This window comes from Notolepis coatsorum (assembly GCF_963971535.1).
Source record: "Notolepis coatsorum genome assembly, chromosome: 17".
Taxonomy (NCBI): Eukaryota; Metazoa; Chordata; class Actinopteri; order Aulopiformes; family Paralepididae; genus Notolepis; species Notolepis coatsorum.
In genome coordinates, this window is record NC_140181.1 from 68014156 (window position 1) to 68158334 (window position 144179).

A 144179-nucleotide genomic window follows, 5' to 3' on the forward strand; every position below is an offset into this window, starting at 1 on the left:
GACAGTGTTATTTGTGCAGAACTTGTTATTTGTCACCAGAGTGTCTTTTTCACATTATTCCCCTGGAGAGGGAGAGTTTTACAAATGCAAGTCCCCCAACAGCTGATTCACCAGCCGATCAGATAATCTGAAGTGAAGTTGGCGAAAGTCGTGCTGATATTAAAGCTTTAAAGGGGAACTCCAACATTTTGGGAAATTAGCTTATTTAACATCTTCCCTGGAGTTAGACAAGAAGATACATACCTTTTTTGTCTCTGTGCGTGCATTTTAGCTTTGGGAATAGACGCTCCGTTAGCATAGCTTAGCTTCATCACTGGAAGTGGGGGAGGGTTTACATTTACATTTACATTTAGTCATTTAGCTGACGCTTTTATCCAAAGCGACTTACAAGTTCTGTACGACAAGCCATCAGGAAGAGCACAACTCTATCAGCTGAGTAACAATGTTCATCAAAGTGTTGAGTGCTACAGTGTAGGTTAGTTTATTATTTTTTTTTTTTTTTTTTTTTTAATTCAGATAATGGTTGAAGAAGTGAGTCTTTAGTCGACGGCGAAAGATTGGACGTGTTTCGGCTGTCCTAACTGGGGTGGGTAGTTCATTCCACCATTGTGGGGCAAGGACTGAGAATAGGCGACTTCTCTTTGATGACCCTCCCGGAGCTTGGATAGGAGTAGGTCTGAGGCGGCCAGAAGATGCAGAGCGTAGGGGTCTTGAGGGTGTGTAGTTAGAGACCATTGACCGGAGGTAGGCGGGAGCAGTTCCCTTTGCCGCACGGTATGCTAGGTCAAGGGCCTTGAAGCGGATTCGTGCAGCAATGGGGAGCCAGTGCAGGTCCCTAAGAAGTGGGGTGACATGGGCCGACTTCGGTAGGTTTGAGATCAGGCGGGCCGCTGCGTTCTGAATGAGTTGAAGAGGCTTAGTGGCAGTGGCCGGGAGGCCAGCGAGCAGTGCGTTGCAGTAGTCGAGGCGGGAGATGACTGTTGATTGGACGAGGAGTTGGGTGGCTTCTTTTGTCAGGAAGGGGCGTATCCTTCTGACGTTGCTCAGGAGGAATCGGCAGGTTCTGGTTGTCGCTGCGATGTGAGCAGAGAAGTTCAACTGGTCGTCGAGGACAACACCAAGGTTCTTGGCGGTCGGGGACGCGGTCACAGCTGCATTCTCGACTGTGATGGAAAGGTCGGTCAGGGGGGAGGATTTGGCCGGCAGGTGGAGCAATTCTGTTTTGCTTAGGTTCAGTTTGAGGTGGTTGGTCGTCATCCAGGCGGAGATGTCGGACAGACAGGCCGAGATCCGCTCAGAGACGTGGATATCTGAGGGAGGGAAGGAGAGGAAGAGTTGAGTATCGTCGGCATAACAGTGGTAGGAGAAGCCATGAGACGTGATAATGTTACCCAGTGATTTAGTGTAGAGGGAGAAGAGAAGGGGTCCTAAAACCGAGCCCTGGGGGACACCCGTCCGCAGGGGGCGGGTGGCCGACAGGGTCCCTCTCCATGACACTTGGTAGGAGCGGTCATTGAGGTATGATGACAACCATGTCAGCGCAGAGCCAGCCACTCCCATTCCTGCGAGGGCCGCGAGGAGGATCTGGTGGTTGACTGTGTCGAAGGCTGCAGATAGATCTAGGAGAATCAGGACAGAGGAGAGGCCTTTCGCTTTTGCTAAGTGAAGTGCCTCTGTGACCGCAATGAGGGCTGTCTCTGTGGAGTGACCAGTCCTGAAGCCTGACTGATTAGGGTCTAGGAGGTCATTCTGTAAGAGATAAGCAGTAAGTTGGTTGGATACAGCACGTTCAAGTGTTTTAGAAAGGAAGGAGAGAAGAGAGACAGGACGGTAGTTGCCTATGACGGTAGGGTTCAGGGATGGTTTTTTTATGAGGGGCGTGACTCTGGCTTGTTTTAGGGAGGTGGGGACCACCCCCGAGTTGAGTGAGGAGTTGATGGTTGCAGTTAGGAATGGGAGGATGTCTGGTGCTATGGACTGGAGGAGTGGGGAAGGTAGCCGGTCCAGCTGGCATGTAGTCGGACGGTTCGACGTTACCAGTGTCAGGGTCTCGGCTTCTGTAATGGGAGAGAAAGATGACAGAGTGAAGGATGAGGTTCTCGATTCAGCATTTGGAATGGGTGGGGGTTGGGAGAAGGAGCTGCGGATGTTCTCCACTTTTTCCTCAAAGAAGATCGCAAAGTCTTCGGCAGAGAAAGATGAGGGAGGGGGGGGGTGGGGGGGGAGTGAGGAGGGAGGACATGGTAGCATGCAGTTTGCGAAGATTCTTGGCAGAGGCCTCGATCCTATGGTGAAAGAAAGAAGCTTTGGCATTAGTAATGGTTTTGGAGAATGTTAACAAGAGGTTGTGATATGCGTCGATGTCAGCAGTGAGGCGTGACTTTCTATACTTCCTTTCAGCTGCTCTCAGGACCTGTCTTTGTTCTCTCACTGGATCTGTCAGCCATGGACTGGGTGGGGAACGGCGGGCAGGTTTCTCAACGAGGGGACAGAGCTTGTCGAAGGAGGTTGCAAGGGCTGAGAGGAGGGTGGAGGTTGCCATCTCTGTGGAGAGAGCAGAGAAGGTGTCACTCAAAGGTAGAGTGGATAGTATGTCAGAGGAGAGGGTGGAGGGGGATAGGGAGGGCAGGTTGCGTCTGAGTGAGACGGTTTGAGTTGGGGTGAAGACCTTTCGGTTAAGCATGAGAGTTAGTGAGAAGGATATGAAGGAATGGTCAGATACATGTAGGGGAGTTACCGTGGTGTTAATGATGCTGGAGTTACGTGAAAATATGAGATCCAAGGAGTTGCCTGCTTTGTGGGTGGGAGGCATGGCAGTGGGAGTCAGGTCAAATGATTGTAGGAGGGAGACTACTATGACTGACTGAGATGAGTCAGGTAGGTTGAAGTCGCCCAATAGAAGGAGAGGGGTACCATCTTCCGGTAAGGAGCTTAGAAGCATGTCCAGCTCATCTGTGAAGTGATCGAGCGGACCTGGAGGGCGGTAGAGTGTAACAATGGTGAGATTGAAAGGATTAGAGACAGATACTGCATGATATTCAAAAGAGGAGAGTGACAGTGCTGGGAGGGGTGTTACGTTTGTAGTCCATGAAGGAGATGTCATGAGGCCAGTGCCTCCACCCCGCCTGGAAGGTCGAGGTGTGTGAGTGAAGTTATAGTTTGTAGATAATGCTGCAGGTGTTGATGAGTTATTGGGGGTTATCCAGGTCTCAGTTAGAGCCAGGAGCTGCGGATTTTGACTATGGGCGTAGGCAGTAATGAAGTCAGCTTTCTTGACTGCTGATTGACAATTCCATAGGCCTCCCTGTACTGTGACAGGTGTATTAGTGGCTGTAGGAGGGTAGGATAGATTAGCCGGGTTGCTAGCAAACTGCCGTGGGTGGGTTGAGTCTGTTCTGGGGGAGCAGATTGTGGATATGAGACACATTGTGGTGTCAAGAGTGGCAGGGAGGAAGTAGAGAAATAGCAGAGTGGGAGGGAAAGGGAGATTTTTCAGAGTGGAGTGTAAGATAGGATTATGATGTACTTAGCACTGGGTGGATCCCTGGATCCCTCTGCAGAGAACTCCAGGAAAACTCCTCTTTGTCCCTCTTCGTTTCTCGACGCTTCGCTGACGCTAGAGCCTTGGTTAGAGCCTTACAGTGCCTTACAGTGTATTGCAAGGTCTGACATTGACCAAACTTGATATGCATGACCTTGGTGGGCTCTAGGTCAACTCCTGAAAAGGGGGTCAATGTCAGACCTTGCAATCAAAAGTTAGGGGCGCACTGAAATTATGGCAAGGGTTATTAGCCCCCTAACTTTTGATTGCAAAGTCTGACATTGACCCCCTTTTCAGGAGTTGACCTAGAGCCCACCAAGGTCATGCATATCAAGTTTGGTCAATGTCAGACCTTGCAATACACTGTAAGGCACTGTAAGGCTCTAACCCTCCCCCACTTCCAGTGATGAAGCTAAGCTATGCTAACGGAGCGTCTATTCCCAAAGCTAAAATGCACGCACAGAGACAAAAAAGGTATGTATCTTCTTGTCTAACTCCAGGGAAGATGTTAAATAAGCTAATTTCCCAAAATGTTGGGGTTCCCCTTTAACATTACTCTCTACAGAACACAACTACAGCATGTTGGAGCACAGCCTACAATGTATATATAAATATATATGTATGTATGTATGTGTGTGTGTGTGTGTGTGTGTGTGTGTGTGTGTGTGTGTGTGTGTGTGTGTGTGTGTGTGTGTGTGTGTGTGTATGTGTGTGATTAGATTAGATTCAAATGTATTGTCATTATACAGCACAAGTACAGTACAATGAGAAGAAGTTTGACATCCAACCAGAATGCAAATGTAACAGTAAAGTGCAACAGCAATATACAGAGTACAGTGTAATATACAATGTACAGGTGATTAAACTGGGTACAAAATATACAAATTAGTACTACTGAGTGTAGTGCTAATCAGATGTATGTACAGAGTTGTAGTATAATATGTACAGTGATTCAGGTATAAAGACAGTTTGGTAGTAGTCATACTGGTCAGCAGCATAACTAGTAAGAGTAGGATATGTACAGATATAGATATAGTATCTACAGATATTTAAAAGGACTACTGTATGTGCAGGTAAATACAGACAGACAGGTGTGGTTAGATATACTGTATATGCGAGAGAATGAATAAGTGTGTGTGTGTGTGTGTGTGTGTGTGTGTGTGTGTGTGTGTGTGTGTGTGTGTGTGTGTGTGTGTGTGTGTGTGTGTGTGTGTGTGTGTGTGTGTGTGTGTGTGTGTGTGTGTGTCAAGTGTTCCATTATTAATTCCCTTGGGGAAATGCAGGTGTCATAATGATGTGTGTGTGTGTGTGTGTGTGTGTGTGTGTGTGTGTGTGTGTGCGTGCGTGCGTGCGTGCGTGCGTGCGTGCGTGCGTGCGTGCGTGTGTGTGTGTGTGTGTGTGTGTGAGAGTGAGTGAGTGAGTGAGAGATAGCATTTTATTTACTTTGTTTAGCCAGGAAGGTCCCATTGAAATACAAGATCTTCCAGGAAGTCCTATGTGTTGACTAATAGCTGGACAGTTCATAGTTGCATCAAACAAGGTCTCCCCTTACCCCCTCTCTTCCATCCCTGAATAATTTATTTTATGACACCTTTACTGGCACTAAAGTGCATTATCTCAATACCACTATGTCGTTTCCCAGTCTATCATATATCTATAAATATATACAGATATATCCTGTGTGAATTAATTTAAACTTATTTTGCAGCAGTAAACCCTACTGTGCTAAGAGTTCCACACCGGTAGACTGTGTAAAGTTAAAAGAAGACAGTCAGTCCACTAACCGTAAGAGCAATGTAACGTCATCAAATGGGGAGTGTGCTGTCCATGGTGCTGAAAGCCTCGTCTGACTCACGGGCTTGATTCCAACACCGGAACACAAAGAAAAGCAGCCAGCGAGGCCTCGGGCGAGCGTGCAAGGTGGGGACAGTGGGGACCAGGGGACTACTATGTGGACATATTTTGACAAACAATTTGTTCATATGAAATTGTTTACATTTTGAAAAAGAGTTATTGAGAGAGGGGGGGATAAGTTAATTGAAATAAGGCTGAAGTGAGAAGGAACTCCCGCTTAATTGTCTGGATATTCAGAAAAGATGGATAATAAGAACTTGTTACCAGCCCTGGAGGCTGCTAAAATTTACCACACTAATTATGTGAGAAATTCTCGAGCCATCGGCGTCATGTGGGCCATCTTCACCATCTGTTTCTCCATCATTTGCGTCGTGGTCTTCATTCAGCCATACTGGATAGGGGACAGCGTGGACACTCCCCAAGCTGGCTACTTCGGCCTGTTCCACTACTGTATCGGCAACGCACTGACCTCTGAGCTGATCTGTAAGGGAAGTGTGCTGAGCTTCGGCTCCAGCGTCTCCGGAGCCTTTCAGACCGCCATGTTCTTCGTGGGGACCTCCATGCTTCTGATTGTGGCCACCATTATCTGCTTCAGCCTGTTCTTCTTCTGCAACGCGGGAAATGTCTACAGGATATGTGCCTGGCTGCAGCTGGCCGCAGGTAATCACCACCACGCAATGACTCCATATAGGCTCTTGGAAAAGTAAGTTCCCGTACACACGAATCACATCCGCACTATGGATCGCGTAATTTATCGTCAACTTAAATGACTTCAGTTTATGCATACTTTGTAGATATGTCGGCTATGAGGATGCCGTGATGCGGGGGTTATTCGTGTTTGCAGGAATGTCCACGCTCAAAGAGCACCTACGGGAGACTGCAATTCGAAACTGGCCCCTGTAAATGTCCTAACTCAACCCCCTCCAATGTACAGTTTCTTCGTCAAATGTATACTCTCTTTCTTAGACTCTTTTTGTATCACAAACAGTACTGTATTTGTAAATCTGATATGTCATAAATGTATAGATGTAGCAGTACTGTCTATATGTATGTTATGATGAATTGAAAATGGGGGACGCTGGTGTAAACAAGACGAAAGTCTTTCTCTGGTCTGCATCCCCTTAACAATTGTGTGTATTGAGCTGTACTGTATTGTACCCATTCTGCAATCTGTTAATCAAATGTTCAATCAATCAATCAGTCCTTTTCCCTAAGGGTTTGTAGCTACACACTCAAATAAATAGGTTATTTATTTTTTTACATAATGCTAGTGTACGACATTATATCACACATCGCCTACAGAATGGGTCTATGTCTCTCTAGTAGTCTATGGTTTCAGGGACGACGAGTGAGTGAGAGACAGATGCTTCGGGTAGGGCTGCTGCTGCTGCTGGCTGGCTGGCTGGCTGGCTTCTGTTATGGGCTGTCCAGTACATAGGGAGCAGATCCGTGATATAGCGTTAAATAAAAGGTGGATTTATGAACTCCAGTCACTCAGTGATGTATTTGTAAATAATAAACGGTAGCTGATATAAACTCCAGTCAGTGATTTATTGGTAATAATAAAAGGTGGCTGATATGAACTCCAGTCAGTGATGTATTGGTAATACTATAATAAAAGTGGGTAGGCTATGGTATGAATGATCAAATCAATGATGCTAGTGCTAACATATACAAGATAGGTGAACTGTGTGATGTCCACATGAGTTTGCATCACTGGCTAAAATGGTAAAGATAATCTGTCATCATGAACCAACTCAACACCTCTCTGCTTGCAGCCATGGCATGTGTCCAGTCAGTGGCTGTTGTTGTTATAGGTGACAACAGCCGGCAGTGTGGAAGCCAATGGATCCTGTTTCAGTCCCGCACTCTGACACCTCTCTGGGTAGATTGATTACATGAAATATAATCAGGTGTGAGGTGGTGCTGCGGGTTCATCTGCAACTGTGGACAATTGCACATAAAACAACGAAGGGCCAAGAAAAATATAGTGATGCCAGTCTATTACTCAGTAGTGTTGCTGTGCATGTTGCTGCAGAATCTGAATCTCAAGAGACAACGGATAGTACATTTAGTCATTTAGGAGGATAGTAAATGGACAAATAACGTTGGTAACACCTGGAGACGGACCTTGTGTAGAGGATGAGCATCTTTAAAAGACTCCAGAGTGTATGATCTAGCAGGGGTTAAATCAGCTGCAAGGACACAATAATGCGGAACATTTAAAACAGTGCAACATGTAAAATGCACCACTGAGAATCCTTGCATCAGAACAATAACACATTATTAAGAGATCTTCCCAGCCTTACGACGCCCCTGAGGCCCATAAGGCTTCCCTCATACCAGTTCATCAAAGTAAGTGCACACGGAAGACATCCACTACATGCCGGTACAATATATTTGTGTGTCCTTACTTCCCCCCCAGCTGTGTTGATGGTGATGGGGTGTATGATCTACCCGCTGTCCTTACTTCCCCCCAGCTGTGTTGATGGTGATGGGGTGTATGATCTACCCGGTGTCCTTACTTTCCCCCAGCTGTGTTGATGGTGATGGGGTGTATGATCTACCCGCTGTCCTTACTTCCCCCCAGCTGTGTTGATGGTGATGGGGTGTATGATCTACCCGGTGTCCTTACTTTCCCCCAGCTGTGTTGATGGTGATGGGGTGTATGATCTACCCGGATGGCTGGGACGCCCCGGAAGTGAAGCGGATGTGTGGCCAGAGGACGGACAAGTACTCCCTGGGGAACTGCACCGTGCGCTGGGCCTACATCCTGGCAATCATCAGCATCCTGGACGCGCTCATCCTGGCTTTCCTGGCCTTCACCCTGGGCAACCGCCAGGACAAGCTGCTGCCCGATGACTTCGAGGTGGAGGGGGCAGGTAAGAGGACTGGAATGGAGGCAGAGTGGATGGTGCATGCATGTGGCACAGCAGATTTGCCTTCCTTGCTAAATGGAAGAGCGCTCATCTCTCCTGGACAGGAGACAATTCTCTAGCTTGATTGGTAGCTACCTGGGTTCATGTGCTGGCCACTACACACAGTATTGACCTATCTCAAGCTCTGCCCTCTTTTCTTGATCCTCCAATAACAACTGTTGCTTCCCCCGCAAGGGCAGGGCTTGAGATAGGTCAACTGAAGAGGTGTGGGTGGTCCATAGTATGTGGTTTAAAGGGATAGAACTTAAAGCTGAATACCATCCTAATTAAGAAGTTCAATGTTATTTCCAGGGCCTGGGAAATTCCAATCCATATTTGTGGACAATATTAGTTACTCTCTACTAAAGCCAGAAACCAGTAAGTTAGATTCAAACTTGTGATGTCATCAAGTATAAAGTCTGGGGAGCTGCTCCATAGACATTCAATGGGAGAATGATTTTGCAGACCCGCAGAATAATTGTTTCTTTTTAAATACCTAAATGAGCTTTCTCTGTTCTGAAACGCTACAAGTATACTCTATCCATTGTCTATGGAGCAGCTTCAGACTATATACCTGATGACGTCACACATTTTAGTATTAGCACCCCCAGTGTTTGGATTTGGAAGAGAGTTACTCATGTTCACTAATATGTTTGGATAGTCTTAGGAATAACATGCATGAATTCTTAAATTGGACATATTTCCCTTTTAAGGGTTTTGGGCAGTGGCTTTGTAGGGTTATTTCACCATCAACTCAATACCTTCTCCATTATCCCCAGTCAACATTCTGCTTTGTGAGGACAATCTTAACCTAGACCAGTCATTTTACTTTAGCTCCCATCACCCCAAGTTAGTAGTTATGCAAATTCCCTTACTGGTCGTTGCGCTGCCCTAGTCGGCCTGGTGAGGGTAGACTATCACATGCCTCCTCTGATAACATGTGGAATCGTCAGCCACTTCACCTGACAGCTAGGAGTTTCACTGGGAGAGCAAGGCGTGTGGAGGTTCATGCCATCTGCACAAAAAAGGCAGTAAATTAGACCCAGGCAACTACCGCCCTGTTTCTATCCTTACCTCCATCTCGAAAGTCATGGAAAAAATTGTATACGAACAGGTCGAAAAATACCTTGCGGAAAAAAATCTAATCTACGAATTCCAATCTGGCTTCAGAACATCCCACTCCACTGACACATGCCTTCTCTATTTAAACGACCACATCAAACAAGAGGTGGACGCGGGCAAATACTGCGGCATGGTCATGCTGGACCTACAAAAGGCCTTCGACACTGTCAATCACACCATTCTGATTGACAAGCTAAAAGCAATTGGTTTTGATAGTCTATCAGTGAGCTGGATGCAATCCTACCTGGAGGGGAGAGAGCAGATGGTGGAGGTAAACGGTACCCTATCCCCCCCCCCTCACAGTAAGCTGTGGTGTTCCACAAGGAAGCATACTAGGTCCGCTACTGTTCCTAATTTATGCAAATGACATGTCGTCAGCTTGTGACTGCAACTTGTTCCTGTTTGCGGACGACTCAGCCCTGCTGGTCTCTGACAAGAACAAGTTACAGGTTGAAAAAACCCTCAGCTCAGAACTAGGCAAAATCTGCATATGGCTCGCTGATAACAAACTATCATTACACATGGGCAAAACAGAGTCCATTCTCTTCGGTTCAAATAACAAACTCAGCAAGACCGACGGCTTCTCAGTTACAGTGGGTGACAATATTGTCACAAGGAAAGAAGATATTACCTACCTGGGTTCCATCCTAGAGGCAAATCTTTCCTGTGACAAAATGGCATCCAATGTAATAAAAAAAGTCAACCAACGAACTCGATTCTTGTACCGGATCTCCTCACTGGTAAACAAGAATACCCTGAAGACTCTAGCAGGAGCACTCATTCAAGGGTACTACGACTATGCTTGCACCTCATGGTACCAAAGCACCTCAAAGGCGCTAAAAACAAAATTACAAACATCTCAAAACAAACTGGTCAGACTACTGCTTGACCTTACTCCTAGAACCCACCTCACCCCTGCCCACTTTGACAACCTAGGATGGCTTAGAGTAGACGACAGAGTACAGCAACTTGCAATGGGCCTGGTCTACAAGATACACTACACGACCAAGGTACCCATGTACATGACAAAATACTTCCCAAAGGTCAGTGAATACCACGATCACAACACCAGAGGGAGCTCCACAAATCATGTTAAACCCAGATTCGGCTCAAACAAGGGACTAAACACGTTTCGCAATTATGCCACATCAATGTGGAACGCCCTACCCAAAGCTGTAAAGGAATGTGAATCACTACCCACTTTCAAAAACACTCTCAAAAAACACCTAAGGGAGACTGCAACTCGAAACTGGCCCCTGTAAATGTCCGAACACAACCCCCTCCAATGTACAGTAAATTACCAAGTATGGTCTTGTCAATAATCCAATGTACAGTGTTTGTTTGTACAGGTGTACAGTGTCCCCCCCCCCCCCCACTCCTACCCAACCCCCCCCCCCCCCCCCCCCCCCCCCACCCACCCATCCACCTCCAATGTACAGTCCCCCCCACCCCCACCTACCCAATCCAATGTACAGTTTCTACGTCTAATGTATATACTCTTTTCTTTCTGGACTCTTTTTGTATCACAAACAGTACTGTAATTGCAAATCTGGTATGTCATAAATGTATAGATGTAGCAGTACTGGGGGCGGCTAGGTGGTGTAGTGGGCAAGGCACTCGCCACCAGTGTGGAGACGCTAGGATTCGCGTGTTCGAATCCAGCTCTCCACATTGTTTTCAGTTTAGCTGGTCGTCCGCAGTAATACACATTGGCCGTATTACGGGGAGGGAAACTGAAGGGTGGGGATCGGGCGTTGTGAACAAGCGACTCCTACAAGTCGGTTGGTGCGCCTGTGCAGTAGAATCAGGAAGTGTCGGGGGCAGCGTGAGCCTCCCACGCGTTACTCCTCGACACTGAGAGATCGAGCTGCGCAGGTGAAAAGATGCGACTGCTGTTACCTCAAGTACCGGAGGGGACTTGTGCTATGTATGACTTAGTCCACATTGCAGCCGGCTTGTGGGAGGCAAGAAACAGCGTTCGTGACAGGGGAGGGTTGAATTGGATACGAAATTGGGATGGGAGAAAATATAGAAAAAATGGGAGAAAAAGTGGATCAAAAAAAAAGATGTAGCAGTACTGTCTATCGGTATGTCATGTATGTCTCATATGTTACGATGAATTGAAAATGGGGGACCCTGATGTAAACAAGACGAAAGTCTTTCTCTGGTCTGCATCCCCTTAACAATTGTATGTATTGAGCTGTACCCATTCTGCAATCTGTTAATAAAGTTTTCAATCAATCAATCAATCAATCAATCTCCCCTCACTGTTGAACAGACGCCCAAAGACCGACCAGTAGGTGTCGCTAACGACCGGGTCTCATACCCCACGGGCTTCGCAACCATGAACACTGCCTTATTGTGTCCGTAGCGCCTGAGCCTGCTGCTGGAGAGCCGCCTGCCTAGACCAGCCAGAAGAACAGCAGCCCTGGAGGTTTGTTGATGTGCCGACTGAATCAATCACGTTGTTCAGTTCAGACCAATGGAGCTAATGCCAGTAAAGCACAAAACAATGTTTTTCTCACATTACAGAAAAGCTTTGAACAAGATGGAACCTACAAGACCTGGCTGCTGGTGAAACTGAACTTGTAAATATGATCAAAATAGTCAAACAAGCATTCCATGTCATTAATTACACTTCTTACATGTTTTGCGCAGTAATTCTTTCTTTGAGGAAGTAAAAAAAATGAATTATGGGCACCAAGTCTTCTGTGATGGCAATTCATAAAATTGACAAGTAGATTCAACCATTATCTGAAATGAATAATTTGTATGAACATTGTTACTCAGCTGATAGTTGTGCCGTTGTGCCCTTCCTGCTGACTTGTCGTACAGAACTTGTAAGTAGCTTTGGATAGAAGCGTCCGCTAAATGACTTAAATGTAAATTCTCTTGAATACCTTTGAATTCTGCATTTGTCTCAACAGCTTATAAGCTTCAAAAACATCTCATTAAAACAGAAACAAGTCAAGTCATTCCACATTGTATGAACATGTTTTATTGAATGGTGTGTTGTACAAAGTTCTGTACATTGACATACATCTCACACAGGTCTATATGGTCTTATCTTGCTGAAAGTAATGTAAATTACGTAAATCTTAATAGAACCTGGGCCTAAACAGAAGACAAATCCATTGGTTTTTTATGATAACTTCATAAATCAGATCTTACCATTTCTATGGAAAAAATAATAATAGTGAGATTATTGAACAGTTGGCCATACATACAAATGAGCTTGCACACTTCTTCCAATGATTTATTAAAACATCACTACCCAGCTAAATAATTTTAGCTAAGACATTAGTAAGATTTGATAAAAACTGTACACAGCTGTAATATACATAACAAGGCAAACTCTTTGGTACAGGTATATACAGACACGCACACATAGTTTATTACTGTTCACTTTTTTTTCCTTTAAAATTGGGCTTCTTTACATTTTTCATCTTGCGGGAACCTTGAAAGTGTATGAGAATACCAGCCTCCCATGAGAATGATCTCAATTATTACAACCGATTGACTTGCCGACAGATATTGCAGATGGTTAAACATGGCCTAAAGTACGAGAAGGTTCTGGATGATAAACTAAAGTTAAGGGACTATGATGGTGAAGCTTCTGCGCACACTACTGCAGTCTTAACATCTGTAAAGCCCAATGTGTAACCTAACACTACTCCAATACAAAAGATTACTCCCCTACAGGACAGGTGTAATAGAAGATAAAACATTTTAGAAACAAAGAACACAGCACTAATGAAACTTTAGAAGAAGAACAACGCGGGTATCAATTAATATTTTACGGAGACCAGAGTGGGAACAAGAGGCTACATAACATTGTTCCGTTTGGGGTTTTAGTGCAGGAGTGAAACCAGACAAGAATGAGTCACTATAGCATTACAAAAATCAGGGATTCTCTCTAACGGGCGAGCGGGAGATAGCGGCTGGGAGGAGCCAACGTGACCACAAAGCAAATACAACCCACTGGATTCTCCAAGTCACCAGCACAAGGGGAGAGAAGAGGAACCAACACATACAAAGCGGACGCACGATAAGGAGCTTTACCCCAATGATAAGAACGACGTAAGAAACCCAAAACCATGAAAAAAAAAAAAAAAAAAACAAGACTAGGCAAGCCCAGTCAAGCCGGACCCGGATACATGCCAGCGCGAAACTCGCGCGTTTCAACAACAGGGAATCACTTGGTAAGTGACATTGGCTCGTAATCGGGGTGACCGTCCGGGTCCGGCCAAAAAGAGAAATAAATATTCATCAGATATGCCCAAACTGGAAAGTGATCTGTTGCAGTCTCTGGAGAGAGAGATAGAGAGATAGATAGAAGGGGTGGGATGCAGTGGCTAGAGGGCGCCACTAGAGGGTGAGCCAGGGGTGGCGCAGACACTCTGCCGCCGTGGCCCTCTTCTCGGGAACGAGCTCCAGCATGGGGAGCAGGAAGGTGGCGAAGCACTCGGCCTCCTCGCGAGGCCACTCGTACTTGTCTACCAGCACCTCCAGCAGGCCCCACGGCTTCAGCTTGGTGATGTGCTTCAGATCTCCTGCACAGACGACCAGTCAGCTCAAGAGTAAACACCAGACCATTAACACACACAATGCTAATCTAATGCCTACAGAACAGTCACTGTTCTCTACGGTTAGCCAGTTGTATGCAGAAATATAATCATGTTTGTTAATTATTAACCTTTTTTTAATGCCACAACATGCACAGTATATTTAACTATCCAGGTATGCATAAGTATTAGATATGTTGCATTTTAAACAAATGCATGGAAAAGCATAAAGCACAAATAGTTAGGTCTTAATAATATCAAGTACATTGTAAATGGGACAGTCAAACAGCTTTCAATGCGTAAAAGAAAAAGTCAACTACGTCACTACAAACATTTTACCTTTCTTGGTGAAAAAGTCCTTGGAATATTTGCCCGCCATTATAAGTTTGCATGGGACACTCCCCAGCAGCTCAATGATCAACGCTATGTGGTCTACACACAGGCAAGACGGTAACAAAGAGGACAGGGAGACAAACGAGACAAACCACAGATTCATCAGAGACACAGTGTCCCAGTCACAGGCCCGCTCTGGGTGAGTGGGTGGAGGGCTGAGGAGGTCAAGAGTCAGGCTGACGACGCGCACACACACGTACAACCAACCCATTTGTTTACCCAGATTTAACGAGACTTAGAAATTCTGTTGACAGACTTTAGAAAATGCAGGCCGGAGGACGTTTATAACGGCTGCTGCTGACGTCTAAAGACTTGGCGCTTCAGAAGTTCTGGCGCATCCAGGTGGGATGGAGAGGAACAAGAGACGACGTGATGGTTGCATAGAAAGCGACCGGTAAGGGATGTGGAACCAGCTCTGCTTGCTAGGGTTTCTCCGATTGACGACATCGGATATTCACTAAACATGATTTATTCACAAATATTAAATGGATGCTCAGCCTACTGGTAATGGGTATACTCGGATACTCCTGTTCTGTTTAGTTCTCAAGCAACGTGCGTTTCACTGCTTTCTACCCACGACTGGTGAAAAGAACACAACCAGCACAGAGGGAACTATGTTTATTCACTTGTGAATTCAATTTGAATACATTATTCTGTTATTTTGTTCCCCATTTAATTTTAACATCTTAACAAGAATGTTTTATTTATTTTTTGCAACAACTTTTTCTTGTCAAAAGAATTGGTATCAGTGTCGATTAAAAACGGCCTAATTTGAAAGTGGTTGTTTATTCCATAATGAAATCGTCAACAGTCCTACATAGAAAAATGTATCTACCTGGCTATATATGTGTCGGCATTGTTCATGGTATGAATGGTTCAGATTGGTTGGTCTGCGTTTATTTCTCTGTGATGCGTTCCATCAGCAGCAGCCTGTTAAAAGAACACCTTTGGTGTGTGTGCGTGTGAGAAAGTGCCGTCGGGGACCCTCACCCGCTCTCCTGCCCTTCCACCGCTCCCAGGGGCAGGCCAAACAAGACACAGGATTGGCATACCTCTCTTAGTGAAGTATTCCTGGGAGAATTTCCCACTCAGAGCGCAGTGGCGCGGAATTTTACCCATCAACTCAATTATGAGAGCGAGGTGGTCTGGAGATGAGGCGCATCAGAGGAGGAGAGGAGTGCAATGGAAAAGGGGAACAGGCAGAGAAGAAGAATGGAGAGAGGAGAAGGAAAGCCAGTAGAGACAGTAGGTAGGGGGGGAGCAGACAAGAGCGACATGGAGCAGTATATTAGGACAGATGGAGAATGGTAGCCTAGTACGACAGAAAAGCCACGTACACGAACACCATATCTTGGACAACACAAAAGCAACTACAGTCATTTGTTTTGAACAGAGGTTTCAGGGGACAAAACAACAACCTCTTTCAACAGACTGAACGTGAGAAACTAGGCACACAGCTTTAACTCATTCAGCGCCGGAGGCCTAGAGCATCTTAGTTCCTACCACGCCAACGCTCTAAACGATAGGAATAAGTGGCGGTGTTTGCAGGGCTATATATATATATATTCTATATTATAGCTATGGATACAATACTATGGCCCATTTGACATCAACTATCTATCGCTCAATATGTGAAAAATAATAATTTCTCTCATCAATACGTTCAATACGTTCGTGGTGAATATAAGTATAGTTTTAGAGTGATCCGGTCGAATCCCAGAAAACGACGATATGCAGCAAAACGTGAATTTCACTAAAAGCGTTGCCGTTTCTCGCCTGGACATTTCCAAATCAAATGTATATAATAGGTATTATGTTTCATCATGAATGCATGAAAGGGGGTCGTTTTTTGATGCTTTGATCGTCACCAACGGCATACGTTGTGGAGTAACGTTACACACACGTTGTGATCGAGGTGAAATCATGGTTGGATCAAAGCAGGATTGATATAATTTAGTCCTTACCTTCACTAGGAGGTACCCCAAAAAGAATATTCCAATTGTCTGATCGCAAGTCCAAGTACTGGTGTCCATCGTGTCACCAACATAATCCACCACAACAGATGCATCGGTGGCATTTGACGCTTCTCAATGCGATCGGGATACCTGCACGCCTCGCCTGACAAAGAAAAGTGCCTGGAGACATTTGATCGTTGCACAGGCCAAGATATAAGGTTTCAAAGGGTGCTAGATACTGCCACCTGGGAGGATGCGGCCGGTATTGCACTTTGGCATTCTCAGGATGATTCCCCATGTTAACCCAGAGTCTGTGTGCCTGTAATGAATGGAAATATCGAATAAAAGAAATAACGATGAAAACCCGACTATACTCTGGTCTGGCGCTGAACGGTCATCGAGATAACCCGACTATCCTCGGGTCTGGTGCTGATTGAGTTAATGTATGAAAATATTGACAAATGAAGGTGTAAGATGGAAAATAAACAAGTTGGGGGTTAAAACACAAAACGGGGCAGACGAGGGATCCAAACTCAAACGACGGGGGGGCACATCAATCTTTGAGCCGCCATATGCCACGTTCATGTGGTCCTCTGCACCTCTGAAGGTTTTGTGATGTTTTTCACCCAACCTGCTAGCGTTCCCATGCCAAAGTTAAACAACTTGACACCAACGTTTAACAAGTTAATGATGTTGTTTTCTACTGCACTCTACTAGCCAATAGTAACCCTAATGTAGGCTGTTCTCACGTCATTTCCGGGTCAGAAACCCGTCTGTCCGATATATACCGACGCCCATCTACTGCAGTGCCAGCATGTCAGAAGGGGTGTTAGAATATTAAACCAAGGCGGTGAAGGGTTAAAAAATAAGGAGAGCTCTCCTTCGGCAGCTGTGCGAGGAGTGGCAGTTAGCTTAAGGCTTTACACCTCAGCGCATACCTGACGACGTGCCACGGCCGAGTCAAGTCGCTGCGAACGCTCCAGAGCAGGCAAGCAGAGTTAACATAACATGAGTACGACATGGGGAGGAGGAGGAACGGAGAGGTGAGGAGTGAGTGAGTGAGTGAGGGAGGAGGTGGAGGTAAAGGATGAAGGGAGGGCAACCCATCTTCAGTGGTTACAGAGAGGCTCCCCGTGTTAAGAAGGGAAATAGACACAGGAATGCTTAGGTCACGCAATCAGATCCAACTAGTTCCTAAGCTGCTTTTCAACACATTAGGGAATTTTTTTCTCTCGTTCCAAAATACAATGAATTGATCGACATCCAATGACATAATGGAGTACATCAAATAAGAAGAAATAAACGTATTACAGGAAGCATGTCACTGTTGTTCGTTCAAAACCTTGTAACCTTTTTGCCAGTATTCTGTCTCCATTGTCGTGGGACACGGGAGTAACATGTGGATTCCAAAACTGTGTGGAAATCTCCTTTAATTCCAGGAGAACTGACTTCTTTTTGTTGGAGATATGAGATTTTGAACCGACAGCAGGGATACACTGTACCATCAAACAAACACTGTGCAATAATGTGTTGTAAAATAAATCGCCCAAACGAATATTAACTGCAAGGATATTTCTATTATTCATGAGGATACTAAAATGGCAATAAGGACCCATTTAAAAAAAAGAAAGAAAATAACTGATTCATAGAGCTTTTCACAGCAGACATTAAAGTTAAATGTGACCATTAAAAAGGGGCAGTTCACCTAAAAACAATGCAGATTTATTTTGCACTCTCATAGACATCCAAAAAGTCTAAAACAGTTTTGTACATGTTCATTTAGTTTGACAGTTAGAGAGTGAAATTTTGAATATGGCCACCAGTGACGTCTTCTTGGACATCATTGTATAGTGTTCATTTCAGCTCAATGAAATGATATGGTAGCAGTCCCTATTGCAATCTTTTCAACTACATCATTTGAGCTGAAATGAACACAATGCAAGGATTCATTGTGTTAATGTGCCCAGTGACATTGCCAGTGGCCAAATTCAAAATAATTTACTCGCAATACTGTCAAACTAAATGAATGTGTGCAAAAAAACAAGTTTTTTTGACGTGTGTGAGATTATGTGCAAAATAGAATCTGCATAGTATTTTGGTGAAGTGCTCCTTTAAACTCATTACTCTCAGAAAGGCCTGAAGACTAAATGGAGAGGAGAGGGGACAGGACAAGAGAGAGGACAGGACGAGAGAGGACAGGAGAGAGCGAGAGGACAGGAAGAGAGCGAGAGGACAGGAAGAGAGAGGACAGGACGAGAGCGAGAGGACAGGAAGAGAGAGGACAGGAAGAGAGAGGACAGGAAGAGAGAGGACAGGAGAGAGCGAGAGGACAGGAGAGAGCGAGAGGACAGGAATAGAGCGAGAGGACAGGAAGAGAGAGAGACAGGACGAGAGAGAGAGGACAGGGTGAGAGCGAGGACAGGATGAGAGAGACAGGACGAGAGAGAGAGGACAGGAATAGAGCGAGAGGACAGGAAGAGAGGGAGGACAGGATGAGAGAGAGGACAGGACGAGAGAGAGAGGACAGGGTGAGAGCGAGGACAGGACGAGAGGACAGGATGAGAGAGAGGACAGGAAGAGAGAGAGGACAGGAAGAGAGAGAGCAGTGGTACCTTCATCCCTGGAATAATCCTCCCCAGAATGTGGTTCGAACAAGTAGTCCCCGGTGGCCAGCTCAAACGCCTGAGAAGACAGCAGGGATAAACAGACAGAATAATGACCACCCACACACACAAGGGCATGGCATGGTGCATGGGGACCGCACTCAGCCAAATAAACTATTGACCCATCTCAAGGGCAGCAACACTTGTGATTGGAGGATCAAGAAAAGAGGGCAGGGCTTGAGATAGGTCAATAGCTTTATGTCCAGCTCTTCTCTCCTAGACTAATTTCCATCCAAATTCAGGACCTACTGGACTACTAGACAGTTGGTTTGTTGGTTGTGTGATGTGAATAGGTCAACATGGTTGCTGCCGTTCTCACCATGCAGGCCGTGCTCCATAGATCCGCAGGTGTGTTGTAACCGGAGCCAATGAGGACCTCTAAGGACCGGTACTGTCGCGTCTGGATGTCTTCTGTAAAGTGCTTGTCCTGGGGTGGAGGTACATAGACAGAAATGAGACCAATAAATACACCACAGCAAAGACAAGAGCTGGAATCTCAAAAGAAGGCAATTTGGAAGACACTGTACTGCGTTTCTACTGTGACAGACACTGAACTTGTACTGTGTTTCTACTGAGACAGGCTGGAAGACTGAACTTGTACTGTGTTTCTACTGAGGCGGGCTGGAAGACACTGAACTTGTACTGTGTTTCTACTGAGACAGGCTGGAAGACTGCACTTGTACTGTGTTTCTACTGAGGCAGGCTGGAAGACTGAACTTGTACTGTGTTTCTACTGAGACAGGCTGGAAGACTGAACTTGTACTGTGTTTCTACTGAGGCAGGCTGGAAGACACTGAACTTGTACTGTGTTTCTACTGAGACAGGCTGGAAGACACTGAACTTGTACTGTGTTTCTACTGAGGCAGGCTGGAAGACTGAACTTGTACTGTGTTTCTACTGAGGCAGGCTGGAAGACACTGAACTTGTACTGTTTCTACTGAGGCAGGCTGGAAGACACTGAACTTGTACTGTGTTTCTACTGAGACAGGCTGGAAGACTGAACTTGTACTGTGTTTTTACTGAGGCAGGCTGGAAGACACTGAACTTGTACTGTGTTTCTACTGAGACAGACTGGAAGACTGAACTTGTACTGTGTTTCTACTGAGGCAGGCTGGAAGACACTGAACTTGTACCGTGTTTCTACTGAGACAGGCTGGAAGACTGAACTTGTACTGTGTTTCTACTGAGGCAGGCTGGAAGACACTGAACTTATACTGTGTTTCTACTGAGGCAGGCTGGAAGACACTGAACTTGTACTGTGTTTCTACCGAGACAGGCTGGAAGACACTGAACTTTTACTGTGTTTCTACTGAGACAGGCTGGAAGACACTGAACTTGTACTGTGTTTCTACCGAGACAGGCTGGAAGACACTGAACTTTTACTGTGTTTCTACTGAGACAGGCTGGAAGACTGAACTTTTACTGTGTTTCTACTGAGGCAGGCTGGAAGACATTGAACTTGTACTGTGTTTCTACTGAGGCAGGCTGGAAGACATTGAACTTGCTCCTCGCTGGAAGCTCAAGAGTCTAAATGAGGAAATCCCTCAGGTCATTAGCCGACTACTCACCACCCAGCAGGCGTTCCCCAAATCCGCAATCTTGACCTTGATCTTGTCTGCGTTGACTGGCTCCAGGGGGTTGACCAGTAGGGCTCCCGCTGCCAGCTTGGCTGCACAGTGGGAACCGGGATGGGAGGGGAAGAGAGACAAGAGCGAGAGAGATGAGGATAGACGCCCTTCATCAGAGTTAATATCCCCCTTAAGGTCTAAATCAAGATAAGCTGTCCTAGTCATTGAAACGAATATTACATAAAACCACAAAACGCAACATTAAACAGGTTAGTTTTTACGCAGTACCCTAACCCTAGTAATAGTGGCATAACCCTACAATTACATTTGGATTCCTCATAAACGAGATATGAGGATTATCCTCAGCTATAATGAACAGGATATTGTGTTTACAGGTGCCAACTCAAAGACTGAACACTCGAAGATCCTGAATGACATCAGAATGACACCCATTGCATAAAACCTCCATGGCGGACAGTCCAGCCTGGCCTGGCCACTAACAAAAGAACATCTTCACCTTGATGACGGTTAATGATGGCTGGTAACTAACCGTTCCTCAGGCTCTCCTGGTCTCCATCCTCTTCCTGACACCTGCTCTGCTCCAGCTCTCCGTCCTCCAGCTCTCTAGGGGGCCTTCCCTCTGCCACCCCGCTGCTGCGACGAGGACGTCTCCCCTTAGTCTCTGTGTCCAGCTCCTGGTGCTCTCCGTCCTCCAGCTCTCTCAGGGGCTTTCCCTCGGTCAGCCCGCTGCTGCGACGAGGACGTCTCCCCTCAGTTTCAGTGTCCAGCTCCTCGTGCTCTCCGTCCTCCAGCTCTCTCAGGGGCTTTCCCTCGGTCAGCCCGCTGCTGCGACGAGGACGTCTCCCCTCAGTTTCAGTGTCCAGCTCCTCGTGCTCTCCATCCTCGAGCTCTCTCAGGGGCTTTCCCTCGGTCAGCCCGCTGCTACGAGGAGTCTCAGTGTCCGGCTCCTCGTGCTCTCCGTCCTCCAGCTCTATCGGGGGCTTGCCCTCTGCCACCCCGCTGCTGGAAGGAGCACGTCGCTCCTCTGTCTCAGTGTCTGGCTCCTCGTGCTCTCCGTCCTCCAGCTCTATCGGGGGCTTGCCCTCTGCCACCCCGCTGCTGGAAGGAGCACGTCGCGCCTCTGTCTCAGTGTCCAGCTCCTCGTGCTTGGGAGAGTCCAGGCCATTGCAGACGACGTGAGGAGGAGACTCCTTGTGTTCCTCTGTGGCCCCCATGTTGCCGTTATGTTGATCTTCCTCCCTCCACTGAGCCCGTCTCTCCTCCTCTTGCTCCACATGAGAGAGGCCGTTACAGTTCACCTCTGGTCCCAACCTTGACACATCCGCATTCACACTGCACTCTGTGGACACTAGAGAAGAAAAAAAAATATATATGGGTACAATTGACAGATTTCTTCCGAGTCCCACCTCTCCGTATTGCTGCTGCTAAGTCAGACAAACTTTAAAAGATAAACTCTGCTACTATCCACTAATTAGCATAAGACATTTAAACAGAATTGCCCTCCAGATGGTCAGGGTAGCGTGTCGTCACTTGTCGTTTACCTCAAATGTTTGTCTTAGCTTCACAAAGGTTTACAGCAGAAAGGTCAACAACTCACACCTCTGATGTGACATTTGCTTTAACATAAATCTGAAGGAAATGCCATTTTACAGTCAGAACCAGGATAAGAACCAGATCTGGATTAGCAGAATAAGAATCAAGATTGATCAAATCCAAAAATAATAACCAACCCCAATTGTAACATTACATAAAATAAAATACTTTGTGGAAAAAAGTGGAAAGTGTTGGTAAGTAAGTAGCGCACTGATGTTGGACAAAGTAGTGTCTGTCTAAAGACATTTGGAATGTCAGATCTGCTGGTTATTTTGCCAATGGTCAAACTCCAGTCAGTGGCCTCATACCAGTGGATGGAGCGCCAGACCGTAGGCTCAGCACAAGCTCAACCAATAGCCTTGAATACACAGGTGGAGCATCGTCTCCAACTAACCTGCAGTCTCCTCACTCCCTATGTCCTGCAGGGAAACCTGTCGGAGAGGGGCGCAGGCCCGCGCTTTGGGAGACTGCGGGTCCTCCTCCTCCTCTTCCTCCTCCCCCCCCTCCTCCTCCTCTCGCGTCTCCGGGGCCTCCTTCTCCATCTCTTCCAGGTCCAGGATGCACTTCTCCAGAAGCTCCGCCTGACGTTTCTGCTTCTTCTTTAGCTTCTTCTTTTTGTTCTTGGACATTTTTAGTGCCTGGAGGAAGAACAACAGGACAGTGAGGGAGAGACGGCTCACACCCAGAGTTACATCAGGACAGTGAGGGAGAGACGGCTCACACCCAGAGTTACATCAGGACAGTGAGGGAGAGACGGCTCACACCCAGAGTTACATCAGGACAGTGAGGGAGAGACGGCTCACACCCAGTTACATCAGGACAGTGAGGGAGAGACGGCTCACACCCAGTTACATCAGGACAGTGAGGGAGAGACGGCTCACACCCAGTTACATCAGGACAGTGAGGGAGAGACGGCTCACACCCAGAGTTACATCAGGACAGTGAGGGAGAGACGGCTCACACCCAGTTACATCAGGACAGTGAGGGAGAGACGGCTCACACCCAGTTACATCAGGACAGTGAGGGAGAGACGGCTCACACCCAGAGTTACATCAGGACTAGGGGATGTTAACAATTAATCGAAGATCAACTGATTGATCGTTAAGGATTTACTCGAACACATGATATTTACTCGATCTACTATCAAACAATGATATGTTACAGTGTTGTCGGTCTCTTATTACATTGTAGCCGTCAGTAGAATGGTGTATTTTCAAAGCATGTTTGAAAAAATGGCAACTTGCATTAAGCAGGCTAAGAGAAGTGTTGATTTTGAAAAAACAACTCAAGTCAGTCTGCGCATTTATCGAAAACGACATGATCGATATGGTTGACGGCGAAGGATTTCAGCAAATGATACACCTGCTTGAGCCAGCGTACCATATCCCATCCTGAGGCACAACCACCTCGTGCATCGAGAAGAGGTACACCGATACATAGTTCAGAGTTTCTCGTGCAGCAAGCCAACTAGGGATGCACCGATCCGATATTGGTATCGGCCACCGATATCAGTAAAATAGCGGGTATCGGTAAAAAATAATAATATCAGGATTTTTTTTTTGTATAATACAAGATACCCATTCAATACATTTATATCTATGTGTTAATTTGTTACATTTAGTTTCACTAAGTTAGGAAAGTAATGTTTTAAGTCAAGCCTGATGTTGCCTTGCACAAAAGAATGATCCCAGTCTCTTCCACACAGTGACAGTGAGGCATACCCTCTGGAACTCTCCCCCCCCGAAATCCACAACGCCCCAAGCCTGGACACCTTCAAATCCGCTCTAAAAACACACCTCTTCACCAAGGCTTTTCCCCATCAGTTAGTTTAGATTAGATTCATTATCCCTTACCTTCCCTCATCCCCCCTTCCCCCCCCCCCTATTTTCCTTGTCCTATTTTTTGTCCCGATTGTGAAGCGACCTTGGGTTCTATGAAAGGCGCTATATAAATTTGATCTATTATTATTATTATACAGTTTATTAATTGAATAAAGTTTATTTTCTGTCTTTGTTTACAACAAATCAAAAACACTTGTGATCCTTTACAATTCTTAAAAACAAAATATATATTTAAAAAAAAACGTGGATACATATTTTTTTTTTTTTTTTTACTTTTTTTTTTTAAAAGAAATTGACAATGGGTATCGGATCGGTATCGGCCGATACCCAAATCGGGACTGAAAAAGTTGGATCGGTGCATCCCTAAAGCCAACGTTACCGCTGCTCGCAAGGTTGCATTGACGACAAGACAGCTGGACTGCCCTGACGGCTGAAAGCTAGGTTACGGTCACTTCCTACTACATGACAAGGACTGGCGAGTCACTGGGTCGGCATATGGCAGACCACCTCGCGTAACTGAAGCCATTCCCCATTCCTGGGTAAAAATCCGACTGCCGGTGGAAAGTCAAATGCGGGGAGATTCCCCAGGCTGGCAAAGCTGGCACGCCAGTACACCTTTATACCTGCGGCATCGGTACCATCAGAGTGAGATCCCATTATACCATTCTGAATTATGTTTTTGTGCTTCGTTTTTCTAGAGGGGGCTTTTGAAATGTAAAAATAGACCTAAAATGCCGATACTAAATTTACTTTGTCCTCAATAATGCACGTTATATATACGGCGCTCGCGAGGTGCGATATACACATTATAGTTAAACTCGTTCAGAATAAGTAGATACAAACAAGCCCAAAGAGTATCTAATCGATACAAATTAATAGATACTTATGAGGATATCTGTACTGTATGCGCTCGGCTTAGGTATCATGTACTTTATATATAAATACAAGGTTCCCAAAGTTTTCAAGGCTCGACCACCGAAATTATGTGTCAGAGAGGCTTGGAGGGAGGCTATATACAGTTTCACTATTAATCAGGCTTGCAATTGCTCATTAATTTTCTCAAGTCACGTCATCAAATCAAACAGCGCGGGGCGGTCAGGTGGCGTAGCGGAGATTGTGCTCGTCACCAATGCAAGAGGCTGCGGTCTCGACTGCCGGAGAGTCAGCATTGCCTTGACTCGGGCTCATCGCTATACTAACTCGTTTGGCTGAGTTAGGGGGAGGGGAGCCGTGAGTGAGTCCTGGGCGTTGTGGACAGCGACCCCTACAGTTCGGTCGGGGCGCCTGCTCAGCAAGGGTAGGATCTGGAGAGAGGTAGTGCGACCTTCCACACGTTACACTCTCCCGGTGAGAATCTGCGTGGCCAGGCTGGCTGGCGGCTGGCTGCACATGCGTCGGAGGAAAGCATGCGACAGTCTCCGGCCTCTCGGACCAATAGTAGGGGAAAGTGCGCAACAACCAGGAAGGGGGTTGGGAATTGACATAACGACTAACAGTGGGATGGGAGAAAAATCGGAAAAAGAAGGAGGGGGAAAAAGATTTTTTTTTAAAACAGCGCATCTCCTCAAATTTTAATCCCAGTTACAATATCACAATAACGTGCGAGTGACAGTGACAATTCAACAATCGGCATATTCAGATTCGTCGTAATTCATATCCACAATCCCCACATGAAGACTTCAAATTATGCTTGAATGAAACAAAATCCAGGCGCTCCGTTAAACATCCACAGCAGAGAATATGAAAGGAATCAGAGCCAAACGAGCGATAGGTTTCATTCACCAAAAACATCCCTGCGGAATTCACATTTGCAATGCTGCGCATTATTAAAATAACCACATAATGTGTATATCGCACCTCGCGAGCGCCGTATATATAACGTGCATTATTTAGGACAAAGTCAATTTAGTATCAGCATATTAGGTCTATTATTTTACATTTCAAAAGCCCCCTCTAGAAAAACGAAGCACAAAAACATAATTCAGAATGGTATAATGGGATCTAGACTGAGAATTATTTCAGGAAGCGAGCTGGGATTTATTTGCGAGGGTGTGTCCATGGTTTATCGCACGGCCAATCAGATCGCGGAACCTGAACGCGGAACTGCAAGTGTGTTGGTAAAAGACTACACGTGTCTGGGCCTCTACATTTCTATGTTTCAGATGCCATGTAATGTTGTAAGAATGCAATATGTCGCTGCTGTGTAAATAAACCTTTTGATTGAGGAAACAAATACATTTGTTATTGTTGTAAATTGGGTATTTTTTTGTTACAATTAATCGTTTAATTGATTGTTAACTGGTTCAGCGCCAGAGGTCGCTGTGGGCATATGGCCGTGTGTGCCAGCGCTGTAATGAATGGGGCTACATGCAGGTGTTTGCAGTGCCAAAACTATATTAAATATTATAGCTATGGATCTAATAATATAGTCGATTGTCATTGAGTTTCTTCCGGTAAAGATGCAAAAAACAGATAGTTTTCTCATCCATACATTCCGTTTTATACCGTGGTGAATATGAGTATAGTTTTAGAGTAATTCTGTGAAATCCCAAGAAAACGCCGCCAAACAGCGTTTTGCTGCGTTTCACGATAACACTGCATTTCACTATAAATCGTGCCATTCCTCGCTTGGATCAACAATCAAACTGAAATCAACGCTAGATTATCGATATTATGTTTCATCATGCATGCATGAAAGGGTGGTGGGGGGGGGTTTCTATGCTTCGATCGTCACCAACGGAATACATTACATTACAGACAAACATCCATACAACCGCTACTTGATTGCCTGGCAGAGATCAAGTGCTGGATGTCTGAAAACTCCCTGACACTGAACGAAGGGAAAACAGGTCATTGTCTCCCCAATCCATGAGTTATAAACGCTTGTCCTGCCCGAGAAGGAAAACCTGGACCGGACTTCTTAGATCGACGTACAGCCTGAGCCAGAAAGATTCGAAGCATGTGCAATAGCGGCCGCAAGGCGTTAGGCGGCGGTATTGGACGCTTGCGATCTCAGACCCATTCCCAATGATAACATCAGGCTGGATGGATGAATTATGAAGGGAAATAGCGAATAAAAGAAATAACCCGACTTTTCTTGGGATTGGCGGCCAACGTGTTAAGTTTTACGGTAAGACCTTTTCTTCTAAGACAGGGGTCAGCAACCTTTTTGACATGAAGTGCCTGTTTGAAATATAGTTGTAACTAGTGTGCCATATCAACAATATTCCATGCATCGTAATAATTTCTCATAATCAGGTATTTTTAATGATAATTTTTACATTATTACATCATTATTGTTATATTAACAATATTATTATGATGTTGCATCAACCCTAAATCTGAGTTGGGGCGGGGGTGCAATGCAGACAAACAGTTTTGCTTTACTGAGCTCCGTTATCTGGGGGCTGTAGTTGGTCACTTTAAGCTGCACACCGGAGCATCTTTTAATCCAGCCGTTTGCTGTTCTGATATTTTCTGACATTTCGTTGATGTGTCGCTCGACACTTCAAGCTGACATGGGGATATCTTTTATCCTTGATTTGATTGTCTTTGTTTGGCAAGCCTTCAAACAAAACATCTGAGCTACAGAGAAAAGCCTCCTTGATATACTCGACTTACAAAAAATAACCTGTGGGAGGATTTCAACAAGATAAATGAGACAACAGTGCAAAATATTTCACTATAATATTTCAAAGCAAAAAAAATTTATGCTGCCCCCTGTGCCAATGAAAATGCCCCTGCGTGCCTATGCGGGCACACGTGCCTAGGGTTGCCTAACCCTGTTCTAAGACATACATTTGGATAGTTTGAGTAATGAAAAGAAGGTAACTTACTTGTTTTGGTGCAGGTGCGGTGCTTACTGAAATGACAATTACAAAACGAGAATGAAGTATTTGTCAATATGTACTCGTAAATGTAAATGTAGATGTGTGTGTGTGTGTGTATATGTGTATGTGTGCGTCCCATACTTGCTGATCCTGAGGGAGGAGGTGCTCCAGCCTTCTGCCACTCTGTGGCCTCTGCTGCCAGCCTCCTGACATAGGGCTCATCTACACTCATCAGGATGTTCTCTGGCTTGATGTCTGTGTGGATGATCTGACATTTGGTGTGCAGGTAATCTAGGCCCTGGAGAACCTGGAACATCAAAACATACACACGATCACAAACACACACACAGCTAATGAGTAGAAGGGATTATGGGTTGCCCTTTAAGACAGGTCTTTTAATTAGGGCTGCTTGCTCTCAAGGCGATTAGTCTACTCTCTCTCGGGTCCTTCTGCACAGTTGCCTTCATTTGCAGAAGGACAATGACATGAAAAACTCAGTCTAGGTTCCATTAAGATTTTTTTTAAGACCTTTTAATGCCACAGTTTGATTAAATTGCAATAAGAATGAGCACCAAATGTAGGCATTCTCTCAAGATAAGTTATTTAGACTGGTGGTTCTCCGTTTCATAGTTCATACTAGGGCTGTCAGTTTATCGCTTTAATTAGATTAATTAATTACACCGCAAATGATCGCATTATGAAAATTCACTCAAAATTAATTAAAAAAATATATATATATGTTAATCTCATTCATTCCATAAGAACGTAGAATAAACATTTACAGACTTTTTTATTAATGGTTCATTTGCATGTTCTTGGTATCTGATTCTAGGGACATCTATGGATCTCAGGGAATGTATTCCCATAGTCAGAAATACTGTGTCTGTTACTAGGCTTGAGTAAATTCAAGAACCAAATGAGAATATCAATATTTGTATCTTTGACTGAATAACACCATGCTAAAATTTACCAGAGCTGAAAATTCTAATCAAATGAATAAATGGAAGATGATTAAACAGAAGGTTTTGTAGATACAGTACTGCATTCTGCCATCCGGACACATGCAATTTGAAATATGATTATAGAATATCAGGCCTAAAATGGTTATGCGATTAATTACAAATCCTGTAATTAATTTGATTTTTTTTTAATCGCCTGACGGCACTAGTTCACACATTAAATAAAACCGGTCCATCGCCATTCCTAAATGCAAAATGAGAACAGTCTCATTTAGCCTACAGGCAGTTTGTTATCATAATGAATCTAGTCAGCATCCTCTACAAGATTGGTCTGATGACTGCCACACTTTTTACAGCTCGTCTTTTGCCCAAATATTAGTGGGATTGGACAATTATTCACCCGGCAGTTCACTAACAGTTCCAATGACAGCTGCAATGACAACTTGTTAACCATCATGAATGAGTTTGAGAACACAAATAGCAAAGACCCAAGACTGTAATGTGATAACCCAAGCATTTCAATTAGGGGTGCACCGATATGAAAATTGGCCACCGATACCGATTGTTCAACTAACACAATCGGCCGATACCGATACCGATAATTGTGGCAAAAAATAAGTATTTTTAATTTTTTTTTAATTTTTTTTTTAATTTTTTTTAATTTTTTTAATGAAACTACTGTATATTTGTATGTGTGTTTGTATTTGTAGGCCTCTTTACTTACTTAAAAAAGGAAACATCAAGAAATATGTTTATGGTATCACTGATCCCTCTCCCAGTATCGTCTGGCGGCCTGCAGAGGGATACTATTTTCTCAACCAGAGCTTTCAACCAATGCAATGGAACCATTCTGGCGGCCTGCAGCGGGATACTATTCTCTCAACCAGAGCTTTCAACCAATGCAATGGAACCATTTTGATTGACAGTCGATTCGGCCAATTACGCCACACCGCTAGCACCCACCTCCTGCTTACCACCAAGCGTTTATTCATTTTTCTACTTCGGGGCATGCCGCCATTGATCTGCTTGCGAGAATGCGAGTCAAACTTAGAACCACAACAAGCTAATACGTTAGCTGCCCGGCAGTGCCCGCCGACCAGCGCGCTCCACAGGATGGCCAAACGAGACAATGATTTTACTGCAACAAATTTTATAATAAAACAAAGCCTTTCTATACATTTGTCTGGTTGAAAACTTTATTAACAGATTGCAGAATGTGTAGTTGGGTACGGAATGAGCAACGGAATGTAACCGAGCTATGCACGGCTTGCTTGCTATCTTCGGGTAAATACTATGCTGATGTAATTGAACGTGTAACTAACTATAATAACGTTAATGCCACAAAACGAATGTTTGTGTCATTTTAACAGCAGATACTTTCTTAAATGCCATCCTCCCGACAGAGCGGTGTTGATGGGGAGCTCTGATGGATTCGCTTGGTTGTGTTATTAACATTGAACAGCTAACCGAAAGCTAGGGTTAACTAATGTTAAAGGTTTAGCCATAACGTTACGTTGGCTAAAGTTGGGGCTATTCTTAATCCAGTAATAATGGCTGCAGACCTGCAAGCAAAGTACAGCAAGTTGGCAAAGGAGTATTCCAACGTAAATCACATTTTCACCAGTAACGTTAGTCTTCTGCCTCCCGGCTATGAACGGACTCGGAGTAATGCCTTGCTGCTATGGGTAATAATAATATGCTGATGTTATTGTCCGTGTAACACTAACTATATTACGTTAATGCCACAAAACGAATGCCTTGTTAATCATAAATAGTAACTTTGATGCAGTAGCTTGTGTGTGTGTGGGGGGGACGGCGGGCGTTGTGCAGGTAGGTCGCGAGTGATTTTTTTTTTTTTGCCTTTTGACGCTACACAAATGGATGGTTAGTTATCGGCGACTGCTATCGGCACATTTGAGCTTATCGGCCGATAGGCCGATAGCAGTCAACAAGGCACTTATCGGCCGATACCGATACCCGACCGATATATCGGTGCACCCCTAATTTCAATTCTTGTTGATTTTGCCAAAGATACATTTTACAGGCATTTGCTTGGCATTCATTTTGGATCCTGCTTACAGCATTACATATATAAATATTCAAGACCTTTCCAAACTGATTGAGACAAATTCTTGGTTTTTAAAGCCTTTTATAAGTAAATATGAATTTAAGAAATGTTAAGACCATTTAAGGACCCACAAACACCCTGCTATCACATTGAGTAGGCTATTCCATTACTTGACAAAAACCTGTGACTATTAATTCAGTCAGAGTCAGCCCTACTGGTAACCAGTGTTGGGTGTGTTACTCAAAGAAAAATTATATATTATTCCTTGTTACTCATAACTAGTTTCAAAAGTCAATTACTTCACTTATTATTCTGGGAGCAGTAATTCATTACATTACTTCCGTTACACCCCCCAGAATTGCTTGCTTCCTTTCTTACCATCACAATCTGGTACAACATAGGCAATAACGCCTGTGTGCCTCTGTGGGAATGATCATGTCAGGGTAGCAACACCTCAGGGGGCTTTCAAAGCAGACAGGCAGGCTGCCGCAGAGTTGCGCTGAGCTAGATCCCCGTTTTCAATGGAGGCACCAGACACGGTGCCCATAGCTAAAGCGCAGAGCACAACACTTCTGGTGTGAAAGCTCATTAACTGAAAACCAGGACCAAGGACCAAGGACTGGACCCCCCCCCCACGGCATTAGAGGTTTGGTAACAACGCTACTACAGGCTTGATCTAAAACAGAGCTGGCTTAGATTGATGAAGGACAATCCTTTTTAAACAACTCATTGTGCCATTGTTTGGATAGCAGGTGTTTCAAGAGATTTGAGGTGCTATTTTTAGAAGTGGAAAGAAGGAGAAGTCGGGGCTCCTCTCGCACTCAGAAATGATGAAACAGCCCGATGATTTATTACTCTGAGCTCTGACCCGTTCATTATACCAGTAGGGTCGAGGATTCTACCTACCCAAAATACATACGGCAGCCCAAATGAAGAAGAAGCACCAGAGCAGTTTCATCCTTTTTTAGAGTGCAACTTGTAATATTGGATTCTATTGCAATGTGCAAGCCTCGAGCCGTTTGGATAGATTACATATCAACAATGATGTTGTCGTCATCTTTGGTCTCGACAAAATCAAATAAAAGGAGTAATGAGTTGTTTTTTGATGGGGTAACTAATATACTTAAGTTGAGGTAGTAATTTGTTACACTTGTTATTGGGGGGAAAGTAATATTATTACTGTAACATATTATACTGTAAATGTGTTACTAGTAATGCTAGTTATACTAGTAACACATTACCACCAAGCACTACTAGTAACCGACAATATTGCCAACAAGTCATTCTTAAATTTGAATTGGATGGTTCAGACAGAAAGGTGTTAAGTTTGACTCAGCAGAGCTATAGTAAGAAACCATACAGGTCACAGGATACCTGTCGTATGATGCTCTTGACACATGGCAGAGGTAAGCCTTGGTAGTTGGACTTGATGATCCACTTCAATAGGTGATGTCCTAGGACTTCAAACACCATGCACACATCTGAGGGACACGGCAGTCAAGGGACAACAGGGAGAGCAATGCAAGTGGCAGTGTTGTAGTCGAGTCACTAAATCTCAAGTCCAAGTCACCAAAGAAGAGGCCAAGTCGAGTCCCCATTACCCTAGTCTGAGTCCCAAGTCATCAAGGTTGAGTCCACTCCATACAAATAAAAAAGGTCTACATTAAACATAAATGACACAGCGATCACCATTTCAAAATGGAGTTTATTTACTTTGTGACACAATAGCCAAACAAATGCATCAATATCTTATGCCAAATGATTAGGGCCCCATTACAAAAAATGAAAATAACTATTTATTAATTAACAAGTCCGAGTCCGAGTCTGCACCTTTAGAGTCAATGCTTGAGTCCAAGTTATCAGTGCTTAAGTCCAAGTCGAGTCACGAGACCTGAAAATCAGTCCAGGATTTAAGTACTACAACACTGACAAGTGGAGCCATACTTAAGGCCAGACAAACTGTGGCCAGACTGAGAAACAATGTGAATTGGGTCATGCAATTTCCCAAAGCTTGTATAAGGCCCTGAAGTGATTCACCTCTAAAAGAATGTCACATTTATACAGAGGGAAGGATCCTATAGGAATGTGAATAGAGTATTCTTGGGCAGTGTCACCTTACAGCTCCAACAAGGGTTTTCTGGGGCAGGGGAACAGTAAGGTTGTTTCTACACCACAGAGAGAGGGGTTAAGTGACAGACGGGAGGGTTGTGTTTGGAACAGCAGAGGTTCCATTTAGCCTGCCCATCACCTGTTGTTTACATTGTGACAAGCATGCTGGCTTCCAGCTGTGTTGACACCAAGGGGAGGGACAGGGCCTTTTGCCCGGCAAAGTATTTTTCACCGGATTAACGGGCTCCGTGCTTTCTGGTCGGATGGGAAAACAACAAGGGATCAATTTTGAGTCTCCAACAAAATGCCAGGAAATGCTAAGGTTATGGGTATTAGGCACCGGCCGCACTGATCCATTGTGTACGTCTGTCTGCAACTGGTCTTAACACCATCAGTGCCACTTGTTAACATGGTAAAGCATGGTTGAATGCCACCACCCACTTCAATGATAGCGTTGTGAACACATAATCAGTCTTAAATTATGGCTATGTGTCTAATCTGCCCGTCGTTTATCAATGACTTGTTTGCAGTCAACATTGTCGAGACGGATTTTTTTTTTATTTTTAATAAATCGGTTAATTTCCGTTTTTGAAAATCCCTCGATTTTCAGGAAAATATATAGATTCCGTGATAAACGCCCTTTACTGGAATATTCGGGCATACACAAAAAACTGTCATTTTTCGGCCCATTTATGAATCGTTTTCAAATAAACGCTAGATTATCGATAGTATATGTGTACTTATGCACGCTATAGAAGCGATCTGAAAAATATATTCTCTCATTTCCTGATCAGCGAGCACACACACAGGGCACACGCTGATATAGGTCAAAATAGATCCGATTACGCCAAGACTGGTAAAATAAATTGCTTACCTCAGATCAGATGTTATCCAAAAAGATTATTCCAATTCCTGATCGCCATTCCAAATATCGATTGCGTTTATTGATTCAGCGTTGGGTACTGTAAATTATGTATTCCGCGCGTTTTCTGGCTCTGCGAATCACTTGGGTCTCTTCAGATGCCTCGCCGGAGAAGTAACATGAGGAGGCTGCCCCCCCCCCCCCCATCAGTCTAAACCAATGGGGTGCAGTTACACAGGGAGAGACGATAGGGGGCGGTATTTTCCCAATTGAGCTCAGAGAGTCTGCAACACTAGCGTGAGGCTCGATTGATGAAATCGCTAATAAAAAAAATACGACAAACAAACGCTATATAGCGTTGGTGGCACTCAACTGGCGGCATGAACTAACAACAAAACGCGTCCCTGGCACTCAAAGTGTTAAACCAACTTCCAATGAAAAGAGTGAGATTTGTATCAGTTTTGACTAACAGAAAGTTCAGACGGGATAGAATTACATTAGGATCTAGGGCTGCAACTACTAATTATTTTCAATTAAATACAACATAGGCCAATTCAATTTACTTTAATATGTCTTTATTATGCTGAATGTAAAGCCCGCCGCTCTCGATGCTAGAATGCACAGAGCGCTCCATGCAGAGCAGCGATTCACATAACGGAAATCATTATTATAATTGCTTAATTTTAATAATTGTTGCAGCTCTATTAGGGTCTAATTTAAAAACAAACCCAATGGACGGCAGTGCTCAGTCATTGTTACTCTCCGTTTTGTGAGGGATCAGCCTTGGGCTGTAAAGGATACGAGTTCCATTGGCACCAGTGATCTTGAAGTCATCTAGCAGCTGGACCACCATCTCTCGGTTGGGATCGTTAGGGTCTGTATTTCTTACCTGCAAACAAACAGAAGGAACAGAACTATATGGTCTGACAATATTACAGGTTGTTTGCCAATGCAGTCATAGAATGTGTTGGAGCGCTGTACGCTAGAGAGCAGCTTCTACTTCAATCTGCTCAAAGAACTACAATACACAAATCAATAAACTAGAAAAGGAGTAGATTCAGTAGAGCAAAGATCTCACAACAGGCAGCACACACAAAAACACCAACTGCTATCCTTAGTTTTTAGCATTAGAATGCCAACACTAATAAATACCGACAAACGCACTGTCCGCTCTCAAATTATAGTAATTAGCATGCCAACGCTAGACGGTAAGAGGGAGTATAGGAAGGGTGATGGGAAGCATGTTAGGAAGCATTGGAAGGGTGATCGGAAGGATGCTAAGAAGCTTAGGAAGGATGCTAGGAAGCATAGGAAGGGTGATAGAAAACAGAGAGGATAGGAAGAATATTTGAATTACTCACAGATCTAAGGAGTTTAATCTCATCTACCGCAGTCTCTGTATAGTGCTCTGCACTCTTCACCACCTTCATGGCGACAAACCGTTTCACTCTGCAACCACAGAACAAAAAGGGGCTTACACAGGAAGTACTGTACATGAACACACAGCAACAGTCTGTGAGGCAGCCGTAGTCCAAGAGTAGAGTCAATGAAGACAATAAAATTAAAGACAATGAAGTCTGTTAACTGACACAGGCTCCTGCAGATGGACAGTGCAGTCCGTAATTGACTTGGGGCCTGTATAGACCGACAGTCTGTGGAATCTGTAGCTCGTTTCAGGCCTCTAAAAAGATGGGTAAATTGTTCTTACTGGATGTCCCAGGCCAGCCACACGGTGGAGAAGTGCCCCCAGCCGAGTTTGCGGATCACATGGTATTTTCCATTGAGGAGGTCTCCGATTTTCACATGGTGATAGCCACCTACACACACAGAGGAGTTAAGTTGAGTTTATGGCACGACAACAACAACAGGAGGTGAAGAGACCAGAGGCTCACCCTTGCAGTAGTCATTGGGGTCCTCCTGTTCCTCATCGTCAGAGCCGAGGATCTCCTCTTCAGGCTCCTGGGGAGAGGCCTCTGGCTGAGGCTGCGGCTGGCTCCTGGGATGGGGTGCTTGTCTGCAAGACAGAGTCATGTGCAACAGATCTGGATTCAAACCTGGGCTGGGCCTTCCTCATGAGACACAAACATCAGCCAAAGGAGAACCCTTCCTGGCCAATGGAGGCATTAGGTTTACTAGGCATCAAACAGGGCTACTTTGACCATCCCCATGTTTGTAAACCCATCAGTGTCACAGCACCACTGTAACACAACTTTATTCAAAACCCTGGTGTCACACAGGAAGGGCAACTATTAGGCAGATATTAGGCTTACTGAGCTTTAGGCAAGGCCACTCTGCTACAGACTTCACTGGGTCTATTGCACTGTCTGTGCTTTCCTGTTGCAACGACTAGGATCACTGTTGCATACCCCACTGGCCCAGATGCAAGATGCAAAAATTGCACTTGTAGAGACGACTGACCAAGCCGGAGGTATTGCTGCCGGGAATTGAACCCAGGTATCTGTGGTGGTAGGCGAGTGGTTATACCTCTATACTACCCAGCTGCTCCATAAAATATATTTCAGACAACATTTTAAGCAAGAAGTTTGATATGAAATTGCTGGATTTTAATTCATATTTGATCTGCAACGTCTAGTTTGACAGTTCGCCTGTACGTTCAAATACAACACAAAACAAATGTTTGAAAGATGCGAACAGACACAGCTATCTAGGCGGTGAGAGCAGCGTTCGCTCAAGTTAAAAATAATTTACATAGTATTATAAACAGCCGAGCTGGACAATAACGTTAGGTAGTGAACATTAAATACTTAACCTGCAAATATAAACCTACTCTGACAGCACAATATTGATATAACTAAGATTAGCTGAAATAATATTTGTTTTTAATGCATAGGTATATGAACCTATGAATTAATAGGTAGGTGCGTCTGTAGTGGGTTTTTTTTGGGGGGGGGGGGGGCTTTGTTTTAACGGCAGAGAGAGCCAGAGCACAAGTACTTCATCACATTTTTAATACACATAAAGTTGAACTACAAACAATGTGTGTGGAGGTGGGACATTTGTTGAGGGGGACGGTGCCATGGTAAGGGACTCAGAGCTGCTACCCCTGGTTCAACCCAACAACAAGAGATGCTGTTGTAATAATTAATACAAATACGGTAGGTCATTATAGTTATTAGTTTCCAACTATTAAGAGATATAATATATATATTTTGTCATGAATAACATTAATCAACCTTTTTCTAGAGGGGATCACATTCACATGGCATTTACACCAACATCTGATCCACAACTGTCCCTTTCATTAAGAGAGATCTTTGATATGACAAGAGAGCCATCTTACTCTATAAATATGCAAGGACAACGTCTGCAGTGAACAAATCTATTGTTTCACAAAAGTACCAATTTCTTGGTTATTATATGGAGCTTATGTCTGTAATAAGCTTATCGGTTTAGGGGCAGCACACGGATAATAGTGACTGACTATGTTCATCTACAAATGCACTGCTTCCATTGAAATGCCATGCTTCAGTGGGCTGATGTGGGCTTCATCGTACTCTTGTTTTAAATATAGCATGAGGCATTATGTAACACACTGAAGGATGCCTGTGATGGCGTGTGTTGTAGGCTGTTAGGTAAACCACAACAATCAGCAATGGATTGGTGTCGAGACTTTTTCAACATGGGACAGCATTATGACTTTATACAGATACTACACAAGAGACAATGGCATTATCCCAATGCATTGATTAGTTAACTATTGTATATTCACATCATGATACAGCCTAGTGGCATCTAATCTATATATATTATGTATGGAAGGCTTTCAATTACATAGGTCCAGGTGGAGGCATAGTGATTGCTCAAAAAAACAATCCAACTATTTTTGTAAACCGATGATTGATGCCCCACAAGTACGTCAAGGTGCATACAATTGAAAGGGGATGCTCAGGCTACTTCATACGTCATGGAGACTTTGATCCAACTAGCTGCCATGAAGTTTGAAGGGGGGAAAGTTCCATGGACCAAAATAACATCTCACTGCAAGCATACAGCAAATGACCTCGCGTGCATTGCGACATCAGAACGCCTGGACAGTTCAGACAGGGAACACGTGCATGAGTGTGTCTGATGCCATGTAGAGAGAAGACACCACCAGTATGGCCAGTCCTTTTTCGGACACCTCTGAATGGCCACAGCAGCCAGCCAGCCATTCAAACTAAATGCATACTAATCAACAAGATATTTAAGGTAATGTTACTATTCAAAAAGAGGACGACCCTGAGCTTTATAGAAATACTCACTTTTTGCTGGATTTTTTTGCTTTCCCTCTCTTCTTCCTCGCCTGGAGTGCCAACACTGTCAGAGGAAAAATTGGCAAATGATTGAACTAGTTTCATTAGCCAGCAGCACACACACAAGGCAAATGTTCTGAAATTGTATGCGACAAGCTGAGAGTTTGAAGTAGGAACATGGTATGAACAAATGTGTCCGTATGTCAGCTTAGCACATACTTAGCACAGTGTCAACATTAAGCCGTGAATAGGCGAAGCTGGCTCTGGATCTGCCAGGAAAACTGCAGCTGTGTGTCGATCAGGAGAGCTAACGTTGGCTAGCAACCTACCTACTGTAGCTAACCTGCCGTTAACCTCTCTTAGATAACGTTCAACGCTTGAGGGGAAATCAGGCGTCGTGTTATCTGGCTAGTTGGTCAGCAAATTAAGTAATGATTGGTTAATGCAGATTGGTTTAGGGTGACACGATTAAATGGACGTAGGTTAGCAAGAAAGCTACCGCTAGCTAGCTAATCCTAACATGTCTCACCAACGCTAGCTAGTGTTGAGGCAGCTAGCTAGCGTTAGCTCGATTCAGCTCAACAGTGCGTGACAGACGTGTTCAATTTCGCGACACCCGCTGAAAGCGTGCACTGCATCTACATTTTACAATTAGAAACGTCTTTTTCAACCATCATTATAACCACACATGCGGCGTATCATTAATGAACATCTACGTGTCTGAGAATATTACCTTTTCTCTCCATATTGGCTGGATCCGCACTCACTGTTAGCTAGAACAGCAGCAGTCGAATGGTTCACGCATGCGCAATCGTTCGTTTCCCCTCACAACGCTCCCCTACCTTGATGCCGCTCTACCTGCACACCGACATGCTGCACATTTAAACCAATCACTTGACACATTCTTGCTGAACATTAACAACATAGCGCTTTTCGCCTAATGTGACCATTTCATTTGGGTTCACACTGCTTGCACAATTTGCTCAAACCTTGACTTCTCATATAATGCACCTAATATCACGAAGAATACGAAGTCCAAAACAAATAATTATTTTCCTGAAAATATTAAGGAATTGGGGCCAATGGCTTAAAATACTAATTAGTAACGGGTTTTTTCAGAGCATCTCGGTACACACACACACACACACACAGTACATTCAGCTGAATACAGCCCTCTGTAGGATGTTGTGGAATTTTCAAATCTAGTGTGTTTATTTAATTCTGTTGTGGTTTAAAATCTTCAAATGATTACCAAGATCTCCCAAAGACCTTAGATGTTTAACCATTGTGTCTGACAGTGAGAAAATATGATCACTAGGCCTATCATCTTCAGGATGTTCCCTTCACGACACTCCATAACATTAGATCTATACAGATTTTAAACGTCTTTTATTCTGAGAAAGACCATGGTTTAAAGGCATGAAAATCCTACACTGATTGATTGATTGATTGATTGATTGATTGAAAACTTTATTAACAGATTGCAGAATGGGTACAATACAGTACAGCTCAATACACACAATTGTTAAGGGGATGCAGACCAGAGAAAGACTTTCGTCTTGTTTACATCAGGGTCCCCCACACTTAGCTAGTATTGCCCCCCCCCCTATCTCTCTATAGTTATATCCGTGTGTGATTGATTGTTTGATTTATTTGATTGCGAATTGTATTAACAGATTGCAGAATGGGTACAATACAGTACGGCTAGGTGTGGTCAAGTCTTCTTTAAACAAGTCAAGAAGAAACATCACAATAAATCAAGAACAAAAAAAACACCATGAAATCCAAAATAAATGTAAAATAAATAAATGCAACACTCCCAGACAAACCCCAGAGAATGTAAGGAAAAACTCACAAAAAACCTAGCAATATGAAAAAAGCACCACAGGCAATGTGGAGGAGAGAAACCTTAGAAGGGCCGTTCAAGGGGGGATGTCGGTGATAGTAGTGTTGCTATGGATGATCGATGGGTGGAGAATAAAACAGGCAAAATAGTTGGTATGTATGTACGTAATAAAACACATATGTACATGCAATAGCAACTGGGGTACATGAAATATTTAAATAGAATAGAGCTAAGAACAACAACAAAAGAGAAAGCATAGGGAAACGAGCGCTAGTATGAAATAGGATAAAGGCTAAATGTCAAGGCTCATATTCCGTTTGCACCATTCGATCGGAACCATTTGAAGTATGGGGGCGACATAGAGAGGATCGCATCACGAAGTGATGAGTTATGTACTTAGGCTAGTGGTGATGATATATCTTTCAAGGAGGCTGAGCAGTTTGGAAAATAACTACTTTACTACTTCTCAGTCTGTGCTTTTATTGGCAATGGAGCAGACACTGCTATGTGATGTCAGCTCAATCTCATCTGTACTCATGCTGGTTCCTATGCATTGTGTTTTAAAATACAGCTATTACCAGGTTGGCAGATTGCCTTCATCTGTGGCATCTATGTTCTCTAAATTAATTTAATTAAAATGTTTTGGTGAAGCAGACAAGATTGAACTATTTTTCAAGAAAAGCGTCTGCAGTGTAAAAGTGAGTGAATAGTCATTTTCAATAAGCATATAACAGCACAAATGTAGCGATTTAGTGACGTTTTAAAATAATCCCCCCCCAAAGGACCCACATGCCCCCTGCTCTAATTACAATCACTGTGTTCAACTGACAATCTAAAATAAGTCTTTCCAATGATACCTGTACATGTAGGTATACCGAGTATCAATTTCAGGGCTTTACATTTTTATATCAGCAAATACTGTATGTGAACAACTTAAAAGAAAATCCAAGGCTACTCTCTTGGCCAATGATAACAAGCCTGTAAAGGGGGGAACTACACCAATTTATGATGCAACTGATGCTACTCTTTCCCATGCTTACCTCCGCCTCAACATGTACCCCTTGCAGGAATAGTTTCCTCTAGCTTGTTTCAACTCTCCTGACATCGTAATAACACTTCAATTTGATTGATATTTTACATCAAATCAGTGAGCCGAGCATCATTACACCCCTAACTAGCAGAATGCACTCAGTACAGTGCAGACCTCCACCAAGGCCTAATAATCCATACCCACTTTGCCATTACTTTCAAATGCAACATTTTACCAGGTAGATGACATAAGCTAGAGTTGCCGATATCGCCAGTCTCGACAGACCCAGACTAGGAATCCATAATGGTGGAGCTATGACTAGAGGAAAGGTAATAAACAGGTTTCTCCCTCTGGGGGTCATGAATTTGAAAATCATGGGGTCGTTTGAAAATGGAAGGTTTGGCCTGATGGTGGCGCTAGAGGAAACGCCATGAAGTCTAAACAGCAAATGTCATAGCGATCTGGCCATTACTTCTCAAGACATGGTGACAAAAGATGCGCACACACATGAAAACGAGAAGCCTTGGCAGAGCTAATCATGCTGAATGGGTTTGAGTCTTGAGAGCACAGAATACTTGAAATATAACAGCTGGCAATGAAGATACAAAACAAACAAAAAAATAAACAAAACGACTTCGACTCTTAAAAATAATTGTCTTTATTTTTTGATAAACAAAGGCATATTGATAGTTACTCTGCTGACTGAAAATAGTCGAAGGGGTCGGTTTGGTTGCTGAGGTAAACCACAGTAGCTCTTCTGTATATAAATACCACCTCAACAATGTATAAATACATCTAAATCCCTCATTATTTTAGACATTTAAGCAATATTTCTATTTGCAGTTTTAGCATGACACTTCAAATTCCTGTAAACCAACAACATACTCTCTCTCACACTCACACACACATGCACGCACGCACACACACATATAAAATGATGTACATGCTGATAGTGATTGCTTAATGAAATAACAAACCACAAAAAGTCAAAGATTAAAAAATAACATGGAACAGATATTTACATACATTTGAGTAGATCTTGAACCCACCAATACATTTTTCCTAGTTTAGTGCCTTGTTGAGTAGCACTCAAATGCAAAGATTATTCCACCCGATTTAAATATATAGCCAAAATATGTATGTTGGAAGATATCTAGGGCTATCCGCTAACTTTTCCGACAAGGCTCCTTGAGTTGGAAAGGAGGTAGGCTTAGGGCTAATGGCTGATCAAAATAAACATTGTAGAAAAATATATCTGAATTGTGGTTGATGAGCATCGAAAAGGTAACTAATCTATAGAGAACAAGCCATCTATTCTCATGTTCTGAATCACCTAAAAGCTTTAAATTGAACAGCCTTAAACCACGCTTCCCTCACAGCTACAAAATGCCCTCAAAGTCCATACATTTGTTAAAACATAGTCCCTACAATGGAAACGAGCAGATCATTCAATGGTCATTTTACCAATGCATGTGACACAGTGCTTTGATTGACAGACTGAGTGGCAGACTAGCATTATTCCATATTTCAGTTGATAGACACTAGAAGCTATTCATAAGTTAGTCAATCCTAAATTCATAACACACAATAGCACAGCTATATTTCCGGACGTTTCAGCATCTCGTGTTTTTGAGTGTCACAGTGTTGAGTCATTAAAGTCCAATAAAAACTTCAGAAGAATATAAAACTATTTCAGATATAGACAAGAACAGATGCAGGACATTTTCCAGCAATAGACCATTAATATTAGTGGTTCAATAGATAATAACTCGAATTGGTCAAGCTTTTTAAAATGTCTCTTCCTATCCCCACTTTGGCCATGTTCCCCTCAACAACAATTAATGGTGGAGAATGTAAGCTTCAATAATAATAATAATAATAATAATAATAATAATAATAATAATAATAATAATAATGACTGAGAATTGTAGGCACTCTGATAAGATTGATGTCTCAAGGGTTGTATAATACTAATGCTGATCTGAAAGGTGATGCTGGGGGAGCGTCCGTACGCCAGGTCTCACGATTCCATCTCATCTCCGTCGAAGATGGGTGGCTCGAAGCTAGCCACGTCCTCGTAGGTTAGTCCTGCAAGGGAGGGGGAAATGTTGACTAAAGACAAAAATGAACATTTTTCCAACCGTTTAGTGAGATTATATTGTATACAATTTCTTTTTCTCATGTTATTGTAGTATTGCTCGTTAAATGTGTGTAACTGACAGCTCTATTTTTATTGTTTATTTATTGTTTTGAGTAAGGGGCTGCTCATTTTCACTCATGGAATGTGCAAATTGGGAGGTGCTTTTTTATATAAATAGTTTTTTATTTTCTGTATTTTTCACCCATCCCAATTTAGTCGTTATGCCAATTCCCTTCCTGGTCGTTGCACGCATTGCCCCACTGTCAGCCTGGGGAGGGTGTAGAACTACCACATGCCTCCTTTGATACATGTGGAGTCGCCAGTCACTTCTTTTCACCTGACAGCGAGGAGTTTCACTGGGGGAACGTAACGCGTGCAGAGGTTCATGCCATTTCCCCCAGATCGCCTCCCTGCTGAATAGGCGCCCCGACCGACTAGTAGGAGTCAGAGTTTACAATGACCAGGACACACCCCACCGGCTTCCCACCCGCTAACACTGCCAATTGTGTTAGTAGGGACGACTGACCAAGCCGGAAGTACTGCTGACAGCTGGATTCGATCCCAGAGGCGAGTGCTTAGTCCACTGCGCTACTCAGCCGCCCGGGAGGTGCTTTTTATTATGAAATTATACTGTTGTACTTTTGTGGAGCTGTGCATTGCCATGAACGGAACAACTAAAACAGGTGATGATTACACATACTTTTCCATTCCTCAATCTCCAGCTCGCGGCTCTCGAAGCTCTGGTCATATGGGTCGGCCTCGGGCTCGTCGTCAGGATCGTGGTACTGGCCTAAGTAAGTGTGGGCCAGAGCCTCTGCTGCAGTGATCCGCTTGTCTGTGTCCAGAACCAGCATCTTCTCCAACAGATCCACAGCTATTAATAAAGAGAGAGGGTTGGTTCCCAAGCTGTAGTTATGATTCACTATCACAACAAAACATCCTCTGTTCATACAGGCCTGGTTCTTTTCCGGTAATTACCTTGTGGATTGGCACCGATAAACACGTCGGCAAAATTCCTCTTGGGCATCTGTGGCAAGGAGTGGATGTAGTTCCTGGCCTGAGAAGATACGTAAAACAAAAAGGTTAAGTGACCCGTTTCAAAACACCGCCCCTCTTTTCTTGATCCCCGATCACAACTTTTGCTTCCCTCAGACAAACTGCAACAGTTGTCATTGGAGGATCAAGAAAAGGGGGCGGGGTCTAAGACAACCACTAGAGGGTAGAAGCCATCCAACGGGCAGGTTCATCAGATAAAACAGTCTAGTTTGTGTAATCAGTCACATTTGTCTTAACACTTTGGTTGCCTTGGGTTAAATTCATGATATACCATAGGTTGCCGGCTCTATTTGTCTATGGAGAAGTACCCCTTCTTTGCATGGCTATAACTTTTTAAATTCTATTGCTACATTGCCATTATTAGGGCCCATTCAAAGTCCTATATGTATTGTTCATTGTGTAGCAACGTTAAACTTTTTCATTCACATATTCATAGTAAAGTATGGTCTAATGTATAAGTATGTTTTCATCTCTTTCTGCAGCTTTCTCCAGAACGTGATCTATAGCCCCAAATGCATTATATTGATGATGCAATACAGTTTTATGGCAATCAGCGCGATATAAAAAATTCCAACTAGACGTACTTCTAGAAGTTACTACACGTCATCTGATGTTGACCGGATGGGCTAGGGGGCGTTTATAATTCCGTGGGCAGCGTTATACCAATCATCTAATGTGGGTCAAATGTTGATAATAGCAGTTAGTATCGAAGACGGTAACGTTACACGCTGAAACTCACCCCAGTCTCCGCGCGCCGTTGGGCGATCATCGTCGAGTAGAAATCTTATCATTATGGGATGTTTTTTTACCCGGTCCATCTCCAGCTTGTATAATGGTATATACGTCCAAATCATGTTGTTTATCGAGTTATTGGCAATCGATCACTGTGTATTGTGACGAGCTAGAATGCCGGGACCTATAGCGGGCGCCCGGAAGTAATACGGACGTCCAGCACAACCTCTATGCCACTTCCTGTTAAAGCGATTGCGCCGATCGGCCACCAGATGGCGCTCCTGAACCGCCAGAGAGCTCAGTGGGTCCTCCTGGTGGATCTCAGGCCAGCGGAGGGGACATATGAATCCGATCGCAGATTTTTGAAATATTGATATAAGGACGCTGTACAGCGTCCTCCGGCAACTTGAGCATGGCCGGCAATGAGGTCTAAAGACGTTTCATGGCAGCCAAAGTGTTAATTACTTAGGTACATTTTTTTTTTTTTTTTTTTTTTTAAAGATTACACAAAGACTGAAGTTGATTTTGATTGTGCAGACAGAATACAAGAAATAAGAAAAAGGAAACACCTCACAGAACACATACTCATCGTGCAGCTGGTAAAACATCAAGATAAACAGGAACTCCAGCATTATTGTTGGCCATCAGATATTCTAAACACCGCATTATGCACTTTAAAGGCACGTGTTTCAAAGTTATTCTGATGCACACCCGTGACACAGCTTATTCAGGTGAAATAACAAGCATAGCGTCCGTGTACAATTTTGCAGCTTGAGCCGACAAGTTAGGAGCTGCTGGTAGTAGACACTGATTCAACCACATGCAGTAAGCAGGTGAGACGCCACTCAGCTACTATAATAGTAAATAAAAACAACAATAATAATAAAGACTTCTAAATTTGTGGTCCACTTCATGGATATCAATTGTGGGCCAATTTAAGTCGAGGAAAATGTTTGCATCAAATGGCTGTGATATTAGTGAATAACACTCAACATAGAGAGGGCCGTGGGGTAAGAACTGTGTTGCATTCTAAACTCGGGGACCGTGCGCTACAGGCGGCCTGTGGTCCTGCTCTGGCCTGGAGAACGTTCCTGTGTGGATCCTGCTCACCTCATGGCTGGGCATCCTGCTTATTAGAGACGCCGGGGGCGTTCCTGTCAGACGCATTATCTGCTGAAGCTGGTTTATGTCTACGAGGTTTTGGTCAAGGGGAGTATAGCAATAAAGCAAGAGTTGGTTAACAAGCAGCTTCTGATTCTAAAACTGTGTGGCTAACCTACATGAGGCTCGTATGAGGCGTGGTGAAAAGGGGACCCCCCCCAGCGTTGAAACAATGTGTGAAAAAGGGAAGTGCGGCAGGTTAGAGGTTGGCAGATTTAAGGGAAGTTGACACGATTAACATGCTTTGCATTTGGAGATTAAAGGAGGAGTTAGAGAAGTGTATCGTCTCGTCAGTCAGTAAAAGACACAATCCAAGTCAAATGCGGCAGAAAAATCTTAAAAACAGCAAGATTAATTTCATTCAGTAAAGTTATAGTAGCAGACGTCAAGTTTTACAGGTGAGATTAACCCACGGAGCTGAAAGGTGTAAAAGCATGCAGAGATTTACATAGCAGATTATTGCAGACTGATGCACAACACATGATAGGGTCCGTCGGCGAATTAGGAACAAGAAGACCTTGCGTAACGTTGTGAACTCACAGACTCTGAAGATATTTTCATCAAGAGCTCGGGCCCTGGGGTTCCGACGAGCAGCATGATTAGCTTCAACTGATCAATGTCTACCAGAGTACGGTAAAGGAAGAGCAGGAGCTGGACAAATGAGCTGGAACTGACCAGTTAGTCTTATCGTCTTTGTGAAACCAACATGACTGGAGAATAATCTGTGGCATTTAATATCTGTATATTTGATCTCCCAAACCAGATGTAACATCATAATAATAATAATAATAATAATAATAAAATAGTCTTCTATTTGCATTCTGATCTCAAATTGCATTGAAGAGAGGAAAAAGAGTACTGCAATGTAATCTGTGGAGGAAGCATGTATTGTACATAGGCAGCTTACAACAAGAAAACAAGAGAGGAGATATTGGACAGCCTTGTCGTATGCCTACTTAAAAGCCTAGCCGTTAGTCTGAAACCACTGGCAGACAGAGGGAAAGAAAAACACAACAAAGAGGCCAAACACTCAGCAGATTTCCATGCCCATATAAAAATAATACATGTTCTGTGTGGGTGGACTGAGGCCAAGGATGCAATCTGACGATGTCAGGAGAGTTGAAACAAGCTGGAAAATATTTCTGCAAGGGGTACATGTTGAGGCAGAGGTAAAAGTGGGAAAGAGTAGCAGTTGCATCATATCTACAGAAATAGGAAGGCATTAAAGTCAGCTATCGGTGGAGCAAAGCAGAAAAGGATTGAGAGCCATAAAGACATCACAGTCAGTTAGACAAAGTAGAGGACATGTTAGGATATAGACACAGAGGTAGACACGAAAGGAGCCTTAAGAGTTGGAACAAAATCAAATGTGTCCAGTTTCTGCTACAGTAGTACCTGCAAAAAAAAAAAAAAAAAAATGGAAACATCACAAAACAGTGCCTCCACAAATATGTGAACGTGTTCTTATCCTCTGTGATTTGGCAGGTCAATGTTGTGTCAGAATGTCTCAGCCCAACCATGCCATGAGAGCTCAGAGGTTAAACAGGCTGGGATAGGTCCTCTTCACCACATGGAGCAGGCCTTCTGTTTAAACCACTATATCTTAAACAACAACAGAGTGAAGCTACTGAAAAGGATACGGTCTGTACCAGGAAACAACGTCCTGCCAGTGAGGAGCTCGGCCATGATGCACCCCACCGACCAAATATCCACTGAAACAAATGGAAGAAAAACACTGACTTAAGAGACTTAAGTCCATAGGTACAACTGTCCAAAACATTTTTTTTCTTCTACTATGAAAACAGTGGGGAGAGAGTTGTGGGATAAAGGTTACTGATTTCGGCAACAGAATTTGGATTCGAATTTCTAGAGCATTCCTATCGCCAAATGACACACCACGTAATCAGGATAACGTTTCACATATCCCTCTGAGAAATGCATATACACGTATTTATGTATCCCAATCATGGACCGTTTGCCCTCCTCCTCTACAGGATGCACTACAGGAACCTTTGCTCCAAGTCAAGCAGACTCAGGAACAGCTTCATCTCCCTGAACTGTACCATGATGACAGCCCCCCCATGCCATTTATATACTCTGAACTCCATAGGGAGGTGTAATGGTTACGTCATTGTTGTTTCCGGCCAGTCCACGTCTATACTTTCCACAACATATGTGTGTTTCCGCGTTCGAGTTTTGCGCTCTGATTGACCAGGTCATGTGACATGTGCGCCAATCGTGGGACGGCAAGTTCTGCGCCTATTTCCGGGTCGAACAGCCTGCAAACTACCTAACGCCTAGTTTATCACTGGTTAAGCTTAGGCGACTCTTTCGCAGTTGGTTAAGGTTAGAGTTTGGAATCAGGGCAGGCGTTCTATCGCCATGCTCTAAGACAAACTCTAACCTTAACCAACTTCGAAAGAGCGCCTAAGCTTAACCATCCAAAAACTTGCGGTCCCACGATTGGGCGTACACGTCACATGACCTGGCCAATCAGAGACGCGGAAACACGACTTTGTTTAAAACAAATAAAGCATGAACATTGGCATGGTGTACCTTTCTGTGTGTATTCATCCACAATCTATAGCTCAACATGAAACAATTCGCAATTAAATCGTAAAATAATTACGTCTAATTTAGTAATTTTATTTCAACCAAAAATGCTTAAACAATAATGTTAGTGAAGCTTGCCAATGTTCATGAGGCAGAATTATTACAATAGCCGATAATACATTTTCCCAATGATAAATCCCTATACGGGTGGACCGTGCGGGAAACTAAAGTGACGTCAGACTACACCTCCCTATTGCTTATATCCTAGGCTGTTGCCTATACTCAATGTATACCTACCTACTGCTTTCACCGTCTAGAACTTCCCTACAATGTAATCATAGTAGACTATAGTCTACCCATACATCTTTTTATGATAGCATGTACAATAGTGCTGTATATACATTCATATATATGCGGTAAATATATCCATCAGAATATACCTGCATATAATCCTCCTATATACCTACTTACACATACACCTGTAAATAACCCATATAGGTCTGTATGTTAGCATGTACAATAATGCTGTATATACTGTATATATTCTTAACTTATATATACATATATATCCACATCCATCTGTACATACCTGCATATAATTATTTTTACATATCTGTAGATACTATATCTATATCTGTACATATCTCTTACCTACTCTTACTAGTTACGCTGCTGGCCAGTAACACTTACTACCATATATACCTGTATCACTGTACATATTAATACTACAACTCTGTGCATACATCTGATTAGCACTATTACTCAGTAATACTAATTTCTATATTTTATACCCATTATAAATCACCTGTACATTGTATATTACTATTGCACTTTACTGTTATATTTCCACTCTAATTGGATGCCAAACTTATTTTTGTTGTACTGTGTACTGAATAATGACAATATGTTTGATTCTAATCGAATCTATTTCCCCACGTAGGTCAGAGTGCAGGGTCAGCCCATTTACGAAACCTGTGTACCAGGTAGGGGATTCAGTGTCTTGCTTAAGGACACTTCGGACAGGGGCGCTCACACAGTGGAGGATCAAACACGTGACCTTCTATTTGCAGGACTATCTAACCACCAGGCCCGTCTCTCTAACCACCAGGCCACCCCCAAGAAGATGTCGACAATGCTTCTTTACCTGTCTGGTTGTAGTGCATCCAGTTGAGCATGATCTCCGGTGCCCGGTACCAGCGTGTGGCCACATAGCCTGTCATCTCATCATCTGTGTGCCGCGCCAGGCCAAAGTCCAGGATCTGGAGAAGATTGAACGAGAGAAAAGTGTTGTTACTGGCAGAATATTCACCCGTATAGATACCGATATAGTCAACAGGATTAATCCCCGCTTCTTTACCATTATCTCTACAATTTCCTCTGTCAGCCTAGTGCTTATTCTGTCCCCCTTGTGTTGCTGTTTTGTGTTCTGTACAGTGTCCAGTTACTCTATCGTCATTCCCTGTGTCTTATGTCTTACTGTACTGTCTGTTGCATAGTCCTACTGCCATAACATATCGGCTAGTCTCATATGTCTTACTAGTCCTACATTGTCCGCTGTATAGTCTTTGTCATAACATATTGTCTACTGTCCTATGTCATACTGCATCATATGTTGTATACTCCTAGGGTCTTGTGGTCCTACTGTATTGACCATCCATCCTGTCTTTTGTCATGTTGTCCTCTGTTACACTGTGTGACTATGTCTATAGTTTTAGATTTTGTAGTTACTGTACAGCACTTTGGTCGGCTCTTTGAGTTTTTAAATGCGCTATATAAATAAATGACTTGACTAACAGTGCTGTGACTGAGGAAGTCCCACGTTTCGCTCACCTTCAGCTCACAGTCCTCGTTCACTGCCAGGTTACTGGGCTTCAGGTCCTGAAGGGGAAAGATAACTCTTATTTTACTTTCAAGTTGTTTCCCTATAGGGATACAATTTACCTATCCCAAGCCCTGCCCTATTTATTTGATCGTCCAATCACAATGCAGTTGTGGATCAAAAGAAAAAGAAAGAGGGGCAGGGCTTTTGATAGGTCAATTAAGGTATAAATACATGCACACTGTGGTCTTTATGAAGTGCCGGTACTGACAGCGAGACAACGGATGAGACGGAATACTGCATGATGAGGGAATACTGTATGATGAGAGGGAATACTGCATGATGAGAGGGAATACTGTATGATGAGAGGGAATACTGCATGATGAGAGGGAATACTGCATGATGAGAGGGAATACTGCATGATGAGGGAATACTGCATGAGAGGGAATACTGCATGATGAGAGGGAATACTGCATGATGAGAGGGAATACTGCATGATGAGAGGGAATACTGCATGATGAGAGGGAATACTGCACGATGAGAGGGAATACTGCATGAGGGGGAATACTGCATGAGGGGGAATACTGCATGATGAGAGGGAATACTGTATGATGAGAGGGAATACTGTATGATGAGAGGGAATACTGCATGATGAGAGGGAATACTGCATGATGAGAGGGAATACTGCATGAGAGGGAATACTGCATGAGAGGGAATACTGCATGATGAGAGGGAATACTGCACAATGAGAGGGAATACTGGATGAGGGGGAATACTGCATGATGAGGGAATACTGTATGATGAGAGGGAATACTGTATGATGAGAGGGAATACTGCATGATGAGAGGGAATACTGCATGATGAGAGGGAATACTGCACGATGAGAGGGAATACTGTATGATGAGAGGGAATACTGCATGATGAGAGGGAATACTGTATGATGAGAGGGAATACTGCATGATGAGAGGGAATACTGCATGAGAGGGAATACTGCACGAGAGGGAATACTGCATGATGAGGGAATACTGCATGATGAGGGAATACTGCATGATGAGGGAATACTGCATGATGAGGGAATACTGCATGATGAGGGAATACTGTATGATGAGGGAATACTGCATGATGAGGGAATACTGCATGATGAGGGAATACTGCATGATGAGGGAATACTGCATGATGAGGGAATACTGTATGATGAGGGAATACTGCATGATGAGGGAATACTGCACGATGAGGGAATACTGCACGATGAGAGGGAATACTGCATGATGAGAGGGAATACTGCACGATGAGGGAATACTGTATGATGAGAGGGAATACTGCACGATGAGAGGGAATACTGCATGAGAAGGAATACTGCATGAGAGGGAATACTGCACGATGAGAGGGAATACTGCATGAGAGGGAATACTGCATGAGAGGGAATACTGCACGATGAGAGGGAATACTGTATGATGAGAGGGAATACTGTATGATGAGAGGGAATACTGCATGATGAGAGGGAATACTGTATGATGAGAGGGAATACTGCACGATGAGAGGGAATACTGCATGATGAGAGGGAATACTGCATGATGAGAGGGAATACTGCATGATGAGAGGGAATACTGCACGAGAGGGAATACTGCATGATGAGAGGGAATACTGCATGATGAGAGGGAATACTGCACAGTCAAATAGCTTTGTTTGCCATCGTTTTATTACCAATGTTTCAACAGCAAAGCTATCTTCATCAGGGAGACAACTTTGCTGTTGAAACATTGGTAATACAAATAAAGTAGATGGGGGGCTATTTGGTTGTATTCCATCTCATCTAAAGCAGGGCTCTAAATATATAATGTGACCTTTTACTTTTGAAATGTAAGTTCATAATTAACTTTGTTGCATTATTGCGAGTGGGGGGGATTGAATCATTCAAAGTAAGATGTGCAGCCATGTACCGGTAATCTTATTTTATTGTAAGAGTATATTTTGACATATGGCACAATGTCAAAGCAGAGCAGTCTAGCTTATTATTTTAAAAAGCAAAATAAGGGGAGAGAAGATAATGGTGGGTGAGAGGCGGAGCCACCAAAGGGTGCAGGTGATGCAGAGGAGGATTCTGACACGGGAGTCCTGTCCTGTTCTGTTCTGTTCTGTCCCCTCCTGTTGAGTCATTCTCCTGTCTCCCATCCACCTGATCCACTCTAAGAGCTCATTCTAATCTAATCTGACATTCCGGCGCCTTGCCGCAGGTTGCTACATAGGTGTGGACGGGCCAAGTTCAACTTTCTCGCGGAACACTATTCAGTTTTTTTTCGGCAACCCCATGCGGTAACAACTGCCTGAGTCCAACGCAACTACCCCCATTCAAAAGAAAGGAAATTCTCACATTGCCAGATCTGAAGTGAATGCAGCATGCGCCCTAAGTTTGACTCCTCCTGTCCTGCCCTGATCCACTCGTAAGTTTGACTCCTCTTGTCCGGCCCTGATCCACTCGTAAGTCTGGCTCCTCCTGTCCTGCCCTGATCCACTCGTAAGTCTGGCTCCTTCTGTCCTGCCCTGATCCACTCGTAAGTTTGACTCCTCTTGTCCGGCCCTGATTCACTCGTAAGTTTGGCTCCTCCTGTCCTGCCCTGATCCACTTGTAAGTTTGACTCCTCCTGTCCTGCCCTGATCGTAAGTCTGGCTCCTCCTGTCCTGCCCTGATCCACTCGTAAGTCTGGTTTCCTGTTTGTAAACACACTGTGTTCCAGCCAAGTACCCGCTGAATCACGTGACTGAGTCGCCCACGACCTGCAGCACTAAAAACTGGGCTCTATAGAGAAACCATGGCACTCCCCTGACTAAAGGTTGTCACAAACTAAGCCACCAATTAATCTATGGGTGCCACCAACGGTGAAAGTGTAAAGGTTAAGCCCTGTAAAGGGATATTCCACACATTGTAAGGAAGCTATCTAATCTGTTGCCAAGTGAAGGTCAGTCAATCCAAAAGGCACTGGCACCAAAAAGTGTTTTGGTTTTTGACATGTTGGAATTAGATCGTATCAATTATTATTATTATTTGTAATACAATACTGGTGGAGGTCAACAGTGGTCTAAACCATATCTCTGAAAAATCATATTTAAATCCATCTACATAATTAGTTTGTGTGAAACGGGAGGCGTTTTGGAAAGTGCTGCCTAAGATTTTGTCTTCCACTAGCATTGCAAAATAATGCCAACAATATTTTATATTCAATAACTCAAAATCCAAAACACTGGTGCAATTTAACATATTCACACAGTGGCCATTTTTCCCTTTTTGCGTGGTAACAGGGTGGAAAGAAATCCCAACCTGAGCATGACATAAGAGCAAAATGGCCACTGTGTGAATATGGTCAATACCTTTTTTTTGGATAGACTGAAATAACTAAGCTTGTTGTAACAAATCAGGTAACCTTCTCAACATGGGTTTCCCAGATTTTACTCTTTTCTGACTACTAGGGCTGAATTTATTTTGGCATTCGATTTTAATTCGAAGCTTCGAGATTAAAAAAATATATATATATTTTTTTATGTTGTGGGACTTGTACAGCACTTGTCAACTTTGTTGTTTTTAAATGTGCTCTATAAATAAAGTGGATTGGATTGGATTAATTAAATTAATAATTAATTAATAATGAGGATTTTTTTTCCCCTGTGAAGCGGTGGCAGCCAGTGGTACAATATAAGAAGCTTCTCCGTTTACGACTTCCCTTCCTCTGCCCGTACAGAGGTGTTTACACAAGGCATGCGCCTCAATCTGCCATGTGGAGGCAGCACCCATAAACCGACACAAGAGGACACACTGTCTTCAAATGTGGGACAGACACAGTTTTCCATTTTGCAGCTGAAACACAACAGACATCAAAGAGGGGACACTTACTCTGTGAATGATGCCTGCCGAATGGATATACTAGAGAGAGAGAGAGAGAGAGAGAGAGAGAGAGAGAGAGAGAGAGAGAGAGAGAGAGAGAAGTTAGATTATTAGATAGAGATCATCAGTTAGGACTTGTATTCATCTACCATCAGCTGCCTGATCACCATGGCAGCTTTGTGGTAGGAGGAACAGCACATTGGTCCTGCAGTTAAGTTAGTACATCTTCAGTGTTGATACAGAGTGTGTTTACACGCACATTAATAGTAGTATTCGGGATACTTACAGTAATTATTCAGTCTTTTCGGTTGGTTGCATGTAAATGCTATTGACAATGTGAAGTAGGCAGGGAGTTAAGGCCGTTGCTATGGGGTTAAGCCGCCATCTGTAGAGGATTACTCTGGTTGACTGTGTGTTGACAGGCGGGTTTTGGGGTCAAAAGATGGTTTGGAAGTCTTAACTGTGTGAAGAGCGGCCACGGAAAATGTCACGACCGTCATGGGAGAAACACCTTCTTCTTCATCCCTGGTTTTTAGCCATTTCTCAATACAAATTGATGTTGGTGAAACTTCCAAGATGGCGACCGGCATCTGTAGCAACCATCTAACCCCCTGCCCACTTCACATTCTCTATATCCCATTTGGAATAGCCGAGATGAGGTCTATGTTAGCATCTGAACATGACACTTCATATATTTTGCACAATTACACAGCTCTGATATATATATTCTATTCCACTGTATTTTTATTCTAATTTAGTGTATATATATTCTACAATAATCCTGCACACTTGTACAGCCCTGTCCTATATTCTATTCTAATTTTGTTTATATATTCCATTTAATTTTATTCTACTTTAATAAAAAAAAATTAAATGTTTTACTCCTACTTGATTGCTGGAATATGCCTGTATTAGCCGGAATACTGAGGCATGCAAACCCCTCCCACCCCGTTAATTGATCAGTTGTGGTATTTTTATTTATTTTTTGCTTGTTTTCATGCTGAATGCTTTATTAGTCATTTGTCAATGCTGAAAGATTATAAGCACATCTCTGGAATCACAATGATATTCACAAATATGAGTCTATAAAATGCAGTTGAAAAAGGTCCTTCTCCATGATGGCCTTCATCTACGAAAAGTAGATAATGTGGAAAGTACAATTTGATTAAATCAACTGGGAAATTAGTTGACCAAGAACTGCATTAGTCAGACGGCCCTACATTTAAATTTAGTCATTTAGCTGACACTTTAATCAAAAGAGACTTACAAGTTCTGTACAACAAGTACGGTAAGCAGGAAGGGTAAGTAACATTCGACAGTGTTGAACTTCAGTGCTACAGTCTTGATCTGCATAGTAGGTAATAATATACACATGGTAGATTCCTTAGTAGTAGAGTGCATAATAGTAAAATACAGTACAACGGTTAGTATTTCTATTTTTTCCTTCATTTGAAGAAGTGTGTTTTTAGTCGCCCTAGTTAACACCTCATTATATTTATTGTTGGGTTTTACACTCTTTTGTGACATCTCTTCTATGGCACAATTCCTAGCATTCTCTTTCCTCACATACAGTATACAAAGATATTCCTGAGGATGGGACATGAGGATGCAAATAAACTCCTTATCCCGAGTTAAGACCTAAACCAGGATTAGGTAGTATCTGTAGTACTGTGTACATGTAAACACACTCGATGATACAGCGTTATGAGGGTGCTTCACCTTTAAGCCTCGGAGGATCTGGTAGATGAGGAACTGCACATGGTCGTCTGTGAGTTTCTGACACTTCACTATGTTGTTGAGGTCAGCGCCCATTAAGTGAGTCACCAGATATCTGCCAATCGGAAAAGGGAGACAGGGGGGGGGGGGGGGGGGGGGGGAGTTCAAACCACTTGAACTGGTCATTATATTTCTCACTTGATGAAAAGGCAAGATAAGACAGAAATGTGTGAAATTCAGAAGCTTTGAGAGTCTGTTGTAGCTCGGCACCGATTTCCCATATGGCTCGTGAACTCTGCCAGCTCAAACCGGTTTAACCGCTGCAGCCTCTCTCCCGCTCCTCTCCTGAGGCCCTGATAGGCCGAGCCCTTCACAAATGGAATGTCATTAACCACAGACACACAGATAAGTGGGCTTAATGGGACTGCATCAGAGTCAGAGGGCAATTCAAATCTAATCTCATCTCTATTTAAAAAACCCAAACAGTGGTAAGCACTTCTGGACGAGCGGGAGAAGTCGTAGAGAGTGCTACAGTGTGTTGTTGCTTATCTACTCCATGGTTCAGATGAATGCTCTTTCTGTTCCCCTACAGCAGTGTGTGAAGAGCTTGAAATAGTGCCCGGCTGATCTGGAGCCGCTCCTCATCGCCGCCCTCGTCTCGCTGGCATCAGAAGACAGTAGCACCCTCCACCGGGCTCCCCGGCCTCGGAAACGAGGTATATAAATAGTGACGCATCATCCCTCCTGATCCATGCACCTCTCTCTCTCTCTCTCTCTCTCTCTGTTCCTATAGAAACAGAGGGACTCTCTGTCCCTGTCCTATAGAAACAGAGAGACATGGGTGGAGCTCTGAGGCGCCTTGGCCGCGTGAGTCAGGTCTGCATTTCTGGAGCCACATAGCACCTGCATGACGCTGGGTCGCCTCCTGGCCGTGAGTGTAACCCTACCCGTGCTCCGACATACACGTCTAGACTCTTAACACACACACACACGTATGCATGGACAGAGGACAGCAGAGTGTGCTCCGACTCCCCGCTTGTTACTCTGTGTACCACCGATGCTAGTATCAGATAGCGGGCCCACGCGCCAGGCTAAAAATAGGATATCCATATCGGAGAATTTCCCCCGAAACTAAAATCAGATATCAAGAGCCACTCGACGACGGTTGAGAAATCAGCAGACCTCGACATTCAAAAACACATCAAAAATCACTTAATTCTATGTTTTATTCTACATTAAGATCTCTGAATTGGAAGGAGTTCTATCTCACTAGTTTCTGTCGAGTGACACCAAACTTAAAACGTTTAGGTAAAAGTAATGGATCTTACTAGGATTCAGTACAAGTCCATACTTACAATGTAGGACTCAAGACTCTGGGGAAAAGGCGGTATTGGTGCATAGACGATTCTGTGCATAAAAAGCTCCACTACTGCAAGGTTTGCAGATTCCAGAGACGCCGCCCCCCCCCTCCCCCTCTCTCTCACGCCCACACACTCTGTCCATGTGGGTAAGTGACCTTGCATGCCCCCGAGACCTCTATGCACAGTATCTGTACTTAGTATCTGTATGCATATAGTATCTGTACTTGGTATCGTGATCAGCACCGATCCAGCGTCCAAGTGCTCATATCAGGCTGGCAAATTAAGTTGCCTCAATGCATATACTTTAATTTAGGAGAGGATTTGTTTTAATCCTTATTAATTATTATTTATTCAACTGGGATGTTTTATATAATTGTCAGTGAATCGTTTGTTGAAATGAGTAAGTAAAAACAATTCACATGCTCCTGCAGTTGTTTTATCATAGACAGATATTAACCCATTCCCCACCAAAAACGAGTTAACTCGTTATAGCCCGCCAATCGAATACTGCCAACAACGAGTATACTCGTTATTGGATCTTTATTTCTTTTATTCGCTATTTCCATTCATAATTCATCCTGCTGTGCTGTGGAAATGTGTGGCACTGTGTCTGAGATCGCAACCGCCTGGTGGTATGCGGCCGATGTTGCACTTACTTTCTGAAGGAAGTATGACTCTGTGCGTCATTGAAAGTCTTCCGGGCGGAGTTATCTTGTAACGTGGATCAAGATATACACTTGATCGCATTGAATCGCCTTCGGGACGCCAGAATCATTATGCTTTTGGGGGTTATGACGTGGGCCAAATAGACATACGATCTAGCAGATGGCAATCAAATAATTGGAATGTTCTTTTTGGCCACAGGTAAGAGCAATATAACGTTAATTTCAGCTTGGTTGTCCATTGTTCTCATAGCCATCGCTCTGATCAACGTATGCTGTTGTACTAACGAATGCAGTTATTGACAATGAATTAATCATAAACGACCCCTGCCCCCCTTTCATGCATGCATGATGGAACATAATATACCGATCATATGCATTTGATTTTTTTTTTGTAGCGTGTATAGGGACGAAATGCCAATGGATTAAGTATAATATGCGTCGTGACTCGTGGGTCATTACTAGCCTTCCAGTAATTACTCCAGACCTCTAAAAACATACTTATATTCACCACGGTATAAAACGATAATGTATGGATGGAAAAAATATTCATTTTCCACATCTTGAACGATAGATACTCAATGTCAAATGGGCCATAGTATTGCATATATAGCTATAATATTTAAATAGTTATAGCCCTGCAAACAAGGTGAGCGACTCCATTGGTTTAACACGTGGCAGCACATAGTCCGATCCATTTCCCAACGTGGCGATCAAGTGTGCATGAATAATTGTAAGGTACTTGGATCGGTACTCAGACTGGCCAAACCACTGAATCGTGAACAAACATTTGTCTTGGTGCAGCCCTAATACACAGAGATACCACTGCTAAGTGAGCAAGAAAAAAGGGTGCAGTTTACATCCTAGTGCCATGAAACCCATAACCTGATTGCAAAGCAAAAGAAAAGAAAATTCCCATCCATGGCAACACCCTCTTGTGGAATATGGAACAAGTGTGATGTAGCAGATCAAAATCGGATGATCCGCTGTGGCGACTCCTGACGGGGAGCAGCCGAAAGAAGAAGATATAGCTGAGAAACACACTGCCTTGATTAGGTCAGATTAGTAAAGAGTGAGAGAATGAGGAAAGAGTTTAGCACAGTACAGCCTCCGCTGCAGGCCCAGGCGTGTGTCCGACTCTCTCCCTCAGGCATCCACACGCAGCATAGGAGGCTAGTTTGAACCAATCAGGACTGAGTGAGTCAATAATAGCTGCCGACTCCTTCTTTCCAATGAATTTTGATGAGAGCAAAACAATAACTACCTGCTTGGCAACAAGTAGGCTACAGTTTGTGGAGCCGGGAACCAGGACAGTGTAAGGAAGGAAGCTGCTGGTGAGATACCGTGGCTGCGAGTGGCTGAATAACCAACAGACCGGACCAGTCCAAGAAACATTCCACTGTTTAGTCTACTGGCTGGCCTCCAGGTGTTTCCCAGGCATGGCCTGGCTTGTGTGCTACAGTCAAACTCCAGGCCATGGGATGTAGAAATGCTGCTGTTAAACTAGGAAGAAGCCCTGCTGCAGTGAAACCCCCATCCAGACTCAATATACTAGGCATGTTGGCATCAAAAGTTAGGAGTGTAGAAATGTGTTCCAACTCACACGTCGTTGAAGTCCTTCAAACTGGTGGCAGGGGTGAATACATCTAGAAGTCCAATAACCTGCAACATCCACAAGACATTAGTCAGGTTAATAATGCAGCGAACAAAAGGCAATGGACCCTGTACTGGGAGCAGCATCCCTAATCTGTTATCAGTTTCTTCCAGCAGAGGTTCTGAGACGTTAAGACAAGCAAAGAAGTTCAAACCGCTGATTTAAAACAGCAGATATCATAGCTGAATGGCTTGTCACATTTAGCATCCATAGTTCAGCAACACTTGAGTTGGGATAGGACAATATGTGAGACTGAGTGAGTGTTATTGACCCAGGTTTTTCCAGTGTAGGGGGGGCAATTTACACCAGTTCACAAACACAGGTAGGTCTCAGGTTGTCACCATGTATACTGGACCAGGGTCTGCACATGTATTTCCTTAACACTTTCTTTGCCAATAACGAGTATACTCGTTATTAGATCGTTTGATATTTTTCCTTTGATCCCCGCTCTACACACTCGGCCGGAGCTCTCTGAATCACAGCTACATACGTTGGAATTGCAATGCCGATCGCATCTCACCAGATGGCAGTATTGTCTACCTTTTGAACTTGGATAGAAAGGCAACAGGATAGTCAATGAATGCACCGGACTATCAAGGCTCACTCTGTGGGGGAGGAGCTCTTCCAAAGCAATCGCTAGCAGATCTGATCGCTTCAAACCCTAGTAGTGTCCCATAAACACGTGTAATTACATATAAACGAGTAATCGCGATCGCCGATGGGATCATTGGAATTGTTCTTTTTGGATTACCTTCTGGCTAAGGTAAGGACCCCCTATGTCTTTTTCTAATGATCGGATTTTCGGGGTAAGACTATATACTATTACTATATACAGGGCTCTAGGCTAACCTTTTTCCCATGGAGCACATGTGCTCCTAAATAAAATAAAATAAACATTAGGAGCCTGGAGCACACAAAGAAATTTAGGAGCACAGTGAAAATTTTTCAAGTAACAGAGTTTATTAACAAACTATTTATTACATGCATATTATACTGTGCATGCACTGCATGTGCATACTAAGGGTCAACATCTGTGCAATAGCACATATCACCAAAATCACACATTGGCCCATGCCTACTAGACACAAAGGATATTGGTTGTCAACATTTTGACTTTGATACAGATAGGAAAGGTAATGGAATATATTATTAGATGACAGAACATGGACAATTCTTTATACAATTATTTAATTCATTATAATTTAAACGCTATTGAATAATAGTTAATCAATACAATTATTCTGTTACAGCTACTGAGCTATATACTATAGCTACTGTCCATCAATATCTTCCTTTTGAATTAAATAGGTTCAGGAGAGAGATGTAGAGGGAGAGGGAGAGAGAGCGAGACACACACACACACAGAGATAGACAGAGATTCTCAGCCCTCCCTTCCCTCACTATGTCTCTGAGCGTCCCCAGTGATTAGCGTTAGCAGTAGTTAGCGTTAGCAGGTTAGCTTAGTTGGAGTACTCAGTTAGCAGATAACATTACAGTAGTTATTGTTTTTTAGCGTGACGTGGGGTATACAGGACTGGCGAGGATGCAAAGCATGTTGGAACCGCTGCTTGCAGAGTTTTCGTTTCACATAGAAGCAGACTCGAGATGAGTTGTTACAGAGCTGATACACGCTGCTCCATGTCTATTATGAAATGACAATTGCGCAGTTGTTGACACGCCCACTACGCAAGACGATTTACTCGCACACTGTGCTAAATGATTTTTCCGGTTCTCACAAATCTATTTTTAGAGGCAAATGAGAGTGAAATGCTCGCACTGTATAGCCCTGATATAATACTCTAATATGCTCATATATGGCTCCCAATTATTTTACACGCCAGAGTGGCTGAGTAGCCTCTGTAATTTACCAGCCAAAGAGGAAATCTACACGCCATTGGCGTTTGGCGGGTGCTTATTTTGTTCCCTGCATGTCAAATGAGCCACACCATTATCTCCAGAGCTATAATATAGAACACACACACAGCTCTGCAAACATTGTGAAACACCGCGGAAATTACTATTTTAAGATGGACTTCTAGCGGCAGAGATGGGGATTAAGCGTGGCGCTGAAAATCAGTAAACAAAATGTCTCACACATATTTACAGTGTACAAATGAATTCAAACATAAATACCATGTTAATATGTCACACGTCTGCACCGTAACCAAAGCCAAAGGAGCACGATCTCTTAACAAGGGTTGACCGTAAACCCTTGGGTAGGACCCGCGTTGAAACCCCGCTATCGACCCAGGTCATAAGTCATTTGACGCAGGACATCCCATTAACGTCGGCCCCGGGAGCTATTATTTCCAGGTGTTGTGTTGGTGTGAAGGGGGGCGTAAGAACAGTGAGAGACTCACATTCTCATGTTTCATGTGTTTCAACAGCCGCAGCTCTCTGTAGGTTCTCTTGGCGTGTATGATGGACTGGAAGGGCCGAGAGAGTTTCTTCACCGCTATCTTCAGGCCAGACTTCTCGTCATATGATGAACTGTTTATAAAAAAAAAAGTTCTCAAACTTCAACAGTGGTTAACCTACATATGTAAGCATCGTTAACACAAGTTAGTCTCATAACACACAACCCAATTTCCGTACAATAACTTCCTATAGTGGGTATTGATTTACTGAAGAAGTACACATATATTGGGTCGCACCAAAATCGGCAGGATCGGTCGGCAACCGGAAACAAACCATTAATTTTTTTAGGCCCTGGTTAACACATCTGTTGAGGATGTTAACACCAGTTGCAGGCTTGGGGGGGAAAAAAAGAAGCAAACTTGACGTTTTTAGTAAGATGAGAGCTGTTTTAAATGGCTCTCTGCGGGCAGCTGAGTTTGCTGCTGAAACCAAATCAAGTGCTGTAAGAGGTGCTGAAGGGTGCGGAAAAGGGGGGACATCAGCAGGAAATGTCGTTTCTCAGCACATTCAGACCGGCCTCGCCTGGGAGTCAGAGTGTAGTAGGAGAACTGTCTTTACACCACTTACTTGCCCTGCCTGGGAATCTCAGCAAGCCAGCAACCACAACCATAGGCAGGAGGCCACCACAGATTCCTACTGTACAGCAGTACAGCAGAGCAGAGGTCCTCTAACTAAGGCTAATAAAAATAGGCTGATTGTTGTGTGTACATGATGATGTGTGTGCTTGAGGGTAAGGGAAGTAATGTACAGTTCACTAATGCATGGGTGTTAATAACCACACATGTGTACATTAGAAAGGGTCTGGTTGTGACTCTTGAGTGACAGAATCCTCAGGCTCCATTCTACCCCTAACCAGATAAAGTAAACACCGCAAATATAATAAGACAAATGTGCTGGTTGAGAAAACAAAATCATAGCCAATGCGCGCTGGTGGTAATCTGACCAGCAACAGATTATCCTGATTTGCCTGGCAACAGTACAGCTGTCTACTCTGGGGTGCAAAACAAACATCTGCTTACTACAATGGCAGTAATGATGCTGTGACCTAGACATTCAGCTCAATTACACCAACAAGCCATTATGCAAAGGTCGCATCTGAATGTATTATAAACACTTATCCTGCCAAAGTTTATTCTCCGGGATCATTTGGAAAATCCACTTTATAACGACAACAAAGGGTCAGTAATAGAAAAAGTTGATTGATTGAAAACGTTATGAACAGATTGCAGAATGGGTACAGTACAGTACAGCTCAACACATACAATTGTTAAGGGGATGCAGACCAGAGAAAGACTTTAGTCTTGTTTACATCAGGGTCCCCCATTTTACTATGAAAATACTCGAATCAAAGGAGGGAAATCCCTAAATAACCTGCCAACTGTGCATCGAATCAAAGTCAGGACTAGTAATAGCAACAATGTTTTAAGGAACCAAAAAGCTTGATCATTCTTCATAAAGATATCCTGTTTTCAAATGTTGTGCACGAAAACAAATCTCCACACACAAATCTGCCAGCCTATCTAGATAGCGTTACATGTTGACACATTTCAGAACCAAGATGTGTCTGCGAGTACTAAAAGTGAGTTCGTGCATAGCTTTCAAAAAGAGTTTCAGATGTTTCCCATGGCTTCAAGTCAACGGTGGGGAATGTTTCTAACCGAGAACAGCATAAGGTTATAATGAGAACCGTACAGTGAGGGATACATAATACACCGCAGGCACATCGTGGCTCCACCTTGCTAGTTAGCAGGAGCTAGGTGGTGGAAGTGGAGAGCTAACTTTAGCATCTGAAGAGCAGGCCTCGCAGATGAATGGGGGCCAAGCTGACTCTCTAACGCACACATAAAACAGTGATTTACCACACGGATCCGTAGGCCCCAGAACCGACCGGAGAGAGGTCCTGGTAACGCACTGGAACCTCCCAAATCGTCTTGTTGACCTCCTGCCGATAAAACTTGGGTCTTTCCTTCTGCGACATTCCTGCAGAACAACTCACGAGTAAGTTGACTTCTGCTTTTCCTTGGTCAAAGGTGGGGAGCTAGTTTGATCCTCCTTACAACCCAAGTAAGTTTCCAAAGTATAAAAAGGCTATACTTGGGGAAATGTCCGTCGCAGAAAATCCGTTGCTTTTCCTCTTCCTTGCAAAACGGTTGCAGATATGTTGTTTTTATGCAGCTTGTCAAGTGAATCGCTGTTTTCACTGTCCTGCTCGTCACTCGCCTGCAGCTCGCTGCTGCTGTGGGAGATTTCTCCGCTCTTGCAACATTGTCATCGCAAGTATCGCGAGATAAATTTACAACTCTCGAGTCAAAGTTCTGATCCTGTCCTGTGAACTCTTTCTCCTCTATTCTACATAAATTGTACAAATTGCACAAATGTTATTGCAAGGCAGTGGCGTGATTGTTATGGTAGATTACATTGAAACTTTTAATAACCATCCACACATCACAAATAAAATGTAGTGCCACAACCTGAGGTGCATTTATTTCCCTGAAAAGTTGCGTCTTTAATCAGTGTCTAAAAAGGAAGGAGAGTTCTTCTTCCTCATATTATATTGTTTTGTAGTATATCACAACGGGGAAAACGTTCAGAAAACACGGGATACATAAGAGATTAGCATGGCATTTGAGTAAATTGTGGAAACTTCCATTGGTTTGTGTGGTGTACTGTCACATTTTGAGATACAGTATACATTTTCAGTTGTCACTAACTACTGTAAATGTAACTGTGTAAACTATAACAAAACGTTGTAATCAATTAACAATCTAACATTGTGTACATAATTAAGTATATATCTGCTTCAAGCAGTTAGGTAGCATAACATAGTATCAACTTTATGTAGGCCTATTCCATTTAGATTTATGTGAATTAAAATGTGAAATTTGATGCCCACTTTATGTCTGTTTTCCTCTCTGTTAGGATAGTGACACATTTTGACAGGAGATAAATTCAGGAATATTCTAAAAACAGGTTATAATTTCTGATTACACCTTTAGTAGATCTGTATACATTAAACCTAGACTAGCACATAATATGCCCCCCCCCCCCCCCCCCCATTTAAACAGTAGAATTTCAGTAGAATCGCCCGTATATTGATTAAATACTAAATAAAAAGTGCAAAGTGTGAACAAATATAAGAGAAATGCCTTTAATTTGTACTGTAGAATATTGTAAGGTTGTTGTTTTTTACATGAGGATCTATAGTCAAATATACAATAAGGCTGACGATAGCTTATAAAGATAAAAAAAAAACACACACACACAATTTAAGACAGTTATGTAAAATATACACAGGTCCACACATTTATGACTTAACCCTTTCACTACCAAAAGGTTAACACTTTCACTGCAACAATACAGAAGTTTAACCCTTTCACTGCCACACAACAGACGGTTAACCAGGCACGTGCACACATAGAGCCCAAGGGGTGCTCGAGCACCTGCCCTTTTGAGCCTCATAAAAAGTGCCCCTTTTTTTTTTTAACCGTTGAGCATATAGATTGCCCTTCCAACTGAAAAATGTCAGGATAGAATCAAAATAAAAGAGAGAGAGATGCTCCGTATTCCATTGCAGTTTGCACAGCCTCCTCAGCGTGCCTTTCCGCGGACCTATATATTTTATGTATAGTGTGGGTGGTGGTGATGATGATGATGATGATAGAAACCGCTGTGGCCCATACAGTTGAATGCTGGTATTACACTCACTGAGGGACACGAAGAAGTGAAGTCCGATGGGATTTGGGAATCACAAATACAAATTGGGATTGGAATAAAAAAGACATTTATATTAAACAATACAGAATATACAGCACTTCTTGGGGTCTGTATAAGCACTTATTCCCTCCCCCCTGAACATTTATGGAGATGTATGGGCCTTTTAAGTCAGTGATAAAAGTGTCTTTCAAGGATAAGTGAGCTCCTGCACTGATTATTATAGTTCAATATTCAATATTTGATCACCAAAACCCCCCAAAAAGCATAAAAAGGGGGGCCCCCCGCCCAAAAAGCAGGTTTGCACGCTTTGCGCGCTCGGTTCTAACACACACAGGTATAGTGCCCTTTTCAGCCTTTGAGCACCTGCCCCTCTAAAGTCCTGTGCACATCCCTGCGGTTAACCTGTGGTAGTGAAAGGTTAACCGTCTGTTGTGTGGTAGTGAAAGGGTTAATGTGCTCATGTAACTCTCTGGACTACAAAGTAAACAAGTCTTCAGCTCCTGTTTGAGTGTAATATAGTTTTAAATACATTATGACCTTGAAAAATATCCCCACAATGGAGACACATTTTTTCTTTTAATACTCAATATGACAAATATATTAAACCAATTTGTCTTTCTTGGCGGAGCAGAAAAATCCCTCCATTAACGTAGCCTCTATATCTCTTGGACTTACATTTGTAATAAATAAAACACATTCACAAAATGTCTAACCTATGTCTACATCCAATGTCAGAGATGGGTGGCTTACTGGCTTGTCAAAGAACTTTTAAAACCTGAAAGCTTTCTTTTCTTTTGCTATTCTTTTGAGGACATACATTTGGAACACATTGGAAGGTTCTAGTTAAGCGTCTTCATGTCACACTTCCTCTGTGTCCCCCAATAGGCCTCTCCGATCTAGAGCTCATCGGATTCATCTCCGTACGCAGCCAGTCCCGTAGATGACTTCAAAGGCACACAATCAAATCCATCGGATGTTCTCTGAGGGAAAACATTGATAGTAACGTTTAGTGTTAATACATGGGCAAAGAGAAAGAAAGAAAGGAAATAAAATGAATTGAATTCTAATTATTAATGAAAATATATGGAAAAAAGTATGTATTGTGACTGAAGTAATAACACAAATTACTAATACTCTTTAATACTTGTTTTTTCAGCAATCAGTGAATGTAGTAATATACAGTATCAATGGTATTCTATCAGTATATTCTGGGTGGGGGTGGTGGGGTGGTTATACCAACCTGTCTTATTATGGGTGGGGGTGGTTATATCAACCTGTATTATTATGGGTGGGGGTGGTTATATCAACCTGTCTTATTATGGGTGGGGGTGGTTACACCAACCTGTCTTATTATGGGTGGGGTGGTTATATCAACCTGTCTTATTATGGGTGGGGTGGTTATATCAACCTGTCTTATTATGGGTGGGGTGGTTATATCAACCTGTCTTATTATGGGTGGGGTGGTTATATCAACCTGTCTTATTCTGGGTGGGGGTGGTTACACCAACCTGTCTTATTCTGGGTGGGGGTGGTTACACCAACCTGTCTTATTCTGGGTGGGGGTGGTTACACCAACCTGTCTTATTCTGGGTGGGGGTGGTTACACCAACCTGTCTTATTCTGGGTGGGGGTGGTTACACCAACCTGTCTTATTCTGGGTGGGGGTGGTTACACCAACCTGTCTTATTCTGGGTGGGGGTGGTTACACCAACCTGTCTTATTCTGGGTGGGGGTGGTTACACCAACCTGTCTTATTCTGGGTGGGGGTGGTTACACCAACCTGTCTTATTCTGGGTGGGGGTGGTTACACCAACCTGTCTTATTATGGGTGGGGGTGGTTACACCAACCTGTCTTATTCTGGGTGGGGGTGGTTACACCAACCTGTCTTATTCTGGGTGGGGGTGGTTATATCAACCTGTCTTATTCTGGGTGGGGGTGGTTATACCAACCTGTCTTATTCTGGGTGGGGGTGGTTATACCAACCGGTCTTATTCTGGGTGGGGGTGGTGGGGTGGTTATACCAACCTGTCTTGGGAAGGACCTGATCTTGGTGAAGAAGGATTTCTTGGTGAGGTTGATGAGGTCGTCCTCAGCATCATCCCCCTCCATGATGGCACAGCTGTCTGCTGCGGGGAGCTCACATTCCTTCTCTCCGGAGGTCATCATCAGTTTGGAGTACTTGTACTGCAGCCTGCAGGAAGGTGACAAACTGTAAGGCCGTGGCAGGAATGATATCTTCAACGGTCCGTAACACATTACTAACTGGCAAACGCCATTGGATTGGATCGCCTAATATAATATAGTTTCAGTATGATTTGTAAACAAAGATTATAGTTTCACTTGACATGCGTTTTCCCACAGCCTTCTACTTTTATTATTATTATAAAACATTTTTGTAATTCAATTTACTATGTTTCATGTGCCTGGTTTCAACCTTTGTGTCAACTTTCGTTAACCCTTTCACTACCACACTACAAAGGGTTAACATTTTCACTACCACACTACAGACGGTTAACCGTCTGTAGTGTGGTAGAACCGTCTGTAGTGTGGTAGTGAAAGGTTAACCTTCTGTAGTGTGGTAGTGAAAGGGTTGAATATAAAACCATTTTATTTGTCTTAAAAACCATTGACAGTGTAGCAAAGGAGAGGTAATGAACGGAGTGAGTCTTACTTGCGTGTCTTCTTCCAGAAGTAGCAGCTGATGCAGATGAGCAGGAGAGCAGCGACTATCCCAGTGGAAACGCCGAACTTCAGCCAGAAGTCTAGGCTCACACATGCACTGACTGTTTGAGCCGGTAGGGACACCCCACCATAGCACTGCAAGGGCTGCTGCCATACAGACGTGGTTCTCTGAAAGACACAAACACATGCATGTGAATTTAAATTCATATTTTAATAGAATCTTCCAATTCTAACTTGTTTGCAAGCTGCAAACAAGTTAACAGCGGTAAGGTAATGACATCGGCCACTCAATGGTTGACTAACTCATGTCTGCATAATTTAAACACCAAAGAAACTGTTTGCATGTTTTTTACAAAGCGGCTGATGAATACTGTCTCACCTGATGTCTATGTCAGAGGAGAAAAGTTGACAGTCATGTCCAAATATAGATACCTCGGGATAAAAATGGACTCCAATCTTACATTTAAAAAAAAAATCAAATCGGTAGTAAACAACGCAAAGTTTCACTTATCAAACTTCCGTCACATCAGAAACTCTGTCAACAAAAGCAGCAGCACTGTATTTTAATGCCATTATCATGTCACATTTATCATACTGTCTGACTAGCTGGACATAAGCCTCCTGTACAACACTACGATCTGTACCGGTAGTTTACCATCAGGCTGTGAAAGTACTAGACAGGAAAACAAACAGCCACCACCATTGTCATAGCAACAAACCAGAACCTACTGAGCTGGGACAATCTCGTTAAATTCAAAGATGCGTGCCTTACTTATAAAATCCTACATGGCTTGGCTCCTCCACCCCCCCCCCCCCCCCCCCCTCTGTACTTTCATAAAACAGAAAACATCTGCTGACAGATATACCAGGTCTGTATGGGGACTGTGTAGTCCCAAACAGGAGGTCTGTTTTTAGTCAGGCAGCCTTTTCTGTGAGAGCATCCCACACCTGGAACAGTCTGCCAATACGGCTCAGGGAGTATCAAAGATTCATTTCATTTAATCGAACTTAAACTCATTGGTTGAGAGATGGTCAAGTGTGCGACCATTTTAACTGAGGGGTTGTGATGTATTGTAATGTATTTTAAATTTGAATGTATTTATTTTAATGTATTTTAGTGTATTGTAACCTACTGATTCCTACTGTGTTTTAATTATTGTACTGTCTTAATTATCGTAGTGCTCATGTCACCTGCCCCAGAGACTACAGTTTAAAATGAGCCAACCTGGCTAAACTGGCATATTTACAGTCAAATGTTCCTTAATATGCACAGTCTCTGTATTTTAAACCAATAAATACAAATACAAAATACAAATTAAATTATACATGTATAAATATACAGATTAAATTATATATACATCAATACTTGAATGGGTAAAAGAAAAAAGAAAAAACACACACACACACATCCAAACAGATACACTACCTGTATTCCCTGGATACATGCACTGACTATCTCTCTGTAGTGGCTCTTGGTGCAGAGTGGACAGGCATTCTGGCTCTGCCACAGGAAGTGGAAGGAGCATCCGTCACACGTCCCCTCTGAACATTTGCTACGAAGGGAAAACGACAGACGTGAGATGCCAGTCCCGCTGCTTGTGATGTCATACAATAGTTGGAGTTTCATAATCCCTCCACAAGGGGTCACTTTATCCAAAGTTCAGACTCTATATAGAGTCAGAGTGTTCAGTGGTATTTTTGGTATTTCTCTCCGAAATGGTTGCCCGCTTCCAACACCCATCCTGGCCCTCCTAGCTGTGGGTATCTCATCTAAGGTTTCTTCCAAAGACTCTAGTCAGCCAAACAACTGCCTCTTTGAACTGCTGCAGTCAGGCAAGCGCTACCGGAGTCTTATGGCCAGTACAGAGTGACTCAGAAGGAGCTTCTATCCCTAGGCCATCAGGATGCTCAATGACTATGTAACAACCCATCATCTACACTCATTGCACACACATCCACAGGACCACATCCACACACTCACTTTTAAACAAACACTCACCGTAACACTCACTTTAGACACTTTAACACTACATTATATTTATCTATTAAAGGGATTTGCACTACATGCATACCTCATTTGCATTTGCACCTTACCTTAACGTTTTGTACCTCATTGTCTGCATTGTACCTCACTGTTTACTCATTTTTACTCACTGTACTTAGACTGTACCTAGGTTGTACTTTAGATTGTATATTGTATTGTATATATGTATATTGTATATTCCTCTTTACTTACTTTTTACTTACTTTTTTACTGTATGAAGCACACTCTCAGGGGCTCATACAGAACCAAGCATTTCACTGTAAAGTACGTGTATTTTATTGTGACAATTAATAAACAAACTTGAAACTTGAACTTCCCTTTTTTTCCTATTCAGGTTTATTTCGAGGGAGTTAAGCAGGGGGTGTTGTACCTTGGTGGGCCTGTGAATGTACATAAATACATTTGACTTGACCGGTGCCAAGTTGGCTCATGTAACATTAGTTCCAAGTCCAGCGTGTCACTCTTGGGGGGGGGGGGGGTCAAACATTCAAGTCAGTGATGGTGTAAGGTACCTTGGCAGAGAGATGTGGTCTTTGGCCGTAACCGTGGGATCACATCTCAGCCTGATGGTGGTCGACCTGCCCTGTTTACAAGCCTGGGTCGTCTCAGTTGACCTGCATACACAAGGATATAATAGTGGAATGTGAATATATAGACCTCTACTATATGGTATCATTGCATCAGTTATAATGCAACAGTAGTAACAAAACTGCCGCCTTCAATGGAATATAATTTCATGGTAGCTTGGCAATGAAATATAGGCCTGTGACTTATGTAACCTGTAATAGAATATCACGTCTGGCAGGCTGGATGCGGCAGGGAATGACTTTTCCAGAGACGAGATCTGACCCAGCGTCGTATCAGTGGTGACACCTTCGGACAGAAGCAGAAGACATGCTCTAAAACGTTTCCGCAGGAATCAACAGATTGATGCAAACAACAAATAGGTTGAAATGGTTTTAGTTCCACAGACTCGGGCCACTAGAACTGAACACAGGCATGTTTCTCTTTCATTTTAATGTGTCAACGTTCAAGTACATTATATAAGAAACATAACCTCAATGACTTACCCACACTGCACTGCCCACCCATACACTTTTAAATCTAAACTAGGTTCCTATTAGGGCGGGGCGATATGGCCAAAATTTCATATCACAGTATATTTCTTAGTTTTGGCGGTATAGCGGTATTTGGCGATATTTTGTTTTGTGATATGACATCATTCTTATGTTTCTATCTTGTAATACAATTATCACGGTGCTGTTCAAAATGGTCTATTTTATTTGACCTTTTCAAATACTGCAGCAAGGAACTATTTCATTAACTTAAAAATATACCTGGTGTATATGTTTTTGATATGTATAATATATATGGTGGACGACGATATAGTAAAAATCCATACCTTTGCATGGATCCATGACGGTACACCTTCCTATTCGGTATACCTCCCGGCCCTATGCATGTACTCACCCTAGGGCCTAGTCTATGGCACAAGGGATAATAACATCATATCCTGCATGTTGTCAGCTCTTACCGAGGAGTGTGTCACCGATAATGAAGGGCTGGGAGGACACCACACTCTGACCTCTGATGTCCGAGGGCACCACAGTCGACTGGCAGGCATAACCCTTAACCTCCCTCTGGCTCTCAGTTACATTGTCCACGCAGGTGGCTGGCTGTCTACCCTGTAGGACAAACATGGGGCAAACGTTATGGCACATAATCAAAATTCTCACCTAACCAGCGAGAGAATAGGGAGGTGTAGTGGTTAGGTTACGTGGTTTCCGGCGCGGTCCACCTCGCTTGAAATTGCAATGTATTTTCCAATGGACACATTTCTAAATCGTCTCGTTTAAAACAATTAAAGCATGAACATTGGCATGGTGTACCTTTCAGTGTGTATTCATCCACAATCTATAGCTCAACATGAAACAATTCGCAATTAATCGTAAAAGAATTACATATATAATTTTATTTCAACCAAAAATGCTTAAACAATAATGTTAGTGATAGAAGGGAACTAATTTTGTGCACAAATGGAAAGCTTACCAATGTTCATAAGGCAGAATTACAATAGCCGATAATACATTTTCCCAATGATAAATCCCTATACGGGTGGACCGCACGGGAAACTAAAGTGACGTCAGACTACACCTCCCTATTAAATCATACTTGTAGTTGCTACACATGTGTACCGTTACTGTACAATGCCCTCACCTAAGGGCTGACCAGTATAACCACAGTCTAATGCTTTTGGTCACTGAGTTGCTCCATTGGAGCAATTGGAGGCGAGTGCCTGGTTGGAGGGGCACCGCGATGGTAGTTGTTATGGGATTAAAATGTGCCACCTTTCCGTCACAGGGTCACCCAGTGATAGTTGAGGAGTTGGGTACTGTATATTCTCACCATGCGGTGGTCCAAGATAAGTCAGTGGTCATCAGGTTAAAACAGGTGGATATATGCTGTACATGCCTCAGAGGAGGAGGTGGTTGTGCACACTCCACTGTGTCTCTCCTAGGGGCTCTCCAACACAGGGACACAGGCGACGATGGTGAGAGCAGTGCGTGCATGTGTGGGGGGGGGGGGGGGGGGGGGCAGATTTATCCTGTGCACAGATGACCTCAATGCGCAACATGGTGTCCTGCTCACCAAGCTTTCTCGGTACAACTTCTCCCCTAATACCATCACATACATGAAGTATTATCTTGAAGGTAGAACTCAGAGTAAGAACAAATGGTGAGCTATCGTATAGGACGTATAGAGCTGTAAATGAACACATGACCACATGTTCACATGCGGTAACATTATATACAGGGTCAGGACGTAGTTACCTTTTTGATAGGCTACAACAATGCGGTAAAGCAAGAGAGAAAGGGGAAAGAGATTCACAACAGCATAATTAAATATCATTCTGTAATCTGGGACAAGCGGGGGCCATTAAACAGCCATCCCCACAGCACAGCGGTATAATCAGCAAACCCAATTCAACGTGGGATTGCGTGTGGGTCTCGAGCTCCCTCACCTCTTCCCCGCAGAGGGCCACGCTGAAGCGATGGAAGTATCGAAGGCCTTTGCTGGTGAAGCGTGGGCTGCTCTGGAAGCCGGTGACATTGGCCAGAGGGGTGAAGTCATAGTGCAGGAACTCCCCTCCGCCGCTCTGTGCATCCAACGTACAGCCACTGAGACAGCCTGAGTGGGCCTGGGGCGTGGAGAGAAACCAGTCCCTGGTGTCAATAAGGCACATTTACATTTAGTCCTGTCACTGACACTTTTATCCAAAAGCGACTTGCAAGTTCTGTACAAGTCAGCAGGAAGGGTACAACTCTTTCAGATAAGTAACATTGTTCGTCAAACAGTGTTGAACTTGGGTGCCACACTCTTGAGTCAAGTTGAGTGCATAGTAGTATAGACATATTAGCATAGTTGGTAGTAATATAGGCAAGGTAGATTCCTTAGTTAGCAAGGTGCATGATAGTAAAAGTTATTTTTACCAAAGAAAGATGAATGGATAGGTGGGTGAGTCGGTAGATGGATGGATAGATGGATAGATTGAGTACATGGAAGTTACATTGACATCTGTGGTTTGAGTTAACGTTAGAGAATTCCCCCTCACTTTGTTTCTGTGTGTGTTTGGTCCACAGTGAACACAAGCGTCCTCTCCTATCGGCTGGTCCGGCCTGATGAAGGTGTTTGGTGGGCAGCTCTTACACGCACCAGTGCCACTGACCATGTAGTGGCCTGGAGGACAGGGAACACAGGCAGAGTCCTTCTGAGAAGACCCCAGAGCACAGTGCTGACACCGGGAGGCCACGCCGTCCAGCACGTTGGTGATGTGGACGGAGTAGATCTTGGCAAAGTCGGTAGTGTATCGTTTGTCCTGGAGAAAGAGGAAAATGGTAGTCATCATTCAAACACTGTGCTTTTCTGTTCTTGTAGATTGATTAGGTTTTATGGTATGATTTATGATGCCTGTTGTGTTTTGCATCTAACAATGACTAAATTTCCCACCAGGGGATTAATAAATATCTGATCTGATCCATACACAAATCAATGTCCCAATGTACAATTTTGGTTTTCTAACATATGCCACATGAAGCATTCAATTTATTTTGCTATAGATAGCATTTTATGTAGAGTAGTCATTTAAAACAAAACAAACAAAAAATACATCCACATCACTTTTAGAAAGGTGCGGAATAAAAGTATTTGTTTTCCCCCCAAAAAGTATTGATTGATTAATTTATAATTAAAAAAAAATGTGCGGGTCCAAATCAATGTTGTTGTTAATGTTTACATGTTGCATGTATCCCCTCCCTACTTCCCATTTCCCCACATGGAATGCACCTGATGACATAATGACATGCTGGTGCTCAAGTGCGACATCTAGTGGCTGCATGTTATATATAGCACCTTTAAAAGCCTGTTCTCTAAAAGTTTTGGTAATAACAGTTGCATGTCTTGCTAATAACAGTTGCATGTCTTGGTAATAACAGTTACATGTGTTGGTAATAACAGTTACATGTCTTGGTAATAACAGTTACATGTCTTGGTAATAACAGTTGCATGTCTTGCTAATAACAGTTGCATGTCTTGGTAATAACAGTTACATGTCTTGGTAATAACAGTTACATGTCTTGGTAATAACAGTTACATGTCTTGGTAATAACAGTTACATGTCTTGGTAATAACAGTTACATGTGTTGGTAATAACAGTTACATGTGTTGGTAATAACAGTTGCATGTCTTGGTAATAACAGTTACATGTGTTGGTAATAACAGTTACATGTCTTGGTAATAACAGTTACATGTGTTGGTAATAACAGATGCATGTCTTGCTAATAACATGTGTTGGTTTGTCCTCACTGATGGAGAGGCGCAACAAACACTGGTATTTGTAAATTTGTAAGGCCCTTATTGGAAAGCTACCTCCTTATATTTATCCTTCCATTATTGGAATGGAATTTTGGGACCTATGGAACCCGTTCAAGCCCGCCTACCCCCCCCAACCACCTCCAATGTACAGTTACCCACCTACCCAACCCCCCCCCCCCCCCCACTCCCACCCCACCTACCCAACCTCCTCCAATATATCATAAACAGTACTGTATATTTGTAGATCTGGTATGTCATAAATGTCTAGATGCAACAGTACTGTCTACCTGTATGTCATGTATGTCATATATGTTATGATGAATTGAAAATGGGGGACCCTGATGTAAATAAGACGAAAGTCTTTCCCTGGTCTGCATCCCCTTAACAATTGTGTGTATTGAGCTGTACTGTATTGTACCCATTCTGCAATCTGTTAATAAAAATTTCAATCAATCAATCAATCAATCAATCAAAACTGGCTGGTCCTTAAAGTCCCTTGAGTTTGCTAGGAACAGGGTAAATCTGCATTTCATTATGATGCCTTTAGCTCATGCAATGAACTCCATCAGTCCTTAAAGCTTGAGATCCTCCCCTCTGTTGCAGAATTTAGAACCTTGATCTCCAACCATTGTCAATCAAGTTTTACGTGTTTTAATAGATTTTCGATCCTTGTTGTCTTATTGTTATGATTTCATATGCTGTGTGATTTTATATGCCTTTTAAAAAAAATTATTTCTGTATGTACACTCAACGTGAGGGAAACCTCAGTTGCCTTTCGAGTTTAAATAAAGGTTTGAAATGAAATGATCTGAAGAGATATTGAATGTGGACGTGCCGTTGGGTCTTACCGGGTCAGATCCCCCTTGGCGCTGGAAGGCCCAGGTGAAGCTGACGGTGCTGTTGCTCTTGATCAGGTAGGAGTAGGACTGTCTGCTGCTGCTGCCAGGCCACTCTTCCACCACCTCGTTGTTCCTCTGGTTATAACCCTGTCGAAAAATAAACACTGACCTCAGACATTTATACTGACATCAAACTGTGCCATTTGTAGGGGTGTAACCATCTCAATACAGAACTGGAGATCTAACCCCCCCCCCCCCAAAATGTACGTTCAGTATGATAGTAGAGTTTAAGATGGCTGCTGTTCTCGAACCAAGATATGAGATGCTAAGCAGACCTTGAGAGTCTGGTGGTATGGTTACTGCTATTAACATAATGTTTTGCAAAATTTTATTCTTTACGACTTTTAAATAAAATGTTATGAGCCAATCCACGTGTTGTATCATATATATATATGTATATATATAAAATATCCAATTAGAGCTCTTTAGTCTGATTACATTTGACGCATGAAGAATTCAAAATCGAGACCTTAAAATCTAAATTTGTGTAGAATCTGAACGTTTGTGTATTGTCAGTTGTCACACCCCTAGTGATTAGTGATATCCTGATGATATCATGTAGATTATAGAGTAAACAACTTGTGACACATTTATATGTTGTAATACTGTCCCTCACCGCCATGAAGTAAAGTGTGCAGTCGGCATCACACTTGGTCTCAAAGACGAAGGTGATCCGAGACAGTCCACTTCCTTGATCATCTATGGCCAAGGACTGGGGCAGCCTATGGAGACACAATTTACATTTCATGAAACCTTTTGCGTACTCAAGCAGTAACATCACTGTAAAATTCATGATAAACATCATGATTTTTTTTGTATTTCTTTAATTGGATTCAGGGGGATTTATCAGTCCTGAGACCCACCGGTATCCAGGAACACTGAGGGAGAGAATCATGTAGTCTGATTCCTGGCCCCCTGGTGTGGTGTAGATGTACTCCCCAGCCACCTCCCATGCTGTCATAGCAAATAACACAATGATTACATGATCATAGAACAGTAGTGCACACATATTATCATTCACACATAATATCATTCACACATAATATCATTCACACATTATCATTCACACACATAATATCATTCACACATATTATCATTCACACATAATATCATTCACACATAATATCATTCACACATTATCATTCACACACATAATATCATTCACACATATTATCATTCACACATTATCATTCACACATATTATCATTCACACATATTATCATTCACACATAATATCATTCACACATAATATCATTCACACATTATCATTCACACATATTATCATTCACACATATTATCATTCACACATAATATCATTCACACATAATATCATTCACACATTATCATTCACACATATTATCATTCACACATAATATCATTCACACATATTATCATTCACACATAATATCATTCACACATAATATCATTCACACATTATCATTCACACATTATCATTCACACATAATAGTATAGGGAAGCACCGATACCACTCTCTCTGCCGATACCAATCCAGAGTCCTAAACTTACAGTTTTGGCCGATACCGAGTACCGATCCGACTTTTACTGAACAGTATAGACTTAAGACCATCAGTTAGGGGTCATTATATTAAAAATATAATGTTTAATATATATTAATAATATTTAGATATAATTAGTCACTTTGCTTTGATTTCTGGCATATTTCTTGGTATCGGATTTTAGTGTTGGGGGGAAAAGTTCCTACCGATACCGATTTAGCCTATTTTAGCCTGATATGGGACAGATATCGCATACCAGTATCCGTATCGGTGCATCCCTACAAAACAGGATGATCTGGTAGCTCACAAAGGCCTCTCTACTGTAACATATGAACAAGTATTTGTCTCCTACCGGTGCTGCGGTCAGACTCGCTGTATTCTCGGCGGAAGACGGAGCTCATCATGTTGCTGGGCATCTTGTTCCACCATTTGTACTCGAAGCCACCATTGGCTCCGTGCCAACGGGGCACTCAGCACAGGCTGTCAACAGATGACGTGTTGAGTTTTCATGCACGTCAACCATGTTGTAAATGTGTTGGCATTAGTGTGAGAGAGTTGCAGTATAGTTTGAACAAGTCAATAAGGCTTAAGAGGCTTCTCTAGCAACATGTCTTCGTCGTGCTAGCTTGGGAATTGGATTCTGTGATTTGATTCTCCAAAGGTTTTTAATTCATTCATTTGGTTGTTGTGATTTGTTCTAATTCTGATTCCTGAAAACGTTGTACTCACTGTGTATATGCATATGAAATTGCTTACTCATTTGAAAACAGTATTGTGTCTTGAGGCTTTAGGCCATGCCATATTTTCCTTTTCATAATTTGCCTGAGCAGCATTCACTGTCTAACCATATACTCTGTATGATAGCATGTATGACAGTGCTGTATATATTGCATATTTACATTTATATCTTTATATTTACTGCATATATATACAATATATATATACCCATATTTGTCTGAATATACCTGCATATACCCCCTCTCTATACCTGCTTGTACACCTGAATATAACCCATAGCTCTCTATGATAGCATGTACAATAATGCTGTATATACCATATATTTATTCTCACCTGTCTGTACCTTTACTATATATTTCTTTCTTTTTTAATTATGTTTTTGGTAGATATTTTATTGGTTTTTGCTACCGAGCAGTCCGGTAGAGAGAGAGAGAGAGGAAGAATGGGAGATAGACGGGGGGAAGACATTCGGCAAAGGTCGCCGGGTCCGGGAGTCGAACCTGGGACGGCCATGTTGCACCGCAGCGATGTACGTGGTGCACCACCCTGGCGCGTATTAGTCATAGGCCTACTGTCTTTATTTAATATTTATATTTATATTTAAAATAATACTGTATACTATATATATATATATCCACATCTGCCTGACTACATACCTGCAAATAATCCTTTTTACATATCTGTAGATACTTAGATCCACAAAGAATGGATTGCACGGAGCAAGTTGCACCCTTACTTACAATTAATTACTGTATTGTACCCATTCTGCAATCTGTAAAAAAAATGCATTTAATCAATCACCGTGCAGATTGATTGATTGATTGAATGAAAATGTTATTAACAGATTGCAGAATGGGTACAATACAGTACGGCTCAATACACACAATTGTTAAGGGGATGCAGACCAGAGAAAGACTTTCGTCTTGTTTACATCAGGGTCCCCCATTTTCAATTCATAATGAATTGTAAGTAAGGGTGCAACTTGCTCCGTGCAATCCATTCTTTGTGGATCTAGCCTATCTATATATCTGTACATATCTCTTACCTACTCTTACTAGTTACACTGCTGACCACTACCACTTACTAACATAGTGTCTTTATACCTGTACCACTGTACATATTAATACTACAGCTCTGTACATACATCTGATTAGCACTACACTCAGTAGTACTAATTTATATATTTTATACCCAGTTTAACCACCTGTACATTGTATATGGCTGTTGCACTTTACTGCTACATTTGCACTCTGGTTGGATGCCAAACTTATTTTCATTGTACTGTACTTGTGCTGTATAATAACAATATGTTTAATCTAATCTATTCAAATCTAATTTAACTCTACATGGAATAAATGTACTGATCCAAACTCTCAGTAGCTCTCCAACCAAATCAGTTTGTGGAAAAACTATGAAGGGTTTTTGGGACGTGAATGTGAGATGATTTGCCACTGAATCGGCTTTGTTTTGGAGGGAAGTACCACTTTCATTTAACTTGCACTGAAGAACCTTATAAGTCTGTTTTTAAATGTTATGGGCGGCCAATGTACGTGTTAATGTGATATATCAACAGTCAGTACTCAGCCTCTAATGTCTTTAACTAACCTGCCTACTGTCTTTTACTATCATGCACTTTGCTACTAAATAATCTTCCTTGCCTATATTACTACCTACTATGCTAAATTATGTCTTTACTACTATGCACCCAAAACTGTAGCATCCAAGTTCAACACTGTTTGATGAACATTGTTACTTGGCTAAAAACGTTGTAGCCTTCCTGCTGACCTGTTGTACAGAACTTGTAAGTCACTTTGGATAAAAGCATCAGCTAAATGACTAAATGTAAATGTCAACTATGAATGAACACAATCTAACTTACCATGTTTAGATAATAAAGTTTGAAAACATTGTTCCTCTGAAAACACCAAACAGACTTGGTTCTTTGACTGAGGTTCTCGGATTAATGTGCACAAACTCCCAACAATGTAAATTCACTTCATAACTCCGTATCCTGTCCTTTTTCACGTGTCATACTGGATAGAAGAAACAGCATAATGTCTACATTACATACATACATAGATACATACATACCAACTATTTCGCCTGTTTTATTCTCCACCCATTGATCATCCATAGCAACACTACTATCACCGACATCTAAGAAGGGAGATCCCCCCTGAACGGCCCTTCTAAGGTTTCTCTCCTCCACATTGCCTGTGGTGCTTTTTTCCTATTGCTAGGTTTTTTGTGAGTTTTTCCCTACCTTCGCTGGGGTTTGTCTGGGAGTGTTGCATTTATTTATTTTACATTTATTTTGGATTTCATGGTTTTTTGTTTTGTTCTTGATTTATTGTGATGTTTCTTCTTGACTTAAAGAAGAAGTGTCCGGCCCATGGGGACATTAAAGTGTGTTGTCGGGCCTTACAAATACATTGATTTGATTTGATTTTGATTTAATGTCAGGGTACATGGTGATGATGAGGATGATAGCGGGGGCGGTTCCGCACCTGTTCCATTGGAGTAGGACCCGTGGGGACAGGGTTCACAGGTGGAGGAGTTGGTGACGAAGAAGCCCGGGTTACACGGAGGACAGCTCAGCATCTCTCCCGAGACGGGCAGCTTCTCCGCCCCGTCAACGCTCTCGCTGCAAATCTTCGGCTCAATCCATTTGTACATGAGCTGGGTCTGAGACACACACACAGCAATGGGGGGGGGCATGAATACATCAAATGACACTGACACTGTGCTCTATGGCTGATTAGTGCCAGACCAGACAATCAATATTTAAGGAAACCTAATAGTTACACCAGATGGTTCTAAGTGCAGTGGGCTTCACCGTGCGGGAAGCCTCTTCATATTGAAACAGGCCTGCCCGGTTTCACCTCTCCTAATCCTCATTCTAATGCTACCTCCATGTACTTTTCCCACAGTACCTGTCCCTTGGAGTCACATGGGGTGTGGGTGTAGAAGTAGTCACTATTTGTACACGCCGGTCTTGGTTTGCAGTTCCCAGATCCAGCCCCTGGAACACAATATTGGCCCCCAGCCAGAGATAAACCAACCGTCACACACGAGGAATAACACACACACCGCTCACATTAAGATCCACTGATACCACACAACCTGGACACCGGTGTATATTTACATATATATTGCCTCTGGTTGGTGACATGCAAATGCTTGATCTTACTATGTCAGTGTAAATTTCAGCGTATATACTAGAGTTTAGTCAAAACAGCAGTCTGTTGAGGAAGCACAATGGTTAGCAGTGTGGACTGTGGAGCGCAAACATACCTGCATATTTTTCGGTCTCACACTCCTGGCACACGGTGGCACCTTTGTTGGAGAAGGAGTTGGCGGGGCAGGGGTTACAGTGGGCTGATCCCGGCTGGGCACTGTAGGTACCAGGCTTGCAATGGAAACACCCTGATGTATAGGCCACCCCTGGAGGAGAAGCATCCATTAACTTGTAAACCATTAACAGGACAAGAAGCGAGAAGGTGTAGTGGTGAAGTCTCAAATCATCTACAGGTGACGTAACGAGTTGGAAATGGGGAGGGGGGGGGGGGGGGGGGGGGGCAGTCAAACGATGAACCTTAAAGAGAAGCGGACAATAATATTCTACCTGAGATGGCAATGTTCCTCAACAGCACAGGTTTGACAGCACTGCCCACCAGGGAGTATGCGGTGGTCTTCCAATACAGCACATTGCTGCCTTTGTTTAGCTGTAACTGCACAGGGTGAAATTGAAAGAGAGAAAGGAAGAAAGAGAGAAAGGAAGAAAGAGAGAAAGAGAAAGAAAGAAAGAAAGAAAGAAAGAAAGAAAGAAAGAAAGAAAGAAAGAAAGAAAGAAAGAAAGAAAGAAAGAAAGAAAGAAAGAAAGAAAGAAAGAAAGAAAGAAAGAAAGAAAGAAAGAAAGAAAGAAAGAAAGAAAGAAAGAAAGAAAGAAAGAAAGAAAGAAAGAAAGAAAGAAGGAGATAAGAGTTAGGAGTGAGAACTATTATGTCCAAACTCTCCAAAACAATATAAGCGTCACACAAACAATAACAGAAAACAACAAGCATGGTGACGATACGTGTTGAAGCTCTGGTCAGACATACGTTGTAGGAATTCCAGTCACTTTCTGACATCTTCATGAAGCGGTTATGAGAGTCTGTGGACTGACACTGGTCGTTCTGAACCTAGTGAAGGAGAAGGAACCAGAGGAGAGGAGATCAACCAATAGTCGCTCCTAACCATGTTAGTGGAGAACGGATAGTCACTATGAAACACTTACGAAGAACTCAAAGTAGATGCTGTTATCTGGGTAGAAATACTCAAAGGACACAGTTCCGGGTTTCTTGAGGTTCACAGAGTAAGTCAACGTTGCGGTGCACTCGTCTGTGTTTGAAGCTATGTAATCACCTTTCGGTATCCAGGTTGAGCTAGACAAGGACAATACACCAAAAGGCACCATCAGTTATATATGTTGTAGCTAGTTGATAGTTGTTACTGCTTTGAATTATGATTGAGACCCATGTCTATCAAAAAGCTATGTGTGCATTGTACTAACTTGGAGCAGTTTGTGGGAGTGTCCCAATAGTTCACTTTGCTCCCGTGAGTAGCCAGGCCGGCTGGCAGGCTGTCCCACTCATCAAAGGCCACGCTGGTCCCCAGAGAGTAGGTCCCCACAGCGCATTTCTGACACTCTTGAGAACGCATGTCCAGAAACTCTCCTTGACTGCAGGAGAAAGCTACGGGAAGGAGAGAGAAAGCCGTCTCATTAGAAAGTCATGGAGATATACTGTAGGCTCCTGTACATAAGGCAGGGAATAGAGAATAACGGCTTGGATGTTATTGTTATGACGAGTTGAGGATTGTTTTTTTTACATTAATGGTAGGGATGCACCATTATATCAGCAGACAATCAGTATTGGAATTTAAATTACATAGCTGTGTCCTATTTGTTAGATTTGTTAAACTTGTGAAACCACTTGATTATCTGAAAGGCTGTGGCTCTTTTGTACTTGAATTTGTTCCAACATTCTTACAGCGTTTGTTTTCGCTATCAGATTCTGACAATACGCATATAACATAAAAAGAAAAAACTTTATCATGCAAAAACATGTATCCTACAGTATATGCACTGTAGTTGTGGAGAGGTACGTATGAAACTTACTGCACTGAGTGCCCTTGACGGGGTCTGGGAGGCCTGTGCAGGTTAGGGGCTTGTTTGGAACAGCCACCCTCCATCGTGACCCGAGGACGTCGCAGTCTGTGTACTCAAAGTGGTAATCAGACTGCAGGGAGAAGCACACAGGTGGAGGGTTCACACGACTGCAGCAAACCGAAAGTGCATTCAACTAGGGTGCATCACATACATTCACACCAGCAGCCATTGTCTCTCCACAGGGGAAAGCGATGAGAAAAGAAATCATCTCGCATGCCAGATTCAAGTGAATTCAAGTAATGTGTGAAGGTTGCCCTCTTTGCTCACACTATAGTTTGCTGATGGATTGTTTTATAACTGCAGTTTCTCTCTCTGAAACCAGGTCAACCTCCTTTCCAAATACAGACGGAGGCAAATGTTTACCTAGGAAGCCGTCTCACCTGTTGCCCTAATCTCCTTCATCAAGGATATGCAGCAACTCTTTACCACCTAGGCTTCACCAGAGGGTATTTACTTAGCCATGGGGAAAAGACCCCTTTTGTAAACATTTAATTTTAATGTTGTTGTGGGGCATTGTTTTAACACAAGGACAATGCTACTTTTACTATAGGTGTGTGTGTTATATAATGCTAATACAGTTATACTAAGTGATTGACAAACACTGCCCCACCCAATGCCACCCATAATGAAGTACCAGTCATTAGAGACAGACGCGGGTGATGTTATGCTAAGGCTTATATTGTTGATTGTAACCTCCTTCTGCATGGCAACAAGTGAGTATTTCGTTGGCAGAGAGACTAATCTCAATGTGAGACCATTGGTCAGCAATGGTGGGCTGTGCTCTGTTGTCCAAGAGGACCACTTAGCAGCCCATGAGCGTGGTAAACCTAGCCCCTGCACTCAACCACGTAGGATTAATAGTTAACAAAACGCACAACAGCGGACCAATGTTCCTCTGAGCTTGTGTTTTTGATTAGTGCTGCTACATTAGCCATGATTCGGGTATCAGATGGACAGCATGCCTGTGGGAGGATTTGATGTAAAAATGCATCAAATTGGAGACGGGCTCTGTAATCACCTCCTTTATACAACAGCGGAAACCAAGGCAACAGGACATTATGGTCTGTGTGTCTCATGGTCAAATGACCAGCAGAGACAGAAAACAAATCCAGCTGGGCTGCACACCAAGTCCCTTCCCTAAATCCCACTCTAAGCCCACTCACCTTGAAAGGCAGGTGGTCATGTGGAAAAGTGTCCCTAACAACTAGGTTTCTACACTGTGCCAACTGATAAGACACAGCCACCTTGATATGTCAGTCATAAACTCCCAGATAACCTCCAGAGAACAAGCTGAAGCTACTGATTAAAAAACGGTGTCAGTATTATCAAATGAAACTGTTTTCATGAAAATATTTAGAAATACACAATGTAGCATGAAAATGTAGAACCAGACAGTAGACTTGCTCAATGTGATTCAGGTCCTGTCCACTGTTAAAACACCAGCACAGTCATGACTACAATGATGGTAAAATAAACACAACTAAATGTCTGACGTCATTCTTCAGGGTAACATATGGTGGTTTCCCTAAGGTACAGTATGGCTTCTAATTGATGATAACACTTGTGATAAGAGGAATGCAGCTCCTTTACTCCTTTTCGTGAAAATGCATTTTATAAAAATAAAAAAAAGACACAAGCTCCTTGACCTCTGGGTTAGAAGCTATTCTGTTGTACTATACATGTCACACAAAATATCTCAAGAGCAAAGCTAACCTGTCAAGAGTCAGGGTGACTTCTGAGAATAATAATTTGAACAGAGTTGTGACTTGTAAAAATTATCTACTGTCAAAAGATATACAGGCTAGGAAGTGAATGGCAAACAGCAGTGGGTTTCTTTTGATGTAGGCTACATGAAAATATGAAACTATTCAATCATGACATATCATAATGTCTCAGACTACCTAGACTATATTAGGTTGATCTTGGCACTCACTTGTCTCAGTTCTCTTGTTATCTTTGAATTTATCAAATGTATCTTACTCTATACTAGCTATACTGAAGCATACAATTTTGGTTTGACAGATGTTTAAGGTTTGATTGATTGATTGAAAAGTTTATTAACAGATTGCAGAATGGGTACAGTACAGTACAGTACAGCTCAATACATACAATTGTTAAGGGGATGCAGACCAGAGAAAGACTTTCATCTTGTTTACATCAGGGTCCCCCAATGTGTCTATAGGTTATCCTATTTGAGGAAATTTACACCGGTTCAAAATATAGAACATTTTAATCAAACTTTGGAAATCGTGCAAAAAAAAACAGTTGTTATCATAATTATATAGGTTACTAGTGGTTCAAAATATGATGTTCATGACTGAAAGAACACCACTGAAGGTGTCTATATAACGCCCCCTCCTTACCTCTTTACACAAGGGTAAATCCGCAATGGTTTGAACAAAAAAAAGCCACAAGAAGTGACATGAGTAGAGTAGACCTCGCAACATCGTTCCCTGTCCAAGCGGCTCCAGTTCACACTGCTGGCAGGAGCCGCAGAGGCCATACATACATAGGTGTCGAGCCGAGCAACCTAGTAGGCGCGGCCTCACTTTGATCGAGCACAGGTACAATAGGTGGTTGGCCTATCCTCTGCTTTACTTTCAAGCCAGTAGTTTTGTGTCACATTTCTTTTCAAATAGAGGGGCGGTATGAAATACGTAGAACTATATATATTTTATATATTGATCGTTTTTAGATATAGAGATCGTTTTTTTTAGCCATAGCCTATACTCTTTTCCCTATGTTTTGGATGTTTCGGATGATTTGGGCGACAGTGGGTCAGGAGGTAGAGCAGTCGTCTGGTAATCCGGACATTCCCGGTTCGATTCCCGCTCCTCCCGGGCAGCGTGTCGAAGAGTCCTTAAGCAAGACACTTAAACCAGGGTTCGAGTTATCACCAGAGAGCTATGGGGGCCCCCGAAACGGCGCGCCGCCGGAATTCTTTTTGGCTCTTATTTTCCAGAAATTGTGGCCGTTTTCTAAGTCATATTTAGAGGAATATCTTATTAGTATTATAGTCTAATACTAATGACATCACACAACAGTCTAATCATTAGACTATTGTGTGCTATCATTATTCAGTCTCATTCTTAACCATCAATATTTGTTAATTTTCTTACTCACCTCTGATATATAATGCCATATTTACTTATTTGCACTTTGCATCTGATAAAATACAACAATTGAATTTGACAAATGAGATAAAATGTATGAACTTGAATGAACATTTATTTAACTCTGTCTCTGCACACAGCAGCATTTATCAGGATACAGTAACATTATCATCTGAGATACATTATACATAAAATCATAAATGTATAAATCTAAATAAATAAATAATGTTATAAACAAGTGCACAGGTAATCAAGAAGTGAAAACCAACACTACACAGCTGTAAAGGAATGTGAATCACTACCCACTTTCAAAACCACTCTCAAAGAACACCTACGGGAGACTGCAATTCGAAACTGGCCCCTGTAAATGTCCTAACCCAACCCCCTCCAATGTACAGTAAATTACCAAGTATGGTTGTCAATATTCCAATGTACAGTTTTGCTTGTACAGATGTACAGTGCCCCCCCCCCCACCCCACCTACCCAACCTCCTCCAATGTACAGTTTTTCTACATCAAATGTATATACTCTCTTTTCTGGACTCTTTTTGTATCACAAACAGTACTGTATTTGAAAATCTGGTATGTCATAAATGTATAGATGTAGCAGTACTGTCTATCTGTATGTCGTGTGTGTCATCATATATGTTATGATGAATTGAAAATGGGGGACCCTGATGTAAACAAGACGAAAGACAAGTCTTATGGTCCCTTAACAATTGTATGTATATTGAGTACACTGTACTGTACTAATTCTGCAATCTGTAAATAAAGTTTTCAATCAATCAATCAAAATATGAGGAACAAATTGTAAAAGCTTACCATAATTTGCCCTCCGCGGCACCCACCCCCACGTTGCATGCAAGCCTGCCTGTACGCACTTTAGTTGCCTAGTAACCAGGTTGTAAACATTTTCGAGACTGCAAGCGTGTGAGCGTTCGTTGTAAAATGTTTATTTCCTCCTGCTCATTATAGCTTAGCGGTCACATATTGTACTTTTGGTCCTCATCATCACTCATCAAGTCATCATGTCACAGCGCGATCCTTTCCCCGTAATAAGACCTGAGAACGAGTATGCTTTTACTGGGGCCAGACCACAACAGGTAAGCATGCGTATTGCTTGCTAGCTAAGCTAACAACTAAAATACAGTGAAGCACGTAGCGTTAACGCTAACGTTACCGTATTTAATCTCATATGTAATCTAATAACGCTACATTTGCAATATTTTTCCAAATATGACCAGAGAGTTGCAGATAAACCAACTCACATCGCCCAAAACGAGGAGCCATGGAGTCGCCTCTACGACAGGGCAACTTGTTCAAGCATCCGACGGAGTGTAATGTATCAAGTGGTGCGTATATTGGTCTGCGTGATGTGAATGGCATATAAGGTGTCCAAAATATCTCACGCCACAACATATCCGTAATTTACAAGTATTTGTTATTATGATGATTTAGTACAGACAGACTTGCATGTATCTTAGAACGTGGAACCAGGATCCCTTCAATGACCCCAAGGTGTGCTGTTCCCACTTCGGGAACTACTACTGACTTATATTTAAAGGATTTGCATATTGCACCTCCAGCACATCTAATAGTGTCTTCTCTCCACATACCGTACTAGCCTCCGAAAGACAGTCTGGACTTACATCTGAATTCCACCTATGACCAACACAAACAGTTTCTCTGTGACAAGAACCAGACCCTCCATCAGAAAGAGACTGTCTCAGAGCACCATAGGTGGGTGTTGGTGGTAGTTGGGGGGGTTGGGGCATGTGTAGAAGGGTTACTAGATGTGATTATATATCTCTGTTTTAAGGAGGATGCTAATGAATCATGAAGAGAAGGTCCCACCAACTGAGCAGGAGATAGATTTCCACGTGTGGGTCGACCCAGAGAGGTGTTCCATTCACAGCATCCGGGGGACAATAGGTGAGATGTCATTATATTGTTGTGATCTATATATCCCCAGCAGTAGAAAAGTTCTGAAAATAGATAATACCTTTGAATTAAATCACAAGCCTAAGCCTTGCGGAATTTCTCTCGGCTATACTAGTGTTTTTTGCACTTTGATCAGATGTGACTTTCATGGATTTATGTGGTTTAAGACACATTTTCAGATAAACTGGGAGCAGGCGGTTGTGTATCGGCAAACAAAATTCCTGTGATGGTAATAAAAATGGTCGACTTTTGTATGAAGGCATTAAGGCAATAATGACTTGGAACACACAAATAGTAATTAGATTAGATTGAAATGTATTGTCATTATACAGTACAGTACAATGAAAATAAGTTTGGCATCCAACCAGAGTGCAAATGTAGTAGAGTGCAACAGCAATATACAATGTACAGGTGATTAAACTGGGTACAAAATATACAAATTAGTACTACTGAGTGTAGTGCTAATCAGATGTATGTACAGAGTTGTAGTATAATATGTAGTGATACAGGTATAAAGACAGTATGGTAGTGTACAGATATAGATATAGTATCTACAGATATGTAAAAGGCTTATGCAGGCAAGTACAGACAGGTGTGGAATGTGGATAGATATAGGCCTATATGCAGTGGGATGTGGGAATAAATATATATATAGCCTATATACAGCATTATTGTACATGCTATCATACAGAGCATATGGGTTATATGTAGGCAGGGGTGTAAAGTACTTCAGTAATTGTACTTTGTTACAATACTTAAGTACTGTTTTGGGGGATTTGTAGTTTACTCAAGTATTATTAGGTTTGTATACTTGTACTTTTACTCAATTACATTTCAGAGAAAAAAATGTTTGCTACAAAATGCTAACAAGCTGTCAGTGAATATTTTCATTAACCACTAACCAGTGCCGATTTCAAAATAAAATCAACTATTTGACAAGAACCATAGGATGTGCAATGTTGAACCCACGTATAAAAATAATTAAAAAAAATAACTAAACCCTTAATTTTTTCCAAGGCTGTAGTTTGGCCAACTTTAAAACTGGATGCTGTGATGTGAATGCCGTCCATGTTAGTTTACCTTGAAATGTTTTTTCAAATTCAATGGAGAAGTGCATTAAATAATTTGTATGGAACGCCTGTTCTTTAATGTGGGCCGAGTGTATGCTTGGTTTCATTCCAGCCTTGCATAAACACCAGCTGATGATTTCACTAATTGGCTCACCTCTTCACTTAACTCACCTGGTGCAATGTGTAGTTCAAATGAAAACTTGGCCCACGAAGGAATGAGTTTGAGACCCCTGGTCTATTCCTTGCAATAAAAGACTTTAGTACTTAAGTACATTTAAAAGTAGAAACTTTTTTACTTTTACTCAAGTGTTTTTAGCCAGATACTCTTGACTTTTACTTGAGTAAGATTTTGAGACTGTACGCATACTTTCACTTAAGTATAATTTTTGCACAAAGCTTATTGTTTCTTTTCCCTCCAGAGTCCCCTCACAACCCCTCTACCAACAGGGGCTACACCCGGAAGCATGACGGTGGCTTCTTCTCCACCTAAAGCGTCAAGTTACACTGAAAACATGTCAATATGGTAAAAATAAAACAAAAAGGTTCACTGTCTGCCTCCACCTTGTTTCATTTATATTTTTTCAAGATAGAGATTTATTCCATTCACATCTTGATTATAATGGATTAGATCAAATTTTATCACAAAAAAACTACTTTTATTGATGAATGTGATCTAGAAAATATGAACCATAGATCTAGATTGCCTGTAATTTAAATAAAGTTAACATCCGTCATTTTCACATTAATTGTACTGCTTTAAAATCCCAGTAATGTGGGTCCACCAGACCCGCCAACATTGGGTGAATACCAGACCACACAAGGGTTAACACTGACCAACAGTGGTAAAACAGAGATGGGTGGGTACGTCCTCCCGTTTCAGAATTAATTCTGAGAGAACAGTGACTTGTGTTGATGTGGATGATAAATTGAAAAGCAGTCCCTTTTTGTTTGCATTGACATGAGACAGAAAATATAGGCAAGACTGTGCATATTGCTTGCAGCAGAATGTTCTATCGTAAGTTCATGTTTCAGGACAAGAGGGGCCTGCAGTGTTAAGTTTAGTACTGGCTACTCTGCAGGTCAGGAAGTCATTAGACCATTTCCAGGTCTTGAAACCAGTGGGATTTGCATCAAATTTCGGGAAAGAAATACAGAGAAATGTTGAGTCCCGGAGCACATATGACCACACATTTTGTCGTAGAGTAGACCCACTACCATTATACAATATAGTTTTCTTTTTGTGAAATAACCTTCAGCTGTAAAGGAATGTGGATCACTACCCACTTTCAAAACCTCTCTCAAGGGACACCTACGGGAGACTGCAATTCAAAACTGGCCCCTGTAAATATCCTAACCCAACCCCCTCCAATGTACAGTCATTTACCTAGTATGGTTTTGTCAATAGTCCAATGTACAATTTTGCTTGTTTGTACAGTGTCTCCCCCCCCTCAATTGTACAGTTTTGCTTGTTTATACAGTGTTTCTCCCCCCCCCCCCCCCAACCACCTCCAATGTAAATTACCCAGTATGGTTGTCAATATCCCAATGTACCCCACCCCCCCCCCACCCAACCTCCTCCAATGTACAGTTTCTACGTCAAATGTATATACTCCCTTTTCTTGACTCCTTCTGTATCACAAACAGTACTGTATTTGCAAATCTGGTATGTCATAAATGTATAGATGTAGCAGTACTGACTATCTGTATGTCAAGTATGTCATATATGTCCTGATGAATTGAAAATGGGGGACCCTGATGTAAACAATACGAAAGTCTTTCTCTGGTCTGCATCCCCTTAACAATTGTGTGTATTGAGCTGTACTGTATTGTACCCATTCTGCAATCTGTTAATAAAGTTTTCAATCAATCAATCAGCTATAAAATAATGATACAGCCGTAGCAATACAAAACCAGTCTCCACTGGCACCCAGTCAGATCTGTTTCCACAAGTTGCCTGCTGTCCTGGATAAAGCTATTTAATAAGCAGGACAGGTCAAGTCAAGAGTTTTAATTGTCGACTTGACTTGTCCTGCTGATTAAACAGCTTTATCCAGGACAGCAGGCCTGGATGTGTGGTAGTGCAATTTGGGACCCAAATTGTTCATTTTATACATAAATGATATATGTAAAGTATCTGACATACTGAAACTTGTTGTCTTTGCGGACACCACAATCATTTTATGTTCAGGGGATGACCTTCAGCAGCTTTTAGAAGTGGCAAACAAAGAAATGGACAAATTAAAAGGTTGGTTCGACACAAATAAGTTATCACTCAATTTGAGAAAAAAAATTCATGCTATTTGGAAATTGTAAAATAAACACTGATCCTCAACTGAAAATTTATCATGTAAAAATTGAGAGTATATACAAACAAGTTTCTAGGAGTCTTTAATAGACCACAAACTGCTGTAAACCCCATATAAAATATTTGTGTTCATCAAAGTTAGCGAGAAGTATTGGTATACTGGGCAAGACTAGATATATCCTTAATCAAAAAACGCTATATACATTATATTGCACACTCATTGTACCATATCTATCATATTGTGTTGAAATCTGGGGAAATATTTATAAAAGCAACTTATAAAAGATATGCACACTGCAAAAAAGAGCCATACGGATAGTACATCATGGTAGATATTTTGATCACACAAATAGTCTGTTTGTAAGGAGTCAAACATTAAAATGCATGGACTTAATCAAATTGAAATCTGCACAAATTATGTTTCTGGCAATAAAAAACAAATTACCAAGCAACATTCAAAAAAATGTCATGGCTAGAGTGTTTATAATTTTAGAGGGACATTAGCTTTAAAGCAACCTACGGTACGTACAACTCTTAAAAGTATGTGGATTGCAGTTTGTGGGGCATCACTCTGGAATGGTCTGGATGGGAGTATCAAATTAAGCAAAAATATCAATCAATTTAAAGGTAGCTATAAACAAGCACTTATGGACAGAGAGGAGCTTGAGCAGTAATGACTGCCTATTGTTTTTTGCTCATTCGGATATATAAAAAAAAACTACCTTTATTTTATTTTTGTTATATTATAAAATTATTATGTCAAATATTGTAAGGAAGGGGCAGGGCTTGATAAGTTGTTTTACTTCCCCCGTTCCTTCTCGAACTTATTGTATGGAAATAGTCTGACTATTTTACATTCGTTTCCCCGTTCCTTCTCGAACACTTAGTATGGAAATAGTCTGACTATTTTACATTTTTTTTTTTTTTAACTTTTGTTTCTATGTTCGAGACAAATAAAAATCAAACACAATAGAGTACAATTAATATTAATTACATATTTTATTAAGTATATAAACAATTCCTCATGGATACAGAAATCAAGGCACTTTAAATTAGATAGTCAGTGATAACATCAACTCATACAGAACGCAGCAGCCCACATGATCTCCAACCTAACATTGTCAGCATAGAGAGCTCCACTGGCTTCACATTGCCGCACGAATCCGATTCAAGGTCATTGACCTGGCATACCGTGCAGAACTGCTTGCCTCCTACCTCCGGTCAATAGTCTCCAACAACACACCCTCAAGACCCACGGGGGGGCGTCAACGTGACGCGAGCTATTAAATAGACTACTGCACTTCCGCGTTACATGGAGCTCGTGGGGGAAAGAGCGTGGGGGATAAAGTAATTAATGTTGATTAGAGCCTTGACATAAGTAGTTGTAGCTACTACGTCAAAGCTATAGTCAACATTCATGCATGCAGTCCCTTTACCCATAGATATCTATATACATCTATGCCTTTACCCCTAAATCAATCTCCCATTAGCTAAACAATACCGGAAGTGTTGCGGTTATTCCTCTTACTGTATGAAGCACATTCTCATCGGGTGCTATCCTTAAAGGAACACGACAACATTTCGCTTAAAATACGTTATTCTCCAGAGACTAGATGGATACCCGTTTCCTCAGTTCAGTAGAAAGCCATCTGGCTGCACGTTAGCCTAGCTTAGCACAATGAAATGGAAGCGGACCGTGTCGGTTAGCCTAGGCATTGTCCAAAGAACACCTCTCCCGATGGCCAACTGCCAGATAGATAGCTTTCCTATTGCCTTTAGCCTGCACACACAAAATCAACGTGGCATAAAATGTTAAGGATGTATAATTGAAAAGACGATATTGCTGGCCATTTAAATCTACATTTCACCTAAAACAATTGCTGTTAAAAAAAGTGCAAAACACAACCGTCTTCTGAATTGATACCACTACAGGCTAATCATGTTAGCCAGCAAACTAGCATCGATTGTCTTAAGACGAGTCCAAATTGTAAAGTTGTGGTTAGATCAGAATCGCCTCTATACTCATTGTCCGTCGTGAAGTTCGAGATCAACCCAAATCCACTCAGAACTAGTATATCTGATCAGTTCATCATTTCTGACCACAACTTATAGTGTGGAGGCCCAAAGTTAGTCGTGAGATGCCTCATGCTCATCGCCAAGGAGGCTCGCATGTCGGGTTCTATCATTTCTGAATCGGAGCAGAGCCAGACTCCGAACAGATCAAATAAGATCACTGTGTAGATTTTAAAATGTAACACATATAACAAACAACCACACACACGCGTAGACTCACTTCATTCAGTCGACCAAACACTCGCCTCGCACACGAACACACGAACACACACATCCAACATGCACTCAATGAACAACGACACATCCGGGTTGGCTTTTAAAGAGCACACGGAATCATGGGAAATGAAAGGAAACAGTCATTGTGGCGGAGCGCCCCCATGCGGTCATCAAGATAATACAGTACATTATTCGATGGGATTAAAATAGGCTACAGTAACGTTACAATAATAACTAATTGGAAATATAGTTCAACTTTACACAATACGGCTATTGCCAACATCTGGGGATAAATAAAGGAATATCTTATAAGGATATTATACAATACATGCTACAATAAACTATGGTACAGATATAGAAAATACACACAAACTATAAGGATACAGCTGTCTGCTTATTCTGTTGGCTTTATAATAATAAATACAAGTCACTATAGAACATACACCATGCAACCAGAACCTAAAACAAAACAACAATGTGGATTGTGCCAAATATCACATAGCCTACCACAGTTTAAGTACTTATGTTGATATAATTGATATTCAGTTCAAGTGCATGTAAGAACAATTCTACTATTGATTGATTGATTGATTGATTGATTGATTGATTGATTAATTGATTGATTGATTGATTGATTGACATTTTTATTAACAGATTGCAGAATGGGTACAATACAGTACAGCTCAATACACACAATTGTTAAGGGGATGCAGACCAGAGAAGGACTTTCGTCTTGTTCATCAATTCATCATAACATATATGACATACATGACATACAGATAGACAGTACTGTTACATCTATACATTTATGACATACCAGATTTACAAATACAGTACTGTTTGTGATCACCCTTCTTAGGCCTGGTAGTTTGAGGCCTTACTTTGCTCATAGAACAAACAATGGAGTGGAAAAAATAGTGTATTTCACACACATTATTAGCTAATTTACTTAAAAGCATGAAGGCTTTAGTCTGCCTGGTGTGTTGTGAGATTACAGGTCAGTATTAAAAAGCTCAGCGGTCAAAGGAGTAGACTACAGGGCTGTAAAAGGAGGTGCCATGATGTCAGCCTGGTTAAATGCAGTAATGGTGTCCACGGCAATTAGCTAATCTTGTATCTTGTACTTTAGGAGGGGGGGGGGGGTTGTTGTGCGCTAATCTTGAATGTCGTAATGAGATTTCAGTGGATGTCTACTACGTACTGTTGACTACTCCTCACTGGCTCTGAGTCTGAGGCTCCCCTGTCGACAGCACACTATGTTGGACGTGGGCACCGCAAAGAAACAGGCAACCGTCTGTGAGGAGGTGCGTTGATTTTGACAATGGAGAGAGCACTATAGCTGGATTGAAACAGCGGACCCCAGCCACCCTGTCATGGACGGGTCGAACACAAAGAAAGTGAGTTTCTTGCAGGTTCTCCCTTAACACCTTTAACTCCTGTCTGCTGGCTGAGCTGTCAAGGTCTGGTGGCCACCTGTCAAAAGTGGGGCTGATTTCTTTCTCTTCTCATCAACGAGGCAGAGCATAATATATGAGGCTGTGTGGGTGATGTTGTTTACTATACTAGTTAATTATTTAGAATTCTGGCTATTAAGATAAACAGGTAAACTATTCTTTATAGAACACTGTGTGCTGGTTGGAATGACCGAGAATAATCTGATAGATTAGGGTGATCAAGATTATGGAGTCTAATCTAGTCTATTGTAGTCTGTTGATATGACTGTTTTGGTTGAGGTGGAGTGCACTGTGCAGTGACACCAAGATGAATCTCTTGTTTAAAATTTCAACAATTAATTTACACATAATCTATAATAATATATCATTCTATGTACAAATACCGTGATGTCCCACTATGTTACCTGTTTATTGCACAATGTTGTCTATTATTGGATTCTATTATATGTTGTACTACTGTATTGCACATCGTTGCGGGCAAGACCACCCACATTTCATTGTATACTTGTATGCTGTGACAAATAAAACTCTTGACTTGACTTGACTTGACTTCCAATTATATTCAAAGACATTATTTAAATTTGATACTATATAATGTCTGATCCTTTGAGTTTAGTGTGTGACTGTGTTTTTAGTGTTGCAGTGTTTGATATTTTGAATATTCACCTGGCACTCTGATTGTTCAGGTGCCATCATACATCCAATGTAACCGCAGGTGGCCTGTGGGTGGTTAGGAATGTCATATGAACTGATCCTGTGAGTCCTGCGGAATAATGAGAGGACAATTAGATGTCCTAGTGAGACAGAAGACTCACTAGGACATCAGATTGGGCTGGTCTGATTGGCATTTATCCCTGCCCTGGCTTAAAGCATGACTCTCATCTGTGATCAAAGCCAGGCACTAAATGTATCTCCCGGTTCCCAGCTCAATACCCTGCTGAGGGTGCATGAGGAGGTTAACACAGGTGAGCTATAGCAAAAGCCACAATCACAAAAACTGTTCTAATACAGTGGTTGGATATGCGTGTATGCGTGCGTATGCATATGAGCGGGTTGAAGACTTGTGATTGGGGGGGGGGGGGGGGGGGGGGGGGACGACCTCACAACCAATAGTGCAGCAGCACTGTTTTCCATTCTACCTGGAATAACATAATAACTGGTGCCTTTGACTTGGTCTGTGAAAGACAGGTCAGAGAGCAGCGTCAGCAGCAGTCAACCATCTGTCCTCCGCTTCACATGATACTATTCACTTCTCTTAAAAGGAGAGTTTGGTTATCTGGTTTCAGTTGGGTGTGTCAGAGGTATTTGAGGTGTATGACGTGTATATGTGTGTGGGGGTTCTTCCCTGACCTTGGCCAAGGCCTCAAGGGTAATTTCTCTGCCATCGTTACTTAGACGGATATAAAGAATGATTAATATGGCATATGATTTATCAAAATAAGTGAATTTCTTCAATTCTTCATCAGTCCTCGTGCTTCGGTGACGAGATCAACTGTGCTTTGAGGGAACTTGAGTGTAGAGCCAACAGTGACGTTAAGACGATCTGATTGGGTGATCATGGAGTCATGACATTCGTGCCTTCGCAGCACTCTTCCCTTTTTAGCTTAATACCTTCTGTTCAGTAAGATAAAGATCAACATACATGTGATTCTCTGAACACAGCTTGATGACTGGGCTTTAGATGAGAAACATGTACCATATCAGTGTATGAATGGACTAAGAGGGTATTTCTTTTCTATTCTTAATGCATTACGTCAGAGGTCAGCGTTTGGACACCACAGGAAAGGTACAGTATTCATGATTGGTCATTTTTCATGACAGAATGTACTGCTTTCATTCCAGTGTATTATATAAAATTGAATATTATATTGTTGTTTGGTATTATATATGAATATGGCAGTAATAGATGTAATAGTATGGTGTGTTAAGTACTGTCTACTTGCACTTTATGGACTTGTATGCTTTTGTACCATGCATGTCAGTCTGTCATGTCTGACTTTGTTGTTATGTGTTGTTATGTGTTGTGTCGTGTCGTGTCATCTCATGTCATGTCATGTTATGTTATGTTATGTTATGTTATGTTATGTGTTGTTATGTTTTGTTGTGTCGCGTTGTGTCATGATGTCTCGTCTCGACACCAAATGCCAGAGTAAATTTCCTTGTGCATTTACTGGACTCTGTGAATAAAAGATTGTTAACTCTTTGTGTCCCTCAGAGAATTTAACCCGTCACCCCACAATAGATGGTGAAGAGTTCACTCAACCCAGAAAACTGAATGGCTCCATGGTGGAGACACCCAGTCATCAGGACCTGCACAAAGAGCTCCTGCTGAGCCACAAACGGTAGGATACTAGGCACTGTAGGCTACTAGGTAGGGATGGGGGAGATCGATACAGCATAGTATCACAATATATCGTATCATGGATGCCGAAGTAACGATTTGTGTGTGTGTGTGTGTGTGTGTGTGTGTGTGTGTGTGTGTGTGTGTGTGTGTGTGTGTGTGTGCGTGTGTGTGTGTGTGTGTGTGTGTGCATGCATGTGTGTGTGTGACTGGATTGACCTCACAGGGGCCTGCACCTCGAGGGAGAAGCCGGAGCTGAAGAGGGTTCTGGAGCAGAGAAGGCTGGAGCTGCACAGGGAGCAGGAACAGGCCTTGATACCCCCTTCAGACCTGGAGCTGGAGCTCCGCAAGAGGCAGCAGAGGCTGAAAGAGGTCAGCCTCAAATAATGCTTTTATATGATCAGGATACACCGGTAGCCAAGGAAACTATTAAGGAAGGGTCATCACGTCAGAATACAGAATAATTTGCGTTCTATGCTCTGCTTTGTGCCAGACTTTGGTGCCAGTTCTATTGAAGCCTGTAATTAAAATTCAAAATATACAAGCTATCTGAGGAAATATATCAACCAATACATCAAACGTTAGCTAGTTAACAATGCAACAAATGCTGATGATTCTGACATCCGAGTGTAGCAGGGTGGATTATCCCTGCTTTGTGGGAACGGTTGCTGGCAGTCACAAGGTAGCTGGACGCAGTAGAGCTCCGTCTGACTGCACCCTCGTCTTTGGGCCTGGAGCGTCAAACTGGGGCCCGGTAGTGGGAGTGAATGGGGCCCGGGATTTACCAACCTGGTTTGGTACTCTGGTCTTCCTCGCCTCTCCGGGGCGGTCAGCAGTACTCCCCAACTCGCTCTCACTTCCCTCAATACCTCCGTTAACCCTCCCACACCTAGTGACTGATATGCCTAAATAGATTCGTTCCTCCCGCAAGCAGTACCCTCCCTCGACGACCACTAGAGACCTTAATGACTGGAAGGAGAAAGGGTTAAATAATAATAATATTATCCGCATCAAAAAGGTTAGGGTTAGACTCAATAATGGACACGCACACACACAATTCCCGTCTTAGTTTGTTTAGTGTTACTTATACTGGGCAGTGACAAGTATTACTGGCAGTGAGTCAAATGGCATATACTATCATTATTCCTAATTACTAATAATTATAATAATAACACATATAACACTTATACAATAATACCTTCCTCTAAGGCTTTACATATTACGGCAGCATTAATGTACCCCAGGAAGAAACAGCTTTAACGAGACGGGAAATTAAGAGGCATGACCATACACGTTATTACACTCAAAAGAAATGAAAGGGTGGGCCCACTTTACCTAACAAAAGTCCTAAACTAATGCCGGCATGTCATGTTTATGGGGTACCCCTATGAACTGTGGTTAGCAACCATTAGCTTCGCCCGTAGGCCGCGACACACTGTGTACTGTGCAATAGGATCCTGAGCCCCGAAGCTCTAATGTACTCAACCAAGATGGCGGCCTCGCCGCACCACCACTGTCCGGGTGGTAAGATGGCGTCGAACGCTCTCGTCACGGGCGCTAGCAAGCAGGGTGGGACAGAGGGGGCAGTAGCGGGCTGAGAGCACGTGCTGGGTGATGGCGACCTCTGCTAGACGGGACGAACTCCCGTGCTGGGCTGAAGACAGCCGGTGCAGAGCAGATGCAGAACGCCGGCGAAGACGGCTGCTGACGGCCGGTGCTGGGTCGACGCGCGACAATACTCTGGCCATACCTTAACTGAAGCTACTCTGTGGGTCCCAGACAGCCCGCCTGCTATTCGGTTATACTGTTAACGCAACGTGGCTGGCTACACCACCGGTCTCTTCAGCGCCTCGCGCCCGGTAGTCTACTCAAGTCAGACGGAGCCGTTAGCGGCATGCTAATATACCGCACACAGTAACTACTATAACCCGATAACGTTAGATGTTAGTCTCGTTAGCTGCAACCGTTCACAGCTACATCCAACGCCAAAGAGAGCTTCCTGTTCCCCTCACCTCCAGGTGATTCCCTCTTCCTCGTTGCTTGCTTCTCTCCACGCTCCGCCTGCCACCTGCCGCCCCCTGCTGGCACCGCCACCTAGCCCCACAGGAAGAGAACTGGGTGGATTGAATATGATTCAGTTTACTGTTTATAATCCATATTCCAGCCGGTGAGAGAAGGAGAAACTTGCGTCATTGTTCGAAAGAATATCAATGGAAACTAGTCAACATGTCTTTGTGCACAAAGGGGAGATAAAAGGCAAGTCAGCCAGCACTTCTGAATAATAGTCGAATATTCAGGGTGCTACACGAGGTAATAACTTGTTTAAATCATAAACGAGGAGTTGGCCAAACTGGATGTTTCCACTCTTGGCACCAATGTGTGTTAATTTCCTTGCCAGTAGCCCACAACAGCCCTCAAAACTGCGTTTTTTTTCTTTACTTACCATCAAGTTTAAGTATATAATTTTGAGTACTCATTGATACAAAGTACTGAAATGCCAATTTCCCATTTTATATTCTAACGTAACTGATGGATAAACATAATTTCAACATATTTTACATACCATTGGGAGTGAAGTCTGTTCTTGGTATCTGTGACCTTCATCAGTAATTAGCCTGCTATCAGATGGAGGTGCACCTCTAGCATAAACAACCAACTATAGCCTACTTCAAAACCGTGCTGAGACACAGGTCTTTACAGACCGTGGTTAAATATCACTGTTGATGCCAGATGTGTCCTGCTGGAGGAACATGCTGATGTAGCCGGTGTGATCTTGTCTGCGTTGTGTTTTTTAGTCGATTCGACCCCTGTTAAGGGATCGCCCTGAGTGGGAGTTGAACCCCGGACGCCCGCATCGCGGGCGGCTTCACAGACCACTAAGCAAGAAGTGAATTCACTTCTTGCTTCCGGGTCTGGATGCCTCTGGGGAGTGAGTTTACTTGCAGTACCGCTTACCATCCACAGCCACTGAACTACTTGTACCATCGTGACTGTGGATATACTGCGGTACCTCCGTTACACTCACCCCCCTAAACTCACTCCACCCAGGGCATCCGGGTCACGGCACCACATGTAGCCGGTGTGATCTTGTCTGCGTTGTGTTTTTTAGTCGATTCGACCCCTGTTAAGGGATCGCCCTGAGTGGGAGTTGAACCCCGGACGCCCGCATCGCGGGCGGCTTCACAGACCACTAAGCAAGAAGTTCATGCTTCCGGGTCTGGATGCCTCTGGGGAGTGAGTTTACTTGCAGTACCGCTTACCATCCACAGCCACTGAACTACTTGTACCATCGTGACTGTGGATATACTGCGGTACCTCCTCCTACATGTGGATCACGTTGATACCCTCATGTTCAGTACTAATGCCTAAAGAGACGCCCCGAATTGTGCGCTTTGCTTACACGGATTTTACATCAAATTCCAGCAAGAGCACTGCTAGATGTTCGATATGTAGACTAACTATTGAAGAGAAGACCGGGACAACCTCAAACTTGGACTGGACTCAACTTTGATGACTTGGACTCGGACTAGGGTAATGGGGACTCAACTCGGGCTTGTCTTTGGTGACTCAGACTTGGACTCGGACACTGGGGACTCGAGACTCGACTCGGACTCGAACACTGGGGACTCGAGACTCGACTCGGACTCAAGATTTATCGCTAATTGCTAGTGACTCGACTACAAAATGTACACACTCAATACGAGATGGGTGACACATATAGGACACACACACACATGCATTTTTTGGGGGGTCACCATTGAATTGTCTTCTCTGCGCTTGACCCATCCCATCGTCCTTCCCCCAAAGGGCAGCCGGGAGCATGGATTGTGGCGTGGGGCAGCACCCGGCCAGGGACCAATCCAAGTGCTCCTGTCCGTCATCGTCAGGGACACGACAGCGTTAGCGATCTGTTCTGCATGTTTTTCCTTTTAGTTTTTAAGGGTCTAACAATAAGTTGTTCTATAATACCACAAGCGTTGCCGGAGTTTTTAAACCTCTAGACTTTTTTCCTTCTCCATGCACCTCAGGAGTTGTGCCAGAAACCATACTTTGTTTCGACAATTGACTTGATTTGTTTCCCAGTATGAGCAGGAGGAGATCAGGCGACGCGAGGACCAGGAGAAAATACCAGAGTTTGTTCGTGTGAAGGACAACCTGCGACTCACATCTGCACCATAGAACGTCTGCACGTCAAGGCCCCAATGGCTGCCATCAACCTCCAACAGCCTCTCTCACCACAGTGGCCCTCTAATGTATCTTCTGTGTCATTACACCACACACAAACAAATCACTCAACTAACAACTGGCTGTGTGCATCTGTAACTGGACTCCTAATGGTGTTATGAAATATCAGAGAGGAATCATGAACACAATTACATACCAGAGACACATTATCCATATATAGTAAAGGTGTAGTAGAACATTTCCTTACATTTACTGTAATGACAAGAGTGGAAGTACACATTGTTAATCATAAATGTTATTTGTTAGGAGTTGGCTTTTTTCTTTTTTAAATGATAATACGTTTTTCTTCTCCAAATGAACTTCTTATATTTCTTGGTTTACATGGCATCACATTGTCTTTTATTGACTGTTTTTGGAAGGGCCATATCACTGAAGCCAATTATTTATTATTTTATTCCCATTAGACTTTACACTTTCAACAGAGTCACGTCTCTATCAATCAAAATCACACGCAAATAAGCCATGCTTTCCCCGGTGTGCTAATTTGTATGTTTGTGTTTACATGTTTGTTTATGCTGACGTCTGTTTTATTTATAGTAGCCTCTATAAACTCCGTCCGTGGAAATAAAACTGTCAATGATTTTCAGAGACAATTGTGGCATTGGGATTCATTTAAATGCGCGAGAATCGATTTGCAGGCAGTTCCATCTCTGCACACACAGCTCCTTCTCCCCAAGGGCCACAAGGGTTCTTCTTTCACATGGATATGAGACTTTTTGTTTAATTAGCTGGTCTTTTCATTCCATCACGGGACGAGAGAAGAAAGCATGCCATCTGGAGCGGGCCCTCGGGCTGTAAAGAAATATACCCACGGGCCTGGTTAAGATGCTGGACACATTGAGGTCGTTGGTGTAGTCATGATATCCTACTGAAATTAAAGATTAAAACAGCTATAGAGATCAACTGTGCTACAAGTAAAATCACTATTAAAATGTTGTGTTTTCACGCGCGTACGCAGTGACTTGCTCGCACGGGGTTCATTGGCTTCGCCATCAGCCAGCTGTCCAGAGCAGCACTCGCCATTCCCTTAACTTTTGCCTCCCCCCCCCCGGCGAGTCGCGTGCTGCTGTGTCGATGGTCCTCCAGAGCGTGTCTGGAGAGAAAGTAGTGTCGGGGCAAATTATCTCCAGCTCGTAGGGTTTATTACTCGAAACAAAGTAATAACTGCCTCTTAAAGTTTGTTGGCGGGGGGAAGTAATGCATTGACAACTTGTAACTTAAACGATTCAATGTATTAAAATAACAAAAAAATAAGACCTTCCACTAGCAAAAAAATTGCTAGCACATTAAAAAAAAGTATACCCCCCATCCCAAACAGAATGGTATGAACAAGAGACAGATGTCCTAAACGCCACGCCTACTTTGCTCCCAATCCACACACACACACACACATACATACACACACACACACACACACACACGTACACACACACACACGTCTGACTCGAGAGAAAGAAAGTCACAACTCCGGCTTCCCAGAAGTGATGCCGTACATGTGAATAGCAGAAGACGAGTAGACAACGCACTGAAAGGTAAGCGCAATACATTTATTGTATGAGCATCATGGAACAGAGAGAGTACTTGGTAGGTTTAGTAACAATTGTTTCACTGACGCAAACGATAAATGTATAAACTTTCCAAGATAATACCGTTATGGCTTTGGTTACTAACTTGTTCATAGCCTGGCTATATGCACCTTAAACATTTGATGATGCTTTTTCTCAATACTCTTTTGGTCTTCTAGTTATTTATGAAGGTTTTTCGGACGGCATTATTAAATGGGTCATATATCCTGAAGATGATGTATGTAGCATTAACATCTGCTAATTCATTCATTTGATTTTAGGATTTAGTCTTTGGTTGTTGTTGTTGTGTGTACCGACTCGTGGCTATTTAAATTAATCTCTTTAACACTCGAAGATGATTGATTTAACATAAACAAAATAAACACACGCAATTTGTTAATACTCGTATGGCTCAGGAACTCTATTGTCTTTGTACATAAAAGGCGTGATGCAAATTGATGGGAACTATTTGCACCTATTGCCAATAAATCAACAAGAGATCTCTGCAGACAGACCTGCTCTGATGGTGCCAATGATAACACCTCAGTGTTACCGAGCCGCGGGGAGTATCCTACCTGTTTGAAAGGGGCAGGCGCAGCTTTAGTAAGAAGCTGCTAGGGTCAAGAAAGCCACATCCTGTTAACATCCAGGGATGACCATTCAGCGGAGAACAATAGGACATCTCTTCTTAGCCTCTGTATTTACATTGTCTTTGGGTTGTGACAGAGCTTCAGTGTCTGGTCAACATATGGCTTCCACAGACTGACTGCAGGAGCATTGCTGGAAATGGTGCTCATTGCTTGCCCCGTATTAGCTCTGATGGAAAAGTACCATGTACTATGTCATAAATGTATAGATGTAGCAGTACTGTCTATCTGTATGTCATGTATGTCATATATGTTATTATGATGAATTGAAAATGGGGGACCCTGATGTAAACAAGACGAAAGTCTTTCTCTGGTCTGCATCCCCTTAACAATTGTATGTATTGAGCTGTACTGTACCCATTCTGCAATCTGTTAATAAACTTTTTCAATCAATCAATCAAAACCATAAGACCACTGCACTAAATAACAACAGAGATCGGAATGAAAGTTGGCATAGGAAAAAGGCTGCCCATATCCAAGCATTGTTTTAGTTAGGCTTTAGTTAACAGATGCCACACTGCATGCTCTCCATATGTGCCTCGAACACTGTCTCTGCGTTATCACACTATAGTGTCTACAGTTTGCTCATGTGCTTGGGCCTTCAATACGTTAGCAGGAGCTTACTTCTTTGGGGTATGATGATCTGATTTCAGCGAAGTGCTTTGTAATTCTTACAGGGGTTCTCTCTCTCTCTCTCTCTCTCTGCTCCCCCACATTGAATCACTTTTCCTCCAGCAGACCATGCTGTATACAGAATGGATCCATTTTGCTGAATGGATGTTGGCTGTTTGTCAGCCTCTGGAATGAGGCATACTGTAAAGTCGTTTGGTTTTCTTCCATAGTATCAGCATTCAGTTGAGAATCTTAATTACAGGCTTCACATGGGCCTCGGTCTGGTTTTCAGGCATCCCCTCGCTGTTTCCTTGGCCAGGCCGGTCCCTGTTGGTAATTCCAGGGCCGACCACAGTGGTAATGAGCACGGTGGTGGTGGCAGCATTCCAGGAGATCACAACTCCGAAGGCTCATGGGAAAGGGTGGTGGGGAAGTCTGGGAGACAGTGAATCCACATCATAATCTCCTGCCATAAACACCCACTTCCGTAGATGGTACATTTTCACGGTCCGGTGAGGGCGGCGAGGATGGGCGTTAACGGTCAGCTTTATACCGTCCCCTTCAAGTTCTTAGATAGTCGTTTGTTAGCAATGGACCGCAATTAACATGTCTGAGACGAGAGGTATCAGAGGTCGTACTTTTTTCTCCTTCTCCTTCTCCTCCTTCAGGAAATGGATTTCTACTCCTGCTCTACCCACCCAGTTGAGAGATGTGTGTCATCCCCACTGTTATGATTTCAACACACTCGTATGACGACGATTCCCATTAGAAGCCGGGGTGAATGATGTAGACGTCTTGGCAATAGGTTGAGACTTTCAGCAGCGATCTGCTGTTTTATAAGAACCCCCAACCCCACCCCACCCCACCCACCCACTCAGTCAGCCTGTAGACCTCCGACCACAGAGACATTGTGAAAGTCTTCGGAGAGTTATGGAGTGTAAGTGGGTAAAGCCCACATTACCCTGCCTGTCTCTGATTACCGGACCGGATTTCTGTTGCCTTCTCTTAGTTTTATATTGCTGCTGCAGAGCCATGTGTCTGAGAGTACCGTAGTCTCCCTGTGCAGGCCCCTTTACCTCTCTCTCTCTCACACACACACACACACACTGCACCCTCTACTCTCACTGCAGCCCTGTCTCAGCATTGGGCCCGACGTTGGCGCGACAACAACACTCCTCGGGCTGAAGCCAGAGGTGTCAGCAGAATATTGTACCCACAGCAGATTACCCAGACTGGTGGGTGGATACAGGCCCTTTTGTTGCAGTGTTTTCACTGTAGCAGCAGTGGCACAGTCCAGCTGGCTGTTCCTCATTGTTGCTACCGGTGGGGCTCAAAGCTGCATCAGTTCACATGAGTTACTGTGCTGAATGGCCAGGGCCTGTCGGATCATCACAATAACATCCTGTCAAAGGAGGTTCTCATGCACACAAGCCCCCGTGTCTTCCTGGCTGCTCCAGGAAGGAGGCCTGATACCCATCTCTAAACATTGTGTACGAGACTGGACCCTCGGATCAGCCCCTAGGCCTTGCTAATACGCATTCACTAACCCATGTGTGCGTGTGTCCCTCACCCTATATAATATTGACCCTCGAAAACATTTGTCTAAAAACAGTTTCTGTTGATCTACTGAACTTCATGTTTTTATGTAGATACTGAGGGGCTGTTCTATCACGTTGCCCCATCTCTCTGTGAGCTGTGGTTTCATGGCTGCATGATGACAGTGCACCGGCCTGAGCTGAAACAAGGCAGGCCAATGATGTCCCTCTAATCACGTTAGTGGCTATAAAGTCGTTCCTTGTGCTGAAAATGTTTTTAGGAGAATGACGCGTTGAGTGATGGTAGGCATGTGAGCCTAAAAAAATACATTTATTCTTTGGAAACTTTACTCTTATCCTCAGGGAACTTCTTCAATCCGGGCCTCCAACCTGTTCTACTCCCACCTCATGTTGGCTTGTGAGCCAGACGTCCCACTTATCCTCTCTGATTTGTTGGTGTTATTATTGTTGTCGTTCCTCTTCCTCTCGTTGTGCTTCTCCCTGTCCCCCGTTTTACTCTCTAATTTTTTACTCTCTGTCAGATGTCGAGCGTTACAACTACAGCGGAACCGAGCTGTGATCGTAAACATGAATTGTGTCCTTGTGTCATTTACGTGCGCGTGTGTCAAACGGGGATGTGTGGCACATGAATCAGCACAGGCCCTTATGTGAGCTGATGCTGCGTTGGACAAGCCCAGCATTGAGACATTCTTCCACTTCAAAGCCCCCAGAGGGGGTTCTCTGGCCACTGGTTGAATAGAGGCTGTGGGAGGGGTGTGGGGGGGGTAACAGGTGCAGTCCACTAGAGGGGTAATTCCCTGCTGCCATCTGCTTTCCTTTTTTTCCAGGGGCCTTCATTCTTTTTAAACGCCCTCTGACACGCCTCACGGCGACACACTCCCCCCCCCCCCCCCCCCCTGGCCAGCCGCACGGTGCCCCGTCGCCATGGCGCCCCGATTCAGATTAACCCCTGCACATGTGCCGAGTCAAGCGTGGGGGTCTGCTGCCATTGTGTTTAAGGAGCAGGATGCATCGGGGGGGTTGCATGGGTAAGTGTGTGAAAGGACACTCGCCATCTATTCACTTTTGTTGAGGGAGGAGGGATGGAGAATAGAGTCAACTGATTTTTTTTTATCTTCCAACTTGGCGTCACGAAGATGCTCATCTGAACAAACTTTGTTTCCTTCAGCAGGTATCTCCAGAACACACTGTGAAGACATGGACACGATGGCAACCATGGAGAGTAAAGAGGAGATCAGTGACACAGACAGTGGGATCATTCTACACTCTGGTAAGAACAATTCTATAACACACACCACACCACAGAGTCATCGTGTTGACGGGGGTGTAGAACTGTAGGGGAATTCTGATGCGGTTTAGCACGGGGAAGGTTGTGTGCTGATAATAAGTACATTTTAGTTTAGTCTAGAATTGTGAAAATGCAGTAAATGTGAACAACGAAATTATGTCAAAAACTTCATTTCCATTGTGATCCTTGATCTAAGTGGTGGTATATCTATACATGGTGGCACAGCAAACTATCCAAGTATTTGGGCATATCTAATTGCACGTGTATAATGCATTACAACAGTTTATAGTCTTCCAAAACAAATTAAGAAGTAATACATCACTTCAAAACAAACTACGTAGAAACCCTATGATAACAATGATGTTGATGATGATGATTAAAGGGGTGTGTGTGTGTGTGTGTGCGCATGCATGTGCGTGTGTGTGTGTGTGTGTGTATTGCAGGTCCAGACAGCCCCACATCGCCTGTAAAGGACCTGACTACCCACACCAGAGCTCTGAAGCTGAAACACCAGGCCCTGGAGGACCGTCTGGAGCTCTGTCTGCTGGAGCTGAAGAAGCTGTGCCTCAGAGAGGCGGTGGGTTCAGATTCAGATTCCTTTTATTGTCACGTCAATCAGTACTTCACAGCAAAAAAAATAGTGAAATTCACTTGTTGTGGTTCCTCAACCATAGCAGCATCCAATAATATAAATAAAATAAAATGAGCATAGTGTCATTCTGGCATGTCCTCGGCCACATTGATCCCCAGGCACAGTTTCACTTTTATGCACTGTTTGCTTTCTAACAATCCCTTTACAGCAAGCCTATTAATCAACTGAGTTCTGTTCTGTTCTGTTGAATACCAGTATTAAATGTTGTCAACTATATTCTTATTTATATTCTGAATTGATCACTAAGACATACAGATTGTGAAAGGCCATTATACATTTTAAGTAAATGTGACAAAAACCCAAAACAGAAAAAAGAAACAGCACCACTTTGACAAAAAACAACACATTTATTATATGCAAACAACCTATTGCAATTGATTTCCAACAGAAAATAACAAATTTTATTGTGATATGTCCACATATAGTAGAATATAATAGTAGTTTAAAAATATAAATTTGTAGTAAAAAAAAAAAGAAAAGAAAAATCGTTTTGTGTCACACTGCTGTAACGGCTCAGGATCTGACTTTGGGTTTTGTTTTCATGTTTTCACAGGAGCTGACTGGCAAACTGTCCTCAGACTACCCTCTGATGCCAGCCGAGAAGCCCCCTCGGGTTCGTAGGAGGATAGGAGCTGCTTTCAAGCTGGATGAGGGTCTGATCCACCAGGATGGAGAGGTAACGTTACAGACCAGTCACTCTTTACTATAGTATCTTCTTCTTTACTGATTGAATCTGAATCAGAAACAATCTGCCAAGTACAATAAAAATGCTGGAATTTGTCTTGGTAATGAAACACAACTTGCAGACTTTCACAATATATATCGTCAATGATGGACAGTATTACCTCAGGAGTGGACATACATGTTACTTTACAGACCATATACATTTGACTACTGTGTTCATTCATGAATAAGCAGCAGTGAGTATAAGTATAAAAGCAGTGTGTCTTAGAGTGTCACAAACCTAACCTCCCAACAGGGTTAGTAAACTTTGTGTCTCAACTACGTACCCATCCCACAGGATTCCGAGTTGCATTCGTTGGAAGCGGACCTGGCTCTGCAGCTGCAGATCTTGGAGGCGGCAAGGAGACTCTCCCTGGAGGAGAACCTCAGCAAACCGCAGAAGAAGAGCCGGCTGCAACAGTGCAAGAGGGAGGAGAAGAAGATCAAGGAGCTGCAGGAGACTGTGTTTCAGCACAGGATGAGGAGCGAGTGCACCTCCCCCCGCACCCCACTCCCAGCCAGCCACAAAGGTATAGTGACACTGCTGCCCCCCTCAGGCCAAACTGCGCTCTGCGTGGGACTCGATTAAAAAAGACTCAAATCAATACTTGATACTCGACCATTAATGTAACCAGTGCTTCATGTAAATGTTATAGTTGGTTTTGGTGGAGAACCTTCTTCTCAAGCTGATTTTTGTTTCTCTGCTCAGATCTGTGCGTGTCTGATGACAGCTCCCTGTCTGACGCAGTGGCCATGGACGATGGTGAGTTTTCTGACAGCCGATAACTGCCTTCACCCTCACACCTTATTCACCATAATACACGGAGCGTACAGGAACTTGTCATGGTGACAGCAGTGCAAAGACATTCAATAACTTTCAAGACACACGTACTGTGTCATCATGACACCTGGTACACGCCATGGTACAACTCACATACAGTTGTAGTTATACTTGTACTGAAAAGGTAAAGAAATATTTGTAACCATAATAGTCACTTCCTCCACTCTCTATCCCATGTTCCGTTCTTAGATCTGGACTCCTCTGGACCCCTGTCTCCTCCGGCGCTTGGTCCCTCCTATCCGGACCCTCTCCAGTTCTCACCCAGCTCCCTTCAGTCTTCCCAGGTTAGCCTGCAGCAGTCGACCCTAGGCTCCAGCTCCGGTGTGGGGTACCAACGCTCTCCCATCCAGAATTCTCCCTGGAAGGAATCCAGCCTGGATCCGCCTTACCAGAAGCCCACTAAACCCCTCTCTGCCTCCAGCAGCAGGTCCAGGTGAGAGTCCTCCATGCATGGAAACAGCCAGGGCAGGAAACATAGCACTTTCATTCACCAGCCACACAGTTCATTAGCCTCTTTCATGATCTCACCAGCTGATGGTTATTATCTACCTCATCCTTATTATCTCCCTGCCAATATATATACATATTTGTATGAATATTCCTGCATTTAACCCCTCTATATATTGTTATATACACCTGCATAACCCATAGCTCTGTATGATAGCATGTACAATAATGCTGTGTATACAGTATATATATATATATATCTATCCACACCTGTCTGTACTTGCCTGCACATAATCCTTTTACATCTATATCTGTACATATCCTTCTCTTACTGTTACTCTGCTGACCATACATCTGATTAGCACTACACACTCAGTAGTACTAATTTGTATATTTTGTACCCAGTTTAATCACCTGTACATTGTATATTGCTGTTGCACTTTACTGTTACATTTGCATCTTCAGGCTTTCCTTTAGCTTCGTTTTCCCTGACATTTGTCATGACTTCTGTTGTCCTTTTTTCAATTTTATTTTATTTTAAACTGTGAAGCATCTTTGCGTTAAATCAAATGTATTATTATTATGTATCCCTGGGGGGGGGGGGGGGGGGGGTTGCATTGTTGTCAACAGCCCTACATAGCATGGTTAGAAAAGAATGTACAGGAAAAATAAGAATGTGGGGGAAAATACACACAGCACAAGATTCCTATTTCCTGTTTTCTGTAGTAAAAAAAAATATATATATTTAAATAGAAATGCACCTTAGAAATGACAAAAACCCACCAGCATTTCCTGCTCTGGAAATAGTTGCATGGTATTGTATGTCTTGACGGCCTCCATCCTGTCTTTGATGTGTGTAGTAGTCCAGTGGGAGCCCCTGTGTGTGGCGAGGGCAGGATCCTCCCTGCCCAGTTCATCAAGAGTCTCGCCCTGCGGCACAGCCACTCCAGCAGCGCCCCCTCCACCCCAGAGTTACATGTTCGCAGACAGTACTCCCAGTCCTTCAGGTAAAGGCTCCCGATGTCAACACGCGGATGCAAGAAAAGCAGAATATCACGTTCATATAAATGGAAGAACCCGTGTATTTACGGTACATATTTACTAACCTGTAATGTTTTCTTCTCAGACTTCCCAAGAGTAGGCAAACTCTGGAGCTGGAGCGCTTCAGCTCAGAGGGCGGGCGGGGACGGGCCAGGCTGCCCCAGCGGCGCTGCGCGGCTGACTTCATGGTGCGTTCCCCTGAGTACTCCCCCCAGCGCCTGTACCAGTCCAGCTCTGAGGACAGCAGCTCTGAGCACTCGGCATCCTCCTCTTCCTACACCAGCTCCCCCGGCAGAGACAGACCCACGGAGATACCTAAGCTCTGCCCTCCGCCCTACGGGTTCCACTTCGGGTCCCAGAGCAAAGGGCCCATCAACGTCGTCGCCACCAGCCCCGGTGTGTACAACAGGAGCACAGGCCCGTCCCAGGCTAGCCACGGCTACGGCAGGGCCACGGCGGAGGAGGACGGCCCCCTCTCCCCTCGGGAACCGGACATGGGGAGGCTCCGAGTGTCCTCCCCGCCTCCTATCATGACCCGAACCCCACAGCAGAGCCAGTGGCGGGAGGCCTCGTCCTCACCCCGGAGGACCCTCAAGCCCCCCCCTCCTTACACCAGGCTGGTCCGAACCCCGTCGCTGAGGGAGTACCCCAACCACGCCTGCCGGCTGATGCCCAGGGAGATCGTTTCGGAGGAGCTCAAGTCCTGGCACCAGAGGAACCAGCTGCAGAAGTCCCGGCCGGGCTCCCTGGACCGGCAGGGCTCCTACAGAGTGAAGAGCCCCACTTCACCTCACCTGCCCCCCTACAAACAGGTCGGTACGCCCCGACACTTAACCTTAGCACATGTATATTTGCCCTCAGTGTTTCATACTAATCACCATTGTTTTTCCCAACTGCATATATATGGAATCAAACATTGTGATTTTCTTGTAAAATATTCAATGGCATTTACACTCAAGAGAAATCGTTCAGACAGATCATATGAAGCCCTGACTGTGATGCCCTGGTTGTTTCTCTAGGGCTCTGGCAACGTGATCCTCCAAAGGGCTGCGGATGGAACCCCCGTCCAGTGGTTCGTTGCAGAAGATGCTGAAATAGTGAGCCAGGTGTAGTCTTAACAAAACGACCCCCCCAGCAGTGTATCTAGTACGATACATATACAGTATGAAGAACCCTTTCTATTTATTATGAAGTCAATGGACTCTCTGTGAGATTGTACGTCCCAAGACGAGGGACACTGTCCTTGATGGAATTGACCTCTCGAGCCACGCTGTCTTTTCTTGATCCTCCAAACACAACTTTGTGGGCGGGGCTTGCGATAGGTCAATTCAGAAAACCTTAGGACCTATTTTGGTACCATGATGACTGAGCGCACCATTCCTCCATTTTCTTTTTATTTAATGCTATATGTAAGGTCGATATGAACGTTTATTTATTGTGAACTATTTTCTAAATAGATTTTCTAAGGAATTTAGGGTGAATCCAAGTAGATTATTTTCTACAGGAAGAACATGATTTGTTTTAAGTTTCATAAATGTCACACAGACTATCAACATTTCAAACAGGCTTGCTGTAGTTTCAAGGATCTCTATTTTGTGGCTGGCTCACATTTTGCACAACAGGTTCACCTAGTTTCCCGACATTTAAAAAGTATTTTTTTTGATTCCTAATATAATTCTTCCCACACTATTTATCTATTATTTAAAGAGTTCCCTTTTTGTAGCATAGACGACTATCTAAAATTCTTAATATACTGAAAGTGCAAAGTATTGCTCTGCTCTTTTTTTTTTTTAGCAAATGAAAAATAACAGCTGTAGAGTTATGACAATGTGAAATAAGCTGAATCTTAATCTCCTTCTTGTAATTCATATTAACCCCCGGATGACATTTTATATGGAAGTGATTTACTGGATGTTTTCACTGCGTTTATGGTGTTGTTGAGGTACTAACCAAGTGATTGTATCAGTTTTGATATTGTTTGTATGTTTATAATAAAAACCTTTATATGACTTAATTTAAAGTATACAGTGTGTGTGTGTGTGTGTGTGTGTGTGTGTGTGTGTGTGTGCGCAAGTAAAGCTTCCAACACAGTACCATGTATGAGATCGATGGATGGGCAGCCAAGAAATGTACACAACGTATACAAAAGGCATGCCAGTTTGACAAATGTATTTCGGCTTGTCTGCAAATCTCTTGCTTGGCGTTTACAAAATGGTTACACAAAATACCAGGTCACAGAGACACATTTTAATTCCATGTGCGTTACAGAACTATATGTGCAGAACTATATGAACTGATGTCAAGGTCTTCCAGGAAACGCACGGTCGTCATCATGCATGTCCCACAAGGAAACAGTTAACGCAACAACACAGATGAACACCAGGAGATAAACGCAGAGGAGAGCCCAGCGACAGCGGCGCAACCAGTGAGCCAGAGGGCGCTGTCTCCACATAAAGCCGAACCTAGGGGAGAAGAGAAGAGCCACATCATGGACCTCATCGGTCAATAAGTGATCAGCACGATAACCACCAAAGCTGTTGAATGAACAGACTTACGCAGGAAACTGGCAGCAAAAGGTTGAGTTTTTTCTCTCCTTGTCCGCCTTTTTCCTCAACAGTGATGCTTTACGCCGGTGTCTATGTCGTAGCGTGTCCAGAGAAGAACTGCCACACACACACACACACTTATTTTCCTCATGTGTGTGATAAACAGGCTATTGTTGAATCATACATTAAACCACATTGAGTCAGAAGCAGAAATTTTACATTTAAAGGAATATTATATGAACTGATATGAATAGTCCATATCACCCAGCTCTACTCGAGTCCTTGAAAAGTGATAAAATGTATTATCACCTTTTGCGTTGTGTGTTCTTGGTGACCACTTCCCTTGGTACAGGAGGAGGAGGCTCAGGGGTGGGGGTAGGAGAGGGCTCCAGGGGAGGCTGAAGGGCAGCAGCTTCTGATGGGGTGTCATCTGGATCTACAAGACTTGGTCCCAAACCAAAGAAGAGAACCACTAAGAATGAACTAGCAGCGGGGCAACATTGGTACAGTATCAGTATTGTGATTCTTCTCCCCACAATATTGTACCAATGCCATATAATGTTCTGAGATATGATGATAGAGGAAATTAACATTTCTGCCTTAAATGTCTGCTTGAAATTTTACTGAAATGGCTTGAATTTGTAAGTTGGTTATTCGTGTAATGGTTATTATGGTTAAGGTAAGGTGTTGGGGAATGAATGTACGTTTTTATGCAAGACATGCATAAAAACATTTGTGTGTGTCTAAATCAACTTGACTTTGGCACTTCATTGCCCTAAAGATAATTATCTCACCTTTTTACTGTGAACAACCAGTAACAAATAGCAATATATCCAAGATATCACGATGGCATCGTATCGACACTATCATTTCGAAAGCACTCCACTGAATCCCATCCCAAATTGAATGCAATAGGTTAATTGAAAACATAATCATATAGCCTAGATGTTACCTGTCGTCTGTCATGGAAATGTCCGCCTTCGTCGTGAGTGAGCCACTGAACGTGAGGGATGCAGAACCCGTCCTCTTGTTGGGCAAGTCTCCCATGCTTACCTGCTTCCTCAAGTGCCGCCTTCTCTTCTCCTATACAGTGAGTGACAGAAAGGGCAAAGACATCCGCCATCCAGATAGTGACATTTGGAAAGAGAAGGGCCTGGTTGAAGGAACCTCCCTACCTGTTGGGAGATGACCTCTACGCTGACCCTACGACGAAGGTTCCGCTGCCGGAAAGAACGGAGAGAACACAGAGGACAAGGGAGGGAGATTAAAGAGATGAAAAGACTTGAGACCTTATTGTCCCCAAGGGGACATTACTTCTCACAGATTAGATTAGATTCAAATTGATTGTCATTATGCAGCAAAAGTGCAGTAAAACGAAAAGAAGTTTGGCATCCAACCAGAGTGCAAAGGTAGCAGTAAAGTGCAACAGCAATATACAATGTACAGGTGGTTAAACTGGGTACAAAATGTACTAAATAGTACTAATCAGATGTATGTACAGAGTTGTAGTATAATATGTACAGTGATACAGGTATATTGGACAGTATGGTAGTAGTCATACTGTCCAGCAGCGTAACTAGTAAGAGTAGGATATGTATAGATATAGTAAAGGACTATGTGCAGGTAAGTACAGACAGGTGTGGATAGGTATGAATGAATGAAAACTTTATTTAACAGATTGCAGAATGGGTACAATACAGTACGGTTCAATACATACAATTGTTAAGGGGATGCAGGCCAGAGAAAGACGTTGTCTTGTTTACATCAGGGTCCCCCATTTTCAATTCATAGTGACATTTATGACATACACAACATACATGACATGACATTTATGGCATAGGGACATACATGACATACAGGTATATAGTACTGTTACATTTGTGACATATGTATGCAAATATACAGTACTGTTACCCATAGATCCTGACAGAGAGTATATACATATGATGGGGAGGAGACTGTACATTAGGAGGGGGTGGGTGGGTGGGAGAGAAATATACATACGGTGGGGAGAGAATATATACATACGGTGGGGAGGAGAGTAGACTGTACATTAGGAGGGGGTGGGTGGGTGTTAGAGAAATATACATACGGTGGGGAGAGAATACATACATACGGTGGGGAGGAGACTGTCTATTAGGAGGGGGTGGGGGGGTTTGGACATTTACGGTGGCCAGTTTCGTTGCAGCCTCCCGCAGGTGCTCTTTTAGAGCGGTTTTGAATGTGGGTAGGGATTCACATTCCTTTACAGCTTTGGGTAGGGCGTTCCACATTGATGTGGCATAATTGCAAAACGTGTTTAGTCCCTTGTTTGAGCCGAATCTGGGTTTAACATGATTTGTTGAGCTTCCTCTGGTGTTGTGGTTGTGGTATTCACTGACCTTTGGGAAGTATTTTGACATGGGTGTACATGGGTATGTATGCGGTGAGAATAAATATATATATATATATGGTATATACAGCATTATTGTACATGCTATCATACAGAGCTATGGGTTCTCACAGCACTGTATTAATCAGACAACACATACAATACAACAGTACATACAACATCATTGTGAGGATTCGCCTGTTCCCTGAACTTTTCCCTGTCTACTCTCCCTCACCAGCCCCCACCCTTGCGATGATTTAGGCCATGTCCCCACGTATCTGGATCTTTTGCCAAACGGATATTCTCAGGCTGATTGATTGATTGATTGATTGATTGAAAACTTTATTAACAGATTGCAGAATGGGTACAACTGTGAGTACCTTTGACATTTCTCTGTGATACTTGTATAACGAACGGTTCGGTTAGAACCAGTCCTTCAGGGTAAATCTAGGTTGGTTTCCTATTGAGGAGCAAGTGACTGTGGATTCACTCGGTACATCACATTCACGAAAGGGGCTAACAATCTCCGGATTCTGAAACTAAATATGGCGAGTCCTTATCACAAACTATATATATACTAATTACAACAAGACATTCATTAATTGCATTGTACATGTGGTGCCGTCGTCGCATATATAAGTAAGGATAGTTTGAATGACATTTCAGCACCAAGTCCACCGAAGTTATTACTTCAAAGCGCTAGGTGTAATAAGGATGTTTTAGGTGGTGGTAGTTTCTCTGTTAGGACATTAGAGCTGAAATATATAGCCTAGCTAGCCTATAGTCAGTCTGATATATATTAGAGAAATAGTAAAGTAATATTCGCCAAACAATCTGACGGGCCAGATATTATTACGGCCCGCCACAGTCTGAGCATGCGTAGTGAGCTGTGGCGTCATCGTTTATCTAGACCAGGGGTTCCCAAACTTTTCAGGCCAGGACTCAGAAAATAAGGCGTCAGAGAGCCGCGGCCCAATGCACATCGTCTGGCTTTTTTTTTTTTTTTTTTTTTGCCAGGCGACCGATAGAATATAATTTTAGAATACAATTAGAAACACTGTCCTGGCCTGCTTCTAAGTTCAGTGGCCTGACAATTTTTATTTTTTTTTTATTATTTTTTAAATCATCTCGCGGCCCACCCGTGGCTGCTCGCGGCCCACCTTTGGGTCGCGACCCCGACTTTGGGAACCACTGATCTAGACTATGCGTTTACAGTGGCTGCACGGATCCACTGAACGGATATTTTGGAAAATCTTCACTTTAAAATGCGTTTAAGAAAATCTCCGTTTATGTCTCTGAAAACACCCTTTACGTGTGGATGAAAATCCCAATCGTGGAATAAAATGTGCGTTTGGCAAAAGATCCAGATACGTGGGGACATGGCCTTATTCTCCTCTACTCTTCACCAGCCCCCACCCTTGGACTACCTTCACGCAGCTGTCATAGTTTATGATTAGCGCCCCAGAGGGCTTTATATACCTGGACCTCCCTTCCAGTCCTGGTCGGGTCGTTCTGTATCTGTGTTCACTCTGTATTCATGGAGTTCTGTACGTTACCATTCTGTACGTCACCATCACCTGCCGCGTCTCCGGCATGAGACGACGGTCCAGCCATCACCACCTGTCGCCGTTTGCCTGGAGTGGGACACCGTCTTCGCTCTAATTCTCTACGGGAGGTTTTCCAGTGTTCCCACTCCAGACGTCAAGGCGGCTCGCCATCGCTCCCGATTCCACGGGAGGAAGGCGTCTCTTCGTGATCCTCGTTCCTGGGGTGAGGCTCGTCGTCGCTCCCTAGTATTCCACGGGAGGACGGCGTGTTCCCATCCCGGTCCCCTGGGACCCCCTTTGTTCTGCGCTGCCCGTCTGCAGCATCCGAGGAGGAGGAGGATCTCCGTGCCCGGCCCCCGCTGTCGGGTCCCTGTTCTCCGTGCCCGGCTTCCGCTGTCGGGTCCCTGTTCTCCGTGCCCGGCCCCCGCTGTCGGGTCCCTGTTCTCCGTGCCCGGCCCCCGCTGTCGGGTCCCTGTTCTCCGTGCCAGGCCTCCGCCGTCGGGCCCCTGTCCCCGTGCCAGGCCTCCGCCGTCGGGCCCCTGTCCCCGTGCCAGGCCTCCGCCGTCGGGCCCCTGTCCCCGTGCCCGGCCTCTGCCGTCGGAACCCTGTCCTCATCCCTGTAAGCAGCTCTGGCCCTCGCCCTGTCCAAGGCCTTAACCCTGTTCTCTGTCCCTGTCTCCAGCCCGCCTCTCCGGGCCTCTGTCCCTGTCCCCCTCTTCAGTGCCCCTGGTCCTGGCCCTGACACTTAGCCCTGGTCCTTAGCCCTGCCCTTAGCCTTAGTCCCTTAGCCTGTTCGCCTCTAAAAGGCACAGTGCCGCATTTTCCATATTTCCTTGACTCTAGTGTTTTTGTGTTTTCCCTTAAAGGGACTGTGCCGCTTTTTGTTCTATAATAAATATTTGCCCTGTTTTGGCTTACTCTCATACCTGTCTTGTGTTGTGCGATTGGGGTCGGTTACAAACCATAACAATCATATCACCGCGCTGGCACGCTCATATACCGTACCTGTGGAACAAATTACCTGCCGTCGTCAGGGACGCCTGCTCTGTCGAAGCTTTTAAATCCCTGCTTAAGACCCATCTTTTCTCTCTCTCCTTCAACCTACCCTGATCTCACCTGGTCGGGGACTGACCCTTAGATTAATCTGTCTAGTTTAGTTAGGATGTCTATTTGCTCCCATGTCTGCTTTTCTGCAGATATGGGAGAACCTTTTTAACCTCTGTCTCTGTCTCAACCGGTCCCATGGAACAGCTTCATACCGCCTTCTGTCTGGCCTGCAGTGTTGAACCTTCTGAGTGGCTTCTCCTGCCCCCCTGTATCCATACGCTTGCAGTAGTTCTATCTATTACTCAATTTCACAATGCATATGCTCACTACATGTATTTATTGCTCCATCTCCGCCCACTAAACATGGGAACTCTCTAACCCCGAATCTAGGAGAACCAAGGTTGTGTTTAACTTTGGGCGTCAGAAGGTGAGATAATCAAAGGAGAAGGTGATAACAAATGGGCATATTATGCCAGAGAGAGAATCTTGGTCTCTGTTTTGGTATTTCACCTTGGAGGAGAAAGGGATTCTTTGGAAGCCCTCTCCGGTATTTCACCTTGGAGGAGAGAGGGCTTCTTCGGTCTCCTTCTTCAGTATTCAACTCACACAAGGTCAACAAAATCTAACAGTGTGCTGGATGGAGTTGAGTCTATTGTCCAACTTCATTCAGAGGTATTTGAAACTCACCCATTTCAACAAAAGGAGGTGGGCTGCTACAATAAGGTTTAATAATGTTACATTATATATATCTACCTGCTGAGGGTATGTCTTGTCCTTCTTCCCGTCTTCACCGTCATCTGCATCTACAACGAGATATCCAAGAGTCAGTCTGAGACACTTTTTCCAAACTCTTCCATTTTTCTTTTTCAAGTCAAGTCAAGAGTTTTAATTGTCACGGCATACAAGTATACAATGAAATGCGGGTGGTCTGGCCTCCTTTACCACCACTGTGTAGCACCCAACCTTGGGCTACGCAGGCTCAATGGCTGCCACTGGCACTCCCACCAGGCACCAGGCACTACACACTGGCTGAAAGGCTCAGGAGTCAGGGAGTGAAATCAGCCAATTAAGAGGGGACCTCGGTTTAACGTCTCATCCGAAGGACGGCACTTGTACAGTGTCACTATCACCATAACAGGGGTATTGTTACTGCCAAGTCCAGAGTGCTCCCTGCTAGACAATGATCTCCGGTGATCTTCTGATCATGAGTCCGGAGCTCTACCCATGTAGCCACACTGTCGTAGTACGTTTCATGACCAAATAATTATAATAATAATAATAACTTCGTTTTATATAGCGCCTTTCAGAGGACCCAAGGTCGCTTTACATAAGGGGGGGGGGGGGGGGGGGGGGGGGGAGATAACAAATTAACAAACATAGTGGACAGACACAACATATACATATAAAGTGAGAAAGTTAGGGGTTGAAGGCCAGGTTGAAGAGGTGGGTTTTGAGCAGTTTTTTAAATGAGTCCAGAGTTGGGGCGGTGCGGAGTTCTGCACAAAATGTTACATTTTGTTGTTGAGGAAAAACAGCTACAACTGTCACTTGGGACATGGGGTTATTTGTGATTATTATTTCTTCATAGGTGATGATGATTTCAAGCTTGATGTTAAAAAAGCTCCCATTCCATTAAATTTCCAAATTCTTTTTGGCTATGTTTCATCAACTTTTTCAGTTTCCGAATTTAACTAGTAATAATTGTTTTTTAAACTTTTCCGGGCTTTTCCAAGACCATAGGAGCCCTGTAGATCCAAGAACAGCCTGTGTACGGTACAAATGCCCCAACCACAGCCTAGATAGCAACCTGGTAGGACCGTGGGTTCGATGAGGTGCCTGCTGGACTTCCTGTGGATCAGCTTATTGTTCTCCTCCAGCTCCACTATGTCTCTGCCATGTTGTCGCTTCATGTTCTCCACGTGAGCTACCATCAGTTCCACCGCTCGGCTCACACGTGCTTCCTACACCACACATAGGGCTGAGTAGTCAAATCGTCTCATAGTAGCACATTTAGTACATTCCAAAAAATATATATAGTTAGTTTATTGCTAGTATTTGACTTGGCTATTATACCTGGTGAACGGCTCCCAGCACCTCGGCTGTGTTGGAGATTCGTTCCACAGTCCCACCGAGGATGTCCAGACTCAACTCCAGCCTCTGGAGAATCATACTGCGCTTACTGTCCAGACAGAGTTCCTTCAGTGTCTGAAAACACACGTACACAAAATCAGGCTTAAAGGGTAAGAATTCTGAACCGCTGGCCCTATTTACTACTCATTGATGTTGTCAAAGCTTCATACTGGATACCCAGCTCCTCTTTAGCTACAAAATGAATGTAAAGTTAATGGGGCCACTGTAAAACCATGTAACATACTCAAATACTCCCTGCTTTGCTTTGGGTTTTAGTGTTTCTTTCAGGGCTGATACAGACTGAAGAGTGGCATTACTTTACGTTAGTTTTGTGGCTAACTAGCTGGAGCAGCTGGTATCCAGTATGGAGCACATCATGGATTGTACAGAGAAAGGACTACGTATTAAATATGACTAGGTGTAATTATTTTCTTCTTTTTTTAATACTAAAAAAAACAATCACAACTTACCCGTTAACCTATATAGGAACACATGGTTTTAATGCTCTGTGCTGGTGTATTTTGCTTTAGCTAGTAAGGTCTTTGCCTTACTGTCTATCAATAACACCATGGCAACTGCCTTCCTCCATCTCTGCTCTGCTCTTGCGTACCTCCAGAGTCTCCCTGCCCCGGGACAGCTCCAGCTGGATGTTCTCCTCTGCCAGGTTGCGGGCGTGCTCCTCAGCCTGCAGCCTCTGTTTCAGGGTGTATTGATCACAGCGGAAGGCGAGGGAAATCTGAGAGAAGGCACGCTGGATAGGGCAGGGGAGGAGAGCGGGTAATTGGGTTGAGAGTAGCGCAACAAAACACATGATGATGTGTCATACACTGATGTGGTGGTGAATAAAAAAAAGTTGGCTGAACCTCCCCTTGGGGAAATTCAGGCATCATAGCAGCATGGGGGGGGGGGTACAGGTAATAGTAAAAGACATAAATACAGGCAATACAATTATAGCACAGTAGATCATTTTAAATAGGCAGTGTAAACAATATAATTAACTCTAAATATACGCATCAGAGCAAGTAGGCAGTGTGATCAAAGGTGCAGATGAGGGTCTGTATGCCCTATCAGTTATATTATACATTACAATAAATATGGTTACAATAAACACTAGAATCTAAATATATACTATGAGTAAGTAAAGTATACAGTATACAAGGGTGCAGTATACATAAGATACCCTAACTGGTGTATATACGTCATTCGTTATGCATTGTAGTCGTAGTCTGTGCAGTTTAGGTGGGAGTCAGACACTCATTGGACCTAGTAGTTCTCGAGTTATGTATTCCCTAAAATTATTCCCTAAAGTCAGATGGTAGTATATTATGTGTGCCATGGATTTATATTGCATCAGCTGTAAATTGTGGCTAAACTTTATTTAACAAATACAAAAGGTGGCTAAACTGAAATGGGATTGAGTAGGCCTATGCACTTCATACATGTCTGCTATCTTTCTTTTTTTTATCCACTTTTTCTCCTTATTTTCTATTTTTCTCCCATCCCAATTTCGTGTATCCAATTCTTCCCTCCCCTGTCTTGAACGTTGCTCGACTATGCCCCCCACTGGTCGGTTGTAGAGAGGCTAGAAGCCTTGCATCACGTGTTCCCTCCGGCACACGAGGAGGCAGCCTGTCACATCTTTTCGCCTGCCAGCGCGGACTCTCATTGGCGAGGTGTAACGTGTGGGAGGCTCACACTACCCCCGCTATTTCCTGTCTCTGCTGTGCAGGCGTCCCCCAACCGACCTGTAGGAGTCGCAGTCCACAACGTCCAATCCCCACCCATCGACTTCCACCCGCTGACTCTGCCAAATGAGCCAGTACGACGGCCGGCCCAAGCCGAAGGCAATGCTGAGACTGGGATTCGATACCGGAGTCTCTTGCATTGGTGACGAGCGCAATCTCCGCTACGCCACCCAGCCGCCCCTCATGTCTGCTATCTTAAAGGGGCACTTCACCAAAAGAAACAACGCTGATTAATTTTGCACATAAGCTCACACACACCCAAAAACTCGAAACAGTGTTGCTCATATTCATTTAGTTTGACAGTTATTGAGAGTAAATTAGTTTGAATATGGCCAGACGTCATCGGGGATATTGAATCCATGTGTTGTGTTAATTACAGTTCAGTGAAATGATAATGTAGCAGTCCCTATAAGACAAGGTATTGCTATTATCATTCTACATCATTCCATGGTGCTGTAATTAACACAACACAAGGATTAAATGTCCCAGATAACATCACTGTTGGCCATATTCAAACTAATACTCTCAAAAACTGTCAAACCAAATTAACCATGTCCAAAACAGTTTTTGAAGGTGTGTCAGATTAAGTGCAAAATAAATCAGCATTGTTTTTTGGTGAAGTGGCCCTTTATGCTGCTGGCCAGTAGACTACTACCATATTGTCTTTATACCTGTATCACTGTATAAATATAACATGTACATATTATTCTACAACTCTGTACATACATCTGATTAGCACTACACTCAGTAGTACTAATTTGTATATTTTGTACCCAGTTTAATCACCTGTACATTATATATTACTGTTGCACTTTACTGTTACATTTGCACTCAGGTTGGATGCCAAGCTTATTTTCGTTGTACTGTACTTGTGCTGTATGACAATACATTAATCGAATCGAATCTTTAAAGCCTTACCTCCACCTCTTCATCTGACATATCAGCACTGTGACACAGACATAAAGAGAGGGGGGGAAAATCAATGAAATGCCGAATCTGCCCAGATAAAAATCACGAGGATACAGTTTATTAACCTGCATGACAGGTAAACAGTCCATTCCATCACCTGTTGAGGCCTACGCGCTCTACAATGGGAAGCTCATTCCAGCGGATGGCCGACTGCTCCTCCTGACTGGACTCTGATAGGAAGAAGATACTGGTTAATGCCGTTATGGTTGTTGTGTCAGTGCTACACAATACTTCTATCAAAGAACAGAAATACAAAAAAAAATATATATATATATATATATATATATATATATGTAACGGTTGTGACATCGTCACCTCAAACTTCGATGCCCTAAGGGAGTTTCAAACCCGGGTCTCCCAAGCCGCGGGCAACAGCACAGACAGCTATACCAAGAAGTGAACTCACTGCTTTGTAACGTGTCTATGTGTCTTTTTGAGGATGAGAGTGAGTTTAACCCATAGCACCGCTACTCACCCCAGCCCTTCGTGACTGCGCTTCACGATACCATCCGTTACATATATATATATAATAATAAAATAAATAACGGTTACCCTCTCCGCTGTCCTCACTGCCCGGCATCTTCAATCGTCGATGTTTAGCGTCTCTTCAACAAGCTTAAGGAATAGATACATTTTTACTCAGTGAGTGATCTTCGGTGATGGAGGAGTGTTGTGTTGTAGTGTTTGTAACTCACCTCACTCACTAATTACTCATTCCACTCTCAACAGGACAATCCCGCGGGCGCGTGTGACAATGCCAGGTGTCACAAAATGTACATATTCAAAACTTATCGACAATTAACTCAAGAGGAAATCTTTGTGAAGACCGCATATTGCCGTCATCTCCCTCTGCCTTTCTCCCGGAGAGTACCAAGAACACGAGTAATCCTATTAGGAGATCCCACTGTCAACATAAGACCAGGATAGGCTTATAAAGCAGCTCATGGTTTGCTGTCTGATTCCCTCCCTGGCTGTGCAGGTGGCAATATTTTGTGTCTTGTAAAGTCTGACACTATGGGGGCTTGTCCCAGAGCCTTTGTAAACTACACCCCAAAACTGTGGAACACATTACCCAACAATATTAGGGAAGCCAATACGTTAGACATTTTTAAAAGGCAGCTTAAAACTCTTTACCAAAGCATTTGACTGACTTTACACTATTATACTGCACTATTTCTCTGTGATTGACATTGCACTATTTCTCTATGTTTTATTCCCCATGTTTTTATTATTTTATTTTACATATCCAAGGCTGGACATCTGTACTAGTCAATTACTGTTTTCCCACAGATAAGCGGGAAGTTTTGGGACTGTGAGCAGGAAATGTGAAAAGATTTACAGACCAAGTCTTGGTGTCTTTATTAAAATGTGTATTCCCTCGGTTTTTCTCTTATTCATAATTGTACTGTCTATTCTATTTTATTGCACTGCACTATTTTACTCTGTCTATTGCTTTTTATTACAGGTTCGAAACTGTCGGGTATTAAACTGTGTGGGTATCAAGTAAGAAAGTCTTAAAACTGTAAGAAGACCCAGGCCTAGAACTGCGCCCTGAAAGGGAGATTTTCCCTGAGTGGGAGGTTCGAAGGGTCAAAGTGGGTATCAAACAAGAGGGAAGATTGTCAGGTTTTAAACTGTGGATACCAAACAGAAGGCAAAGATGACTTTGAACTGTTAAACAGTAATCCAGAACAATTTTTATTGCACTGTAAAAAAAACTGATTTTATAGTATGTCTGCACTTCATATGCTCATTTCATCATTCATGTATTTTCTATTATACTAAAACTGAATCAAACCATGAACAAAGTGGCCTGTTGGGATGTTAGATCCAAATGTGGAAAAACTGTGATTTGATATGTGTTACGGATTAGTGTTGGCGGAGGACCCAAACGCAGAACAGGACGAGGAGAAGGCAATAGGCACCAACGAGACACGGAGCCAGGGGTGAAGTCAAAAGTATAATGCTTTACTTCAGCACAAAATAAGGATGGCACAGCAATGGCAAACTACAAAACAAGAACTAAAAAACCACAGCAAAGCTGGTAGGGAAAAATACAATCTAACTACAAATAAAACACTAACAAAAACTAGACGAACTGTACACGAAAACAAAGATGGTAGAACAAACAAAAAAACACTAACACTAGAAATCACTTACAAAGGGTGTAGGCTCACGGGAGACAAGGTACAGCACAGAGAACATGAATGAGGACGCAACAGCCAGGAACACTAGACAGCAACAGCAAACATGAACACCAAACACAAGGGGCGGCGTGGGTCAGGGGTAGAGCGGTCGTCTGGTCATCAGTGGTGATTGAGAGCAGCTGAGTTGAGTGTGTGCAGTGAGAGAGAAGCAGTGTTTTTGAGAGTGGAGAGTTACAAAGAAATTAAGTATCTAGTTATCCATGGTAAGTGAATTAATTGTTTTTTTCTACTTTGTTAATTGTGTTCGTTTCCCCCCGGCAGCTTTGTGCTGTTTGGGGGAAATTAAATTGTTTGTGTGCCGAGAGGCTTTCTTTCGGTAAGTCAATTGTAAACGGAAATAAAGACAAAAGTCATGGATGGAATAAAAGTAAAAAACAACCGCTTAATGACGCGTGAGATAGTAGATGATGAGATGATAGTGTCTTTTCTGTCACTACCAGTTTATATTACCGATGCTGAAATCATGGACAAATTGGTTCAGTGGGGAGTAAGGGCAATTTCGCCAATAAAAAGAAAAATGTGGCAAGGGACAGATGTGGTGGATGGAACGAGATACATGAAGGTGAAGTTTACAGACACTGTGAAATCATTGCCGTACTCAGTGAAGTTCGAGACGCTGCAGGGCACGGATCACTTCCGAGTAATACACGATAAGCAGCTGCGCGTGTCGGTTGTGTGTTCGGCCAGGTCATGTGCTACGGGACTGTCCGGACTTTAGATGCTATAAGTGCAAAAAGCAGGGACATTATGCACGCGAATATAAGGAAAGGGAGAAATGTCGCGTGTGTCCCGAGGATGGAGAATGCAGGTGCGGCTTCGCGAAAGGTGGCTGGGCGAGACGTGGAGAGGACGCTGAGACTGGTGGGACAGATGGAGCCACGGAGACGGAGAGAGGAGGGGCGGAGGACGAGAATGGAGAGAAGGAGAGCGGAGAGAAAGAGAACGAAGAAAAGGAGGACAGCGATGCGGAGGAGCCAATGCAGACCACTGAGGGAGGTCGAGAGGAGGAGGGTGAGACGGAGTCGTTGGACGGGACGGGGGACAGTCGGGAGCTGACGGCGAAGCAGAGGGAGAGTGGAGAGGAGACCGCGTTCGACGTCTTCGATATCCTGGAGAGAGCGATCGCTGAGATCTCCACCCCGACAACAACTGGGCAGGGTGAGAGCGATGAGGAGGTGCCGGGAGGTGTGGAGAGGAGAGGAAGCGGCGTTGTGGTGGCAGATGGAGCGAGAGACGCAGCAGCAGCTGACGGGGCAGCAGAGCCGAGAGGAAGCGGCGTGGTGGTGGCAGACGGTGCGGGTGCGGCGGAGCAGAAGGAGAGCGGTGCGGCGGAGGCGGCGTGGAGAGGCATCGACGCAGAGCTGGCAGGGCTGGAGGAGAGACAGCAGAGGGGTGACGGCGAGCAGCGGGCAGAATGGCGGAGTGACGAGGGGAATTCAGACGGGAGTGGAGGAACAGCAGAATGGCAGACTGTTTTACCGGCGGGGCAGAAGAGAAGCGGGAGAGGCGGACGGGCGGCGGAGATGCGTGGAAGGAGCGTCGGCTGCGAGATCAATGACAGCCTTGATGGCTATGTATCGGGGGGGCAGAAGGGCACGGAGGGGAAACCTGGTTCGGGAGTGGCTCAGGGACTCGAGGGAAAAGAAAAAAGACAAAAAAGGGCTGAGCCACGGGCGAACCAGGGGAATACCTCTGATGCACCTGGGGGCAGTGAAGAGAAGAGACCTACAGAATTGGAGATTGAAGGAGAGAAACAGGTGATGGAGCTGGCGGCATCATCTGAAATCCCAGAAACAGATGATTCACTGTCGGGTGAGTCAAGGTGTGAAATGGATATAAGTAGGGAGGCAATAAACCTTTTGAAAAGAAAAACAAAAGAAGCACCTAAAGGGGGGGAAAAAGGGAGGAAAGGGAGAAAAAGATGATAATGGTGTATATAATAAACCTCATCACATTTGCTGTCATGTGTTCTACAATTACAGTTACTTCTATTAATATAAATGGGTTAAGAAATGCAAAGAAAATAGAGTTTTTTTTTCAAACATACAATACAGATATTGGTTTTGAGTGTGTCAAATATAAACAGGCTAAAGAGAGCTCATCCGAGGACACGGGGTGGGCGCGGGCAAGAAAAGACGAGAAAAGGACGAAATAAATGAATGTGATCATTCTTATTACATTTTCTGTCATGTGTGCTACACTAAATATTGTTTCACTAAATGCAAATGGTTTGAGAAGAGTAGGGAAAATGGAGGAACTTTTTATGACCTATAAAGCAGAAATAATAGTTTTACAAGAAACATGGTGGACAGAAAATGTAATGAATGAAGTAAAAAAGAAATGGAATGATGAAATATATGTGAGTAATGGAGCAGAGAGATCATGTGGGGTAGCTATATTATTGAGAAAATGTGTTGTTAATAAGGTAAGGAAAATACATGAAGATACTGAGGGGAGAGTGTTGATAATTGATTTTGTGTTTAATGATATTACGTATAAATTATGTAGTATTTATGCTCCAAATACGGAAAAGGAGAAGAAAGTGTTTTTTGAGGGTTTGAGGGTGCACATGAGTGATAATTGTATAATGATTGGTGATTATAATACTATGTGCACAAGATTGGATACAACAAGTAGGGTGTTTAAATTTGACACATCTAGGAATGCACTATTTAAAATAATGGCAGAAACTGATATGGTGGATGTTTGGAGAGAAGAGAATGCAGGTAAAATTGGATACACTAGAAAGCAATTGGTGGTGGGTGTACCGAGGCAGAGTAGAATAGACGTATGCCTTGCAAAAAGAAGTGTACAGAAGTACATTTTAAATATAGAGCACACATTTAATTATTTAAGTGACCATGCAGCTATATGTTTGGAGTTGGGGTATGAAGTGCAGATGAGAGGAGGGGGGGTGTGGTGCTTGAATATAGGGGTGCTAAAAGAGGAAGAGTATAGAGAAAGATAAAGAAATATATATGTGCAGAAAAGGAAAACCAAATATATAAAGATAATGTGGGTGTGTGGTGGGGTAATGTGAAAGCTAATATAAAGAAAATAAGTATAAGATATATTAAAGCGCGGAATTATAAAAAGAAAAAATAGGAATGTAAATTAAGAGAAATGTTGACAAGAGAGGAGGAGAAGATAAAAATAAATCCAGATCACAATATAGAGAAGTACCTTGAGCTTGAAGCTAGGTGGAAATCAAGTGAGAGGAAAAAATGCATGTGAGCAATTATAAGGAGCAAAGCTAAATATGCTTTTGAGGGAGAGAGGTGTACCTCTTTCTTTTTAAGATTGGAAAAAAATAAGCAAAGGAAAACATATATAAGAGAAATTGAAAATGAAGGTGAAAAAATGAATGATCTTGTTGGTATTTTGGATACTGTGTAGAGTCTTTTTATAGGAAACTATACAAGAGTGAAGGGATTAATAATGAGTGTGTAAATATTGTGTTAAATACCATGAAAATGAGGCTGGAGGAAAGTGATAAGAATATGTGTGATGGAGAAATAACTGAGAAGGAGGTGAGAGAGGCAATTCATGGCCTGCAGATCAACAAAAGTCCGGGGCTAGATGGATTGTCTGGAGAGTTTTATAAAACTTTTGTTGATCTGCTGGCACTAGGGTGACCAGATGCAAAAAGTCCAAAAGTGGGACAACAGTAAGATTTTGGTGGGACAAAGTGGGACAACAGTACGATTTTGGTGGGACAAAGTGGGACAGATAGATAATGTAAATTTTTGTATTAGAATAACTGCCATGGTCTTCACTGAATAGATTTAAATCAAAGGTTAAAGGTTAAATCAAAATAAATACAAATTAAATACCACCTAACATCTGTTTTAAATATTCAAACGTCATCACTTGACAGGAATGTCTTGTGTTTGATATTCCCTGTTAACACAGAACTAGGGAAAACAGTGTAGTATAATACAAAAATAATAATACAAATAAATTGTGTTTCTATATTAGAATAACTGCCATGGTCTTCACCGAATAGATTTAAATCAAAGGTTAAAGGTTACCACAGTCGGCTGACCTGTATGAATGGGAGTGTTGTACTGTGTGATAGACACTTGTTATCTCAGCTGCAGTGACCTTGTCCGTCTGGCTATCATTGTTTGGTTTAAAAAGAAACGTATCCATAGATCTGGATGTTTCTTTTTGGTGAGCCACTTTCAAGTGAGACTCACGTCCACTGTGGCGCTTCAAGTTGTATTCTCCTCCATGCGCAATTGAAAACGAACTATGACACAAAACACAGAAAGCCTGCTGCGGATTGCCTGCCATCTGCCTCACCCAGTCATGTGTCGTTTGCCAGTCTTGGTTGTAACTGCAGGTCCGTTTCTTTTTACTGCTTTCCATCTTGAACTAGTTCGCTTGTAATGTTGTTGTCTTTTTTTTGACCAATCAGATTTGCGATATGAGGTAGCGTCACGACTCAGTCTCAGTCACATCACAAGCAGGCAAGCAGCACGCTAAAGTACTATAACCAATCAGAGCAATGTGTGTGGACAAGAGGCGGGTTGCTACGTTTACTGTCTGTAGGGAGGGGCTTTTAGACGCATGGTTTTTTTGGCTTCGAAAAGAGGGACATCCTCTCAATATGAGGGACGCGGGACATTTGGTCAAATGGTGGGACAGTACAACCAAAAGGGGGACACCTGGTCACCCTAGCTGGCACCCATATTATTGAATGTATATAAAGAAATGGAAAGAAACGGTGTGTGTGCGCGGAAGGAATGACTACTGGAGTTTTGACTTTGTTATTTAAAAATAAAGGCAGCAAAACTAGGTTAGAGAATTTCAGGCCAATAAGTTTGTTGAACGGAGATTATAAGGTGTTGACAAAGATCTTGGCTAATAGAATAAAAAGGGTGATTGGGAGCATAATAGCACCGACGCAAGCCTACAGTATACCTGGAAGAGACATATCTGAAACTATCAGAACGATAAAAGATGTGATAAAATATGTAACAGGTAGGGATGAAGAATGTGCTTTGTTAAGTGTAGACCTAAACAAAGCTTTTGATCGTGTGGAACATGAGTTCTTATTGAAAACAATGAATATTTTTGGTTTTGGTGAAAGAATTATAAAATGGGTAAAACTTTTGTATACAGATGCAAAGAGTTGTGTAAAGTGCAATGGGTGCATCACAGATGTTTTTACTTTAGAACGGTCTGTGAGGCAGGGGTGTCCACTTTCAGCCTTGCTGTACACAATTTCTGCAGAGCCACTTGCAACTTATGTTAAAAGTATAAAGGAAATTGTAGGAATTAAAATACCAAATGGGGGGGTGAGTCTGGTGCATCAGTATGCGGATGATACTACCTTCACAGTAAGGAATATTGACAGTGTAAATAGAATAATGGAGTGTCTGCGGGTGTATGGTAGGGCATCAGGGGCTAAGATAAATGTGGATAAATCGGAATGATTATGTATAGGTAATTTGAATATAGATAAATGTGTTTTCCCTTTTAAAATGGCGGAGGAGCACATCAAAATTTTGGGGATATGGATAGGGGTGAATGATAGTAGAGAGAGGGATTTAACGTGGACAGGTATAGTAAATAAAATAAGACAGATGCTTCAGTATTGGAAACAGAGGTGTTTGAAGTTAAAAGGCAAGGTAATTATAGTAAATAGCTTATTAATGTCAAAATTAATGTATGCTTTAAGTGTGTTGGACATGCCAGAGACAGTAGAAAATGCTGTGAATGGAGTAGTAAAAGATTTCCTGTGGGAAGGGAAGATGGCTAAAATAGCGCACAAGACTCTGATAGGTAAGTGCAGTGAAGGTGGTTTTAAATTTGTTTGATTTTAAGGTAAGGAAAAAAACTGTAAGGATAAAGTGTGTACAGAAGTACTTGTGTGATAGCACAGAGTATGGCTGGAAGCTTTTTTTCAGAGTGTGTAGAGAAGGTAGGCAAGTGTGGGGACAATGGTCTGTTCATGGGGTTTAAACTGCCCATGACAGAGGGGATACCTGCAGGTACTGCAGGCGTGGGCCGAGTTCTTGCCCAATGTAGAGTACTTATGTACAGAGTTAGAAATGGTTTTTAACCAACCTGTATTTCTAAACCCTAAAGTAAGTATTAATGAGTGTTTTGTATAATAAAGTTTTTTGGAGAGCAGGAATAAGACAAGTAAAGGATTGTGTGTATGAGTTTGTACCGGGCTTCCTCCCGGTAAGGGCTTTATATGACACAGTGATAGAATTGGAGGAGGAATACAGCTATGCATCAGTTTCTTCTGGTTTTGAAGAAATTAAAAGTGCGTTGCCAAGAGAGTGGAGAGAGAGAATAGATAATGAGTGTGGGACAAATAAAAGATGTGGACTGCCAGAGTTGAAGGTAGGGAGGGGAGAGAAGCAGAAAGATATAGGTAGTGTAAAAAGTAAAGAAATATATAGATTTTTTGTCTTGAAGGAAAAGAAGATACCAGCGTCAGAGCAGGTTTGGGAGAGGGTCTTTCCGGGGCTGGTGGGAGGGACTATTTGCGGCAATGTAGATATAAAGTTTAATAGTATAGAGTGTGAACATAATGATTTTATGTTGAAACACAATAGGATGTACACAAAAACGGTGTTGTCATATTGATAATAGCATAAGTATGTGATGTGTGCAACGACAAAGATGAATCTTTTATGCATATGTTTATGGAATGCGATGGCCTGCAGATGTTTCATACAAGGCTGAAAGAGGGCCTGGGGGTGAACTGGGGAGAGGGGAGGGAGAATGGGGTGGATTGGAAAAAGAGTTTTTTTTTTTTTTTTTTTTAATGGGAAAAAGGAGGAGAAAAACTTGATGAATTATGTATTGAGCCATGCTAGATATGCTATTGTGTACAGAAGAAGGATAGCTTTTTTTTTTATCAAAAGAAGGTGGAGGTGTGGCCTTTGTTTAAAAGCATGATGAAAAAAGATCTAAAATTGGCTGGAAAATATATGAGTAAAGAAATGTTTGAGAAATGGTTTATTGACAGCGGGAAATGTATAAGGATGGAGAGAGGTCAAGTAGAGTTTTCTTTTGGATAGTGTTTTTTTTTGTTTTGGATGGGGAAGGGAAGGATCTGGTTCTGAAATAATATTGTATGTATATAATTGAAATGCATAACATGCATTTGCCTCGTATGAATGTGTATGCATGTGATTGAATGAATGTTGGTGGTGGTCGGAGGGGCCGTAGGCGATGATTATTCGCCACGCTTCCGTGAGTCTGCCAGTCGACCACCGGTATGACTGTGTATGAACGAATAATGGACTCTGTAAGCGCTCTGGGGTCACTGGGGTGTCATGAAGAGCGCTATATAAATCCAATCCATTATTATTATTATTATTACAAGCAATGAACCGACACAGGGAGGCTGGCAGACGCGACAGATATACACACACTAATTGACACATGAGGGTGATTGGGAACGAGACGCACCTGGGAGGAAACAGACACAACACACAGGGGAACAGGACAAAAGATAACACAAGGCTAAAACACAATGGAGACAACACTAAAGACAAGAATAAACATCTAACAAAAGCACGGGAGCACACAGGGTAACAGACACAGCGGAAGGTTTAACACTAAGGGGAGAAAACACATAATTACAGATAACCTGCTGAAGTGCAAGTGAAGGAGGAGTAGTGACAACAAAAATCCAGCAGGGGGAGGTACAGAGTGAGGAGCTGGGAAAAGTATGTGCAAAAGTGGGGGCTGTTGATGAGTAGTGGAAAGTCTGTGCAAGGGTGGGGGCTGTTGACGAGGATGGAAAGGAAGGGGGGGGAGACGTGAATATTAAAGGCAACCAACTTGTGTTCGGCTTTTCTCTGATTGGCCGCGCCCCCCCGCCCCCACGCGCAGGCAAGCGCAGCCGTCCCAAATGAAATCCAAAGAGCAAGCGCGGCAGCGCGGCAGCTTGGGCTGCTGTTCCAACGCACTTGTGTTGGGCTGCGGTAGCAGTGGAGCGCTGCTGACTGATTATTATGTTTCGCGTTTTTTAACAACCAAAGTTAGATTCACTCGTCACTGTACATGTATAAACAAAGCCCACACAGTTATGAAATAATAAACACTGACTATCTGACTCTTACCAATAAACACTGTGTTAGGACTATAAACACTGTTAGGACTATCTGACTCTTAATAATAAACACTGTTACAGACTAGTGTTAGGACTATCTCGATTCACGCGTCACTACTGTAACTAGAAACTCTGGGTGTCACTGTACATCAGTAACGTTATTTCGCGTTTTTAACGTCAGCGGGGCGATGCGGTGGTTAGTCCCCGCTTCCGTGCACCGCCGCCGGCTCTACTCGGTCCAGCTCCAGCAGCAGCGACCGTGCTCCGTTGTAAAGTAGCGATTTTTATTGTTTTGTCATGAAAACCCAATTACATAATCCAACATATGTGTAAAGAAACAACATATTCCAGTTAACGGTATATTTTTTAATGATTCATTACGGTATAAATTAGGTTAACTGGAGCTGTGGAGGCTGCTTGTTGAAGAGCCAGCGGGGCGATGCGGTGGGTAGTCCCCGCTTCCGTGCACCGCCGCCGGCTCTACTCGGTCCAGCTCCAGCAGCAGCGACCGTGCTCCGTTGTAAAGTAGCGATTTTTATTGTTTTGTCATGAAAACCCAATTACATAATCCAACATATGTGTAAAGAAACAACATATTCCAGTTAACAGTATATTTTTTAATGATTCATTACGGTATAAATTAGGTTAACTGGAGCTGTGGAGGCTGCTTGTTGAAGAGCCAGCGGGGCGATGCGGTGGTTAGTCCCCGCTTCCGTGCACCGCCGCCGGCTCTACTCGGTCCAGCTCCAGCAGCAGCGACCGTGCTCCGTTGTAAAGTAGCGATTTTTATTGTTTTGTCATGAAAACCCAATTACATAATCCAACATATGTGTAAAGAAACAACATATTCCAGTTAACGGTATATTTTTTTATGATTCATTACGGTATAAATTAGGTTAACTGGAGCTGTGGAGGCTGCTTGTTGAAGAGCCAGCGGGGCGATGCGGTGGGTAGTCCCCGCTTCCGTGCACCGCCGCCGGCTCTACTCGGTCCAGCTCCAGCAGCAGCGACCGTGCTCCGTTGTAAAGTAGCGATTTTTATTGTTTTGTCATGAAAACCCAATTACATAATCCAACATATGTGTAAAGAAACAACATATTCCAGTTAACGGTATATTTTTTAATGATTCATTACGGTATAAATTAGGTTAACTGGAGCTGTGGAGGCTGCTTGTTGAAGAGCCAGCGGGGCGATGCGGTGGTTAGTCCCCGCTTCCGTGCACCGCCGCCGGCTCTACTCGGTCCAGCTCCAGCAGCAGCGACCGTGCTCCGTTGTAGAACGAAGCCCTTCAATGACAGAGCAATGACTTCGCGACAGCCATATTAGACACATCGCCATAATTTAAGATATAGTTTATGCATTCGCAAATATGAGAGCTCTGTCATTGAAGTGGGTGGTGGCAGCTTACTAACAGTAGCGATTTTTATTGTTTTGTCATGACCAAACATAATCCCAACATAGATAGGAGGTGTACTGTATGTCAAATGTCGGTCATGTGGTGGAAGTGTTTAGTACAGTCACACAACAGAACACCGCTGTAGTACAGTCACACAACAGAACACCGCTGGTTCGACCAGCGCTTTTGCCGCGTCTCTCTTTGCGCGAGGGCGTGTGCTAGTGGATTGATTGATTGGCCGTGCGGCCAATCAGAGAAACGCTGAACGAAAAGCTGAACACAAGTTGGTTGCCTTTAATATTCACGCGGGGGGAGCAGCAGGCGAAGTCTGGCCAGGGAATGCTGAACCCTTACAATATGTCTGCTCATTTGACCCTTTCTATTATTTTACTTATTTTTCCTTCTACGCCCCACTATCCGCTGGGTGCATACTATGACCTTTATCATGTTTTGTAACAGATTATAGAAAATCAAGAAGCCTACTGGAACGTGAGATTCTGATATGATTAATATATCTGCATTAATTTATCCCACTTTATGCTTTGCTCTTGCTGCTTGTTTTACAGATTTTATATCTCATTTCTTACTGATGTAAAGCACTTTTGAACTGCAATCCCCTGTATGAAAGGTGCTATACAAATAAAGTTATTACTGAATGCAGAGAGGAAATTGGTATCTATATTCTTGTCCGACTCTGGAAAAGAATGTGCATTTCCCATGTTGGCTTGTTCCTTTAAAATAACAACCCAGCCACGACTGACTAAGGCAGCCTAAACAATTAACCATAAATAATCTCATATGTAAACTTTTATTATTATCATTTTAAATTATGGGTAGATAATAGGGGTGGGAATGACCAGAGGCCCCATGATACGATATTATCCCAATACTATATCGCTTATATCACGCAACCTAAAAGCTTCACTCATCAGATCGATGTCCGTGATCGACTGCACTCCAACTGCCAATAGTAACCCTAATGTAGGCCGTCCTCACGTCATTTCCGGATCAGAAACCCGTCTGTCCGATATACCGACGCCCATCTACTGCAGTGCCAGCATGTCAGAAGCAGTGTTAGAATATTAAACCAAGGCGGTGAAGGGTTAAAAAATAAGGAGAGCTCTCCTTCGGCAGCTGTGCGAGGAGTGGCAGTTAGCTTAAGGCTTTACACCTCAGCGCATACCTGACGACGTGCCACGGCCGAGTCAAGTCGCTGCGAACGCTCCAGAGCAGGCAAGCAGAGTTAACATAACATGAGTACGACATGAGGAGGAGGAGGAACGGAGAGGTGAGGAGTGAGGGAGGGAGGAGGTGGAGGTAAAGGATGAAGGGAGAGCAACCCATCTTCAGTGGTTACAGAGAGGTTCCCCGTGTTAAGAGGGGAAATAGACACAGGAATGCTTAGGTCACGCAAACAGATCCAACTAGTTCCTAGGCTGCTTTTCAACACATTAGGGCATTTTTTCTCGTTCCAAAATACAATGAGCCTGTACTGTACCCATTCTGCAATCTGTTAATAAAAATGTTCAATCAATCAATCAATCAATAGGGCAGTGGCGAATCCTTATGGAAGCCAACGGAAGCCAGGCCTCCCTATTAAAATATGAATTAATATCAAATATGAAATATGAAAAAAACAAAAGAAATTATATAATTTTTTTTTAATATAGTTTACATTCTTTTTCATCTGTTATAATAATAATTATATATATATATATTATATAATTATATATATATTTTTTTTAAGTCTCCCTCTTCTCCTTCTCACTCCCTCTAACACACTGTCAGACTCACTGTGCTCACTGCAGCTATAGAGGAGAGGAGGCAGGGGGTAGGTCTCTTTCTCCAGCCTCAACCATGTGATTCATGTATCTAGAGTCCAAAACCGATCCTAGCCAATCAGATTCGAGCTGACTGCCACACCCTAAAACAGGGGTCGCCAATTAGATTTGCCCACGGGCCAAATTTTCCCCAAGCCATTGTGTGGCGGGCCAATGATAAGTGAACATTTTTTAACTGTAAAAAAAAAAACGACATATACATGTTTGCACTGTCTTTTTTCTATTATAAAGTGCCTCTCAGACAGTGCATTACACATGAACAGATCAGTAATTTGATTTTAATGCAGGTGCTCGCATTATAAATCGAGATCAGTAGGGTGCATTTGATTTTAAGCACCACAGCGGGTGTATTATACATCGAATGTATTATTATTATTATTAAAACACAACACTCACCGGCATAATGCAGGCAGCCCTGCCCTGGACTTGATATTGTTTCTGCTTCGGTCCTCCAAAATCCATGTTAATAACATGTTAAATGTCCACTCGCGTTGAATGCCCACCCAACTTGAACACAGTTGCTTGCTCGTGTTGCCATGTCAACAAGCGAGAGTCACCGGTTGCTTATTGCAAGAGTTACCTGTTGCGATAAACCCGTATTTTAAGAATGACACCTGTTTATTAAAATAAGCTTTATAGGTTGTAGGCTCCTCTTCTGGCTCATCATATTTCCCCGTTGCATTGCAAAGAAGTTATTCAAAGACGTTTGTTTTGTTTTTGCAAACGTTCGCTCGCCGGCATCCCAAACGCGGAAGTGAAAGTGAAATTCCATTGGTTCTCCCAGTCCATGTGACCATTTCTAGCATTTCAATTGGCTATAGTGACAGCCATAGATATGATGAATAGATAGATACAGCTTCAAAAGACACTCTGGCGTCACAACGAGTGAATATTTCCTGCGCGTAAAATAAACATCATATTCTCAAAATAACCTGACGGGCCAGAAATTATTGCTGGCGGGCCCATTTCGGCCCGCCTATTGCCGATCCCTGCCCTAAAAGTTTAAAACAGGGCTGTGAGAAGAATCATGAGTGTGGAATCCCCTCTGCACACCTCCCCTCTGCACTCTGAACATTGTATTAACCCGTGACTGCTCCCACGGGCCGAATATTGCCCCGATCCTCGCGAGATTAAATCCACGGGTACCTCTCGGCGCGCCGAAGCTTTTCCTAAATCACTTCCATCATCGAAAACGAGGGGAAAAGGTCGGCTCGCAACACTGAAAATGTCGCGTGATTTTAAAAACGCTGTATTAAGTGAGCTATTATGGGATCCACGCGAGCTTTCTATCGTGGAAACATCTGGGCGTCCCGCAACTTTTACTCATTCACATGTAGCCCCGAAAATGCTTAGAAAAGGAAAGCCGCAAGCGTGGAATAAACTCGGCGAAACGGAAAAGTGTCCCACGGGCGCGCCGTGATTCCGATCCGCGTGAAAATATTCACGGCCATAGAGGAGACCGTGGGACACCTTTTTGCAACCGAATATGTGTCTCGAATTTGCTCCCACGCGGCACGCAAAATCGTGCAAGGAAAAATCGGACCAAAAATGAACCAATGCTCCAGCAGTATTAATGACCCTGATGTAAACAAGACAAACGTCTTTCTCTGGTCTGCATCCCCTTATACAATTGTGTGTATTGAGCCGTACTGTATTGTACCCATTCTGCAATCTGTTAAATAAATAAAAAGAAAGTTTGACTGGCCGCCGAGCCATACTGTAGTGTACATGGTGACTGCTTGACTTAAAAAAAATAAAAAAAAAAAATTATAAAAATATTTAATAATTTTTTTTTTTAATAATTTTTTTTGGCTTCCCCCGTTATTTTACCCACGCGACGCCACTGCAATAGGGATTACAAGTTTTGAACTCCTGGGCCCAGGACATTGCGATAATGCAGTATGCATCTTAACGTGGTGCACCACCGAGGTGCTCTATATTCCTTATTTTGTTTTACTCTCAAAATTGTAGTTCCGTTCTTATATTTCTATAATACTCTTATTTGTGCTGCTGCTGACAAAGAACCATCTTCCTCACAGGAATGAGGAAAACACTCCAAAAAGCAATAACAACATGTTTATTAAAAGTGTTGAGGTCATGTGTGTGTGATTCTTTTCAAAGCCGCCTGGAGGGACTTCTTGAGGAAGGTCTCGTTTGACGTCAAGCAGCAGGACAGAGAGTTCTTGTGTGCAGCAGTCACCTAGGAAAACAAATGTAAATGTGGTGAAATGTTGATTAACAAATAAACTTGATTAGACTATATATTAGGGGTGTAAAGGTACGTGTATCCGTACCAAACCGAACCGCTTCAGTGTGTACCGTACCATACCGAACGGCTGTGTGGCGTACCGAATGAATACAACGGTATGTTAACCACTAACGACCGCCCACCAGGGGCTGTTTTTTTCACAATCTAATATAATTATTATTATTTCGATTATTCATTTCAATATAGAATATTCGTTGACAGCCCTACAAGTAAATTAGTTACTGCACACTACATCACACCTGAGTGGAACATGGAAAGCCAAACTTTCCCCCACTGTACCGAAAACCCGTACCGAACCGTGACTTCAAAACCGAGGTACGTACCGTACCGTGGTTTTTGTGTACCGTTACACCCCATATATATATATGCTCCTGAGACCCAGCAATTCATCTTTGTACACTGTAATGCAAATTAGGTTTAGCATGATTCCTCTAAGACTATACATGGGTTCCATCCTAGAGGCAAATCTTTCCTGTGACAAAATGGCATCCAATGTAATAAAAAAAGTCAACCAACTAACAAGATTCTTGTACCGGATCTCCTCTCTGGTAAACAAGAATACCCTGAAGACTAGCAGGAGCACTCATTCAAGGGTACTACGACTATGCTTGCACCTCATGGTACCAAAGCACATCAAAGGCACTAAAAACAAGATTACAAACATCACAAAACAAACTGGTCAGACTACTGCTTGACCTTACTCCTAAAACCCACCTCAGCCCCTGTATATTTGCATATCTTGTATGTCACAAATGTAACAGTACTGTATACCTGTATGTCATGTATTGTCATAAATGTCATGATATATATCTGTATGGCCCCCGTAAATGTCCAAACCCTCCCTCCCACCCGCCCCTAATGTTGTTTTCTCCCCCTCGTATGTATATAGTTTGTTAGGATCTCTGTTTAACAGTACTGTATATTTGCATATCTTGTATGTAGACAAATGTAACAGTACTGTATACCTGTATGTCATGTATGTCAGAAATGTCATGATGTATATCTGTATGTTGCATATGTCATAAATGTCATTATGAATTGAAAATGGGGGGCCCTGATGTAAACAAGACGAAAGTCTTTCTCTGGTCTCTGCATCCCCTTAACAATTGTGTGTATTGAGCCGTACTGTATTGTACCCATTCTGCAATCGGTTAATAAAGTTTTCAATCAATCAATCAAACATGTCACTCTATTGAGTCCCGACGTTCCTTACAGAGGACAACCGTAGCTTTCAAATGATATATCATGTGTTGGGGTGTGACCATGAAAACTTGCCTTTTTTGTCTTTTGAAAATGGCTGCCAAGACAAAAGGCACATTGCACAGAAAAAATAAAGATAGGCATGATAATGATATTCATATTTAAAATGTTTTTGAATGTTATATTTTGATTGTTTTTAGTAAGTAAACATCTAAGGAGCATTTTGAGAGTTGTCAGAGTTAAACATATTTATTTTCAGTGCACATCAGGACTTACTGTATGTTTGTTTCATATTTATTTAGTAGACAGCTCTATGTAAGTGTGAGAGACGAAAGATGAAGAGCCAGATGAAGTTGATAAAGACCATCAGTCTTCTGGATGCTCTTCAGAAAATGGGCCTGCCTGCTACTGGGACAATTCAGAAGAATCAAATTTGACGTTTTCTTTCATCTTTGTCACACCAGTGAAAAGACTCAATGTGGATGCAATTTTCATAATTCCTATGTAAGATTCTTATTGTTTTACAATCAATGAAGTCCGGTTGTGCACTACAGTGCACATTTTGTAAAATATTAACCTGTTAAGCCGTAGGGTTCCCCAATTGGGGGACCCTGCTGTTTTTAATCATAAATCGATCAATACAGACCGTATTAATTAATGTTGCGTTTCTTTTTCAAATGTAGCCAAGACTAAAGACCTTAACCCTATCAAAACAGCAGTCAAAGTGTATATTTTCAGCACTACGTTTGTTTACGGATGTTTTTAAGATTTACCGAAAATAAGAATTTATCGGAAGAATGCTAATTCTATCTCTTGTTTAAAAAAAAGAAATGCAAGGAAATTACTAAATCCAGATTTAACACTGCCATTGGAAAGAGGAGCGTTTCCCCTATCCATAGATGTATGATTTGGCCATAATAAGGTGAAGTTCAAATATGAATTTATAATTTAAATTAATTATAACATATTACAAACCCTTCTGTTTAATCATCTTCCCTTTATTCATTTGCTTAGATTTTGTTGTACACTTGATCTCAAGAAGGTGCTGAATGAGCTCAGTGAGCAAAATCAATAGCACCTCAATGTTTTCATGGTGTTATTCACCGGCAAAGATGCAAAAAAATAAATCATAATTTATAGTCTCCTTTGTTTCATCACAATTTACTCAAGCCTAGTAATAGACACAACATTTCTGACACTGGGAATACATACCCCCAGATCCCTAGATGTTCCTAGATACCTAGAACATGCAAATTAACCTTGTAGATGTGGAGCAATCTTCCATTTACTTGGGCATGTACCTTTAGGCGGAATTTCTGAAAATAGGGCTACAGCTTAACAGGTTTTAATAGAGTCGAGTAAAAAATATATATCTTTGAAATGTGTTCTTTAGCACCCAAACACTTAAATTATCACAAAAATACAACGCTTTTTTTTCTCTTCTGGGTCTCAGGAGGATATATAAAAATCAAAAACATACGCGGCTGTTATATTTGGTGAAGACAGTTAGCATCATCTTGGCAAACTTCATGGACTTGGTGAACTGGGGAGCCTGGGTGACTAGCTGCTTAGTGAAGAGTGTGAAGAGTTCTTCATTGAGCTCAAGCTGAAAAGAAACAAGCACATAATTCATGATAAGCTGTGACCAATAGACCTCTCATGGGTGACATACTTCTGGCTGCTCCCGTCTCTACAGAATCTCTTTCAGCTATAAGAAAATGAATGGACTATTAACACTTTGAGCGCCACTCACGGCTTTTCTCGGGTTTACGACCCGACCGTTGAATGCCACGTCACGGCTATTCTCGTTTTTTTTTTTTTCTTCTTTTTTTCTTAGTGATCTGAAATCATATTGCATCACGTGAGCCTACCGTTGGAGATCCAGGGACCGCCGGCGATCAGATGTGAAAAAAGCGCCCCCTATCGTCTCCCAGATGGTAAATCACCCTTTTGGAATGGACTCAATGAAAGTGAATGGGAGAACGGATTTCTGACTCCACATTTTACTTCTCACTGATGCAGCCGGGGTCTACCAGAGTTCATTCTGGAGCCTCTGAGCCACGGCGAATATGGGTTATACTGTACACACGATGGATCAATACATTTATAGATTTTTTCGAATGGCGATCGGAAATTGGAATAAACCATTTGGATACCATCTGACCTCAGGTAAGGAATCTATGTTATCAGTGTTAGGATAATCAGACTCGTTTTCACAGAGATATAAGCGTTTATGCGATATGTGATATAGCTGTTTTGACTGTAAAAGCTATCAGGAAATGAGAGCAGCTATTATCAGCGCGCGACACGAACGTGCGTGCGCACACATATACTATCGATCATCTAGCGTTTATTTGAAAACGATTCATAAATAGGCCGACAAATGACAAAGTTCTGGAATATTCCAGTAAAAGGCGATTATCATAGGCATGGGTTGTTTTTCCCCGGAAAACGGGTGATTTTCAAAATGCTATCAAACGGAAATGAAGCGATAAAAATACAATCTGCCTTGCCAATGTTGACTGGAAAATGAGTCTTTGATAAGCGACGGGCAGATTAGACACATAGCCATAATTTAAAACATAGATTAGGCGATATTAACGTTAACATTGGGAGTGGATGGTGGCATCAAGGGGGTAAAAAGGAAAACCCGGCGTGGCATACAAAGTGTTAACACTTTCAGTGCCGTTCACGTAGACTACGTTTCTGTCGTCTGATCGTTGAGTGCCGGAAACGTAGATCTACGTTTCTGTCACAGTATTTATTTTATTATCTATATCCATTCATAATTCAGCAGGGCACCTTGTGCATACTGTTCTGAGTGTGTCTGAGCTGGCAGACGGTATTATAACGCCCTCTAACGCCTTCGGCCAGTAATGCACC

General features: G+C 42.9%; 8 protein-coding genes across 12 annotated transcripts in view; 4 read left to right on the top strand and 4 right to left on the bottom strand.

Annotated features, from left to right (window-relative positions):
* Positions 1-5637: 5637 nt before the first annotated feature.
* Positions 5638-11841, top strand: lhfpl5b (LHFPL tetraspan subfamily member 5b; the record flags this gene model as incomplete). The annotated part of the gene is made up of 3 exons (XM_084333480.1): positions 5638-6055; positions 8041-8277; positions 11807-11841. 3 exons carry the CDS (start codon positions 5638-5640, stop codon positions 11839-11841), a joined length of 690 nt encoding a protein of 229 aa, XP_084189606.1.
* Positions 11842-12419: 578 nt separating this feature from the next.
* On the bottom strand, positions 12420-38918 carry srpk1a (SRSF protein kinase 1a). Of its 2 annotated transcripts, none has more exons than XM_084333764.1 (16): positions 38849-38918; positions 38125-38179; positions 35755-35876; positions 35571-35679; positions 35224-35311; positions 34664-34751; positions 32266-32372; positions 28006-28171; positions 27871-27896; positions 22588-22831; positions 21130-21948; positions 20580-20680; positions 19331-19438; positions 18961-19030; positions 14340-14432; positions 12420-13988 (listed from the first exon to the last, which is right to left on the bottom strand). In XM_084333764.1, exons 1-16 carry the CDS (start codon positions 38859-38861, stop codon positions 13804-13806), a joined length of 2394 nt encoding a protein of 797 aa, XP_084189890.1. In that variant the 5' UTR covers positions 38862-38918; the 3' UTR covers positions 12420-13803. The 2 variants fall into 2 exon arrangements, with proteins under 2 accessions (XP_084189890.1, XP_084189891.1); XM_084333765.1 differs by lacking the exon at positions 14340-14432 and adding an exon at positions 15446-15538.
* Positions 38919-41628: 2710 nt separating this feature from the next.
* On the bottom strand, positions 41629-64374 carry mapk14a (mitogen-activated protein kinase 14a). Of its 2 annotated transcripts, none has more exons than XM_084334171.1 (12): positions 64000-64374; positions 62083-62212; positions 59672-59730; positions 56049-56160; positions 54339-54368; positions 50464-50511; positions 49778-49892; positions 47721-47792; positions 46030-46109; positions 44110-44188; positions 43832-44005; positions 41629-43079 (listed from the first exon to the last, which is right to left on the bottom strand). In XM_084334171.1, exons 1-12 carry the CDS (start codon positions 64116-64118, stop codon positions 43012-43014), a joined length of 1086 nt encoding a protein of 361 aa, XP_084190297.1. In that variant the 5' UTR covers positions 64119-64374; the 3' UTR covers positions 41629-43011. The 2 variants fall into 2 exon arrangements, with proteins under 2 accessions (XP_084190297.1, XP_084190298.1); XM_084334172.1 differs by lacking the exon at positions 46030-46109 and adding an exon at positions 46621-46700.
* Positions 64375-65290: 916 nt separating this feature from the next.
* Positions 65291-83811, bottom strand: elapor1 (endosome-lysosome associated apoptosis and autophagy regulator 1). Its single transcript, XM_084332583.1, is given in 22 exon segments — positions 65291-66834; positions 67881-68046; positions 68527-68705; positions 69964-70090; positions 71094-71195; positions 71361-71454; positions 72116-72266; positions 73604-73780; positions 74195-74458; positions 76302-76439; positions 76969-77074; positions 77216-77306; positions 78222-78314; positions 78317-78349; positions 81115-81292; positions 81541-81629; positions 81902-82051; positions 82233-82338; positions 82708-82788; positions 82884-83031; positions 83160-83340; positions 83766-83811. Coding segments are annotated over 21 exon segments (2706 nt in total). The 5' UTR covers positions 83309-83340; positions 83766-83811; the 3' UTR covers positions 65291-66750.
* A 4040-nt stretch (positions 83812-87851) lies between these two features.
* Positions 87852-90487, top strand: cfap276 (cilia and flagella associated protein 276). The gene is made up of 5 exons (XM_084333824.1): positions 87852-88031; positions 88173-88280; positions 88553-88668; positions 88748-88860; positions 90359-90487. Exons 1-5 carry the CDS (start codon positions 87957-87959, stop codon positions 90427-90429), a joined length of 483 nt encoding a protein of 160 aa, XP_084189950.1. The 5' UTR covers positions 87852-87956; the 3' UTR covers positions 90430-90487.
* A 3902-nt stretch (positions 90488-94389) lies between these two features.
* LOC311244071 (protein FAM107B) lies at positions 94390-103329 on the top strand (the record flags this gene model as incomplete). The annotated part of the gene is given in 6 exon segments (XM_084333481.1): positions 94390-94481; positions 95887-95930; positions 98203-98329; positions 98555-98570; positions 98572-98700; positions 102412-103329. Coding segments are annotated over 6 exon segments (504 nt in total). The 3' UTR covers positions 102508-103329.
* A 666-nt stretch (positions 103330-103995) lies between these two features.
* inavaa (innate immunity activator a) lies at positions 103996-114765 on the top strand. 3 transcript variants are annotated; one of them, XM_084334030.1, is made up of 10 exons: positions 103996-104105; positions 108122-108223; positions 108685-108818; positions 109447-109569; positions 109915-110146; positions 110326-110379; positions 110647-110890; positions 111765-111911; positions 112031-112757; positions 112965-114765. In XM_084334030.1, the coding sequence occupies exons 2-10, from the start codon at positions 108151-108153 to the stop codon at positions 113055-113057; spliced, it is 1827 nt and encodes a 608-aa protein (XP_084190156.1). In that variant the 5' UTR covers positions 103996-104105; positions 108122-108150; the 3' UTR covers positions 113058-114765. The 3 variants fall into 3 exon arrangements, with proteins under 3 accessions (XP_084190156.1, XP_084190157.1, XP_084190155.1); XM_084334031.1 differs by having other exon boundaries at positions 104023-104105; positions 108125-108223; XM_084334029.1 differs by lacking the exon at positions 103996-104105 and adding an exon at positions 107944-107981.
* A 25123-nt stretch (positions 114766-139888) lies between these two features.
* The window catches only part of fance (FA complementation group E), an 18292-nt gene continuing 14001 nt past the window's right edge, over positions 139889-144179 (bottom strand). Inside the window, exons 9-10 of the mRNA XM_084333484.1 lie at positions 142777-142902; positions 139889-140027 (exon numbers count right to left, since the gene is read on the bottom strand). Of these exons, the coding sequence (XP_084189610.1) occupies positions 139923-140027; positions 142777-142902 (231 nt within the window). The 3' untranslated portion in view covers positions 139889-139922. The remainder of the gene's footprint in view (positions 140028-142776; positions 142903-144179) is intronic.

What these genes read in the sequence shown, in the direction of transcription:
- mapk14a (XM_084334171.1), bottom strand. Translation starts at nt 64,118, where the DNA reads ATGTCGCAGAAGGAAAGACCCAAGTTTTATCGGCAGGAGGTCAACAAG. An exon ending in GGGGCCTACGGATCCGTGTG is followed by an intron (nt 62,213 to 63,999) that starts GTAAATCACTGT and finishes TTTTATAAACAG; the next exon opens with TTCATCATATGACGAGAAGT. An exon ending in CGGCAGGCATCATTCACAGA is followed by an intron (nt 50,512 to 54,338) that starts GTAAGTGTCCCC and finishes TTTCCCCTTCAG; the next exon opens with GACCTGAAGCCCAGTAACCT.
- srpk1a (XM_084333764.1), bottom strand. An exon ending in CCCCAATGACTACTGCAAGG is followed by an intron (nt 35,680 to 35,754) that starts GTGAGCCTCTGG and finishes CTGTGTGTGTAG; the next exon opens with GTGGCTATCACCATGTGAAA. An exon ending in AGGGAGTGAGGAGACTGCAG is followed by an intron (nt 21,949 to 22,587) that starts GTTAGTTGGAGA and finishes TTTCTTCTCTAG; the next exon opens with TGTCCACAGAGTGCAGTGTG.
- cfap276 (XM_084333824.1), top strand. Translation starts at nt 87,957, where the DNA reads ATGTCACAGCGCGATCCTTTCCCCGTAATAAGACCTGAGAACGAGTAT. An exon ending in CTGGGGCCAGACCACAACAG is followed by an intron (nt 88,032 to 88,172) that starts GTAAGCATGCGT and finishes AAATATGACCAG; the next exon opens with AGAGTTGCAGATAAACCAAC. An exon ending in ACTGTCTCAGAGCACCATAG is followed by an intron (nt 88,669 to 88,747) that starts GTGGGTGTTGGT and finishes CTCTGTTTTAAG; the next exon opens with GAGGATGCTAATGAATCATG.
- inavaa (XM_084334029.1), top strand. Translation starts at nt 107,960, where the DNA reads ATGCATCGGGGGGGTTGCATGG. An exon ending in TGGGATCATTCTACACTCTG is followed by an intron (nt 108,224 to 108,684) that starts GTAAGAACAATT and finishes TGTGTATTGCAG; the next exon opens with GTCCAGACAGCCCCACATCG. An exon ending in ACTCCCAGCCAGCCACAAAG is followed by an intron (nt 110,147 to 110,325) that starts GTATAGTGACAC and finishes TTCTCTGCTCAG; the next exon opens with ATCTGTGCGTGTCTGATGAC.